This window comes from Callithrix jacchus, chromosome 10 (genome assembly GCF_049354715.1).
Source record: "Callithrix jacchus isolate 240 chromosome 10, calJac240_pri, whole genome shotgun sequence".
Taxonomy (NCBI): Eukaryota; Metazoa; Chordata; class Mammalia; order Primates; family Cebidae; genus Callithrix; species Callithrix jacchus.
Genome location: NC_133511.1, coordinates 72385029 through 72529207, shown reverse-complemented (window position 1 = coordinate 72529207; position 144179 = coordinate 72385029). Strand labels below are relative to the sequence as shown.

Sequence of the window (144179 nt, the reverse complement as noted above, 5' to 3'; positions counted from 1 at the left end):
GCCCCCCGCTGTGTTCTTTTTGCTTAGAATTGACTTGGCTATGCGGGCTCTCTTTTGGTTCCATATGAAGTTCATGGTGGTTTTTTCCAGTTCTGTGAAGAAAGTCAATGGTAGCTTGATGGGGATAGCGTTGATTCTGTAAATTACTTTGGGCAGTATAGCCATTTTCACGATATTAATTCTTCCTAACCATGAACATGGAATGTTTCTCCATCTGTTTGTGTCCTCTCTGATTTCGTTGAGCAGTGGTTTGTAGTTCTCCTTGAAGAGGTTTCTTACGTTCCTTGTGAGTTGTATTCCAAGGTATTTTATTCTTTTTGTAGCAATTGCGAATGGCAGTTCGCTCTTGATTTGGCTTTCTTTAAGTCTGTTATTGGTGTAGATGAATGCTTGTGATTTTTGCACATTGATTTTATATCCTGAGACTTTGCTGAAGTTGTTTATCAGTTTCAGGAGTTTTTGGGCTGAGGCGATGGGGTCTTCTAGGTATACTATCATGTCGTCTGCAAATAGAGACAATTCGGCTTCCACCTTTCCTATTTGAATACCCTTTATTTCTTTTTCTTGCCTGATTGCTCTGGCTAGAACTTCCAGTACTATATTGAATAGGAGTGGTGAGAGAGGGCATCCTTGTCTAGTACCAGATTTCAAAGGGAATGCTTCCAGTTTTTGCCCATTCAGTATGATATTGGCTGTTGGTTTGTCATAAATAGCTTTTATTACTTTGAGATACGTTCCATCGATACCGAGTTTATTGAGGGTTTTTAGCATAAAGGGCTGTTGAATTTTGTCAAATGCCTTCTCTGCGTCAATTGAGATAATCATGTGGTTTTTGTTTTTGGTTCTGTTTATGTGGTGAATTACGTTGATAGACTTGCGTATGTTGAACCAGCCTTGCATCCCTGGGATGAATCCTACTTGATCATGATGAATAAGTTTTTTGATTTGCTGTTGCAATCGGCTTGCCAATATTTTATTGAAGATTTTTGCATCTATGTTCATCATGGATATTGGCCTGAAGTTTTCTTTTCTCGTTGGGTCTCTGCCGGGTTTTGGTATCAGGATGATGTTGGTCTCATAAAATGATTTGGGAAGGCTTCCCTCTTTTTGGATTGTTTGAAATAGTTTTAGAAGGAATGGTACCAGCTCCTCCTTGTGTGTCTGGTAGAATTCGGCTGTGAACCCGTCTGGACCTGGGCTTTTTTTGTGAGGTAGGCTCTTAATTGATGCCTCAACTTCAGACCTTGTTATTGGTCTATTCATAGTTTCAGCTTCCTCCTGGTTTAGGCTTGGGAGGACACAGGAGTCCAGGAATTTATCCATTTCTTCCAGGTTTACTAGTTTATGTGCATAGAGTTGTTTGTAATATTCTCTGATGATGGTTTGAATTTCTGTGGAATCTGTGGTGATTTCCCCTTTATCATTTTTTATTGCATCTATTTGGTTGTTCTCTCTTTTCTTTTTAATCAATCTGGCTAGTGGTCTGTCTATTTTGTTGATCTTTTCAAAAAACCAGCTCTTGGATTTATTGATTTTTTGAAGGGTTTTTCGTGTCTCAATCTCCTTCAGCTCAGCTCTGATCTTAGTAATTTCTTGTCTTCTGCTGGGTTTTGAGTTTTTTTGATCTTGCTCCTCTAGCTCTTTCAATTTTGACGATAGGGTGTCAATTTTGGATCTCTCTATTCTCCTCATATGGGCACTTATTGCTATATACTTTCCTCTAGAGACTGCTTTAAATGTGTCCCAGAGGTTCTGGCATGTTGTGTCTTCGTTCTCATTGGTTTCGAAGAACTTCTTTATTTCTGCCTTCATTTCGTTGTTTACCCAGTCAACATTCAAGAGCCAGTTGTTCAGTTTCCATGAAGCTGTGCGGTTCTGGGTCGGTTTCTGAATTCTGAGTTCTAACTTGATTGCACTATGGTCTGAGAGGCTGTTTGTTATGATTTCAGTTGTTTTGCATTTGTTGAGCAGTGCTTTACTTCCAATGATGTGGTCAATTTTAGAGTAGGTGTGATGTGGTGCTGAGAAGAATGTGTATTCTGTGGATTTGGGGTGGAGAGTTCTGTAAATGTCCACCAGGTTTGCTTGCTCCAGGTCTGAGTTCAAGCCCTGGGTATCCTTGTTGATTTTCTGTCTGGTTGATCTGTCTAGTATTGACAGTGGAGTGTTAAAGTCTCCCACTATTATTGTGTGGGAGTCTAAGTCCTTCTGTAAGTCATTAAGAACTTGCCTTATGTATCTGGGTGCTCCTGTGTTGGGTCCATATATGTTTAGGATCGTTAGCTCTTCTTGTTGTATCGATCCTTTTACCATTATGTAATGGCCTTCTTTGTCTCTTTTGATCTTTGTTGCTTTAAAGTCTATTTTATCAGAGATGAGAATTGCAACTCCTGCTTTTTTTTGCTTTCCATTAGCTTGGTAAATCTTCCTCCATCCCTTTATTTTGAGCCTTTGTGTATCCTTGCATGTGAGATGGGTTTCCTGGATACAGCACACTGATGGGTTTTGGATTTTTATTTAATTTGCCAGTCTGTGTCTTTTGATTGGTGCATTTAGTCCATTTACATTTAGGGTTAATATTGTTATGTGTGAATTTGATACTGCCATTTTGATGCTAAGTGGCTGTTTTGCCTGTTAGTTGTTGTAGATTCTTCATTATGTTGAAGCTCTTTAGCATTCTGTGTGATTTTGGAATGGCTGGTACTGATTGATTCTTCCTATGTGTAGTGCCTCTTTTAGGAGCTCTTGTAAAGCAGGCCTGGTGGTGATAAAATCTCTGAGTACTTGCTTGTTCGCAATGGATTTTATTCTTCCTTCACTTCTGAAGCTCAGTTTGGCTGGATATGAAATTCTGGGTTGAAAGTTCTTTTCTTTAAGAATGTTGAATATTGGCCCCCACTCTCTTCTGGCTTGTAGTGTTTCTGCCGAGAGATCTGCTGTGAGTCTGATGGGCTTCCCTTTGTGGGTGACCCGACCTTTCTCTCTGGCTGCCCTTAGTATTCTCTCCTTTATTTCAACCCTGTTGAATCTGACGATTATGTGCCTTGGGGTTGCTCTTCTTGCGGAATATCTTTGTGGTGTTCTCTGTATTTCCTGCAGTTGAGTGTTGGCTTGTCTTGCTAGGTGGGGGAAATTTTCCTGGATGATGTCCTGATGAGTATTTTCCAGCTGGGATTCATTCTCTTCGTCCCCTTCTGGTACACCTATCAAACGTAGGTTAGGTCTTTTCACATAGTCCCACATTTCTTGGAGACTTTGTTCATTCCTTTTTGTGCTTTTTTCTCTGATCTTGGTTTCTCGTTTTATTTCATTGAGTTGGTCTTCGACTTCAGATATTCTTTCTTCTGCTTGGTCAATTCGGCTATTGAAACTTGCGTTTGCTTCGCGAAGTTCTCGTATTGTGTTTTTCAGCTCCTTTAATTCATTCATATTCCTCTCTAAGGTATCCATTCTTGTTATCATTTCCTCGAATCTTTTTTCAAGGTTCTTAGTTTCTTTGCATTGATTTAATACATGATCTTTTAGCTCACAAAAGTTTCTCATTATCCATCTTCTGAAGTCTAATTCCGTCATTTCGTCACAGTCATTCTCCGTCCAGCTTTGTTCCCTTGCTAGTGAGGAGTTTTGGTCCTTTCTAGGAGGGATGTGTTCTGGTTTCGGGTGTTTTCCTCCTTTTTGCGCTGGTTTCTTCCCATCTTTGTGGATTTGTCCGCTGGTCGTCTGCGTAGTTGCTGACTTTTCGTTTGGGTCTCTGAGTGGACACCCAGAATGTTGATGATGAATTATTTCTGTTGCTTGGTTTTCCTTCTACCAGTCTAGCCCCTTCGCTGTACGACTGTTGAGGTCCGCTCCAGACCCTGCTTGTCTGGGGTGCACCTCTAGTAGCCGTGGCACAGCGAGGGATGCTACCAGTTTCTTTTTCTGCTCTCTTTGTCCCAGGATGATGCCTGCCTAATGACAGTCTTTTGGATATAGAGGGGTCAGGGAGCTGCTTGAGGAGACAGTTTGTACTTTATAGGGGTTTAATTGCTGAGCTGTGCACTCTGTTGTTCATTCAGGGCTGTTAGGCTGCTATGTTTGATTCTGCTGCAACACAGCTCATTAAACAACCCTTTTTTTTTTTCTCAAATGCTCTGTGTTGAGGGGTTTGGGCTTTATTTTTGGATGTCCGATCAGGTGTCCTGCCCAGCTCAAAGGCAGACTAGCCACTGTTTGGCTGCCGAGGCTCCGCCCTGCTGTTGTGTGATTCGCGCTGTTCCTGCCGGCTCTGCTGTGGTCTCCGCCACGCCCTGCGGCTGAGTCTCTTCGTTGTAGCGTGTTGCCTCAGCAACGGCAGGCTGCGTCAGCAGTGGGCGTGTATCTCAGTAGGGACGGGTTGCCTCGGCAACGGCTGGCTGCGTCAGCAGTGGGCGTGTATCTCAGTTGGGGCGGGTTGCCTCGGCAACGGCTGGCTGCCTCAGCAGTGGGCATGTATATCAGTTGGGGCAGGTTGCCTCCGTAGTGGTGGACGCCCCTCCCCCACAGAGCGTCTCGGACCGTCTGCCCGGGATAGTTTGAAATCGCGGTTTTGTTCGTCCCACTGGGTATCCCAAACGATCTGTCCCTGCAATCCCCTGGGCTGGGCTACTGTGCAAGTCTCGTTCAGTCTCAAGTCCAGCCCTCTCAAGTCTCAGGTTGCCGGTTCAACAAGGCACCCGGACAAGCGCGCCCTGTGGGGATTGCTGGGTAGGGCCGGCCGCCGCCGCCCCGGCTGCCAGCTTCACCAGGCAGACCTACTGCCTGGCATCCCGTGTCTTTTTATACTTGGGAGTTTCCCCGTTCTGTGGGCAACAAAGATCAGTCTGGAAATGCAGCACTGACTCACCGTTTGCGAATTCAACGCGGGCTCCAATCCTGGGTTGTTCTCACAGCGCCATCTTGAGTCCCCTCCCTGTTGTCTGTTACTTAATAAAGTTTACAAAAGGATACTGCCAAGGGTATTGTGCATTATTTGCTAGCCCATACTTATTAAATGTTTTAATATAATATGCATATGTATTTGTGTCAAAACAGTATAAGTATCTTGTAATAATTTTTTAAATGACTGGATATGAAGTTCATCAAAAGTCTACTGTCCAAGTGTCCCCACAGAAGAAGTTTCTGAAAAGGGGTTGTAATCAGTGATGGGAGAGTCCTCCTCTAGGCATTGTTATTAGAGCTATTATATAAACTTCCCTTTTAGGTTAACTCCAGTTCATAGGAAATGAAAGCATAATGTTGAATTTCTTCATTGTGCTTTTCTTTTATTTTCCAAGCTTTTTAGTATAAAATGCTTTAAAACACCTCTAATTCTGATTTCAGGTATTGGAATAGGGTTTAGGGCAGTGTTCCTCACATATTCTTCTTTCAATAAACCATGAATGAGTTTGAGTCTTGTGTATTATGGTGAGATTGACACCTCTCTAGACATGAACTGAATTTTTAGTAAACTTATGACCCTCAGGGCTCATATTTAAATTGGGGTCACAAAACCTCCTAAGCTTTTTCACATGAAGTATTGATTATCAGATTAAGTATTCCCCATCCTCCATTTATGTAACTGATTTTTCCCATAAACCTAGATACAGAACTTTATTTTATCCTTGTTTCATTTGATCCTATTTGTTTTGACCATCTCTGTAATCTGCCAATCTTTCAAAGTATTGCTTATATAATACAAGTCTTTTATAATTCCCCTTTGCTAGTACAGTATCTGGAGAAGCTTCTAACCTCTTGCATCAGTACAAGAGGTGGGAGTACTGGATCTACATGGGTTATTCAGATGGAGTGCTATCAAAGTGTCTGCAAGGGCTGCTGGGGTCCTTTTAGCAGTGCCACTGAGTCTGGTAGCAAGGGCCTGGGCAAGTGGCAGGGGCCATGACCCATCATAGACATATGTATGGAGACCAGTAGTGAGCATACATCAAGCTACAGCACATATAAGAGCATATAAGGCTGCAGGAGTCATCCACAGGTGCCTGGACAGTGGTAAGGGCTTATAGTAGCAGTCAGTCAGCTGCGTGCACACACACAGCTATGGGATTAGCTGCAAGTGCCCATGGCATCACCACCTAGGAGAGCTTTTGGTGAGGAGTGAGAGAAGGGTGACAGCTCAGCTCTGCAAGGGTGGAAACCACAGCACGCTTAGTGACAAAAACTACGGGGGATCCTCTGTAAAGGAGGCGGCTGAGGTCCATGACTACAAACACTGTGGGATCCTCATTAGTGAAAGCCGCAAGGGGTGTATGACAGCTGCAAACACTGTTGATGTCCTGAACAACAAAAGTTGCTGGGGTCAGAACAGGTCACCTGGAACTGCAGAGGCTCCCCTTGCATCACAAATGCTGGTAGCCTCAACCCTTCTTCACTCCTAGTCATATCCAGATGTCTCAGCCATCCCAGTCTCACCAGCAAACTAGTAGGGTGGAACAGATATGGGTCCTTCGGCAGTGCTCCAAAATGGTGAGGGTGCTGGTTGGTTTCCCTGTTCTCCTCTTCAGTGAGTGCAACTCATGGGCAGGGAGTTTTGTGGGGGAGCATTCTTGCAACAAAATGATGTTTTTACTAACATTTCTGTGTAACTATTCTGAGAACTTTTTGCTGCACGGAGTTGCTACACCTTTTAAAATGGACTCCTGACTTCTCCCAGAGCTACTTTCATGGATAGCTGTCTAATTATTGTGGGAGTCAAAGACAGAGATCTCCTACTCTGCCATCTAGCTGATATCACTCCCCTTATACTATAACTTTTCATACTAATATAAATTATATATTGACAATATTATATTGACATGGAAAACATTGTCAATTGTTGACAATGGAAATATTGACAAGGAAAACATTGCTAACCCATTTAATGGATGAAGAAATTAAGGAATAAAGACAAGACTCTGAGGTCAATTGACAAAAAAGTTAGTGAAATCCAGATTAGAAACCAAGTCTTTTAATTGGTGAACAAAAGTTATTTTCCATAATACTGCTTCCAAATTATCTTTCTTCCATGAGTCTGAAATAACATCTATTAGATGAAATTTTTCCCAAGTTCTTCGGTTAAAAAGAATTTGTCCCTCCTTGGAGTTCTCAGAGCACTTTGTAACTCTCTTATGGCACATATCACATTCTATCTTAACTATACTATACATTTCTTATTTTACTGAAAACATCATAGGCTCCCAAAATATAAGAATCAGGGTATCAGGACATATGTTTTTATTCCAGGGAATGTATAGCACACTGCCCTATACATGGTATGAGATAAGTGAAAGCAGGGAGCATATTTTATATAAAGAATGAGAAAAAAAATTAAAAGGCTGGGCAAGGTAACTCACACCTGTAATCCTAGCACTTTGGGAGCCCAGGTCAGGTGGATCACAAGGTCAGGAGATGGAGACCAACCTGGCTAACAAGGTGAAATCCCTTCTCTACTAAAAAATACAAAAAAAATCAGCCGGGTGTGGTGGAAGCACCTGTAGTCCCAGCTACTCAGGAGGATGAGGCAGGAGAATTGCTCGAACCTGGGAGGCAGAGGTTGCAGTAAGCCAAGATCGCACCACTGTACTCCAGCCTGGGTGACAACAGCGGGACTCTGTCTCCAAAAAAGTCTCTATTACCTTTAACCCACTTATGTTTCTTATTGTGGTTTCTGAGTCACTTGCTATATCACCTTGCATTTAAGACTAAGTGAAAAGGACCACACCATACTCATGGGTACAAATAACATTCATTCAGGATTAAAAAAGAATTTAGACATGAATGGGCATTCAGTCTGGACATATCTTGGCAGTACACACCAAGTTTCCCTAGAGCCAGGAAAGATAATGTAAGTTGGTCCCTGGGGAGAAAACATGGGGAAAGAGTAGGCTAGAGCTGAATATATTATTCTGACCCTTCTCATGTGTTCATGCCTTACAGCTGCAATAACTACCATGTAGAGCAAGCAAGGGCCATACACGCTTCTATAGAAAGTATATGATCTGTTTGTTTTCTCATGATCAGTGTAAATGTCTGAAGAATTTTATATTTTCAGAGTAAGGACAGACAGAACATGATGAGTGGTAGGAGACACAAGACAGATTGGCTGATTCCTCAAGAACGCTCCAAGGAGGATGAGGAAGATCTTGGGAAAATGACTGGAGGTATCATTATTGAACAGATAAAGAGTACTTTGGTGAGGTAAATAGGAAATGAGATCCAGTACATGTTTACTCAAAGTTGGGGAAATTGGTGCAGCTCTGGATCTTCTGAATGTTGGACAAGTACATAAGGGATATGTTGCTTGTTCTTGAAGTCATCTTAAGAGTTGCTGTTGTCTCTTGAGTACAAGTATGATCATAACTGTAAAAAAGAAGTCTTATGAATAATAAAGCATTTTTCTTCCCCTAGGATATTGTAGGGAGCCCATAGTTCAAGGCTTTGGATCTAAAACAAAGACATTAGAATAAGATTGTTCTTTATCCTCACATGCTTCAAACTAGAGCATTCTGGAAGTACATTTGCTTTAAAAAGTGGAGGAAAATGTGAAGGAAACATGGATATGCTTAAGTAATAAAAACAATTTATTAAAGTGTGAACTAGGAATAAGGCATAAGTGGCCTATAATCCTGTTCTCCAGAAATTTGGGGTTATTTTATTCTCCAGAATATAACAGGAAAAGTGAGTAAAGAGAGAATGACTGTGTTTATGAATATATGTGAGTGAAAACATGTAAGCATATCTAAATAAGTAAACATGTATGGGTCTAATATGATATAACAACAATTCACGCTTGTAGGGAATAACTTTGGATCAAGTCCTATGTTAAAAGTCCTCCATGCATTCTCACATTTAATTATCACAACACAATCCAGTAAGGTAGGTGTTATTATAGCTTTTCTCATTTTACAGGAGAGGATATGGAATTATGTAATTGTTAAGCAATCTGTTTGGTATGACACAACTATTGGGAAATGAAAACAAGACTGAAATATTGTTCTGACTCTAAATCAATGTTCTTAAATTCTATGCAGAGGTGAATTTTTGGTACACTGTGTGGCTGATAATGGAATTGTGGATTGTTACAAAAGTCCTGAAGAGCAGAAGCCTCTACATTGGTGATGCTTCCAACTGGGGCTAGATCATGAGTAAAGCTAGCTACTCTCTGCTCCCAGAACAGTTTCTTTTCCCCAAGAAAAACATTCGATCAAAGGTATTGAATAACTAGGCCAGGAACTCTTTGCTAGTAAACTGAGTAAAGTGCAGCTTGGAGCCTGGGAGTAAGGAACAATCTTTTCCCACCCAGCAAAGAGTCCTGAACTCTGCCAGTGTGTGCTGCTGTGGAAAAGAGACAGTGGTGCCAATAATATGCATTTAACACCGCATCATTTAATTCCTTCCCATGAGCTATGCCCAGAATATCTCTAGTCCAGGGGAAGGTCAGAGTGAACCCTGATTGACCTACCACTCTTTCCGTGCCAAGAGAAGAACATAGTGGACAAGAAGTTGTCAGAAAAAAACGAACAATGGTCTGAATGCAGCACCTGAATTTATGCTTTAAGAATAGGGGACATTTAACAAAATCAATTAGTAAGCTAGTTGGTCTAGCTCACAAAAAAATTTCTGCTTTCCAGCATTACAAGATCCACCTATCCCTCAGCATTCATGTTCCTTCCTTCCTTGCCATGCCTTTCTGGACAATAGCATGAAAAAAATTGCTGATATTTAGAAACAAGGACCTACCAAGTGAGTTAACACCAAGGCTCAGATATAATGTGCTCAGACATTAGGGATTTCTTTGTTGTTAAAGTGTTCTGGGTGTGCGAGCAGTGGATGTTTCAAAGATAGGCAGTGTACAGATACATGCTTCCTGCCATTGTAGACCCAGATAATCACTTCTTTCTGTCTCTGACCTATTTCCTGTGATTCCCAAAGCACCACAGGATTTATTAATTCACTTATTAATTCATATTAAATTAAAACATATGTGTTTCCCAGTCACTGTACCAGGCATTTGGCTCACAGTCATGAAGTACAAGTTCTTGAGTTTTGAAAGTTTGCAGTGCATCGGGGAAAAAACTTGATGCATGTGAAGGCTGTGCACTGGGAAGAAAAAGCTGATGATGCACTCAAACCAGTCTGTGTAGATGTCTCCTAAATGGAATTATGAATCTTGAATCAGCAGATAAAGATCAGGGAGTGTGCAATAGGAATTGGGGAGAGAGTATGGAAAGCCAAGGATATCAGAGAGATGACAGTGTGCTTGGGGACCAAAAACTAATTCAGTATGTCTGGAGTATGGACTATCACTTAGACAGTCACAAGAGATGAAGTTGGAGAAATAGGTAAGGATCAAAATATGAAGTGCCTCCTGTGTGTGATAACTAAAACCTCTGCATTTTAATATGAAGTCAATGCAAGAGTCATTAAGAAATTTTCCAACAGTTACTATAATTTTAAAATTTCCTCAGACTCTAAATAAACTATCCTAGTTCAAGGCCCAGGGATCACCCAAATATTAAACTTCTTAACTTTCTGACTTGATATTATCATTTATGTTTCCTTTCAGGTAAGAACAAATGCTTGTGCAATGAGTTCCTAATGAAACAGACAACTGAAATCAACATGGGAGAGACAAGTGGGTCTATATTCATTGCCAAAGGAGCTAGGAATGATATCAATATTGAGATTCCAATCATTGTCATCAAGTAGGTGACAGTTGGGATGGACGTGCACTTAAAAAAGAATTAATGAAAATGTTTGCTTCACCTTTAAAGATGTGTTCCCATGAACATAAATTATTTTACACATCTCATTCACAGGGAAGACTGAATTATTAACATACTTTTGTCTTACATTTCATGCCATGGTCATCTTCATTATTTGTAATGTTACAAGAAAAGACTTCAATGTTTTCAGTGCTTTTAATCATGCTGCAGCTAAACATTACTCTGGTCAGTGAGTTCATCCTGGTGGGCTTTCCCACTGCCCCATGGCTTCAGGTTCTGCTCTTCTTTCTCTTCCTTGTGGTCTACCTATTCGTGGTAATGGAGAATCTTGTCATCATGCTCACTATTTGGGTCACTAGCTCCCTCCATAAGCCAATGTACTATTTTCTGAGTAGCATGTCCTTTCTGGAGGTGTGGTATGTCTCTGTCACAGTCCCCAAGATGCTGGACGGATTCCTCCTGCAGAGACAGCGTATCTCCTTCACAGGTTGCATGACCCAGCTCTACTTCTTTATCTCACTTGCCTGTACAGAGTGTGTGCTCCTGGCAGCCATGGCTTATGACCGCTACGTGGCCATTTGCCACCCTCTTCGATACTCAGTCATCATGACCACAGGTTACTGTGGACAGCTGGTGGTTTTCTCTTACATGAGTGGTTTCATGATCTCTGTCATCAAGGTCTATTTCATTTCACATGTTGCTTTCTGTGGCTCCAATGTTATGAACCACTTTTTCTGTGATATCTCACCAGTCCTCAAACTGGCATGCAAAGACATGTCCACAGCTGAGCTAGTGGACTTTGCTTTAGCTATTGTCATTCTTGTGTTCCCTCTCATTACCACTGTCCTCTCCTATATCTACATTGTCTCCACCATTCTGCATATACCCTCCACCCAAGGAAGGAAGAAGGCCTTCTCCACCTGTGCATCTCACCTCACTGTAGTCATAATTTTTTACACAGCCATGATTTTTACATATGTTCGGCCCAGAGCTATTGCATCATTTAATTCCAACAAACTAATCTCAGCTGTGTATGCAGTCCTCACACCCATGATAAATCCATTCATCTACTGCCTAAGGAACCAGGAAGTCAAGAATGCTATCAAAAATACCTTGAGGGGTGGCTAATGTGTCCTGCTCCGCTAAGCCCTACTGCCTTATGGAGAAGGCAGTATCCTACGCAGGATGCCAGTCCCATGACATTTATCATAGCCCTGTTATTATTATCACTGATCTATAGGCCTGGATTCTGAAATAAATCACGACATGGGCAAAGTAAAAAAAAATTAAAAGAGGAACAGAATAATTGATATATATTGCTTTAAGCATTAACTAGTATTAATATACATATTAGTGATTATCAATTACTATTGATAATAATGTTGATAATTTTACAATCTTCTTCCAATATTTGCCTCCCAAGTCTGTAATAGCTAATTTCTCATTACAAGAGTGAATCAATAGACTCATGAGAGATTATATAAAGATATTACTGCAAATTTTGCCATTGATTTGCATCTCTTGAGACCCTTTCTTTAGTGCTGTTGAATTTTTGTGTCCCTCCATGCTCTATCATGACTCCCATTAGCAAACTAATGGAATATCATTCCATCAATATATGTCTGAGCTTAAACTCTCAATACATTCCTACAATATAGGTCTACATAAAAATTAGGTGAAAAACAAATGAAAATTTTTAAGACAAATGAGAGTATTAAATATCATTGAGGCAAGTGCTGGCTAGATAATGAAATACAGTGTACCAGAGAAAATTCTACAAAATTTCATTAAATTGAGACTATATATACAAAAAAAAAAATCAGGAAGAGCCATTCCAACTGTATGCCCTATCTCTTTTAAGTGGGAGTCCAAAATTTGTTTACCATTTTCATCTAAGCCACCTTCAAAGTTATTCAAAATACCTGACTAGTAGTCCTCATATATTGCTCTTATAATATTACTCTACTGCTTCAGAATTCTTGATTTGAATTAAATCGGACCTATTCATTATTTTTATTATTACTTTAGAATTATTCTAACATTCATAAATCATTTTATTTTTTTGAGATGGAGTTTCGCTCTTGTTACCCAGACTGGAGTGCAATGGCGTGATCTCGGCTCACCGCAACCTCCACCCCCTGGGTTCAGGCAATTCTCCTGCCTCAGCCTCCTGAGTAGCTGGGATTACAGGCACACACCACCATGCCCAGCTAATTTTTTTTTTTTTTGTATTTTTAGTAGAGACAGGGTTTCACCTTGTTGACCAGGATGGTCTCAATCTCTTGACCTCGTGATCCACCCGCCTAGGCCTCCCAAAGTACTGGGATTATAGGCATGAGCCACCGCGCCTGGCCTCATAAACCTTAATAATATCTTCTCTCCATCTATACCAGCCCAGCCTTATATTTTACTTATTACCAACATGAAACATTTATTCTAATGTTAGTCATTATATATAATCAGTAATTATATCAGTCTTTCCCTACTTAATGTATTTATTTATTTATTGTTTCTTGTGCTCTATTCTATGCCTGGCACTGTGGTTATATACGAGGATATAATGATCAACAAAGTGATACAAATAGACATAATTCTTCCAATCAATAGTTTAGAGATAAGTATGGAAGATAAAAACAATTATATTACAAGTTATAGCTTGAAGATACAGGAAAGGAAAAGTGTACTATGAAAGCAAATGGTAGGCAAATGACTAGGATAGTCAGAGATATTCTAGCCTAGCAGGAGAGGCATTTAGGTTAACACATGATGCAATTAGACAGATGAAAAGTGGTGGGTAGTAGTGAGGGTCGGGGGTTGCCAGGAGAGGAAAGGACAAAAATAATGAGAGACGACAGCACTTCAAAGACTGAAAGATGATTAACACATCTGCAGCATAAAGGGGCATGAAGAAAAAAGGGGTCACATGAGGAAATAGTTTCATCTTTACCAATAAAAATCTTTCAATATCTGAATTTTATCTTATTAAGAAATTACAAATATACAATAAATTCTATAAAGGCATTTTCCAGTTTCTACAAATCCTAGATCATCAAACTCTAGTACTTTTACCAAATGAATGGTAGTCACTAATAAAATGAGGCAGGGACAAGGTGAGTTGACTAAATATCTGGACTCCTCTACAGTACCTTTTGATTTCAAATAATAGATATTCATCATATTTATATGTTTGACTTCCTCACTATGTTGTGAGTGCCTTTAGAGTAGAAACTAACCTTACTCATCATTGTACCTACAATACCTACCACAATGCCTGACAGGCACTTGTGCAGGTAACTATTTCTCATTCCTAGTCCCCAGTTTTCTATTCTTTGCACACTCATTTAATGAGGTGAGAAAAATTGATCCCATGAACTGTATCCCCGGCTCTGTTGGCCTCTGGCTTCCAATTTGGTTGGGCCAATAAGAAGCACTAGTAGGGGAATTGAAGGCTGCAATCAAAGGGAAGATAAGGGATTTCCTCCCTGGCTGGTTCGGTGACTCGAGCAACAGCTACAACTCCAGTAACAGAGGCACCCCTTCCAAGGATGCAGCTGCCACTGGGTTTCTGCACTGTTCATCCTTAAGTCACTCAACATCTCTTGCTGGTTGTTTTCACCTTGCCTGACCTCTGTTAATAGTTGTAACATTTAATTCTACTCAAAAACTTGTACAGGAATTGCTTTCTGTTTCTTGCTCACCAATATGCCATTTGATAAATATTAGTCAAATTGAAGCAAATCTCTGTGGTAATACATGGAATAAATGTATCATTGTAAAAACTCAAGTGTTTATATTTTGAAATCAATAACATAAATAAAGCTCATTTTCTACTTAAATATGATATATGGTGGAACTGAATAAAATACAAAATGTTTTGTTCCACATTTAAATTTTCAAGTATTACTCCATAAATATAACTTCTACTTTTCTTCCATCCACATTGATGCCTTGCAATTGAATTGATTCTGAAATGTCTGAGCTAACACAGTCAGAAAATTTAAACAGAAGTATTAAATATATTGTGCCTCAGTTTTCCTGCCATTTAAGACTCCCTGTGCCACTAGGAAGCAGTAAGTTCCTGTAGGACAAGTTTGATTAAGTTTATTACCCAGAGAACCACCCTCTGCCTTTTCCCTTTTATGTTTCTCATTCTCTCATCAAAGCAAATCAGACTGTATTTTAAGATTCACAGAAGAATTTCTCTGATATCTTTTTCCAGGTGCTTCTAATTCACTCCTTCAGGTTCACTATCTTCCAACAAATACCATATTTTAACCTTTAAAGCCGCCTCATTGGAAATTGAGTAAGTAGGAAAATATTAGGAAAGTGGATGAGATTTGGGGGCAAATATTTAGCTTAAGACTAGAATTCTCAGCTGTTAGCTTCATAATTTTTGTAGGTTATTAAAACTTCAGTTTCTTTGGACTTCAGTTTCCTCATTTGTAAAATGTGAGTTATAATATGTACATTCAAAAGTTGGTATGAAGATTAAATGAGAATGAATATATGTGAAGGCATCTGGCACAGTGCTTGACATGTACTATTTTAAATTATTTAACAATGTACTCAATAAGCATGATTGTTCATAGCATCTTTAAAATACAGCTGAAGCCTCAGGTCTCCCATGGTGCTTTCCCTGTTTTTTACCCCAGCTTCCAGCTTGTGCTGATTTAACTTCACATCTATGAAGAAGAATCAATCTCTAGCTGCACTTAACTCCTGTTCAGTGTGACAATACCATGATTATAACACACTTCAGACTCTGCTTCTACTGATAATGATCCCAAAACATATATTATTTATGCATTATATAAATTATATATTATAAACATGTTTATATATTTAATATATTATTTAAATTATATAATTATACATTATATATAATATAAAATATTTTATGTTATATATTAAGTATAATATATAAAATATATAATTTATACAATATAAAATATTGTATATGTTTTATATATAATACATATATTTTAGATTGTATGTTTCTTATAACGCATATGTTTGTGACTCACTCTTAAAACTCATCTCTATGTATGTATTTGATGATCAATAACTATTTGGTGAAGAATTCCCTGTCTTAATAAATCTAACACTTTCAATCTACAGCCAAAGTGCTCATATCATCCAAATTTTTGGCAGAGTTCCAACTGTAAATATTCTGTTCTCTCTGACTCTTCCAATTTTTAATTATATAACTGAAGCAAATAACACATCAGTTTTAATATTTTCTAACATGCTGAAGCCAGGAAGCTTAAAACTATAGTTCTAAGGCTTTTATTTGTGTTTAGGTTACCCTCTGATTAACGTATATGAGACGTTTAAAAATCTTGTTTTTAATTTGTAAAAATAATTGTATATATTTATATAAGTAAATGTGCTGTTTTGATATATGTTTACAAGGTGGAATGATTAGGCTAATAAATCCATCACCGCACATACTTAACATTTTTTGTAATGAAAACATTTAAAATTGCAATTTTGAAATACACAATGCATTATTATTTTACTTATTTATTTATTGACACGGAGTTTTACTCTTGTCACCCAGGCTGGAATGCTATGGCGCAATCTTGGCTCACTGCAATCTCTGCCTTCTGGGTTCAAGCGATTCTCCTACCTCAGCCTACAGAGTAGCTGGGATTACAGGTGTCCATCACCATGTCTGGCTAATTTTTGTATTTTTTTTTTCAGTAGAGATGGCCAGGCTGGTCTCGAACTATTGACCTCAGAGGATCTGCCCACCTTGGCCTCCCAAACTGCTGGGATTATAGTTGTGAACTACCACGGCTGACTGCATTATTTATTGTAGTCATCTTCCTGTGCAATAGATCACTAAAGCTTATTCTTCCACCAATTAAGCCTTATAAAACAGAGAAATTATTTCATTTATGACAACACGGATAAATCTAAAACACATCCTGTTAAGTAAAAAAAAGCCAGGCACATAAAGACAAATACCATATAACCTCACTTATATGTGGAATCTTAAAAACGTTATATGAGACTTTGATTCACACGCATCACAGGCAGAGGGAAGCAGGGAGTAGGGCACGCATTTCACTGAGGTGGATTACAGCCAAAGGTCTGAAGCCAGCAGCTTCTGACTCATCACTCCTATAGAGGAAGCAGCAGCAACAGTAACTTGCTCTATTGTGATGGCATTAAAAGTTCTGGAGCTGAAAGTTATTCCTGGGGCTCAGTCTAAAGCATTCTTCTCCAGTCCTTTCATAATTTTAAAAGAACCATTCCCTTTCTGCTTAAACTACCTAAAATGGATTCCATTATGTGTAACATAACATTAAATAATAGTCAACATAGGAAAATTATTACATGTTCTGAAACTTGATTTTCTTCTTTGAAAACTGGGAATAGTAATTACATTTTATAGAACTCCTGGAAGAGTTAAGTTAGATAACACATATGACATCTTTAGCACAGAGCAGGCACACAATGTATTAACATAAGTCTCCATTTTGTATAAAGAGTTCATCTTATGTATACAGAGATATCCTTATGGCCTTACCCATGGCAGTCTCCACCTTTTTAAAATAAAGATGATCTTGGTCATCTGATTGCCTATGGAGCATTAAGGCAAAGGAATTACACCTTATAATAATTTAAAGATTTCTGGTTTAAGAGCTTAAACTGGTAGTTTTACTAGTCCCCAAAGGATCTGGAATATCCTAGAGTTGGAATGTTTCAGCTATTAATAACCAAGTTAACCAAATAAGTAAACCTTATGAATATTGAGAAGCAGAGTTCTTTATAAACATGACATGCAATAATATGAGATGAACCCCTAAATTAATTCTAAAAATTACAAGGTAATTATAGTAACAACTATGTTTTTGTGAATTTTTTTTTTTTAATTTTTTATTGGATTTTAGGTTTTGGGGTACATGAGCAGAGCATGCAAGACAGTTGCATAGGTACACACATGGCAGTGTGCTTTGCTTTTCTTCTCCCCTTCACCCACCTTTGGCATTTCTCCCCAGGCTATCCCTCCCCACCTCCCCCTCCCACTGGCCCTCCCCTTTTCCCCCCAATAGACCCCAGTGTTTAGTACTCCCCTTTCTGTGTCCATGTGTTCTCATTACTGGATTGGAAAAATGTGGCACATATACACCATGGAATATTATGCAGCAATCAGAAATGATGAGTTTGTGTCCTTTGTAGGGACATGGATGAATCTGGAAAACATCATCCTCAGCAAACTGACACAAGAACAGAAAATGAAACGCCGCATATCCTCACTCATAGGTGGGGGGTTTTTGTGAATTTTAACATTATTTTACCTACTTTTATTTTAAATAAGGGGAACAAATTAACATGCTATTTACGACTATGTGTTTTATAAAAGTAAATTCAAAATGTTTTAAAATGTTCTTGCTCATAAATGTTAACGCAAAAATGTTTAAATGAATACTGTGAACATGGTACCAAATTTTTTCTTATCAATGTATTTATGTTTGTTACTCTTCTCTCCAATAACATTTAACAGATAACTAAGAAAATCTCTAAATATTGCATAATAATCTTCAGCTGCTGCCATCTCAGTTGTTGTTTTTAAAGAGTAACATATAAGAGGAAATGTAGGTGAAGACACATTTTGTTACACATTAGATTGATGTCTTCAGTCTTCTCATTGGTGACAAGGCCTTGACCAGATCTGACACACAAGATCATTTCTTGCTCCCCTGGCCTAATTCCCAGACCTTGAAAAGACTAAATGATATTATTATACTTTCCCTCAGACCTACAGTCTTATCAAGGACCTCTTCTTATCATTCTGAGGGTAACAGGCTACATGGAAAGATTAAGTTAGAGGAAACAGAATGTTGCAATGTAGTTAGAGGAAACAGAATGTTGCAATCTAGTTTATAGGGCAAATGCCATCAGCTCCCTGCTCCATGTGTACTTCCTCTTGTCTTCTACTCTCCTTTGCTTTGGATCCTGATTTGTTTTCCTCTTGGATCGCTGCTAAGGATCAATATTTCTCCTAAACCTCTTACTCAGGTTATTCTCAGTCACTACTCACGTAAGACAGGAAAAAGAGGAGCAATGTAAAACAATTCAAAAGGAAACGCCAAGAGAAAAAGATTTTCCTTAAAAAAATAATAGAGCCAAAATTGAGCTACACAAAAGATAGAGCTCTTAAATTTGCTTTACCCAACAAAGCTAGATTCCCTAGCCGTATGTGCAATTCTGTATCTTTGAGTCTTGGGTGGAGAGAGTGAAGAGAAGACTTTGCTTTTCTCTCATGTTTAACATGCTCTATCAACACTGTTAAATCATTATTTTCTGTACTTTGATCCTCTCACCAGCATTCTCCCCCAATAGTATTAATATCTTAATGAAACAGATCATGCGTAATAGTTATTGCCCCAGAGAGAGTAAAAAAAAATTGAGAATGAGGACTAGGATTAGAATTAGTCACCAGGCTGATTTGTCATGAACCTGGTGCCAGTCTTCTCTGTTTCTCCGGCTGATAATCATTTAGTATTTTCTCTGCTGATCTACCGAGATTACTAGGGAAATTCCTCTAACCTCTGTGTTACTATTGCGCTTCAAAATCCTGTAGCTTTTATGAATCGGATGCCTAAGGATGTGTCTTTTCAAGGGCAGTCGCCCCTGCTGAGCAGTGTGCTCACTGTACCCTGAACTCATCCAGCTCTGGGTACTGTCTGGGTGAGACTGTGCAACAAATCAACACACAAAGCCAGCCCAGGTTCTTGGCAGAGAAACAGATCAGGAATGAGAGTGAGAGAAGACTGGGAGGAGGCACACAGTGAAAAGACACAGAGTCAAGAAGCACACTCAAACAGAAGGATCACTCCCATCTTACTTCCCAGAAGTAACCTATTAATTTTGGATTTAAAAGCTTTACCTCATCTACAAATTGAAGTAATGTTTCTTTTTCTTTGAACTAATAGCAGGAAAAGTTTGGTTTAGGCTATTCCAAGGCCCTTTAAAAGCTTTCTTTTTCCTTTTCCCTTTCTGTGATTTTTTTTATTGCATTTTAGGTTTTGGGGTACATGTGAAGAACATGCAAGATAGTTGCATAGGTACACATGTGGCTGTGTGATTTGCTGCCTTCCTCCCCTTCACCCATATCTGGCATTTCTCCCCATGCTATCTCTCCCCAACCCCCCCCACTGTCCCTCCCCTATTCCCCTCAATAGACCCCAGTGTGTAGTGCTCCCTTCCCTGTGTCTGTGATGTTTTTACCACTCCTTTCAGGTGGAGAGACAAAGACTCATGATGTGCTGGGGGCCATGTTCCCTGAGCCACCTTCCCACATATCTGACCACTGGACAAGTGAACCAAGATCTTCAAGTCAGAGTCAACCAAGATGACCTACTCCACCAAATTCCTGAAGAGAAATAAACAGAATTCAATATGGTGAAACTTCGGGTTTTAATTAAACATCACAAATCATTTACTTACTGAGTGACAAACACAGCTCAAAAAGTCTAAATATTAGAGATAAAAGGATAGGGCAGAAATAGGATAAAATTTGTATTTTCAAGGAGTTCACAAATCTAATAGTAATAATATGTAAGAAAAATGATACCTGTTATTATGATATGATGTCATAAGGTCCAGAATGTTATAAAACCAGAGGTGGCACTGAATAACTAGCTATGGGTAATGGACAAGAGGTGACTGATGGAAGAAACTTGTTAGGCATGGTTTGAAAGAAAGAATGAAGTCTGAATAGGCACTTGCTGGGTGACAAGATTTATAAGGAATTTCAGCCCAGAGTCTTGAAGGTGAATGTCGCACTGAAGAACTGCAAATTTTTTAGTGTGGCTTAAGCTTCATTTGAGTATCTGTCAAAGGCAGAAGATTAGGATATAGAGGAATGTGGGATGAGATCATGAGGGACCCACTATGCAATACAAGGAGGTCAGGCTTACAGGAAGCCACTGAAGGATTTAAACTGAAGAATCACATGTTCACATTTATATTTTAGCGAGGTCACTGAGTCTGGAGATGGGAATACTATTTAGTATCTATAAGTGTTGTCTTAAATAGACAGTTGACTTTCTTTTCACCCTCTGTATAAGTCCCAGCTCCTTGCAGTGCATATCTACTATTTCTCTGCTAACACTTGGACTTTGGATTTTCCTTTCAAGCCTACCTTCCACCCTAATTAAATAACCTTCCTTCCTTTATTTTCATGATTCTCCTAGTTCTCATAAAACTTCCTCTTTTTTCTTGAGAAAATCTCCTTCCCATCTGTAACATCTTCTGAGTAATCCATATCAATTCTATTCCTTTGACTCAGCAAGTGAGCTTCCTTCTCAGGATGAGCTAAGTCTCTATTCCTAAAAAAGACTTTCAAAGTTAGGAGATGGGTGGAATACACCTAGTCAGTGTGGAAGCCTCCCCCTGACACTAAATTGACTTCTGATCCTAGACTGCTACACCAGAATTCAGTGTACAGTGTCGGAGGGTGGGGGAAGCTATGTAGATTCAGACTCTAGACACATACAGTGTTTCCAGTAAGGGTTGGCCAAGAGCATCACAAATATCAGTGGGCCTTGAATGTTCTATAGACTTGGGAGGCAAGTTGCCCATGGAAAATGACTAGACCAATAAAGTTTGGGAACTTTAATCATGAAAGCTCAGTTGGGGTGTAGAGGCTAAATTCAGGGGTGAGGAGCTGGGACATAATAGCTTTGAAAAAAAGAAAAATTGCTTCCATTATAAGGGTCAAAACAAGGGATCAGGAGAGTGGGTGAGGTGGGAAAGAGCAGACTATGGATACACAAATTTGATGTGGGTACTGGAAGTGTGGCAATGGGCAAAGCAGAGGTAGGATTATTGCATAGTAGAAAGTGTATGGATTTTGGAGATAGGCAGTCTTAGGTTATCATTCAATTTCTGACACTTTTTTTTTGAGACAGAGTCTCACTCTTATTGCCCAGGCTGGAGTGCAATGGCATGATCTCAGCTCACTGCAACCTCTGCCTCCTGGGTTCAAGCAATTCTCCTGCCTCAGCTTCCCAAGTAGCTGGGATTACAGACCCCCAGCACCATGCCCAGCTAATTTTGTATTTTTAGTAGAGATGGGTTTTCACCATGATGGCCAGGCTGGTCTAGAACTCTTGACCTCAGGTGATCTGCCCACCTTGGCCTCCAACAGTGATTACAGGTGTGAGCCTGTGCGCCTGGCCCTGACACTTTTTATTTGTGTAAATTTAGTTGAACTATTTTTGCTATTATCTATAATATGTGATGATTAATATTTAACTTCTCAGGTTATTGTTAGAGTTCAGTGATATAATGTTTGGAAAGAACCTACAACAAAATCTGTCCTGTGATAAATGCCAGTAAATAATAAATATTATTATTATTGAACAGACTATATGGATTTGAGTATAGCAAAGGCAGAGATGGGCAATGAAGGTGAAGGCAAAGTAGGAAAACTGGATGAGTTTTCAGTGGGGAGAGAGTGTAGGACAGCAGTCCCATGTGTCTCTCATTCATCTATCCAGAATAGTTGAAAGTAGACACACATCTAGGTAATGTCCTAAGCAATATAGTCCTATGAGTCTACTCAAAGTTTCAAGAACAAAATATAAACTTTAAAAATTAAGGGAGCTCAGACTAATATTAGAGACCATGTAAATGGGATTCATCTCATTTTCCACAGGAAACCAACATGACAAGAGCTATTCTGCCAGATATTGCAGGACTCAGTGTGTGGGAAATGGGGAGAACTAGTAGAAGGTTATAGAAAAACATGTGAAGTAAAATGGTCAATCATACATAACCTCAACCTCCAGCCTTGTCTCTGTCCATTTCTCTCATCCACACACCAAGTCTTTTGAATGAAAATGGAAATCATGCCATCATTAACTTTTCATCTCTCTACCTTGTAACTTTGCATTTTTTATTTTCTCTCCCTGAAGTTATCTCCCCTCCAAAACTCTGCAATGCTTCATTCAGTCCACATGACACCTCCTTGGTGAAGGCTTTCTGGGCTTCCCAATGGAAAGAATTAATCTCTACCCTCAGTTTTTTATTGAAATATTTAGTACAGTATAATTCTCTTTTTTTGCTTGTGCCTCCTTGGCTAAACAGCTCCAGTATATATTTGTCTTGGTGTTTTCTAAGCTTGGAACTACCTGGCCCATGGTAGGATTAAAGGTGTAGGGGATGGGATGAGGGGAGAGGTCAAGGAGTAGGAAACAAACATTTTTAACCTGGGAAATACCTCAATATTTCCAGAGAAGTGATACCAATAGAAAGTAAGCAGTGGAAAGAAATGAAAGAGAGGGGTTAATTGATAGTACAATGTTGTTAAACAGATACAAATATATGACCAGTAAAGAGTAAGATAAATTATTTTTAGAGAGATAATTTATTGACCATTTTAAAAAATTGTAGGAAACAAAAAAAAAGATAATTAAAAAAAGAAAAAAAATTGTAGGAAACAATTTTATACAGAAGAATGTACCAAATTCCAATTGTGTTGTTTCCAAGTCCCAGACAATTTAGCCAAATCATTTACCACAGCCTAAAAATATATAGACTCTATAAACTCTTACTTTTGGCCATTTCTAGGCAAAATGAACAACCAAATGGCACTGTGAGAACAACCCAGGATTGAAGCTCGCGGTCAGTGCACAGAGGGGGTGAGTCAGGGCCGTATTTCCAGATGGATCTTTGTTGCCCACAGAATGGGAAAATTCCTAGGTATAGAGGAGACACGGGACAACAGGCAGAGGTTTTGGCTGGTGCAGCCGGCGGCCGGTGCAGCGGCAGCCCGCGCTGTGGCGACGATACACAGCGCTCCACACAAAGCGCGCTGGTCCGGGTGCCCTGTTGAGCCGGCAATGTGAGACGTGAGAGGGCTGAACTTGAGACTGAACAGGACTTGGACAGTGAGCCAGCCCAGGAGATTCCAGGGTCACAGCGTTTGGGGTAGCACAGTGGGACAAACAAAATGGCAATTCCAAACGCTCCCTGTGGAGGGGTAAACTGAGGCTGCAGCTCCGTGGGGGAGGGGCGCCCGCCATTACCGAGGCAAACCGCCCCTACTGAGGTACACACCCATTGCTGACGCAGCCTGCCGTTGCCGAGGCAACCAGCTACAACAGAGAGACTCTGTGGCAGGGCATAACCTGTGGCAGCAGGGCAGAGACTGCAGCAGAAGGGCAGAGCCTGCAGCAACAGGGCGAACCTCACACCAGCAGGGCGGAGCCTCGGCAGGCAAATAGTGACTAGACTGCCTCCTAGCTGGGCAGGACAGCACAACGAGAACTCAAAAATACAGCCCCAACCCCCCAGACAGAGCATCTGAGAAAAAAAGGGTTTTTTTATGAGTTATGTAGCAGCAGAATTAAACATAGCAGCCTAACAGCCCTGAATGAACAACAGAGCTCACAGCTCAGCAATTGAGCTCCTATAAAGTACAGACTATCTCCTCAAGCAGCTCCCTGACCCCTCTATATCCAAAAGACTGACATTTGGCAGGCATCATTCTGAAACAAAGATAGCAGAAAAAGAAACTGGTAGCATCCCTTACTGTTCCGCAGCTGCTATAGGTGCACCCGAGACAAGCAGGGCCTGGAGTGGACATCAGCAGCCGTACAGTGAAGGGGCTAGACTGGTAGACAGAAAACCAAGTAACAGAAGTACTTCATCATCAACAATCTGGGTGTCCACTCAGAGACCCAATCGAAAAGTCAGCAACTACACAGACGACAGGTGGATAAATCCACAAAGATGGGAAGAAACCAGCGCAAAAAGAAGGAAAACACCCGAAACCAGAACACCTCACCTCCTAGAAAGGACCAAAACTCCTCACCAGCAAGAGAACAAAGCTGGATGGAGAATGACTGTGACGAAATGTGAAACTAGACTTCAGAAGGTGGATCATGAGAAACCTTTGTGAGCTAAAAGAACATGTTTTAAATCAATGCAAAGAAACTAAGAACCTTGAAAAAAGATATGAAAAAAGATTCGAGGAAATGATAACAAGAATGGATAACTTAGGAATATGAAAGAATTAAAGAAGCTGAAAAACACAATACGAGAACTTCACAAAGCATGCACAAGTTTCAATAGCTGAATTCACCAAGCAGAAGAAAGAATATCAGAAATCGAAGATCAACTGAATGAAATAAAACGAGAAACCAAGATCAGAGAAAAAAGTGCAAAAAGGAATGAACAAAGTCTCCAAGGAATGTGGGACTATGTGAAGAGACATAACCTATGTTTGATAGGCGTACCAGAATGTGACGAAGAGAATGAATCCAAGCTGGAAAATACTCTTCAGGACATTATACAGGAAAATTTTTCCCAACTAGCAAGACAGGCCAACACTCTATTGCAGGAAATACAGAGAACACCACAAAGATATTCCGAAAGAAGAGCAACCACAAAGCACATAATTATCAGATTCAACAAGGTTGAAATAAAGGAGAAAATATTAAGGGCAGCCAGAGAGAAAGGTTGGGTCACCCACAAAGGGAAGCCCATCAAACTCACAGCAGATCTCTCGGCAGAAACTCTACAAGCCAGAAGAGAGTGGGGACCAATATTCAACATCCTTAAAGACAAGAACTTTCAACCCAGAATTTCATATCCAGCCAAACTGAGCTTCAGAAGTGAAGGAAAAATAAAATCCTTTTCAAACAAACAAGTACTCAGAGATTTTGTCACCACCAGGCCTGCTTTACAAGAGCTCCTGAAAGAGGCACTACACATGGAAAGGAACAACCAGTACCAGCCATTCCAAAATCACACTAAATGCTAAAGAGCATCAACGCAATGAAGAACCTACAACAACTAACGGGCAAAACAGCCAGCTAGCATCAAAATGGCAGTATCAAATTCACACATAACAATATTAACCCTAAATGTAAATGGACTAAATGCACCAGTCAAAAGACACTGAGTGGCAAATTGGATAAAAATCCAAAACCCATCAGTGTGCTGTATCCAGGAAACCCATCTCACATACAAGGATACACAAAGGCTCAAAATAAAGGGATGGAGGAAGATTTACCAAGCAAATAAAGAACAAAAAAAAGCAGGAGTTGCAATTCTCATCTCTGATAAAATAGACTTTGAAGTAACAAAGATCAAAAGAGACAAACAAGGCCATAACATAATGGTAAATGATCGATACAACAAGAAGAGCTAACGATCCTAAACATATATGGACCCAATACAGAAGCACCCAGATACATAAGGCAAGTTCTTAATGACCTAAAAAGAGACTTAGACTCCCACACAACAATAGTGGGAGACTTTAACACTCCACTGTCAATATTAGACATATCAACCAGACAGAAAATCAACAAGAATATCCAGGGCTTGAACTCAGACCTGGAGCAAGCAAACCTGATAGACATTTACAGAACTCTCCACCCCAAATCCACAGAATATACATTCTTCTCAGCACCACATCACACCTACTCTAAAATTGACCACATAATTGGAAGTAAAGCACTGCTCAGCAAATGCAAAACAACTGAAATTATAACAAACAGCCTCTCAGACCATAGTGCAATCAAGTTAGAACTCATAATTCAGAAACCTACCCAGAACCGCACAGCTTCATGTAAAGTGAACAACTGGCTCTTGAATGTTGACTGGATAAACAACGAAATGAAGGCAGAAATAAAGAAGTTTTTCGAAACCAATGAGAACAAAGACACAACATGCCAGAATCTCTGGGACACATTTAAAGCAGTCTCTAGAGGAAATTATATAGCAATAAGTGCCCATATGAGGAGAATGGAGAGATCCAAAACTGATACCCTGTTGTCAAAATTGAAACAGCTAGAGGAGCAAGATCAAAAAAACCTCAAAACCCAGCAGAAGACAAGAAATAACTAAGATCAGAGCTGAACTGAAGGAGATTGAGACACGAAAAACCCTCAAAAAAATCAATAAATCCAAGAGCTGGTTTTTTGAAAAGATCAACAAAATAGACAGACTACTAGCCAGATTGATTAAAAAGAAAAGAGAGAACAACCAAATAGATGCAATAAAAAATGATAACGGGGAAATCACCACAGATTCCACAGAAATTCAAACCATCTTCAGAGAATATTACAAACAATTCTATGCACATAAACTAGTAAACCTGGAAGAAATGGATAAATTCCTGGACTCCTGTGTCCTCCCAAGCCTAAACCAGGAGGAAGCTGAAACTATGAATAGACCAATAACAAGGTCAGAAGTCGAGGCAGCAATTAAGAGCCTACCACACAAAAAAAGCCCAGGTCCAGATGGGTTCACAGTTGAATTCTACCAGACACACAAAGAGGAGCTGGTACCATTCCTTCTGAAACTATTCCAAATAATCCAAAAAGAAGGAATCCTTCCCAAATCATTCTATGAGACCAATATCATCCTGATACCAAAACCCGTAGAGACCCAACAAGAAAAGAAAACTTCAGGCCAATATCCATGATGAACATAGATGCAAAAATCTTCAATAAAATATTGGCAAACCGATTGCAACAGCAAATCAAAAAACTTATTCATCATGATCAAGTAGGATTCATCCCGGGGATGCAAGGCTGGTTCAACATGCGCAAGTCTATCAACGTAATTCACCACATAAACAGAACCAAAAACAAAAACCACATGATTATCTCAATTGATGCAGAGAAGGCATTTGACAAAATTCAACAGCCCTTTATGCTAAAAACCCTCAATAAACTCGGTATCGATGGAATGTATTTCAAAGTAATAAAAGCTATTTATGACAAACCAACAGCCAATATCATACTGAATGGGCAAAAACTAGAAGCATTCCCTTTGAAATCCGGCACTAGACAAGAATGCCCTCTTTCACCACTCCTATACAATATAGTACTGGAAGTTCTAGCCAGAGCAATCAGGCAAGAAAAAGAAATAAAGGGTATTCAAATAGGAAAGGTGCAAGCCAAATTGTCTCTATTTGCAGACGACATGATAGTATATCTAGAAGACCCCATCGCCTCAGCCCAAAAACTCCTGAAATTGATAAGCAACTTCAGCAAAGTCTCAGGATATAAAATCAATGTGCAAAATTCACAAGCCTTCCTCTACACCAATAACAGACTTAAAGAAAGCCAAATCAAGAACGAACTGCCATTCACAATTGCTACAAAAAGAATAAAATACCTTGGAATACAACTCACAAGGAACGTAAGGGACCTCTTCAAGGAAAACTACAAACCACTGCTCAACGAAATCAGAGAGGACACAAACAGATGGAGAAACATTCCATGTTCATGGTTAGGAAGAATTAATATCGTAAAAATGGCTATACTACCCAAAGTAATTTACAGAATCAATGCTATACCCATCAAGCTACCATTGACTTTCTTCACAGAACTGGAAAAAACCACCATGAACTTCATATGGAACCAAAAGAGAGCCCGCATAGCCAAGTCAATTCTAAGCAAAAAGAAAACAGTGGGAGGCATTACACCACCAGATTTCAAACTATACTACAAGGCTACAGTAATCAAAACAGCATGGTACTGGTACCAAAACAGAGATATAGACTAATGGAACAGAACAGAGACAACGGAGGCAACACAACATATCTACAACCATACAATCTTTGATAAACCTGACAAAAACAAGCAATTGGGAAAGGATTCCCTGTTCAACAAATGGTGTTGGGAAAACTGGCTAGCCATGTGCAGAAAGCAGAAACTGGACCCCTTTCTGACACCTTACACCAAAATTAACTCCAGATGGATTAAAGACTTAAACATAAGACCTGGCACCATAAAAACCCTAGAGGAAAATCTAGGCAAAACCATCCAGGACATAGGTGTAGGCAAAGACTTCATGAACAAAACACCAAAAGCATTGGCAACAAAGGTCCAAATAGACAAATGGGACCTAATGAAACTCCACAGCTTCTGCACGGCAAAAGAAACAGTCACTAGAGTGAATCGGCAACCAACAGAATGGGAAAAAATTTTTGCAGTTCACCCATCTGACAAAAGGCTGATATCCAGAATTTACAAAGAACTCAAACAGATTTACAGAAAAAAACCAAACAAGCCCATTCAAAATTGGGCAAAGGATATGAACAGAAACTTTACGAAAGAAGACATATATGAGGCCAACAATCATGAAAAAATGCTCATCGTCACTGGTCATCAGAGAGATGCAAATCAAAACCACATTGAGATACCATCTCACGCCAGTTAGAATGGCGGTCATTAAAAATCTGGAGACAACAGATGCTGGAGAGGATGTGGAGAAAAAGGAACACTTTTACACTGTTGGTGGGAGTGTAAATTAGTCCAACCATTGTGGAAGACAGTGTGGCGATTCCTCAAGGCCTTAGAAATAGAAATTCCATTTTACTCAGTAATTCCATTACTGGGTATATATCCAAAGGACTATAAATTGTTCTACTATAAGGACACATGCACACGAATGTTCATTGCAGCACTGTTTACAATAGCAAAGACCTGGAATCAACCCAAATGCCCATCGATGATAGACTGGATTGGGAAAATGTGGCACATATACACCATGGAATATTATGCAGCAATCAGAAATGATGAGTTCGTGTCGTTTGTAGGGACATGGATGAATCTGGAGAACATCATTCTCAGCAAACTGACACAAGAACAGAAAATGAAACACCGCATATTCTCACTCATAGGGTGATGAAAAATGAGAACACATGGACACAGGGAGGGGAGTACTAAACACTGGGGTCTATTGGGGGGAAAAGGGGAGGGTCAGTGGGAGGGGGAGGTGGGGAGGGATAGCCTGGGGAGAAATGCCAAATGTGGGTGAAGGGGAGAAAGGAAGCAAAACACATTTCCATGTGTGTACCTATGCAACTGTCTTGCATGTTCTCCACATGTACCCCCAAACCTAAAATGCAATAAAAAATTTTTTTAAAAAATGAACAACCAAATGAAATGCTTGAAGTTCTGCCCACTGGGATGATTTCTTTTTACCATTGTCTTTCAGGAATATACCAGAAAGAGGTTGTATTTCTGTGCTTGGTAGATTTTTTGTATGGTTACTGCCTATTACAGAGAGCCAACTATAAACCAAGCTCAAGTTATCTCTTCCTCAGCCAGCTTGTCCTAGCAAACTGGAGGCCATATGTATGAGTTGAGAGAGAGAAGGTAATGTAGCAAAACTAAGGGCCAGGGCATTTGGCCCACTTCTTCATGTAGAGTTTGCATTCAAGGTCTGTTCAAGTCTAAACTTATAAACACCACTTCCATTTAATATTGAAATGCTGTTTTCCATGTCCAACCTCATGCTTGGTGGGGCAAATAACACTCCATTAACAAATGGACAACCAGGTTACATAGTAACTTACAGGCCTATGGTTATGCATTCGTGCCTACTAGGTCCAGTAGCAAGCCAAAAGCTCTTTCTCAAAAGAAGAGTAGTTACCCACAAAGTATGGCAAGAATTGGCTCCAAAATCCTAAGGCTCTTTGCTGTGATTTACCTATAAGGGTCTGCCAAAGCTTAAATAAACAACTTGATCTTCCACTGACACTTCAAGCATTGTTAATCTGCTGTTATCATATAGCCCGCCAAAGTACAGAGCAGTTTGCACACATGGCCGACTGGGCCTTTTTTAGAGCCTTCCCTTGTTCTGGGTCCCACTCAGAACTAGAAGCTTTTTGGAATCATTTGGTAAATGAGCTGGAACTACACTCTGAAAGAATATTTCTAAGAGGCCCAGTAATCATTGTAGGAGAGGGCAGATATAACAGCTTTATCTTATTGTTCACCTTAGAAGGGATAGCTCAACATTTCCCCACCTCCAGACTCTTGGATATTTTACTGTAATAGATGGTACTCGAATTTTTGTTGAGTTATCTTCAACCTCTGCAGGTGGATCATGAGGTCAAGAGATCGAGACCATCTTGGTCAACATGGTGAAACCCTGTCTCTACTAAAAATACAAAAAATTAGCTGGGCATGGTGGCGCATGCCTGTAATCCCAGCTCTTCAGGAGGCTGAGGCAAGAGAATTGCCTGAACCCAGTAGGCAGAGGTGGCGGTGAGCTGAGATCGCGCCATTGCACTCCAGCCTGGGTAACAAGAGCGAAACTCCGTCTCAAAAAAAAAAAAAATATATATATATATATATATATATATATATATATATATGCATATATATGTATGTATGTATGTCTTGAGTAGTTGCTACATCCTGATAACCAGGCCCAATATGCATAATATTATCAATGTATGGATCATCATGATTTCTTAGGGAAGGTAATGATGATCAAGGCTGTCATGAACTACATTATAACATTGGACTGAAGTCCCTGAGGTAGAACAGTGAAGGTATATTTCTGGCCTTGCCAGATGAAAGCAAACTGCTTTTGTTGGTCTTTATTAACAGACATAGAAGAAGGAAGCATTTTTTAAACCAATAGCTGTATATCAGGTACTAGGGGATATGTTCATTTTCACAAACAATAAGACCACATCTGAACAGTACCTGCAATTGGAGTCACCATCTAGACAAGATTATAATAATATGGTTATACACTCCAATATCCATCAGTTTTCTGCACAAATGAAAGAGCCAAGATCAACAGAGAGGTGGTAGGAACTACCACCCCTGCATATTTCAAGTCCTTGATGGCATCACTAATCCCTACAATCCCTCCAGAATAAGGTGTGGCTTTTGCTTTGCTATTTTTGTAGACAGAGGTAGATATAGCAGCTTCTACTTAGACTTTCCCACCATAATATCCCTCACTTGAAAGGTCAGGAGATCATTGTGAGAATTCTATCAGTTGCTGAGTATGTGTATTTTAATTATGCATTCATTCCAGAACTGGGAAAGTAACCACAGGATGGACTGGAGGGCCCACTGGACCCACTGTGAGAAAGATGTGAGCTAAAACTCCATTGATTGCCTGATATCCATAAGCACCTACTCTTATTAGTAGATGTTTGAGTCTCCAGGATTTAATGTCACTTCAGAGTCATTGTCCAGTAATCCCCCCAAAGGCTGATTATTACTTTTTCACCAATGTACCTCAGTCTGGTATATGGCTGTAGGTCTCTTTGCAGAACACTGAAAGATTAACACTATAAATTTTTAGCAGTGTGGTAAAGGTCCTTCCTCAAGAGGACTCAATCTGTCCTTCAGCCAAGGAGTTGTGCATCTATAAACTGGTTTAAGTCTGGGGATTGATTGAGGGGCTATGGCTGTCTTTGTTAGTGATTAAAGTAAAATTATTAAAGTAAAATTCTGTTCAGTTGATCTATAAGTCCAGGTAAAAATTTAGTAAACTTCCCATCTATTTCTTTTCTGGGGACATCATCATCAACCAGCCATGCTTTAAGTAATGGTGTTAGGCTACTATGATTACTGCTTTATCTCTGTGGTCTGTCCATTACAGCAACCACACTCACTTTATATGTGAGGATTAAGTGCAATCACTTGATCAATGCCACCCTGGGATCCTGTAATTCCCACTGTATTTAGGATTCCCAGTTAGATGATAACAGCTTCCACTGCAATTTCTGACCTAAGGAGAAAAGACATCACAGAATTCTTCAAGGATGCTGGATTTCCCCTCATAAATTTATTTCTCACAGTGGTGGTGAAAGATATGTTCTCCTTGAGTAGGTAAGCAGGTGCTACATGGTAAATACACTCTAACAGCTTAACCTCCCTAAGCTTTTGGTCACTTTACTCTACAATACACCAAAACAGTCCTGCCATTTCAGTTTTATTTAGTGTAGGCCACTTTTGGGTCCATGGTTCAGCCAACAAAGTAAATAAACTTACAGCCCTTTCTAACCTCTTGAGCTGAACATCAAATTCAGCATGTTAGCTTAGCGCATCCATATTAATAAATTCTGCCTAATCAACTTTTTGTTCCTTCCACTATGATTCCACACCCTCAACTTCCACACCCACATATATTTCCCAGATTTCTGTCTGTATAAATTGAAAAAATTGTGCCATTCTTTTGGCATATAGCACATCTCATGGAACATACTTTGTGTTCCACCCTTTAAGGGCTGCTGTGACGTGAATCTACTTAATAGGTTTAGAAGCAAAGAGAGGTGGTGAGGGTTGACCCTGAGGAAAATCAGCAGTGCTTTGGTGCCTCAGGGGAGTACAAATTCTTAACACAGAGGAGGACTAAACTCCTCAGACAGGGATATAAGAGCTATTTCTCTGGTAAAGAAACTTAGCAGAACTCAGGAGTTCCATGTCACCAGAGGCATTGGTGTCTGTATATGTCCCCACTCCCGTTTTTTTTTTTTTAATTCAAGTTTTATTCTAAGTTCAGGGGTACATGTGCAGGATGTGCAAGTCTGTTACATAGGTGTATATGTGCCACGGTGGTTTGTTGCATAGATCAACCCAACACTTAGGTATTAAGCCCAGCATCCATTAGCTATTCTTCCTGATGTTCTCCCTCCCTCACCCCGCAACAGGACCCATTGTGTGTTGTTTCCCCTGCCCATGTGTCCATGTGTTCTCATCATTCAACTCCCATTCACAAGTGAAGACAATTTCGTGTTTGGTTTTCTGTTCCTGTATAAGTTTGCTGAAGATAACAGCTTCCAGTCCATCTATGTCCCTGCAAAGGACATGACCTGCTTTTTATGACTGCATAATATTCGATATCATATTTTCTTTATCAGTTATATCATTGATGAACATTTGGATTGATTCCATGTCTTTGCTATTGCAGATAGTGTTGCAATAAACATATACATGCATATATACTTATAATAGAATGATTTATATTCCTTTGGGTATAAACCCAGTAATGGAATTGCTGGGTCAAATGGTATTTCTGCTTCTAGATCTCTGAGGAATCACCACACTATCTTCTACAATGGTTGAACTAATTTACACTCCCACCAACAGGGTAAAAGTGTTCCTTTTTCTCTGCAACCTCACCAGCATCTGATGTTTCTTGACTTTTTAATAATTGCCATACTGACTAGCATGAGATTGTATCTCATTGTGATTTTGATTTGCATTTCTTAATGATCAATGATGTTGAGGTTTTCTTGGCCAAATAAATGTCTTCTTTTAAGAAGGGTCTGTTCATGTCCCTTGCCCACTTTTTGGTAGGCTTTTTATTACTGCCTCAACTTCAGAACTCGTTATTCAGGGATTCAATTTTGTACTCATTCAGTCTTGGAGGGAGGTGTATGTGTCCAGAAATTTGTCCATTTCTTCTAGATTTTCTAGTTTATATACATAGAGATGTTTATAGTATTCTTTTACTGTTGTTTGTGTTTCTGTGGGATCAGTGGTGACATCCCCATATCATTTCTGATTCTGTCAATTTGGTTCTCCTCTTTTTCTTCTTTATTAGTCTAGCTAGCAGTCTATCTGTTTTATTACTTTTTTCAAAAAAAACAGTTCCCAGATTTATTGATTTTTTTTGAAGGGGTTTTTGTGTCTCTATCTTATTCAGTCCACTCTGATGTTGGTTATTTCTTGTCTTCTACTAGGTTTTGGGTTTCTTTGATCTCGGTTCTCTAGTTCTTTTAATTGTGATGCTAAGGTATCAATTTGAGATTTTTCTAACTTTTTTTTTTTTTAAGGAAAAACTAAAACCAGTCTCACCAAATTCTCCAGAGAAGTGAAAAAGAGTATATTTGCCAAGTCATTTTATGAGCCTATCACAACTTCGTAGCAAAACCTGTCAAGGATATTACTTAAAAAAAACTAATTGGCCAGGCGAGGTGGCTCACGCCTGTAATCCCAGCACTCTGGGAGGCCGAGGTGGGTGGCTAACCTGAGGTCAGGAGTTTTTTTTTTGTTTGTTTGTTTCTTTTTTTTTTCCCTAAATAGATTAATGCTGATTATAAAGGGACTTGCAAGATACTGAGGCTGAGAACTGCTTGAACCCGGGAGGCAGAGGTTGTAGTGAGCCAAGATTGCATCACTACACTCCAGCCTGGGTGACAGAGTGAGACCCCATCTCTTTTTTTTTTTGCTGGGGGGTAGGGAGTGCTGGGGTGGGGTGGTATTTTTTTTTTTTTTGAGGGAAAAAGAGAAAAAGAAGGGGAAAAAAAGAAAAAGAGGGAAAAAGGAATATTACTTCATTCCTAAACTGGGTTTCAATAATGGCCGATCAATATTTTGAGTGTTTAAAGTGGTTAATGCATATTTTATGTGTTTAAAATGGAGACCTCTATTGTGTTTATTTGTTCTGGCTCTGAGTTCAAGTCCTGGATATCGTTATCAATTTGTTGTCTCATTGAATCTAAATCTCATTATGTGTCTTATGTATCTGAGTGTTAAGATATCTTATTGTTGCATTAATCTTTTTACCCTTGCATCCTTGTAGCTCTGAAATCTATTTTATTAAGTGTGAGAATTGCAACTCCTGCTTTTTATTTATTTGTTTTTGCTCTCCATTTGGTTGGTGAGTTTTTTTCCATCCCCTTGTTTTGAGTCTTTGTATATCTTTAGATATATCATTAGATTTTGTGGATAATGTATATTTTGTGTGTTTAAAATGGAGAGCTCTATTGAGTTTATTTGTTCTGGATCTTAGTTCCAGTCCCGGATATCATTATCAATTTTCTGTCTCATTGAATCTAAATCTCATTATGGGCCTTATGTACCTGGGTGTTAAGATCTCTTATTATTGCATTAATCCTTTTACCCTTGTATCCTTGTAGCTTTGAAATCTATTTTGTCAAATGTGAAAATTGCAACTCCTGCTTTTTATTTATTTATTTTTGCTCTCCATTTGGTTGGTACGTTTTTTTTTTTCCAACCCTTTATTTTGAGTCTATATATATCTTTGGATATACCATTAGATTTTGTCTGTATCTTTTGATTGGGAGATTTGGTCGATTTAAATTTAGGGTTGCTGCCATTTGATATTAACTGGCTATTTTGTCCTTTCGTTGATAAAAATTCTTCTTTATGTTAATGCTCTTTACTTTTTGGTGTATTTTTAGAAAGGGTCATACTTGTTGTTCCTTTCTGTGTATAATGCTTCTTTTAGAAGTTCTTGTAAAGCAGGCCTGGTGGTAATAAAATCTCTGAGTGCTTGCTTGTTCCTAAAAGATTTTATTTTTCCTTCAAATGTAAAGCTTAAATTGGCAGGATATGAAATTCTGGGCTGAAAGTTCTGTTGATTAAGTATATTGAATATTGGCCCTCACTCTCTTCTAGCTTGTAGGGTTTCCGTTGAGAGATCTGCTTTTTCTAACTTTTTGATATGGGCATTTAGTGCTATAAATTTTTCTTTTAACGCTGATTTTTCTGTGTCCCAGAGATTCTGGTACATTGTTTCTTTGTTCTTATTGGTTTCAAAGAGCTTTTTGATTTCTGCTGTAATATCATTATTTACCCAGGAGTCATTCAGGAGCAGATCATTCAATTTTTATGTAGTTGTATGGTTTTGAGTGAGTTCCTTAATCTTGAGTTCTAATTTGATTGCCATGTGGTCTGAGACATTATCTGTTATAATTTCAGTCATTTCGCATTTGATGAGGAGTGTTTTACTTCCAGTTATGTGATCAATTTTAGAGTAAGTGCCATGTGGTGCCAAGAAGAATGTATATTCTGTTGTTTTGGGGTGGAAAGCTCTATAGACATCTATCAGGTCCATTGATCCAGAGTTGAGTTCAAGTCCTAAATATCTTTGTTAATTATTTTGTCTCTATGATCTGTCTAATACAGACAGTGGGGTGTTAAAGTCTCCCACTGCTATTGAATGGGAGTCTAAGTCTCTTCATAGGTTTCTAAGAACTTACTTTATGAATCTGGGTGCTCCTGTTTTGGGTGCATATATATTTAAGATAGTTAGCTCTTCTTGTTAAATTTAACTCTTTACCATTATGTAATGCCCTTCTTTGTCTTTTTTGATCTTTGTTGGTTTAAAGTCTGTTTTGTCAGAAACTAGGATTGCAGTCCCTGCTTTTTTCTGTTTTCCATCTGCTTGGTAAATTTCCTTCATCATTTTATTTTGAGTCTACGTGCGACTTTGCATGTGACATGGGTCTCTTGAATACAGCACACTGATGAATTTTGACTCTATGCAGCTTGCCATTCCATGTTTTTGAATTGGGGCATTTAGCCCATTCACACTTAAGGTTAATATGGTTATGTGCAAATTTGGTCCTGACATTATGATGCTAGTTGGTTATTTTGCAGACTGGTTTATATATTTGCTTCATGGTGTCACTGGTCTGTGTACTTCAGTGTGCATTGTTTTGTTTTGTTTTGTCTTGTTTTGTTTTTGTAGTAGCTGTTAATGGCTTTTCCTTTTCATATTTGGTACTTCCTTCAGTAGCTCTTGCAAGACAGTCCTGGTGGTGATGAATTCCCTCAGCATTTGCTTGTCTGAAGGATTATTTCTTCTTCATTTATAACACTTAGTTTAGCTAGCTATGAAATTCTAGGTTGGAAAATATTTTCTTTAAGAATATTGAATATTGGCTCCCAATCTCTACTGGCTTGTAGGGTTTCCACTGAGAGGTCCACTGTTAATCTGATGTGCTTCCCTTTGTAGGTGACCTAGCCTTTCTCTCTGGCTGCCCTTGACTTTTTTTTTTTCTTTTATTTTGATCTTGGAGAATCTGATGATTATGTGCCTTAGGGTTGATTTTCTTGTGAAGTATCTTATTGTGGTTCTCTGGATTTTCTGAATTTGAAAGTTGGCCTGTCTTACTAGATTGCAGAAATTCTCCTGGATGATATGCTGAAGTATGTTTTCCAACTTGATTTCACTCTCCCCACCTGTTTCAATTACCCCTATCAGTCATAGGTTTAGTCTTTTTACATAATCCCATATTCCTTAGAGGTTTTACTAATTTCTTTTTATTCTTTTTTCTTTATTCTTGTCTGCTTGTCTGCATACCTGGTTTGGATCAATAACATCATCTGTCCTGTCATTGAGAGGTAGCATTATATTTTTTTCTTCAGCTGTTATTCTGTGGATTATATCTTGTTTGAGAGAAATAAGATACTGCTACTCCAGATCTATAACAAAGGTTCTAAACAGGATAACTTAAGTGATTATTAATCATAGAACTAAAATCCACTTTTATTTTACTAAAACAAAACAGCAACAAATGACTCTATTCCACTAAACCTATTTATACTCATCTTTTTAATTCTCAGGACATATTTTTCTGCAACATCACAAAACAAACTTAACTTATGGTACAGGATAAGATAAGATACCTTAGGTTTCTGCTGACAAGTCTAATGCTAGACATATCAGAGCCCCTTCACAGGTTATTTGTGCTTTTCACTTGCTAATTTTAGAATCCTTTCTTTGTCCTTGATCATTGAGAGTTTGATTATTATATGCCTTGGACTTTCATTTGGATTGAATAGGCTTGGTAATCTTCAGCCTTCCTGTACCTGGATATTTATATCCATTTCTAGATTTGGAAAGCTTTTTGTTATTCTTTCAATAAGCTTTCTACCCCTTTCTGTTTCTCTGCTTTCTCTTTGAGACCAATGACTCTTTCATTTGCTTTTTAAATTCTATCTTAGATGTCTCTTAAACATCCTTTGTTCCTTTTTTTCTTTTTGCTTTTTTTTTTTCTGATTTAACTGTATTTTCAAATAGCCTGTCTTCAGTCTCACTGATTCTTTCTTCTGCTTGATCAATTCCACTGTTAAAATCCTCGAATGCCTTTTTCAAATTCGTCTGTCATATTTTTACATTCCAGAATGTAAGTTTGATTTTTTTGAACTATTTTAATCTCTGTTAAATTTTTCTGATATATTTCTGAATTGATTTTCTGTGTTTTCTTAAATTTTACTGAGCTTCTTCAATACCACTGTTTTAAATTTCCTGTCTGAGAAGTCACACATCTTTATCTCTTAGGAGCAATCAATGACACCTTATTTAGTCTGTCTAGTGAAGTCATATTTCCCTTTATGTTCTTGATGCTTGGTGACATTCATCAATGTCTGGGCACTGGAGAATTAAGTATCTGTTCCACTCTTCACATTTTGGTCTTATTTGCATCTGTTCTTCAGAAAGCCTTCCAGGAATTCAAAAGGGACTGCCTGCTGAGATCTCTAAAACTGTGCTCATTGTGGCCATTTCAGCACTAGAAGGTGCCCTAAGCCCAGGTACAATGCAATTCTTGCAAATTCCTAGGTCCTTCACGTCTGATAAACTTGTAATCAAGGAGAGTTCCCTGGGTAATGTCCCCTGAATTATTCCATCTCTTTTCACACTGTGCTACCTCAAGTTTATAGAGAAATTACACAGGCACTCCTATGGCCACCTCAGCTGATGTAATGCTGGGTTGCATCCCAAACATGATCTCCTATCTCAGTGCAGCACTAAGGCTTAACCAATGACTGTGGTGACTATGGCCTGATTGCCCCTAAAATTTATATAGGACTCTAGGGTTCTTCACCACTATAGTCAGCTGGTGGTGAAACAGGTCAGTACTCAGGTTTCTTTCACTCTTGGAACTAGTAAATAAACTCAGTGAACTTGTAGAATTTAAAACTAACATACAAAAGTCAGTAATGTTTCTATACACTAGAAATGATCAATCTGAAAAAGAAATAAGGCAATCCCATTCCCAATAGCTAAAAAAAAAAAAAAAAAAAAAAAAAAAAAACCCTAGGATTTAATTTAACAAAAAAAGTGGGGGGGGGGGGGGGGAAGAGCTCTACAAGGTAAACTATAAAACACCAGTGAAAGAAATTGAAGAAGACACAACAGATGAAAGTATTCTCCATGCTGATGAGTTGGAAGAATTAACATTGTTAAAATGTCTGTACTATCCAAAGTAATTATAGACTCAATGCAATTATAATAAAAATATCAATAAATAGGAAAATATTTAGAAATAGGGAAAAATAGGAAAAAAAAACCCTAAGCTTCTTGTGGAACTACAAAAGATTCCCAAATAGCTAAAGCCATCCTGACAACTAGAAGGACCAAAGGACCAAAACTAGAAGCATCACACTATCTGATTTTAAATTATATAACAGAAATGATGAGTTTGTGTTGTTTGTAGGGACATGGATGAATCTGGAGAACATCATTCTCAGCAAACTGACACAAGAACAGAAAATGAAACACCGCATATTCTCACTCATAGGCGGGTGATGAAAAATGAGAACACATGGACACAGAGAGGGGAGTACTAAACACTGGGGTCTATTGGGGGGAAAGGGGGAGGGCCAGTGGGAGGAGGAGGTGGGGAGGGATAGCCTGAAGAGAAATGCCAAATGTGGGTGAAGGGGAGAAAGCAAGCAAAACACACTGACATGTGTGTACCTATGCAACTGTCTTGCATGTTCTGCACATGTACCCCAAAACCTAAAATGCAATTAAAAAAATAATAAATTTTTCAAAAAAGGAATAAAAAGTGAGAAAATAAAAAAAATTATATAACAAAGTTATAGTAACCAAAAGAGCATGCACTTTCATAAAAACAGACATATTGACCAATGGAACATGATAAAGAATTCAATAAATCCACTTACAGCCAACTCATTTTTGACAATACACCAAGAACATATATTATGAAAGAACAGTCTGTAACAAATTGTGCTGAGAAAACTGAATATCCATATACAGAAGAAACTAAATTCTCACCTTTTACCATATAAAATAAAACAACTGAAAATGTATTAAAGACTTAAATGTAATACCTGAAACTGTAATATTACTGGAAGAAAACATTGAGAAAAAGTTATCAGATCTGGGTTGGGCAAAGATTTTTGGGGTAAGACCTCACAATCACAAACAACAAAAGCAAAAGTAGACAAGTGGAATGTTTCTGACAAAAATAAATTATAAATTTTTAAATGACAAATGCCTGAGGTGGGGGTAACCCCAATTATCCTGATTTGATTATTACACATTGCATGCATATATCAAAACATCACATGCATATCATAATTGTATACAACTATTATGTATCCATATTACAAACAAAAAAATTTTTAAATAAACATATAGTATTACATTATTAATCTAGAAAGCTTCTGCACAGCAATGGAAACAATCAATGGAGTGAAGATAGGAGCCAACAAAGAACTGGAAAAAATATTTACAAATTATTCATCCAACAAGAGATTAATAGCCAGAATATATTTTTAGAAAACTAAAACAATAGTAGAAAAAAAACACAAATAATCCGATTTAAAAATTGGCAAAATATCTCAATAGACATTTCTTAAAATAAGACATGCAAATGGCAAATAGGCATATAAAAAAATTCTTAGCATTACCAATCCTTGGGGAAATGCAAATCAATACTACAATGATGTATCATATCACCTCAACAACGACAAAAAAAATACAACAAATGCTGGCAAAGATGAGCTGAGAAAGAAATGTTATTACACTGTTGGTGAACTGTAAATTAGTACAACCATTATAGAACATTATGGAGGTTTCTGAATAAAGCAAAAATAGAACTACCATAACAATCCTACTGCTTGATACATCCACAAGAAAGGAAATCGATATATCAAAGAGATACGTGCACGCTGATTACTGAAGCACTTCTCACAATAGCCAAGACTTGTAATCAATGTAAGTATCCATCAGTGGTTGAATGGATAGAGAAAATGTGATACACATGCACAATGGAATCTTATTCAATCACGAAAAGGAATTAAATCCTGTTATTTGCAACAATATGGGTGGAACTAGAGGTCATTATTTAAGTGAAACAAGCCAAGCATAGGAAGACAAATGTCACACGTTCTCACTCATATGTGGGAGCTACAAAAGTGGATCTCATGGAAGTAGACAATAGAAATGTGGTTACGAGAGGCTGGGAAAGGAAGAGGGGAGGTGGGAATCAAGAGAAGTTTGTTAATGGGTACAAAAATACAGTTAGATAAAAAATGAGTTTTAGTATTCAATAGTAAGGTAGGGAAATTACAGTTAAGAATAATTTAACTGCATATTTAAAAATAGCTAAAGGGAAGCTCTCAACACACAAAAAAAGATTAATGAGGTGATGGAGATCTCAATTACATTGACTTGATCATCACACATTTTATACATGTATCAAAATATCCCATGTATCCCTGAAATATGTACAATAATGACATATCAGTAAAAATACGAAAATAAATGAGTAAAAAATGCAAGGGGGCCTGTCTGCATGTACTTCATAGTCTTGACTCTGCCGCCAAGCAGAGAGATGAAACAGGTAGAGGTGGTTCCTTGAGTCTTTCTGAGACTCAGAGAATATATAGTTTTTTCTTTGTTTAATTAAGGAATGTAAATTAGATAAGATTCACAGAATTCAATCTACAAATACAAAAAAAAGTCCCAAGGTATCTCATTATGTGAAGAGTATCTCATTGTATAAAGTGAGCTTTTTCCAAGGAGTTCCCTAGGGAAAATCTTGTTCACATCACCTCTCAGGACCTCAATCTTTTAGGAATTCCTCATAGAAAATTATTCATATCAGTGTTGGTGCTTGAAAAATAATTGTTTACCCCATCCAAGAATACAGCAAGAGTTTGAAATGAAACTTGCTACAAAAGCCCTGTTTTGCTCAGCTGTCAGGAGAGATGATTGAGAATAACCAGGATTCAACACCTACTTCCAGATATGCAGCTTAGCTCTCTGGATGTCTATTGTACTTGGTGTGAGAAAAAAACTCATCCTAAGACTCCAGGTAAAAAGGAAAGTGCTAAAGTGACCAAGAAAGAAAGGTTCTGAAGGGAACAAGAACCTCCCAAACTAGAAATCTTGTGTGTCCTAGGAGAAACCAAAGCTTTACTTTTATAACCCACAGTCTATTTGAGAGAAGAGATTTTTCTTATTCCCTTCTCTAGAATTCTCAGCCTTAGAAATGTTACTACTGGGCTGTTTTTGAGTGGGGACAGTTTAGGTGCTGAGAGTCCCAAAAAATGAAGTATTATTGTAGCTCAAACTGTCTACCCCTTTTCAACTACTAGGATTTCCTTGTCCTGTAATCATTCAGTCATTTCACCACAGGTGTTCTCTTCCTCTTTTGCTTTTCTCATGATCTCTTCTTGGTGAAACCTCTGGACTCACAAGACACTGCCTAATATGCAAGACAGAGCTTCCTGAAATTGGCTGCTCATTGTCTCAAAAACAGGGGGAAACCAAAGCTTGGTGAGTACTATGTTTGGTGTATGTGTGCTATAAGCACCAGTACAGTAGTCTTCAGAGGTATTGATAAACATGAGGGGTAAGAATGAGAACAAGAACAGGGTTGCAGATTGAGGGTCTATTCCTATTTCCACTGGAATAAGAGCAACTACCAGTCATACTCTCTCATGTACATACCTCATGTTCTTCCTTATTACATACAAGATGTCCCCATTCCAAAGAGATCACCTAGGTGGACCAGCATCAACTGTGTCTTCCAAATTTCATACTGTGCTCTAGATAGGATGAATAGTGCCTAGGAACATTTGAGTGCATGTATGTGACAGTGCCTTGTGCAAGGAGGAGTCCATTCATTCCTGGATGCGTTCAGTTATTCATTCACTAATTCAGTCATTCATGGAACATTTCTTGAAAATGTACTACATACCTGGGGATTCAGACATATAGAGTGAGGCAGAGTTACTACACATTGAAACTTAGAGTTATGTCAGGGAGACAGTTTCATAAATAATCATGGATAATTTAATAAGTATCTTTTAGAAGTATATTGTTTTATACATATATCAAAACATATCCATTTCTACACTTTAAATATGCACCTTTTATAGCATAAAAATTCACCATAATGAAGCAGTAAAAAATATGTACTTTTCAAAAAATGTTGGAAATGGGGTCAGTAATGAATTATTTTATATGTCCTTAAGAACACTTGACTTACAGCAATATTCTTTTTAAAGTTGTTGACAATAACCCTTCATCAGGAACACAGTTTACATTGTAACTCAGTGCACACACACACACACACACACAAAATTGAAGTGAATACTTTCTCATAACTATGCACATATTGTAAGAAACAGTATTTTTTTCTTCTTCATATATACTGCTGTTAACTCACTAAATCTATCTCATTAACCATGAATGTGTTATAAATCAGTTTCAAAAACACTGACTTAAGCAAGAGGTTATATTGGCTTTTGATGTCAGAATTTATCAGTGATTCTCTTGTGTCATGTCCTTAGAGGGAAGCTAAAGGGAAAATCTTTCTCATTTAATTTTACCAATCCTTCAAAGTGTTCCCAGCCTCTGCCTTCCTAGTCCCTCAAAGCCAATAGACCCTCCTGCAGGTTGGACCCTCTCCTTTAGGTTCAGGATGGATCCAATTCAGATCCAATCTTCATGGGAATGCATGATTAGAAACTTCACTGTCACCCAGTAGTCTTGAAGCTAAGTCATATTTGACAGCTCATGTGCCAGTGCTCCAGCCACATTTCACATTTCTCCCATACTGCCAGCTAGACATAGAAACTTCTGTGTGAAAACAAACTCTGATATGTTTGTCATCTTTGATTCCTCCATTTCAAGAAGGTCCTACCAGGAGGGCTGAATTTCTACTTTGATACCTTGTTCATTCTAAAAGGTAGCTCAATCCTTTCCAGGGATATCAGATTCCAGCTGTGAGTCCCAGCAATTTCCCCATGATCCTGCTACCTTTCCTAACTCTTTCTGATTTATTTACCCATTATTCTGGATTCACCCTTCATTAGCTTAGATTCAATATTTCTATCCAACATAGGGATGGAAAAATTATAAAATCAAATGTGTTCGACATTTACAAGAAATTTTTTAATAAAACATCTGTTCTTCCAACCAAATCTTCACTTTCTGTATTTGGTGCTCCATCATAGTCAACATTTGACTCATTGCTCTAATTGTGCTCTATTATGCTATAGTAGAAAAATCTACTCTATTCCTTGTTTATTGCTGATATACAGCAAAGTATGGACTTGGAATAGTGTTTCCTGCCTGGCTTCAGAGCACTGGACCAGTGCCTGGTTTCCTATCAATGCACCCATTCAACTGGTTGAATATTCTGCATCAAACCTCAGCATGAATGAGATCAAACACTGTTATGCCAGATAAGATATTGCAACTATGCAGTAGTTGCAGCTGCATTTGGTCTTCACAAAGGGCCCTTCCTACCACAGTGTGTGGTGCTGCCTAGATGTGGCCACTTGTCCACTGTCTTAGATCTATGACAATAAGGTCTCTTCATACCTTGCTCTTATAAACTAGCATCATCATGAAGGATAGTTTTTTTCCAATAAAGAATTTAGGAAAGCATCAGGACTAAGGGTCAATAACATGATCAAAAATAACTTCTTAAAATTGTTTTTCTTGCTTTGAAGGATAATAGAGAATTCACTGGAACAATAGAAAAGTTGATTATTGGTCTCACCTATTTGATGGAATTAAAGAAAAAATCTATTGTATTATAAGTAAACTAGAAAATAAAAGACAACCTGAGATTTCTGATAAAGGAAGAAATCATTATTTTTTTCAAGTCATTATAATATATTTGCATCCTTTTTCTTTAGTTCAACTAACATATAATTTTCTAAGAAGACATTTTTTGACATTAGCCACACAATTGTTGAACAATGACTCTATGGATGATAGTGTTCTGCCAGCAAGGAGCAACAAGAAGGCATGTTCCCGAATTTTCCATACCTACCAACCACATGACTTTAGTAGAAATATAAGGATAGAAAAATTATAAAATCAAGCGTGCCCAATGATGACAAAAATTTTCTAAATCAGAACGTTTGTTCTTCCAGTAAGACTTTCACTTTCTGTATTTGGCACTCCATCATAGTCAATGTTTGACTGTACTAATTATGCTAACTTACAGACAGGAATAAATAATGGGCAAAGAAAACCAAACCTATCTGACTGAATTCATCTTGCTGGGCTTTTCTTCTGATCATCGAACCCAGATCCTGCTGTTTGTGGTATTTCTCATCATCTACTTGTTGACTGTGTTTGGGAATCTGCTCATCATACTCCTAATTCACATTGACTCTCGATTTCACACACCAATGTACTTCTTCCTTAAAAATCTGTCATTTACTGATCTCTGTTTCTCTACAACTATTGTTCCCCAGATGCTATCCCATTTACTCATCATGAGAAAGACCATTTCTTTTACTAGGTGCTCAATTCAAATGCTTTTCTTCCTAATAGCAGGGTGTACAGAGAGTTCACTTCTAGCAGTAATGTCCTATGACCGTTATGTGGCTGTCTGCAAGCCCCTGCACTATTCCACTCTCATGACCCAGAGAATTTGTGCTCAGCTGGTCATGGGGTGCTGGGCCAGTGGAGCATTTGTGTCTTTAGTAGATACCACATTCACTTTATGTCTCCCATATCAGGGACAGAATATAATTAATCATTATTTTTGTGAGCCTCCTGCCCTCCTAAAGCTGGCTTCAGCAGATACCTACAGCACAGAAATGACCATATTTGCAATGGGTGTTGTAATTCTCCTAGGTCCTGTCTCTCTCATCCTTTTCTCCTACTGGAATATTATCTCTACTGTGATTCAAATACAGTCAGAAGAGGGGAGGCTAAAGGTTTTCTCTACCTGTGGATCTCATTTCATTGTTGTTTTCTTCTTCTACGGGTCAACAATATTTACCTACATGCAACCTAATTTGAAGCAAATGAATAAAGGGGATAAGGTGGTCTCAGTGTTCTACTCAGTCATAACATCAATGATGAACCCTTTCATTTATAGCCTAAGGAACAAGGATGTGAAGGAAGCATTTAGGAAAGTATTTGGAAAATAGTGTCTCTGAGGCAGTAGTCTATTTTGGTATGTAATCAGAGGGCAGAGACATTCTAAAGTGGTTTAACATCTTTAACAGCTTTTTTCCCTGAACTATCTCTAGTCTGAGACATCAGCAAAAGTCATACAGGTGCCCTTGCATCCCTAGAAGTGTTTTCAGATTTGTCTAATGCAGTCTTGCTCAAGCTTATTTACTGTGGCTGCAACTCACTTACCTCATAACAGCTTTCTTGGCTGGTATATGAAGAATATTTTTAACAATTAATACAATCTTTTATACGTGGTGCCTTACAGTGCACCAATCCACATTCACCTAGGGATGTCCCCTTCTGTCTCTAAACTCCACAGTGGCTTGCTAGACTCATAGCATGCCAACATCATCTATAGCTATCCATTGCTTTTTGGGAAGTGGGAAAAATATAGAGGTACTTTATTGTTTTCCTGGAAGTGGTTTAAATGTGGAGTTCACCTCTCACTTCATGATCTCTTCTTAATGTATCTACAATAAAGCAATTATGGGTGAAGGATAACATGAGCCATAGAAAATGGGTTGGCCTAGATATGAGTCAAATTTGCTACTTTGACTTCTAGCTGCTATAGCTTCAACGTCCATGGCCTGTTGTTACTTTCCAGTATTGTTTATTCTATGTGATGGTGTCCTTGATGAATTGGATGTATTGTATATAGAACAACTCTGCATGGGAAAATAAATGTGTGCAATAATCACTTCACTATGTACATATGAGGTATACACTGTTTTCAGATTATGTGGACTAACATGTTAATAGAAAAAGAAGCACTTTGGGAGGCCGAGGTGGGTGGATCACGAGGTCAAGAGATCGAGACCATCCTGGTCAACATGGTGAAACCCCGTGTCTACTAAAAATACAAAAAATTAGCTGGGCATGGTGGCACGTGCCTGTAATCCCAGCTACTCAGGAGGCTGAGACAGGAAAATTGCCTGAACCCAGGAGGCGGAGGTTGCAGTGAGCCGAGATCGCGCCATTGCACTCCAGCCTGGGTAACAACAGCGAAACTCCGTCTCAAAAAAAAAGAAGAAGCAGATCTTTGATGAAATTGGCATTCCGTTTTCATCAGACACTGAACTATCTCTAAACGTTGGATAATGAAAGTTGGACTTAAGAACTGCAAAAATGCAAGGTGATGTAATTTGGATTTGTGTCCCCACCCAAATCTCACATCAAATTGTAATTCCCAGTGTTGGAGGAGGGGCCTGGTGGGAGATGATTGGATCATGGGGATGCTTTCGTATGGTTTAGCACCATCCCCCTAGTGCTGTCTTATGACAGAGTTCTCAAAAGATCTGCTTGTTTTAAAGTGTGTAGCATTCCCCCCCCGCCCCCCTTCTCCTGCTCCCACCATGTAAGATGTGCTCACTTCCCCTTCTCCTTCTACCGTGATTGTAAGTTTTGGTGATGCCTCCCCAGAAGCAGAAGCCTGCACAGCCTGCAGAACCGTACGCCAATTAAACCTCTTTTTCTAAAACCAAATACCCAGTTTTCGGTATTTCTTTAAAGCAGCACATGAATGGACTAACACACAAAGCTAATAATGCAAAGGCTAATAATGTACCTAAAATGTGTGGATTAATACACATTATAAATTGATGTTTCTAAAGTATTAAGCAGAATTTTAGGATCAATAGGTGGTTTTCTGTAGATATACACAGAAATATATGTATATATATATAGCCTGTAATATCAAATATGGCATATGAAAAATCAAAGCTGAGTATTGTTTTATTGCAGTATAAGCAAGCAGGTAATAAAGCCTATTGAAATAATTTTATGTCAGTGCTTATCTATCAAAGACCTTTCTTGATTAGTCATTTAAGTATCTAAACTGACCACACTGGTAACTTGCCTACTGCTAGAAGCAATTTTGTACCCTACAGTGTTCAATATGTTGCCCTCTGTGCTATCAAAGGGAATATGGACTATCCAAAGATTAGGTAATAATGAATATTAGGACAGAAACAGTCAGTCTATATGTTTTTGCAAATATAATGATCAGTCCAAAATTCTGTAGTCATCTGTATATTGTCTCATGAAAGGTGGGTTGGTGGGTAGATAGTGTCAAATAGTGGCATGCTGGCTTTTAAAACAATGGCTACTAACTATTAGAAAAGACTGAGACTGTGAAACAGTTTTGAGATGAAGATGACTCTACAAAAGGGTCTTAATATGGGGCATGCCAAAGAGAATTATCATGCACACACAAACTTACAAAACTGCTTACAGAAGAAATGCTATAATATTGATTCAGTCAGATTATAACATTTCTAACCTAAAGCTCTGGTCAATTGTCAGTATAACCAATACCAGCACTTTTGGTTTTATCAACCTTCAGATTAGTTGAGTGGTAAAGTTGAAACTTCAAAAAGTAGGCAATGTTTGTTCCACAGATGGCAGGTTATGTGAAAGGTATCCTGTGCATCGCAGATGATGGAAGGACTGTAGTGGTCTGCAAAGTCCATCTCAAGGGTCAATCACACCCCTTCGAGATATAAGAAAAATTGTGTCCAACTGTTCAAATACTGTGACTAGCATGCCATTCTAGTTTTACAAATAGAAAGATCACTAGGTTTTCAGCCTAAGGAAGCATTAAAACAAAATCTTCAAAAATCATAACAAAGGTATAGTATTCCCTTGAAATTCATATCGCACATTTCTGCTTGTGTTATAAAAACCAATACTATAAGTAAGTGCTACTCAAAGTGTGATTCATGAGCTGGTATCTTTCTATGAACTGCAAGTAATGTATATGCTTTACAAAAGCATTGGTCCAGCTTGGCGCAGTGGCCCATGCCTGTAATCCCAGCACTTTGGGAGGCCAAGGCGGGTAGATCACGAGGTCAGGAATTCGAGACCAGCCTGGCCAACATGGTGAAACCCCATCTCTATTAAAAATACAAAAATTAGCCAAGCATGGTGGTGCATGCCTGTAATCCCAGCTACTCAGGAGGCTGAAGCAGGAGAATTGCTTGAACCCAGGAGGCAGAGGTTGCAGTGAGCCAAGATCACACCAGTGCAATCCAGCCTGGGTGACAGAGTGAGACTTGGTCTCAAAAAAAAAAAAAAAAAAGAAAAGAAAAGAAAAATTATCAGTCTTTAGTGTATGGAAAAATTCAAAAATACAAAGAAAAAAACTAGCTCTGCACTACAGATCTTTTGAGAAGCAGTGTTATAAATAACAGCAGCTACTCTTAGACATTCTGCTGTCTCATGACCACTCTCTCTTTTCTTGCCATGAAGTAATAGGGACGTCATATAACATAATTTGAATGATCAATGAAAAAGTGCTCATGGGTCACTTTGAGTTTATAAAAAATTGTAGACCTTATCACCAACAAAAAACTAGTGGAGTCAACATGGTAAGAAAATACAAATAGTGGCAATAATTTTTAAATGAAAGTGCCAACTTCTGACTAGATGCCAGACCATCAGTGACTGTGCAGCAGTGTCTAGATAAATGTATAGCACTTGAGACACTAACAAGTTACCATAGTTACATTGTTCTGGGAAATACCCACGTTTTCTAGAACAAACACTTTTTCACACTTTAAAGGTAATAAATTTTCTTTCACTTATGCCGCAGGTTGTATGACCATTACTTTTGTATTTAATCAACTCATATAATATCAATTTTAGTAACAGATTGAGTCCATCTAATTTATTTATTAATCTTCTAGATGCTAAATACATAGCAATGAACTATGGTCACAATTCCTTCTTTTCTAGAACTTACATTTTGAATGGGGGTGATACAAAATAAACAAATAAGCACAACACATAATATGTCTGATGTTAATAAGTACTATGAGAAAATAAAAACAAGGGAAGGTGGATTGCAATTTTAAGTAGGTGGAAAGGCTACCTAATGGTTAAAGGACATCTTACATTCAAAGAAATTAACATTTGTGCTGTGACCAAAAGGTGGAGAACCAACCAAGGAAAGAGTTGAAGGAAAAGGGTGCAGACAGAATAGGGAGTCTAACGGCTTGGATAAAAATACGATGTTTAAGATCAGTGCAGAGGAAGGTGTGTCTGGAGGCTGAGTGACAAGAGAGTGGTAATGAATGTCACTGAAACAGGCAGAGGCCAGACCAGTAGGTCATATGTATTAGTTTCCTACAACTCCCATAACAAGTTACCACAAACTCTGTGGCTTAAAACAACAGAAATGTATCCTCTCAGTTCTGAAGGACAGACGTCTGCAGTCAATCTATAGTCTCTGCTCCCTCCAAAGGTGGTCCTTCCTCTTCCAGTTTCTGGTGGCTTCCTTAGCTTGTGGCAGCATAACTTCAATCTTCACCTCTTCATGTCACCTTCTTCCCTTTGTCTCTATCTTCCTCTCTTCTCATAAGGATGCCTGACATTGGACGTAGGGCCCACCCTAATCCAAGACTATCTCATCTTGAGATTTGCCTTAATCACATCTGCAAAGATATTTATTACAAAGATGGTCACATTCAGAGCTTCCAGGTGAACTTATCTTTTTAGGTAACACAAATTAAACCATGGAAGCCTTGGGAGTTCTAAAAGAGTGATTGATTTTATGTTCAGTGGAAACCCATGATGATACTATGTCTTGGAGGGTCACTTTGAGTGTTGTAATGAAGTGTGGGGACAAGAATGGAAGCAGGAAAACCAATCAGTGAGGTTGGCTCTCTTGCAGTATCCCAGGTTAGAGATGATGGACTGAACTAGGATTGTAGCAATAGAGAAGCAGAGAAGATGCCAAGACCTGAGTATACAGGATGTGCGAAGTTAAAAAAGAGAGGATAGAAATATGCTTGCTAAGTCTTTGGCCTGAGCAATGCTGTGGATTCTGGGGAAGACTCAAAAGGAAGACTCTGGAAAAATCAAGAATTTTCCTTTGGACATGTTTATATGGTCCTGTGTTATGTGCTGACTTAGTTTTCACATTGTTCTTCTGTATTTTGATAGATACAATAAAGCTTCATTTAAACAGTCATGACATCCTGGACTGCACCATGTAGCTCGAGTGTGTTTCCCCCATTAGCAGAAGATAATTAGAGCATTTTGAGTACAAATGCATACAAGAGTTTTGAATCCTCTGGCAGTTCTTAGTTTAGCAGGCATCATCCAGATGCAGAATATACTTATATCAGTTACCTTTTACATTATCATCATTACTGAAACCCCTATTTTAAAAATTGTGACAAAGTACTTGGGAGACCCCTGATGTCCATAGGTTGGTTTGAGAAACATTAATCTAGTACCTGACATTTGATGAGATTCAGGTATTTCAGTTTGAGATTACAATTAAAAATACCCATGGATATCTCTTACTGTAGAAGGGTTTAAAAAGTTAGCAGCACTGACTGCTCCAGGGAATATCCTGATTATAACAGCTCTTGGGGCCTCGGGTTTAAAGATTACCTTTAAGGAAATCCCCTAGACTTGTTCCCAGGTGAATTTTTGGACTGTGTCCTTTAATAAGATGGTGTTCTTGAGTTGAGCTAGAATAAGACCTGGCCCAGATGAAGTCCCCACCTCAGCATATTTGGTAAATTACAGTGGAGGGTGCCTAGTAGGATATGGATTAGCAGCCTGCAGAAAGCACAACTTTCTTCATTCATTGCTTATCTCTTCATCACTGCACTGTGTCCTGTGCTTGCCTCATGCCAGTGCTCCAGGTGGGAGTTGTTAGAATGGGGAGGAGTAATTAATTCTCTTAAGGAGTGTGAAATCTTGATTCTGTTCCTGAGGACTTTGCCTTTCCTTCTTTTGCTTCTTTCTCTTTATCATCTGGCTTCTGGAGAGAATTTGTGCTCTTCTTTGTTGCTTCTCCTAGGTAATGGCCTCATAAATCCTGTATTGCAACTTCTCCTTGACCAAGGATACCAGAGTGTGACTGCAAGGGCTATGGATACCCACTGCCTCTCCTTCTGCTATAAAAGCTAATTTTATTGCAGATTCTCCTCTGCCCCTTGTTGTCTCAGTGCACCCCATTCAAGGCTCCCTTTCTCATTCTTCTTAACCATGTGAGTTTAGGCATTGAGAGTCAGCAAGATTAGGATAGAACCTAAGCCTCCTGCCCCAGATACACAGACAGAAACTGCTTGTAGTCAGATGTCCCTGGATGGCCCCACCAGGCTGTGTGAGCATGGTAGTCTGCATGAGAAGGCATGCTGCTCTCTTCCCTATACTTAGTCTCTGTCACACTGACCTCACCCTTCTTCATGGAGATGTTGCTGACAGTGTGTCCATAATCTCCCTTTCACTGGGTGATCAACCCTGGAACTTTCTAAGTCAAGATCTTCCCACACCCCCAGGTCACACTTTCCTTGAGGGAATTAATATGTTGGTGTGGGTCTAGGCATGAGTCTGCTTATTCATTGATTAAATTAACTTTTATTAAAACCCCACAGTGTGTCAGGTGATATTAAAATACAGATGATAGAAATAAGTGATTTATGTTACACTACCTTCAAACAGCAACTCTGTCCAGGGAGACGAACAGGTAAATGAATATAAAAGACTGTAACAACTGCATGAAAGGAAGTATGTACGAATAGTTTTTAAACATTGTGAAGATAAAGGTCAATAATGCCTTCTAGACTAAGTAAAAAAATTTTAGAAAGTAGTCACATTAAAGCTGTCTCTAGGCAATTAATGAATGGTTAAAGCCAAAGAAGCCAGAATGTTTCTGTGGGAAATGTGAAATTTAGGACACTGCAGAGTATTTTTGGCTGAAGCCTGGAATAAAAGGTGACGAAAGAGGCAAAAATGATTTTTGTGCATATTGGTAGTAGAGAAACCACTCAAAGAATTGGAAGAGAAGTAAAAGAATGGAAGAAATGGAGTGATCAAATAGTTTAAAATTTCATTTATGCAAAATGAGTAAAACCTTGAGATCTAATGTACATGCACGTCATGGTGAATATAGTTGATAATAATGTGTTATGGACCGAAGTCTACTAGGAGGGTAAATCTTAAATTAAGTCTTTTCACCACAGGATGTAAAAGGAAATAGTAACTGTGTGAAAAGGATATGTCAATTAGCTTGATTGTGGTGATCATTTTGCAACGTATACCTATCAAAATATCAAGTTGTACACCTTAAATATATACAATGTTTACATGTCAATCATATGTCAATAAAGCTGTTTAAAATAAGAAGCTGAGATAAGCATTAACAATTTTCTAGTAGTATCATTTTGCATTTTTGTCATTTCTTTTTCCATATGAGATATAGGCAGTCTAGAAAAAACAGAAGTATTAACTTGGAAATGGGGTTTAGAGAACATGATTAGTAGAATGCAATAAGAAAAGCAGTAAGATATAATGTCCTACAATCACAGAAAAAACAGGTTTCAGAACTATTTATAGTTAAATTATACCAAGTCTCATAAAGACTGAAGAGGATACAGGATACAAGAACATAATGGCTTTGATAGGATCATAGATAAAATTATGGAAACAAAAATGAGATTGAAAGGATCTGAGAGATCACTGATGTGATACAAAGTAGAAGCAGTAAGTGCTGAACATGTATTTAATAAATTTAATAATAAAAGAATAAACAAAATCTATATAATGGATACAAGGAATAATAGAACCAAGGGAGGTTTGGTGGCTTTCTCTTTTTTCAAATAATATAATTTTTTTTAAATTTGCTTTAGAAACCCCACAAAATTTATCATCTATACCGTTTTTAGGTACACACAGCTTAGTAGTGCTAACTATATTCATATTGCTGTATAAAGAACTCTAGAGGCTTTTCATCTTGCAAAACTGAAACTCTATACCCATTCGATAATGCCCCATTTCTCCCTCTCCTTAGCCACTGCAAACCATCACTTTACCTTCCGTTTCTATGACGTTTGACTACTTTAAATACTTTATGTAAGTGGAATCGTTCAGCATTTGTAATTTTATGATTTGTTTACTTCACTTAGTGTAATTGCCCTCAAGATTCTTCCTTATTGTAGTATGTGACAAGATTTTCTTCTTTTTAAAGGCTAAATAATATTCCATTTTTTGTACATATCAAATTTGGTTTATCCATTCATTGCTTGATAGACATTTCCAACTCTTGGCTATTGTGACTTGTGCTGGTTTTTTCTCTTTAAAGTGAGAGATACTGAGAATATTTGATAATGGAACTAATGGAATAAAAACAAAATCAAGAAAAAAAGAAAAAATTAATAAGTTTTAAGAAAAGCTTAAAACTGTGTTGTATTAGTGTACAGCAAAATAAGAGTTGGCTTGATTTCACTCTCAGTCTGCTTTATCTCCCTAATTATTATTTCAAAATTATTAGATTTTCAAAAAAGAGGCAATATGTGTAGTGATGAAGAGAGTGAGAATTGAATCTGGGGACCTGGGGCCCAATCCCAGGTATTCACTCCTAGAATATTACCTTATCACCTTACTCCTCAGTTCCATTATCTACATAAAATTGGCAGTTAGAACATTCTGAAGATCAAATGAGATAATGCATGCAAAGAGCTTAATACAAGGCATCTCAATAAACAGCAACTTTAGGAAAGGATGTGTGCAATGTTGCAGAATGTAAAGTTGGAGGACAGAAAGAGGGAAAGAGATGAGGATAAAGAAATAAGAAGGGTCCAAATGATCACTTTTCTATTGAAAATGTTCACTTTAGCATATATTTAATTCTTAGGCAGCCTTTGTTGATTTTGATTTCACTCTGATCCAACGATTTGTCTTTCTGTTTTTGCAACACTCTCACATTATCATTATTGTTAGTTACAGTTTATATTGTCTATATTGTATCATTATAATTTATTCACATTTTATTTTTAAATGTACTTATTTTTAATTATTTTAATTTTATTTCTTTGCTTAAAAAAATCAATCTAGGTTATAAAATAAAACAATATAGATATGCATTAAAAAATGAAAGTCTCCCTCCAGCCATTTGCCCTGTTCCCAACAGAATTCCACTTCCCTGGAGGTAATCCCTATTAACAGTTTATTTTCTATGAATCTCCAAGCCATGTATACAAACATTTCTGCTATAATTTAATACTGAATTTCTATGAATCCTTATGTATGGTTTTTTTTTTTAACTTTTAATTTTGGGGAAAGTTTAGGTTCTACTGTTAGACCTATATAACAATCTTAATTTTTAGACCTTTAATAATAAAGGAGTTTTTAAGTTGTTTTAAAATATATTTTGTTATTATAATCAAACTCTAATAAATTAAGTAAAATTGGTCAGCACATTTGAATCTTATTGTTAGGTACCTGAGGTTTTTTTTTTTTTTTTTGCATTTTAGGTTTTGGGGTACATGTGCAGAACATGCAAGAGAGTACCATCTTGCATGTTTTGCACATGTACCCCAAAACCTAAAATGCAATAACCCAGCAATCCCATTACTAGGTACCTGAGATTTTAGTTTACTGTTTTTTTCCACTTTATATGTTTGAAAATTTAACAAAATAAAAAAGTTTTTTCAAAAAAGATAGACTAATCTGATTAAATTAACCAGTGCTTGCCCTTATCCTTTATTCTATATGCTTAGATGCCTCTCATTCTCTCTTACCATATTTGGCCTTGACTTTGAATTTTGCTAGCAACACAGTTCCAACCTCAAAGGATAAATAAAAAATAAAAGAACACTGAAGGTCAAAATAATTAATGACAATAATCATCTTCCTCACTCAAACACATCAGTCATGTGTTACTATGCTTTGTCCTTAATGGCTATTTTTATACTTTTTTAAGTTACTTCTAGATCATGAGCCCATTTTTATAATGGGATATTTTATAATATAATGAGCTAGGCTTGTTTACTGACCTTAATTATTTAAATGGTTTATATTTTATTTAATCTTTACATGAATACTATTAGATATGTATTACTTACAACAGCATTTTACAGATGAAGAAAGCTAGGCCCAGAAAAGCTGAGTAATTTGCTGTTGGCCAAACATCAACTAGAGAAGCCAGAATTCAAACCTTCATTCAGTACAGCTTTGGAACCTCCAGAGCTAATCAGTGAGCTGTGCCGCCCCCTTACAGCCAATAGCAGTTCATGATGAGTGGACTTTCATTGTAGGAGAAACATCTGTAGAAATATAAACATTCCACAAATACCCGTATGTACCAAACATACTCACCCATTTACACTTCATTTAAAAGTTTAAAATGATATATCACATATAAAGTATGATGGCTTTTCATTTGATAACCTATCATAGTAATCTTGCTATACTATCAAACTTAAAAGTAATATCCTTTGGAATTTTATCTAAAAGGTAAAATATTATAAATATTATATCTCATTTGTTGTATTAATGTACATGTTCTTGTTTCATGTTCATTGTTCAGTTTTATCTATTTTGTGGACAGGAATTAAAGTCCATGCATAATGATTTATAGGTCTTTTATTACTAATTTTTTTTTTTTGAGACAGAAGCTTGCTCTGTCAACTCACTGCAACCTCTGCCTCCTCGATTCAAGCGATTCTTCAGCCTCAGCCTCCTGCATAGCTGGGATTACAGACCCATGCCACCACATCTGGCTAATTTTTTATGTTTTTAGTAGAGATGGGGTTTCACCATGTCGGTCAGGCTGGTCTCGAACTCCTGACTTTGTGGTCTGCCCACCTTGGCCGCCCAAATTGCTGGGATTACAGGTGTGAGCCACCATTCTCTGCCCATTACTAATTTTTAAGAGGTCTTTATATATTAAAAATAATTTAAAATTCTTTTAAAATTGTTTGCAAATATGTTCCCAGATTATTTTACTTATATTGTAGTGGCATCTACTACATAGAAATCTGACTTATAAATGGTCAAGTTGTTAGCATTTTCCTTTATGATTTCTTTGGATACCTGTTTAGAAAAGCTTTCATCATCCAGAAATTAGAGAGAGAGAGAGAGAGAGAGATAATTAGCTAGACAGAAAAACAGACTATATGTTTTATATGAAGCTGACTTTTATTAAAATATATTTTACTTTATTTATATTTAATATATATATAATATATTTATATTTTATTTATAAAATATATTTTAATATATAAATAAGTAAAAAACGTAACCTAGCGAAGCAAATGAACATACATATTATCTCATGTAGTTACCCATTTTTCATGTTTATGGCAAGAGCAGACACAATCTACTCATTTAGCATGAATCTCAAATACAATAAAATTTTACTACTGACAGTCCTTATACTATACATTAGGTCTCTACATATCTGTTCCTTTTATCCTCCAACCTACATCTTCCCATTTCTGCCTCCAACCCCAGCCCTGTCCCTGTTAGCCACTGTTTTGTTTTCTATCTCTGTATACTTAATTTTTGCTTTTTAGATTCCACATACAAGTGAGATTGTACACTATAGATTTTTTCTGTTTCTGGCTTATTTCATTTAGCATAATGTTCTCCAGGTTGATCATGTTGTGACAAATGGCAAGATCTGATTCTTTTTTAAAGCTGAATAGTATTCCACTGTGTAAGAGTGTGTGTGTGTGTGTGTGTGTGTGTATTTTCCATTGACAAACACATTGTTTTCAAATATTTGCTATTGTGAATAATACTGCATTGAACATGGGAGTGCAGATATCTTTACTAGGTGGTGACTTCATTTCCTTTTGATATATACCCAGAAGACAGATTGCTGGGTCATATGGTGGTTCCACTTTTAATTTCTTTAGAAACTTCCATACCATTTTCCATAATGGCTATACCAATCTCCATTCCCACCAAAAATCTGAATTAAAAAAAATTCAATACATTTGGGTTGAATTATTGCTTATATTTACATTATGTGTGTATACACATGAATATACATACATATGTAAATAATTTAAAAGTGAAGAAGTAATTGTCCTTTTTTTAAAGAACTACATTTATTTAGGATGCCACATTTATCATGTATTAAATTTCCATATATAAAGAGATATGTTCCTACACTCTATTTATTGCTTAAATTTTTTCTGTCTATTCAGTATTCATTATATTAATAAGAGGAAATTTACAATATATTTTATAATTGAATTACTCATTTAGATAAAATTTGGAATAAATATGTTAAATTCCTTTATAAAAATTCTCTGTAAATATGGTTGGAATTACAGTGAATTTTTTAAATAAGACCTTGTGGTTCTATTTATAAAATCACTGTATCTATTTATCTATTCAGATATCATGTTTCACACTTTTCTTTAAATAGGTCTTGGATCTTTCTTGTGCATACCTTGTTAAATTTAGGTATTGTTCCTTTTCTGAAGGAATTCTTTTTGCTTTAATTTTTATTTGTTATCTTTGGTCCATAGTAACACAAGAAGTTTTAGTTGCTCATCTTGCATCAAACCACATTTCCAGTCAGTTATCAGGGTTGAATTGGCTCTTTGGTTCTTTCAAGATATATCATCAAATTATCTACAAATAATGTTTGTCACTTCTCTCAATATTTATTCCTTTAATACTTCCTATTGCCCAGCAGATAAGACCCTCTACAAGTGTTGAAAAATAACTGTTAAAATATGCCTGACTGTTATTTTGTGCCTATTGACCACTCTGTTATTGTGGCTTAGTCCTAAAATCATGGAAATGGAGACACTGTGTGGGCTTGTCTCTCAGAAGTGGATGTGAGAGATAGAACCGTGTAAAAAAGTTTAATCTCTGCAAGCAGTTTTTGAGGAAGAAAGAAAAATAATTGCAGAATACAGAAATAACAAGCAGGGTTCACAGGAACAAGTTTGAGAATTCCTGTGAGCCTTTGTCTCATCAACTGTGTAATGGAGATAATTATAACTACCTCATATTGACTTAAAGAGGATTTTTTTTCAGTGAACACAAACAAACATCAATAATGACTAATACCAGGAGAATGCCCAATACAAAATAATTAGTATTATTATTGCCAAAGACCCTGTGCAAAAAAACAAAAGAAAGAATACAGAGGACAGATTAGAGGATATTTTGACGATGTTATTGAGCATAACTCCTAGTGAAGCAGCTATTTTTATTGATGTGCCTCAGCACCCTTTACGTGTTGAAAATAAATGACAGGAGAATTTGGACAAGGGACAGGATCACAGACTATGACATTTTCCTTTACACTAATCATAATTTTCCATTGCTGCTCAGAGTGCTTCATTGGGATCACTTTGCTAACATAATTTTTAAAATTAGCCTTCATAAATGTTGTCAAACAGTTTACGGTATAAAAAACAGTTTACAGTATATTGCTAATTGGTTTAAAGCAAATCATTTTGTTTGCATCCCAAACCTACATAAAAGGAAGGATGCACTGTAATGAGTGCTGAAGACATCACTAAGAACTCTAAACCATTAGGTGGTCCAGTCAAGGCTTACTCATGTAGCACACGCAGGATGATTTCTCCCCTAAGAGTGTTCCTAAAAGATTCAAAGGGAAAATATCAGAAATGGTTTTTAATGGTCAAAGCTATTGAGCAAAAGGAGAATGCAGGTTTTTTTTTTTTTCATGTGGAAGCTATTAAGAGACAAAAATCAATAGTTCAGCTTTGGACTCTGATTAATAAAATATGTACGTTACTTGGAGTTTTTAAATAATTGATCAATGTGTGTTCCTTTTCTTGTTGCTGACCTATAAACAGGAATAAACATTGATGGGAGAAGAGAACAAAAGCTATGTGAATGAATTTGTCTTCTTGGGCCTTTCACAGGATCCAGAGACACAAGTTCTGCTTTTCTTCATTTTCCTGATTATTTACTTGCTCACTGTGCTGGGAAACCTGCTGATCATTGTACTCATTCACATTGACTCCAGACTCCACACACCTATGTATTTTTTCCTTAGAAACTTGTCCTTTGCTGATCTCTGTTTTTCTACTACCACTGTCCCCCAGGAGTTAATCCACTTCCTGGTGAAGAAGAAAAGCATTTCCTTTGCTGGATGTTCAACACAGATTGTTGTCTTACTTCTGGTTGGATGTACAGAGTGTGCACTGCTGGCAGTGATGTCCTATGACCGGTACGTGGCTGTCTGCAAGCCCCTGCACTACTCCACCATTATGACACATTGGGTATGTGTTCAGCTGGCTATAGGGTCCTGGGCCAGTGGAGCACTTGTGTCTCTGGTGGACACCACATTCACATTGCGTCTACCTTACCGAGGAAGTCATATCATTAACCATTTTTTCTGTGAACCTCCTGCCCTCCTGAAGCTGGCTTCAGCAGACACTTACAGCACAGAAATGGCCATCTTTGCAATGGGTGTGGTAATCCTCCTGGCTCCTGTCTTCCTCATCCTTGTCTCATACTGGAATATTATCTCCACTGTGACCCAGATGCAGTCCAGGGAGGGAAGGCTGAAGGTCTTCTCTACCTGTGGTTCCCATCTCATTGTTGTTGTTCTCTTCTATGGCTCAGCAATATTTGCTTACATGAGGCCAAACTCCAAGATAATGAATGAAAGGGATAAAACGATCTCGGTGTTCTACTCAGCAGTGACACCCATGCTGAACCCCATAATTTACAGTTTAAGGAACAAGGATGTCAAAGGGGCTTTCAGGAGAGTAACTGCAAAATAATTATGATGACCATTTTAGGGATTTGGAGAGAAGTTATTTTCTTGTTAATTTTTTCCATTTCACTTTAGTTTTCTCTTTTCCTATATCTTTCTCAAAAAGGCAATTCAACAAATTACCTATTCAGAGCAAGGCACCTTAGTAGACACAGGAAATAAATTAAAAGAAAGAAAAGAAAATGCAAGGGAAGGAAAAAATAAAGGCAGGGAAAAAATGAGGAAGGAAGGAAGGAGGGAGGGAGGCAGGGAGGGAGGAAGGGAGGGAGGGAGGGAGGACGGACGGACAGTCACTTCTCTCCTGGCCCATACAAGCTAATAAGGAAGTTAAAACAAGTAGGAATATAACTATACATCAATACCAAAGTACTAATAAATATAACTATCACAAATATAAGAACATACTCCTGCCAATATCTTTTGAACACATACTATATATCCTAGGTACATTTATGAAGCTAGGGCTACACATATAAAAAACAAAGTTTTATGGTGTCATATTTCTAACATGGCCTTGGATTCTAAATTTAACAATTTCTGAAATTGAAAAGAGAGCGCATTTGAGGAGTAACAAATGGTGGAATTTTTCCAAAAGTACATGTAAAAGTTAGAAAAATAGTGAGCTATAAGGCTGAAAAGACAAAAGGTGCAAATTTAGAGGTGCCTTGAGTTCAATACTAAAGAATTCCTAGCATGTAATTCTGAGAAAACTGAAGATTAGAGGATTTGTGAGGTGGTGATGAAAACTGAAGATAAATGTAAGAAAAGGAAGTCTGGGGCACTTTTTATGCCTTAGAAACTACAGGAAAGGCATTTGAGCTTCATAATGTAGGCTGTAGTTTTGCATAACGTGACCCACAGTGATGCCTAGATAGTTTGTTAAAAATGTTTCTCAGAACAGGGTAGGGTGGGGAAGTTTATCCCAAGAATTTCCATTTATAACAGGTTCTAGGTGATTCTTAACACACGAAAACATTTATGCTGCTTTTTAGGTAATAAGATAACTTTTAATATAAATGATGGATGCAATTATTTGCTTAAGTTCGACTCTTCCATAGATTGTAAGCTCCATGGCAAAGAATGTGACCATTTTGCTGATCTCTATATTACCACTGTAATAAAATGTGCAGCCACTGTTGCTGCTCAAGAAATAGACTTGAATTAATGAATAGAGCTGGAGTTCAGGAGAGAGATATGGACCAGAGAAATAAATTTGCATGTTAAATAAATGAAATGCAACTTAATATTCTTAAAGATGTATAACAAATTTTAACCAGAAAACCAAATGTACAGGTGGTTTCATTAAAATGCCAGTATCTGGTCCTACAGCAGACCATAAGGGTGATGAAGATGGATGCGCGCTCTCTCTCTCTCTCTCTCACATATATATGAACCTTATAGCTCACTATTTTTCTAACTTTACACCTACTTATATGTATGTATGTGTGTATACACACATATATAATTATGCATATATATGTATATGTATACACATGTGTATGTGTGTATAGACATATATATGAGAGATGTGTGTATATATATAGCTTCATATATATGTGTATATACACATACATACACACAAATATATAATTATTGAAAGATCCCGATTTAAATCTGTAATGAAATCCTGGATGAGACTTGACATTGCAGAAAGATAATGGGAAAGATGTACTTGAGAGACTGAGTTGGGAGGACTGCTTGAGTCCAGAAGTCCAAGAGTCCAGGAGTTTGAGGCTCTAGTTAAGTAATATTTGTACTACTGCATTGCAGCCTGGGTGAGACAGAGCAAAACCCCACCTCAAAAAAATAAATAAAAAGAATACAGGACAGAACCCTGGACTTACCAACATTTCTGGGGAAGTGAAGAGTAGCTAATCAAGCCTGGAGCAGCAAGAATCAGAAATTCAGGAGGAAAAGCCAAATAAAATCATGTCAGGAGTGACAAGAGACGTTGAAATACTATGCAGCCATTAAAAATGCGTTCATGTCCTTTGTAGGGACATGGATGAATCTGGAAACCATCATTCTCAGCAAACTGACACAAGAGCAGAAAATCAAACACCACATGTTCTCACTCATAGGTGGGTGTTGAACAATGAGAACACATGTATACAGGGAGAGGAGCAACACACTGGGATCTGTTGGGAGGGTGGGGGAGGGACAGCGGGTGGTGGGGAGGTTGGGGAGGGATAACATGGGGAGAAATGCCAGATGTGGGTGATGGGGGATGGAGGCAGCAAACCACCTTGCCATGTAAGTACCAATGCAACAACCCTGCATGATCTGTGCAGATACCCCAGAACCTAAAGTACAATTAAAAAAATAAAAATAAAAACTCAGATAATTAGCAAAAAAAAAAAAAAGTAAAGAGACCTTTTGGAAAAGATTTCTAAATGTCTGAGGAGTTTTATGTATTGATAAAAGCCTACTAAATGTGTCAATTATGTCATTACTGATCTTGGCAAACATTATTGCCACAGAATGATGGAGTCACATAGTTACAGACTTTTAGCAAAGATACAGAATGCATTCCAGAGAAGGCAACCTTTAAGTTGAGAACTGAATGGTTCTGTCCTGGATTCTTTCTCACTATCTCACTATACTTTTTTTTTCTTTTTTTTGAGATGGAGTCTTACCCTGTCACCCAGGCTGGAATGGAGAGGCAGATATATTGCTCACTACAGCTTCAAACTTCTAGGCTCAAGCAACTGTGCTCAAAAACTGACTAGCAAAGAGTTAACCAAGTAGAGGTATATTGTAGGGGTAAGAGGCAATGAATCAATTATTTTCCACGGTATTTCATTATTCAACCTTTCTATTTTTCACCTTGTGAAAATCCACTTTTTAATATGCCATGATGTTTTTGATTTGATACATTGAATTTATAGGTTATTTATTAAAAGATTAACATCCTCAAATAAAAAATAATAAGTATTTTTATTTAGGATCATGGCATAGTCCTCTATTTCTTCAGCAAAGAGATACACACACACACACACTCGTGCTCCTATAATTTTCACATTGTTATTATAGATATTATGCTACAGGTATTCCTAGATTTTATGGAGAAAAAACAATGACAAACACAAAGCATAGTTCATGCTCTCAAGGAGCTTTCATTTTGGAGGGTCAAGTCAGAGAGTCATCAAGTAAACTAAAATATAAAATAAGGAAGTTTAATATAATTTTAAGTGCAATGAAGACAATAAAACGAAGTGTGCCGTGATGCCTTTTGGTTTGGGTGCATGCTATCTGCATTGGTAACTTCTTTGAGAAGTTAACATTTAAGATGAGAACTAAATACTCTGAAGTACTAAAACAAGCTTTAACAGAGATCATAGGCTAGGAGAATAGCTACTAATTGGCCCTAAAGCAGGAACAATTTTGGACTATATGATGGACAGCACAGAGGTCAATGGGTTGAGATTAGAGTGAGTGTCAGGGAGCACAGTTTCGGACTTGGGCTGAAAAGTTGGCAGAAACTAGATGATGGGCATCTGTATGGAAAAAATGGCTTGACCTGATTTATGTTTACGAAGATCAGTCTATGTACTAGGGGGTGAAAAAAGATTATCTTGGGGCAAGAGTGGAAAAAGAAAGACCGATTAGGAATGTATCGTGGAGCAACAGTAAACAAGTCATGGTGACTTGGACTGAGACGTTTGTAGGGAAACCGAGAAGTACACATATGTGGAGTCTACTGTATGCATGAAGCCCATAGGATTTACTTTTAATGTGGTAAGGCAAAGAGAGAAAACAGTGTTTATATTTAAGCTTTCAGTTTGATCACATGTGTGGATGGTAATGCTATTAATTTAGGTGGAACTAACTGAGGGAAGAACAGATCAGTAGGGTGATGAATCAAAATTATACTTTAAGTTTAAAATTTGTATTAGTAGGAAGTGGTCATTTAGATATATGAGTCTGTGCATTATGCAAGTAGTGTGGTCTTTGGGACTCAAAAGTATATGGACAGAATTTAAATCTATTATTAAGTGGATGAAATTACTCAGGAAGTGATTCTTGATTGAGAAGACAGGGAATTCTATATTAGTATCATCGAAATGTGGAAACATTCAGAAAGAAAAAGATAAGGCAAAAAAAAGGGTAGGGATTAAAGAGGCAAGCCAGGGATGTGTGGTGTCTGGAAGCCAAAAGAAGAAAAATTCCCCAACAGAGGGATGTGATCAATTATATCAATGTTGCTGAAAGGTTGATGGAGGAGAATATTGAGGTGAACAGTTTATTTAGCACGTTAATGATAATTTTGACAACAAAAAAAACAGATTCATAGAAAGAGACCAGAGCTTGATTCAAAGTGTGTTGAGATGTAAATAGAAGATCAGCAAAAGATAAAATGGGCATAGATACTCCCCTTTTATTTTTTTTTCCTGCCAAGAGAAGCTAAAAATAATGCCACAGTAACTGAGGGGGATTGGAGTCATGGAAAGGCTTCTCATTTTTTAAATTTATTTTTATTTTTATTTTTGAGGCAGAATCTCACTATGTTGCCCAGGCTGGAGTGCATGGTGTGATCTCAGCTCACTGCAGCCTCCACCTCCTGGTTCAAGCAGTTATAATGAGGGAAAACAGTAAGTGTACATGCAGGCACAGGTGTGCAGAATATTTGGAGAGGGGCTTTGTAGCCAACTGCTTCTGTTCTAGTGAAGTGTGAGGCAAGGCATCAGCCGAGAATGATGGTGTGAAATGGTCATTTTAAAACTGCTTTAGACTAGGTTCAGGAAGTATAGTGGTACACCATGTTCAGGAAGGCAAGGCTGAGTATTGTAAAAATGCTCAAATTATCAAATTAATTTATCAGTTAAATATATTCACAATCAAATTGCAAATGAGCTATGAAGATGTGAATGGCAGAATAAAATGTCTTCTCAAAGAGTAAAGAGGAGAAAGGAGCTATAACTGAATAGTTAGCCAAAATATACCTTATTGGAACCTGTCTGATGAAAGTAATAGAATCAATTAATAGAGAACCGAAGGATTGGCTAATGCCCTTTTCGGCCTTAGCCCACCTGTACCCAGGTGAATAAACAGCCATGTTGCTCACACAAAGCCTGTTTGGAAGGTCTCTGCATTCAAAGCGTGAGTTTTTCAACATTAGGTGCCAGAAACCCGGGGCACAGGAACTCCTGCAGGAGACCAAATCCCCGTCCCTGTTCTTGTGCTCCCTCCATGAAGAGATCTACCTACCAACCTGGGGTCATCAGACCAGCCCACAGATGCACACCACCGGCTATTTTGGTAAGCAGTCTCTCTTTTTTGCTTTCCTATCCTTTTGTCTTTTCCTTTCTACTTCCTCCCCCTTTCAGTTTCGTCCTTTTTCCACCACAAAAACAAGGAAAGTCAGGTAAACGAGGTTCTTCTGTGAGGTTCATGACTGGAAAATCCTACGTAGGTCACGGATCCAGGGACCCAGTTTCCTCAGGGGCTTGACTATCGTGGAGACGTTCACCCTAGTCACTTGCCCACCCGGCTCATGCAGGTCAACGTAGAGGACACTCTCTTTGACCACCCACCAATGACAAGGTTCAACCCAGGCTCAACTAGGGATGCCTTTTGAGCAGCTGGGTTGCATGCCCATTTTCCTTGTCTCTGCTGCCTTTCCAGAACCATGGGCTATATCGTCTATCTTCTATCCCTCCCATCTCTCCACTGGCCTGTGTTCTAAAAAAAACCTCAAGCCTCTTCACTGTCTCCTAACCTAAAACCCAAACGTCTCATCTTCTGTAACACTGCATGGCCACAATACAAATTAAACAGCAGCTCCAATGGCCAAAAATGGCACTTTCAACCTCTCTGTTTTACAAAATTTAAACAATTTTTGTCGCAACACAGGCAAATGGTCTGAAATTCCCTATGTCCAGGAATGTTTTTACACACCAATCCCTCCCTAATCTCGACTCCCAGCTTACAGTTTAGTCCTGCTGCTACCTCCTCTGCCCTCCCCAACAATTCCCCCTTCCAGAGGTGGCTAGAGCCAAAGGCATAGTTAAGGTGCACATTCCTTTTCCTTTATCGAGCCTTTCCAAATTGGCCACCAGTTAGGCTCCTTTTCATCAAATTCTCCAGTACTTAACCCAGTCCTATAACCTCAACTGGAGTGACTTAAATGTCATCCTTACTTCTCTCACCCCTAAAAAAACACTTACCAAGCATTTTATCACCCAGTCAACCCCAACATTACAAAAAGGTACAAAAAGTAAAATCTGGCCCTCAAACCCCACAACAGGAATTAAGCAACCCCACCTTCAAGGTGTTCAATAATAGGAAAAAGTCTGCCCGGCGGCAGCTTGTCTCAGAACTACAGATGCTTGCCTCTTGCATAAGACAAACCTCAGCCTCTCCACCGGCTCACAAAGATTTCAAAGCGCCCAGACTGCAGCGCATCCAGCCACCCCTCCTGGACCTTGCTTCAAGTGTCGGAAACCTGGCCACTGGGCCAAGAAATGCCCGCAGCCCAGGATTTCTCCTAGGCCCTGCCCCGTCTGTGCGGGGGCCCCCACAGAAAGTCGACTGTCTGACTTACGTTGCTGCTCCCAGAGCTCCTGAAGCTCCAATTGTAGGCTTGGCGGCTAAACACTGACGCTGCCCGAGCATTTTGGAAGCCTCCTGGACCATCATGGATGCCAAGCTTCGGGTAATTTACGGTGAAGGGTAAGTCCATCCCCTTCTTAATCAACACGGGGGCCTCCCACTCCACGCTCCCTTCTTTTCAAGGACCTGTTTCATTGGCCTCCATAACTGTTGTGGGAATTAATGGCAAGGCCTCCAGGCCTCTCAAAACTCCCCAGGACTGGTGTCAATCAGGCCAGCACTCCTTTCCACATTCTTTCCTAATCATCCCCACTTGTTCAGTTCCCCTGTTAGGCCGAGATATCCGAACAAAATTGTTTGCCTCTTTAACTGTTCCTGGGCTACATTCACACCTCATTGCCGCCCTCCTTCCCAAACCCATACCTCCCTCAATATGTCCCCTTATGTTCCCCAACCTTAACCCTAGGATGTAAAACACTGCCTTCCCATGCGTTGCTACAAGTCACTCACCCCTCATCATCCCCTTAAAACCTAACCACCCTTACCCTGCCCAGCCCCAGTACCAAATGCCACAACAGGCTTTAAATGTAAAGCCTGTTATCACCCTGTATTGCAATACGGACTTTTAATTCACCCTCCTGCTTCTTCAGCTTCTATACTCAAAGGGGTATTGTGTATCCCCTTCCAAAGCCCACATTTCTTCCCCATCTGTTATTATCTTTCACCAGCATACACATGCCCTTCCTGCCAACTGTATCCAGTTAATTTCCCAAACCCCAACCTCATACACCAAACAACAGCTTCTCTCCATCCCGGGTGTGGTTGCTACTTTCACCTGTGCATACCAGGTTTTGCTATTCTAACTAAGCCATTGTATAAACTCACTAAAGAAAACTTATCTAATCTTATTAATCCTAAATCCTTTCCTCGGTTTGCTCCTTAAAAAACAGCTCTAAAAACTGCTCCCTCACTAGCTCTCCCCAACCTGTCTCAACACTTTTTCATTATATACGGCTAAAATCCAGGGCTATGCAGTCGGAATTCTCACACAGGAGCCAGACCCATGGCCTGTAGCCTTTTTATCTGAACAATTTAACCTAACAGTCCTGGGCTGTCCCTCATGACAACGCACAGCAGCAGCTGCTGCCCTAATACTCTTAAAATCCCTCAGAATCACAGGCTATGCCCCATTTACCCTCCAGCTCTCACAACCTCCAAAGTTTTCTCTTTACACCTCACAAACTCAGCCCCTCGCTTCTCCACCTTTATGCAGTTGCCCCTACTACTTAAACCACACCTCAGAAAGTCTGTTTCTGTTATTTTCTGTCTGACTGTGCTCAGATTCACTGTCCTGATTGACTTTTGTTTAAGTTGCTGGTTTACATGTTTCCTCCAGGCAATTACAGCTAATATTTGACTCAATCTGGCTCCCGTTCTCTGCTCAAACCCAATCTTGTTAAATAAAATGAGCGGTTACTTATAAATACCACGAGCTTCCTCACACACCATAAAAACAAAAGCTCTCCCTCCACACAGTTAACCTTCTCTAATACTCCTTCTCCTTCTCTTATTTAAATGCTGTTTTTCCAATTAATCTCTCAATTCCTATAAAATCGTATACAAGCAATAACCAATCAGTCAATATGACAAATGCTCCTTCTAACAACCCCACAATTTTACCCCTTTCCCCAAAATCTCCCAGCGGTTTAAATTCTTTCCCATTTTTAGGTTTCCACCTTGCCCCCAATCCTGCTGGAAGAAGCCTTGAGAAACTTCGCCCTCACCCCCTAAAACCGGTTATCACCCCCTCTTCTCTAATTCTTTCTCTCCATATATAAAAAGATAGATATGTCATGTCTCCATATGCAAGTCTGGAGCCTGAAAGTCTGAAGCCCTGCTTGCCTCAGCTGAAGTCTCCCAGTCCCTGCCTGCGTTCACCATTGTCCCTAATCGCCCAGCAGAGCTTCCCACAAGCCCCTCACCCAACCCTGCCATCTTAAATGTTCTTATGATCATGTAAATACCTCTCACCCAACCCTGCCATTGTAACTGAACTTGTGTACTCCTTGCCCCTACCCCCACCACTGTAACTGAACTTATTCTGTAACACCCCCACCCCCCAAAAAACTACCCAAACCTATAAAACCAACTCCTATCCCACTGCCCTTTGCTAATGCCCTTTTTGGCCTTAGCCCACCAGCACCCAGGTGAATAAACAGCCATGTTGCTCACAAAAAAAAAAAAAAGAAGAAGAAGAAGAAAACCAAAGGATTGCTTTAAAATATTACTGGAAAAATGGTAGCTTTGATGAAAGTTAAAATATCATTTTCACATGAAAAGAAAAATTAGACATTTATTTTTAAAGTTAAACAAATGATAGGGTGACAAAATATGTAAAATATATAAATTGTTACCTAAATTGGACTGTGTAACAGACAGAAAAGATGTCAATGAGAATAGAAAATTATATCCTAACAGTAAAAATCACTGGAAAACATAAAATATATCTTTCACTATGCAAATATTTTAAATATTTCTCTGTCTAAAAAATATCTACTGTGAAGATATTAGAAGCCAAATAACAAATTGAAAAAAAGTTATTACCACAAATATAACAAAGTCTCTGTGTTCCTAACCTGTAAAGAACTTCAACAAACTGATAAGAAAAATGTGAACAAGTTACTTAAGCAAACTAAACAAATATTATACGTTATCAATTAGTGAAGACTATTTATATGTAAAATTTAACAAGAAAAAAGATGTAGTGGGTTAAACTCTTATATGTTGCTGTTAAGAATGCAAAATATTTAACATTTTTTAAAAAACTTATTTGTCTTTTCATATCAAGGGTACTAAATAGATTTTTAACCTCTGTTTCAGTAATTTCACTCATAGGAATTTTCTACAGAAAAAAAAAGTCCTACATCCGAGAGACGGACATTACTGATTTCACACACACACACACACACACACACACACACACACAACAATGTTAAACGTAAAACCATGATAGCTAATAATATTACAAAACACCCATGTTTTACTATCACTCAACTGTATTTTCAGGGCCATTTATTCTGTAGGTGTTAAACTTATTAAATACTTACTATATGACACATGCTGATTACAAATATAAAGATGCCTTATATTTATGTTTACTAACTTGTTTAATTCTCACAACGCTACAAAGTAAGTCTTATTGTTAATGTCAATTTACACTTTGCACAAGACTTGCAAACTCGCAGACTTGGGCACAAACAAGTAATATGCTCAAAGTTATAGAACTAAGTGGGGGGTATTGAATTCTAACTCTGGACGCTGATAATAGACCCTAGACTCTTTGCAGTGCTGTATACTGCTGTTATATACCATAGGGAAAAATAACCATATGCTAGTAGGTTTTAAAAATCTGTTTTACACACACACATCAAATCAGTAAAATGCATGCCTGTATTAAAATGGAAGGAAATTTATATAAATATGTGTAGGAACTATCTCTACTCAGCCTTGCCTTCCAAACATGATATACACTATACTTTCTGAACCTAGTATCAGTCACTGTTTTAAATTACTACAGAATTGACTTAAAAAGTGTTAGCAATCTTCTGACAGCCATATCCTCCAAAACAGTGTCATTTAATTAGCCATATTATTTTAAATTGTTTTTAAGTTTCAAAATGCAACTCACAGCTTTTGTAGACACCTTTTGTTTTCAGTATTCTTAGACTTACAAACTCATAGTAGTGCAGCATAATTAAGCTGGTGAGAAAATGCATTATGTTGTCCTCTCCTTCTTGAGCACAAACACACAGACACTCATATACCCACACCCACCACACATGTGAACACTGCAATTGTTGGAATGTTACAAGTTAGCCTTGGATAATGGAAAAATCACTATTTTGCTTGTGTTTTTAATTAGCAAGAAATAAGCAGAGTTATTTATCATAAACTTTGCTTATAGACTGCCTTCACCTTGTTTTCTTCATTTCATTAATAATTGAATTTTAGGAACTATAAAATATCTCCATGTCAAAAACCAACAAACAAAAACAAACAAGCAAAGACACTTGTTGACATATTTCATGTGGCCGATGTTTAGAAAGAGAAAAAAAAGAGTGAGTACAATGCAAATACAAGCAATCTACTACCAGTTGGGGCATTTGACAAGAAGTCTGTATAATTCTTTTAATAAGATCACTTGGTCTGAATGTGTGCAGATCTCCGGACATCTCCCCTTTGATGTTTGGCCGCCCACTTGAAACTTTCCTTTCTCTGATCCAATACAAACTTCCAAGGTTAGATAGAGGTCATGTCCCAAGGTGGGACCCATTTAACTAAGTACCTTCCTGGAAAAACAAAGAGTAAATTTTAAATAGAGTGAAGAGTAATTTTAGATAATATAAATCATGCCCTATACTTCATGGAGAGAAGACTGAAAGAGCATTTGACAAATCCAGTTACATTCCTTCACTTTTCTATTGAATGCTATAGTCTGCACTGTATTAATTTTACCATTAGTATTTGATTCATAACATCCATTTTCTGACTTTGAGGAGAAAGACTTTTGGAAGATAGCCAGGAGATCTCCCTAGAGCGTGGAGTGTGCCAGCAGCATATATTTTCCCAGGACCCTCCTCAAGGCCCCCATGACTTCCTTATTTCTCAGGCTGTAGATGAGGGGATTCAAGGCTGGAGTGACAATTGTGTAGAAAACAGATATGATGTTGTCTTGTTTGGGACTATGGAAGGAACTGGGCAAGACATACATGAATGTGGCAGCTCCATAGAACATCCCAACTACAGTCAGGTGGGAAGAGCAGGTGACAAGGGCTTTCTTCCTCCCCTCATTTGATGGCATATGGAGCACAGTGAATAAGATTAGCGTGTAGGAGGCCAGTACAGCAGCAAGAGAGGGAATCAGGAAAGTCACACCCATTACATATACCATGAGCTCATATCTGGAGGTATCAGCACAGGCCAACTTCAACAAGGGTAGGATCTCACAGAGCAGATGCCTGATCTTCTGGGCCCTGCAGAAGGGATAGTGCATGGTATACACCGTATATACTAGGGCACTTAGGGATGCCAGGGTCCAGGATGTAGCCACCATGAGCCAGCAGACTCTTGGGCTCATGAGGGTCATGTATTTCAGTGGATGACAAATGGCCACATACCTGTCATAGGCCATGAAGGCCAGTAGGAGGTCTTCAGCGCCACCCATTGTCAGTGCCAGGAACATCTGAAGGGCACAGCCTCCAAAGGAGATGGTGTTTTCTCTGCGCAGAAAGTCTGCAAGGGCCTTGGGAGTGACAACAGATGTGAACAGGAGGTCCATGAGAGAGAGCTGCCCAAGCAGGAGGTACATGGGCACGTGGAGCTGCACTTCTACTGTGATGACCAGGAGCAGCAGGGCATTGCTGGTCAAGGCCAACATGTACAGGACAGTAATTGTAGCACAGACCACTTCAGGAGACCCACTGCCATTCAGAATTCCCACCAAGATGAAGGCATTTTCCAAGGTGGAGTTCCAGAGCTCCATGCTGTGGCTTCTTTCATTACCTAGAACAAGATGGATACTCCATGAATTTTTTCTAAGATGAAATCTAGTTTTGTAACATCAGGGCACCTTAGGACATGAATCCACTGAGATAATACCCTTTCCACTGATAATTGGCTTTTCCTCTTGATTTCTGAATGTCTGACTTTTTTCATAGTATTTTAATAAAAGATCCATCTAAATGGAGAACAGATATCACAATAATAACTAAACATTAAGTGATGCATAAAATCTTATTTAAGACATTAAACCTGAACATGTATCTTTCCAGAAAAATTAAATTATCTTTCTCTTAAGATTAAAGAAATATTCTGCCACACACACCCTAGATTATCCTTGGACCTATTCAGTTAGTTTTCTTCACAGACCTGTTTTGATATGAAATTCCAAACACATACAGAGATTGGATTTCAGTAAAGCACTTCCCCTCCTTCTCCATAGAGCTAACAGCCACATTTGTTTGCAGTACTCAAGGCGGTAGATGAAAGCCTTATTAGTGGACTAAAACTTGTCCACCTCAATTACTTCTCTTAGCCAGCCCTACAGAAGCTTGAAAGAGAAGGGATGATGGACTGTCTGAAACAAGTGAATGTTGTGTTTGAGGAGGTGTTGCATTTAGAGCTAAATACTTTAGGATCAATGCAAATGTGTTTATTTAAAACAGGTTATATCAGGATGTGAGCTTGGAAGGGCTTAGAAATATAATATATGAGGTCCTTCCTAGGAAGAATGGGATGTTTGTGTTTGGGAGAAATGGTGAAAGGGAACAAAAGAGCATCTATTTTATGCTGTAATCATGCTCAATAATTTTATCCTCTCTTCTGCCTTTGACCAGATGTTCACTCTCCCTTTTGCAGGGCTAGAACATTTAAACTTGATAGAAGGATCACAGTGATAGAGAGGAACTCCTTTTCTGGAAAGCAGCTGTTGGAATTGTGGTACCCAATGCCACGGAGAAGCCAAGGAAGACCAGGGCCTAAGACTGATAGGAGTCTCTGTGCATCGTGAAACTGGACAGATAAAGCCAACTCTGAACATGCAGCTAAAGATTTTGAAGTGAAACATCCTTCTATAAATCATTTCTCCACATTATGGCGTCTATGTTTTAATATTTCACTGGTTTCCACTGACCTTTTATGGGGCCATTAGTACCTTAATGGTTAAAAGGTATGGGAACATGTAATAAGCGTATCATCATTTTTTAGATGGCCCTTTGAGGGATATTCATCATCTGACAGATGCAAAAATGCATTACCAAAAGCCAGCATGGCACACGGGGTCTAAAGACAAGTATCACGATTTCTACCAGGAAGCAGATACCCATGCCTCGGCTGTAGCACAGTCCTTATTGCTTCTCTTTTTAGGTTCAGAAAATTAAGAATACACAAATTGGAACAGGCTATGAAACCCAAATATTATACTTGGGAATCTGGCAGACAGAGTAGTTTAAGTTCTCAGGATATGCTTTGGACTCCATTTTTCCTACACAACTTGCCTAGAAACACACCTTTCCCTGAAAGAGATACAAAATCCTTACCTCAGGTGGTGAGAAGCTGAGCTGTCTGACCACTCAGACTTTCCTAGGGATTGTTTGAAGGTCAAGGATGCTCCAGTCAAAATGGGAAGAAAGAATGTGGCTTTGTTCAGCAGTATTCAGTTGGTTTAATTTTGTCAAGTTGGGTTAAGTGTCTGAAAAGTCCTAGTGAGATCAGACATTAGGGCCCTTCTATTCCTTCCACTTATCTGCAGGTCTACCCTAGAGATGGAAGTGGATGCAGACAGACAGCTAATACAGAATTTGGGTAGTTTCCTATACAGGAAGAAGATTACTTTCCTGTTCTCCCACCTGTGAAGAATTAGTAGAAACTACTACTTTCATGCAGGTTCCCAGGGAGAGACCCCTCTAGCCCTAGAGCAGTTACCAGACTGACTTCTTGCATTCAGATACAGAGACTTTGCTTCATTCTTGCTGGAGTCGGGGAGCAAAGATAAAAGCTGCAGGGTCCTGGAGGAAGTAGATATTGAGTTGATATTAAAAGAGCTGCCCAAAGGAGATTCTGTTGTCCCCTGCCTCACTCTCCCTGGAGCCAAAGGTGAGCCAGAACCTTGTCTTGAGAGAGGCTGCCCTGCCTTCTGACCCATAATCTCTTCCCTCTATTTCACCCTTATGTTCCGAGGGACTTATCATCTCAGCTCAAATGGCCTCCCTGGAAATGCTGGCCCAGGACCAGAATGATAATTAATCCTCATGGGTATGTTTCCTGGCTTGGAATTCCTGTATTTTTCTTTCGCTAAATAAGCTCAAAGGCTCTATGTTTCTATTCCACAAGCAAGGCACTGATGGCTCATTTCTAAATTAACTAAATAGAGCAGGACGCAAAGGCTCCTTGTATGGCCAGCCCTCTGTCCCAGAATATAAGGTTGGTTTCCTTACTTATGTGGCATGCTGCTTCCTTCTTTATGGTCCTTTTACCCTGGACTATTTCCTATTCAATATGACTGCTCCCTGAGGAGTCTAAATGTGAGGTCTTCCCTTCATTGACCTTTGGCAATTCAGTATGGCTTATGTGTCTTGGTGTTACTGTGTTCTGCCACCAGTGATGCTTAAAGAGTAAATGGACAATTTTCCAAGTACTAGAAAGGAAAACAAAAAGGAATTCATAGATTACTGAACTTGTAGGGTATCAATATCAATAAAAACATTTTATATTCTCCCATAAATAAAAGACAGATTATCCACTAAGTAAAGACAACTAGATAATAGTGGACTATCAATAGCAGCAATAGGACGAGGAAGAAAATATTCAAAAGTGCTGAAGAAGTATAACTGCACACCTAGAATTCCAGGCACAGCTGAGCCATCATTAATGAATTAGGACTAATTAAAAATGACATTGAAAAGTATTTATCCCCAAACACTCTCAATAAAATAATTTTGGCAAGGAGAAAAGTGGTGCCCAGGAAATGTATACAAGGAGAAACAGTGAACTAAGAAGTTGATTCAGCAAGTGAATTGGCAAGTTGAATTCTTGAAAAATAAAATATATTTATATTTTTAAAAGAGTCAAACCAAAATTCTTCACAAAAATAATAACGTGAGTGGAACTTTCCTATGGTTACTTGAAGTCTGTAGAAGCAGAATAGTAAAAGCTTCATACACATTTATTTAACAGTCTAATTTTCTTTTTTCATTATTCATTAAAGTACAATCTACATACAGTAAAATTCATGTATTTTTTAGTATACAGTTTTGCAGGTTTTGATAAATGTATATGGTCATGAGACCACCACCAAAATCAAGACATAGAACTGTCATCAGCCACAGAAATTCTCAGGTGCCTGTTTGTATTCCTCCCCCGGACCAGCCCTTGCTAACTGTCTGATCTGTTTACTGTCACCATTATTTTGTCATATAAATTACCTCATATGTTTTGAGTCTAACTGCATTCACTTAGAATACTATGTTTCGAGAGGGGACTCAAGATGGCGCTGTGAGAACCCAGGATTGGAGCCCGCGTTGAATCCGCAAACGGTGAGTCAGTGCTGCATTTCCAGAATGATCTTTGTTGCCCACAGAACTGGGAAACTCCCAAGTATAAAAAGACACGGGATGCCAGGCAGTAGGTCTGCCTGGCGAAGCCGGCAGCCGGGGCGGCGGCGGCCGGCCCTACCCAGCAATCCCCACAGGGCGCGCTTGTCCGGGTGCCTTGTTGAACCGGCAGCCTGAGACTTGAGAGGGCTGGACTTGAGACTGAACGAGACTTGCACAGTAGCCCAGCCCAGGGGATTGCAGGGACAGATCGTTTGGGATACCCAGTGGGACGAACAAAACCGCGATTTCAAACTATCCCGGGCAGACGGTCCGAGACGCTCTGTGGGGGAGGGGCGTCCACCACTACGGAGGCAACCTGCCCCAACTGATATACACGCCCACTGCTGATGCAGCCAGCCGGTGCCGAGGCAACCCGCCCCAACTGAGATACACGCCCACTGCTGACGCAGCCAGCCGTTGCCGAGGCAACCCGTCCCTACTGAGATACACGCCCACTGCTGACGCAGCCTGCCGTTGCTGAGGCAACACGCTACAACGAAGAGACTCAGCCGCAGGGCGTGGCGGAGACCACAGCAGAGCCGGCAGGAACAGCGCGAATCACACAACAGCAGGGCGGAGCCTCGGCAGCCAAACAGTGGCTAGTCTGCCTTCTAGCTGGGCAGGACACCTGATCGGACATCCAAAAATAAAGCCCAAACCCCTCAACACAGAGCATTTGAGGAAAAAAAAGGGTTGCTTAATGAGCTGTGTTGCAGCAGAATCAAACATAGCAGCCTAACAGCCCTGAATGAACAACAGAGTGCACAGCTCAGCAATTAAACCCCTATAAAGTACAAACTGTCTCCTCAAGCAGCTCCCTGACCCCTCTATATCAAAAAGACTGTCATTAGGCAGGCATCATCCTGGGACAAAGAGAGCAGAAAAAGAAACTGGTAGCATCCCTCGCTGTGCCACGGCTACTAGAGGTGCACCCCAGACAAGCAGGGTCTGGAGCGGACCTCAACAGTCGTACAGCGAAGGGGCTAGACTGGTAGAAGGAAAACCAAGCAACAGAAATACTTCATCATCAACATTCTGGGTGTCCACTCAGAGACCCAAACGAAAAGTCAGCAACTACGCAGACGACCAGCGGACAAATCCACAAAGATGGGAAGAAACCAGCGCAAAAAGGAGGAAAACACCCGAAACCAGAACACATCGCCTCCTAGAAAGGACCAAAACTCCTCACCAGCAAGGGAACAAAGCTGGACGGAGAATGACTGTGACGAAATGACGGAATTAGACTTCAGAAGATGGATAATGAGAAACTTTTGTGAGCTAAAAGATCATGTATTAAATCAATGCAAAGAAACTAAGAACCTTGAAAAAAGATTCGAGGAAATGATAACAAGAATGGATACCTTAGAGAGGAATATGAATGAATTAAAGGAGCTGAAAAACACAATACGAGAACTTCGCGAAGCAAACGCAAGTTTCAATAGCCGAATTGACCAAGCAGAAGAAAGAATATATGAAGTCGAAGACCAACTCAATGAAATAAAACGAGAAACCAAGATCAGAGAAAAAAGCGCAAAAAGGAATGAACAAAGTCTCCAAGAAATGTGGGACTATGTGAAGAGACCTAACCTACGTTTGATAGGTGTACCAGAAGGGGACGAAGAGAATGAATCCCAGCTGGAAAATACTCTTCAGGACATCATCCAGGAAAATTTCCCCCACCTAGCAAGACAAGCCAACACTCAACTGCAGGAAATACAGAGAACACCACAAAGATATTCCGCAAGAAGAGCAACCCCAAGGCACATAATCGTCAGATTCAACAGGGTTGAAATAAAGGAGAGAATACTAAGGGCAGCCAGAGAGAAAGGTCGGGTCACCCACAAAGGGAAGCCCATCAGACTCACAGCAGATCTCTCGGCAGAAACACTACAAGCCAGAAGAGAGTGGGGGCCAATATTCAACATTCTTAAAGAAAAGAACTTTCAACCCAGAATTTCATATCCAGCCAAACTGAGCTTCAGAAGTGAAGGAAGAATAAAATCCTTTGCGAACAAGCAACTACTCAGAGATTTTGTCACCACCAGGCCTGCTTTACAAGAGCTCCTAAAAGAGGCACTACACATAGAAAGGATCAATCAGTACCAGCCATTCCAAAATCACACTGAATGCTAAAGAGCTTCAACATAATGAAGAATCTACAACAACTAACGGGCAAAACATCCAGCTAGCATCAAAATGGCAGTGTCAAAGTCACACATAACAATATTAACCCTAAATGTAAATGGACTAAATGCACCAATCAAAAGACACAGACTGGCAAATTGGATAAAAATCCAAAACCCATCAATGTGCTGTATCCAGGAAACCCATCTCACATGCAAGGATACACAAAGGCTCAAAATAAAGGGATGGAGGAAGATTTACCAAGCTAATGGAAAGCAAAAAAAAGCAGGAGTTGCAATTCTCATCTCTGATAAAATAGACTTTAAAGCAACAAAGATCAAAAGAGACAAAGAAGGCCATTACATAATGGTAAAAGGATCAATACAACAAGAAGAGCTAACGATCCTAAACATATATGGACCCAACACAGGAGCACCCAGATACATAAGGCAAGTTCTTAATGACTTACAAAAGGACTTAGACTCCCACACAATAATAGTGGGAGACTTTAACACTCCACTGTCAATACTAGACAGATCAACCAGACAGAAAATCAACAAGGATACCCAGGGCTTGAACTCAGACCTGGAGCAAGCAAACCTGGTGGACATTTACAGAACTCTCCACCCCAAATCCACAGAATACACATTCTTCTCAGCACCACATCACACCTACTCTAAAATTGACCACATCATTGGAAGTAAAGCACTGCTCAACAAATGCAAAACAACTGAAATCATAACAAACAGCCTCTCAGACCATAGTGCAATCAAGTTAGAACTCAGAATTCAGAAACCGACCCAGAACCGCACAGCTTCATGGAAACTGAACAACTGGCTCTTGAATGTTGACTGGGTAAACAACGAAATGAAGGCAGAAATAAAGAAGTTCTTCGAAACCAATGAGAACGAAGACACAACATGCCAGAACCTCTGGGACACATTTAAAGCAGTCTCTAGAGGAAAGTATATAGCAATAAGTGCCCATATGAGGAGAATAGAGAGATCCAAAATTGACACCCTATCGTCAAAATTGAAAGAGCTAGAGGAGCAAGATCAAAAAAACTCAAAACCCAGCAGAAGACAAGAAATTACTAAGATCAGAGCTGAGCTGAAGGAGATTGAGACACGAAAAACCCTTCAAAAAATCAATAAATCCAAGAGCTGGTTTTTTGAAAAGATCAACAAAATAGACAGACCACTAGCCAGATTGATTAAAAAGAAAAGAGAGAACAACCAAATAGATGCAATAAAAAATGATAAAGGGGAAATCACCACAGATTCCACAGAAATTCAAACCATCATCAGAGAATATTACAAACAACTCTATGCACATAAACTAGTAAACCTGGAAGAAATGGATAAATTCCTGGACTCCTGTGTCCTCCCAAGCCTAAACCAGGAGGAAGCTGAAACTATGAATAGACCAATAACAAGGTCTGAAGTTGAGGCAGCAATTAAGAGCCTACCTCACAAAAAAAGCCCAGGTCCAGACGGGTTCACAGCCGAATTCTACCAGACACACAAGGAGGAGCTGGTACCATTCCTTCTAAAACTATTTCAAACAATCCAAAAAGAGGGAATCCTTCCCAAATCATTTTATGAGACCAACATCATCCTGATACCAAAACCCGGCAGAGACCCAACGAGAAAAGAAAACTTCAGGCCAATATCCATGATGAACATAGATGCAAAAATCTTCAATAAAATATTGGCAAGCCGATTGCAACAGCAAATCAAAAAACTTATTCATCATGATCAAGTAGGATTCATCCCAGGGATGCAAGGCTGGTTCAACATACGCAAGTCTATCAACGTAATTCACCACATAAACAGAACCAAAAACAAAAACCACATGATTATCTCAATTGACGCAGAGAAGGCATTTGACAAAATTCAACAGCCCTTTATGCTAAAAACCCTCAATAAACTCGGTATCGATGGAACGTATCTCAAAGTAATAAAAGCTATTTATGACAAACCAACAGCCAATATCATACTGAATGGGCAAAAACTGGAAGCATTCCCTTTGAAATCTGGTACTAGACAAGGATGCCCTCTCTCACCACTCCTATTCAATATAGTACTGGAAGTTCTAGCCAGAGCAATCAGGCAAGAAAAAGAAATAAAGGGTATTCAAATAGGAAAGGTGGAAGCCAAATTGTCTCTATTTGCAGACGACATGATAGTATACCTAGAAGACCCCATCGCCTCAGCCCAAAAACTCCTGAAACTGATAAACAACTTCAGCAAAGTCTCAGGATATAAAATCAATGTGCAAAAATCACAAGCATTCGTCTACACCAATAACAGACTTAAAGAAAGCCAAATCAAGAGCGAACTGCCATTCGCAATTGCTACAAAAAGAATAAAATACCTTGGAATACAACTCACAAGGAACGTAAGGGACCTCTTCAAGGAGAACTACAAACCACTGCTCAACGAAATCAGAGAGGACACAAACAGATGGAGAAACATTCCATGTTCATGGTTAGGAAGAATTAATATCGTGAAAATGGCTATACTGCCCAAAGTAATTTACAGAATCAACGCTATCCCCATCAAGCTACCATTGACTTTCTTCACAGAACTGGAAAAAACCACCATGAACTTCATATGGAACCAAAAGAGAGCCCGCATAGCCAAGTCAATTCTAAGCAAAAAGAACACAGCGGGGGGCATCACACTACCGGATTTCAAACTATACTACAAGGCTACAGTAATCAAAACAGCATGGTACTGGTACCAAAACAGAGATATAGACCAATGGAACAAAACAGAGGCACCGGAGGCAACACAACATACATACAACTATACAATCTTTGATAAACCTGACAAAAACAAGCAATGGGGCAAGGATTCCATGTTTAACAAATGGTGTTGGGAAAACTGGCTAGCCATGTGCAGAAAGCAGAAACTGGACCCCTTCCTGACACCTTACACTAAAATTAACTCCAGATGGATTAAAGACTTAAACATAAGACCTGGCACCATAAAAACCCTAGAAGGAAATCTAGGCAAAACTATCCAGGACATAGGAGTAGGCAAGGACTTCATGAACAAAACACCAAGAGCATTGGCAACAAAAGCCAAAATAGACAAATGGGACCTAATCAAACTCCACAGCTTCTGCACGGCAAAAGAAACAGTCACTAGAGTGGATCGGCAACCAACAGAATGGGAAAAAATTTTCGCAGTCTACCCATCTGACAAAGGGCTGATATCCAGAATTTACAAACAACTCAAGCAGATTTACAGGAAAAAAACAAACAGGCCCATTCAAAAGTGGGCAAAGGATATGAACAGATACTTTACGAAAGAAGACATATATGAGGCCAACAATCATATGAAAAAATGCTCATCGTCACTGGTCATCAGAGAGATGCAAATCAAAACCACATTGAGATACCATCTCACGCCAGTTAGAATGGCGATCATTAAAAAATCTGGAGACAACAGATGCTGGAGAGGATGTGGAGAAAAAGGAACACTTTTACACTGTTGGTGGGAGTGTAAATTAGTCAAACCATTGTGGAAGACATTGTGGCGATTCCTCAAGGCCTTAGAAATAGAAATTCCATTTGACCCAGCAATCCCATTACTGGGTATATATCCAAAAGACTATAAATCGTTCTACTATAAGGACACATGCACACGAATGTTCATTGCAGCACTGTTTACAATAGCAAAGACCTGGAATCAACCCAAATGCCCATTGATAATAGACTGGATTGGAAAAATGTGGCACATATACACCATGGAATATTATGCAGCAATCAGAAATGATGAGTTCGTGTCGTTTGTAGGGACATGGATGAATCTGGAAAACATCATCCTCAGCAAACTGACACAAGAGCAGAAAATGAAACACCGCATATTCTCACTCATAGGTGGGTGATGAAAAATGAGAACACATGGACACAGAAAGGGGAGTACTAAACACTGGGGTCTATTGGGGGGAAAAGGGGAGGGCCAGTGGGAGGGGGAGGTTGGGAGGGATAGCCTGGGGAGAAATGCCAAATGTGGGTGAAGGGGAGAAGAAAAGCAAAGCACACTGCCATGTGTGTACCTACGCAACTGTCTTGCATGCTCTGCTCATGTACCCCAAAACCTATAATCCAATAAAAAATTAAAAAAAAAAAAAAAAAGAATACTATGTTTCAGATTCATCCATATTCTTTTATCTACTAGCAGTCCTTTCCCATTTAGTTCTGAATAGTATCCAACTGTGTGGATGTATCATCATTTTTTCATCCATTCACCAGTTGAAAAACATTTCTGTTCTTTCTTATTTTGCTGACTATAAAAAAGCCATTATAAACATTTATGTACAGGTTTTGACATGAACATAAATTGTCTATTCACTTGGGAAAAGATCTCAGAGTAAAACTGATTGGTTATGTGGTATATGTTTAGATTTATAAAATATTGGCAAACTTTTTTGTATGGACTGAACCATTTTGCATTCCCAATTTTATTTCCATTTTGCATTCTTTTAAGCTATGAAGTACAGGCTTTTTTTATTCTAACTCAAAATGAATGAAATATTGCCTGAGGCCTTAGATTTCAACTCTTCCCAGTTAACATGCAACAAAAAAAGAGGAGTTTTGTAAAGGAAACAGGATTATTTATGCAGATAAAGAAGGAGGTACAATTCAAAACAGAAAATCGTCTAAGAAAACACACACATGCATACATGCTTTGAGTTAGAGACTGAAAACATTATCATAATTAAGTACTGTCTAGTTACCAACATTGAAAATGTTCTTACAAAATTGCTTAAACATTTTTTGAGATATGTAAATTATACAGATTTACTAAATGAGTTTGTGCTTCAGAGGAAGTCATGCCCTTGGGAGTTGAAATGCACTTAAACCTACGGGATAATGAAATTGCCAGAGTATTGAATGAGAAGAAAATGAGGCTTGCAATGGAGCCACAGGCTGCTTCAATATTTAGATGTCATGTTGAAGAGGAAAAGTTAGCCAAATAAACACTGAACCCAGGGGAGTACTTAGAAAACCTATTGGTTGTAGTAGTCTGAGAGTAAAAGATGATGTTACCAAAAGGGGAAAATGATCCAATTGTGTCAAATGTGGCTGAATGTGTGACTAGGATGAAGATAAAGAAGAGATACTGAGTTTGGTATAGGAACATCATTGCTGACTTTGACAATTACAACTGCAGAAATGTGGGACTGAGGGGAGAGAAGCCCGAACACAGTGATATGAACCATGAATGGTAGGAAAGGATATGGAAACCTTGGGTATATGCACATCTTTCAAGATGATTTGCTCTGAGAATTGGGGGACTTGTAAGGGAAATGTAATTTCAAGAGAAGACCTCCCTAAAATCAAAGATACTAGAGCATGTATGTAACCTATAGTAATATTCCAATAGATGATGTAGAGGAGAATCAGGTAATTGCAAGACCAATTTCTTTGGCTATTAAGAGAATTAGATATGAAGAGCATTAGTGGAGGGTTTCACCTCTTATAGGCACTTTCAAAAACCAAAAGCTATGTGAAGATGTATAGTATATTGGTAGCGGAAAGTGAGGAAGTCCTATATGATTGCTTCTAGTTTCCCAATGATGTATGATGCAGTTTCAGAAGCCGAGAGTGAAGGTATAAAATGGCATTTTCAGAGAACAAGAAAGAGGTTGTGTTAGGGCTGTCCAAGTTACTATGTTCTTGGTGCAGAAGACAGAATATTGCAAAGAGCCAACATTCCCAAAGTAATTTATGAGTTCAACGTAACCACAATGAATATAATAATGGAATTTTTTGACATTTGGCAGATGAATCAAAAGCTTATGAGAAATAACAGATAATAAAACATAATAGCTGGACGCCGTGGCTCATGCCTGTAATCCCAGCACTTTGGGAGGCTGAGGCAGGTGGATCACAAGGTCAAGAGATCGAGACCATCCTGGTCAACATGGTGAAACCCCGTCTCTACTAAAAATACAAAAAATTAGCTGGGCACGGTGGTGCACGCCTGTAATCACAGCTACTCAGAGGCTGAGGTGGGAGAATTGCCTGAACCCAGGAGGCGGAGGTTGCAGTGAGCCGAGATCGTGCCATTGCACTCCAGCCTGGGTAATAAGAGCAAAACTCCGTCTCAAATAATAATAATAATAATAAAAGGTCAGTGAGGAGAAATGGAAAAAGAGAGCCTTGAGAGACTACTGGAACTAGCGAGCTAGCTCAGAAAAACTCTTTATTACTATATATATAAGAAGTCCGTATATGGTCAAGTGATTGCAAAAAATAATAATATATTTTTAAAGGTCATTGCAAATGCTAACAGGAAAATCAGCTCTTTGAAAACAATAACTTAAAGGCTCAGCATACATAATACACCTAAATAGCTTGGAGATGAAATAAAAAGTTAAATATCATTAACAAAATTATTAAGCAAATGTATGAAAAAGTATTTTCTGAAATATGAATGGAAATTTTAAGAATAAAATTGCCTGAAAATTATAAGGAAGAATATGGATTTTTATAACTACCTAAATATTGTGATACTTCCCTATCTAACAAATCCTCCCATGTAGCCAAATTTAAAAACTGAAAAAAATGGCCACATACATAAGTGTTAAATTGTTTGTGGCTTTCATCTATAAAGATCTGTAAAACACCATTATAAAAACAAAATATTAATGTAAATTAAAACATCTATTTTATTTCCTTGACGTGTTTAATAAATTAGCAATGATAAGACAGAATTAGAAATAACATAGTAAGGCAGGCATTCTCACATAATGCTAGCCAGAAAACAAAGTGTCTCTAACCAGTTTGGCTCTTTGTAATAAGAACTTTAAATAGAGTCTTGATGTTTATCCCAGTAATTCCACTTTAAGAATATTTGGAGGAGTAAAACTAAATGTCAGCAAATGCCCACATAGATGCTAGAGAACTCATGTGATAAGATAATATATAGTCATTAAAATTACATTTTTCCTAGACACATACAATCTACCAAGACTGAAACATTTGACAAATAACTAATGCCAATCTTTCTCAAAGTCTTTCAAAAAAATTAAAAGGAAAGTATACTTCCCAGCTCATTTCACAAGGCCAGTATTATTACTCTGATACCAACACTAGAGAAGAACAATACAAGAAAAGAAAATTAAAGGCCAATATCTCTGACGGACATAGATGCAAATTTCTTCAACCAAATACCAGCAAACAAAATCCAACAGCCTATTAAAAGGATCATTCACCATGATCAACTGGGATGCAAAGATGGTTTAACACACGTAAATCAATAATGTTTTATACCACATTTATAGAATAGAGGACATAAACTGTATGATCATCTTAATAAATGCAGAAAAGGCATTTTATAAAGTTTAACATCTTTTCATGAGAAAAACTCAATAAATTGCATATTGAAAGAATGTACCTCAACACAAGAAAGGCCATATATTACAAGCCCACATCTAACGTCACACTTAGTGGAGAAAAGTTGAAAGCTTTTCTCCAGTATCAGGAGCAAGATAAGCATGTCTACTCTTGCTATTTGTATTAAACATAATACTGAAAGTCCTAGCCAGAGCAATCAGGCAAAAGAAAGAACAGCCATCCAAATTGGAAAGAAAAAAGTAAATTTTCTCTATGTGTAAATGATGTTTTATGTAAAAAAACCCAAAATACTCAAAAATGTGTTAGAACTAATAAACAAATTCAGTAAGGCTGCAAGATACAAAATCAATATATAAACAGCAGTTGCATTTCTATAGACTAAAAATGAACTATCTGAAAAAGAAATCAAGAAAATAATCTCATCCACAATAGCCATAAGATAAAATAATAAATTAATTAAGGATAAGATAAATTATAAAAAGATTAACGATAGCCACAAGATAAAATAAATCAAAATACTTAAAAATAAGTTTAACCAAGGATGTGAAATATTTGTACACTGAAACTATAAAACATTGATGAAATAAATTGAAGAAGATGCAGAAAATGGAAATATATCCCATGTTCATAAATTGAAAAAAAATATTGTTAAAATATCCGTATTACCAAAAGCGATCTATAGATTCAATTTAATCCACATAAAAATGTCAATGACCTTTGGGAGGCTGAGGCGGGTGGATCACGAGGTCAAGAGATTGAGACCATCCTGGTCAACATGGTGAAACCCCATCTCTACTGAAAATACAAAAAAAATTAGCTGGGCATGGTGGTGCATGCCTGTAATCCCAGCTACTCAGGAGGCTGAGGCAGGAGAATTGCCTGAACCCAGGAGGCGGAGGTTGCCGTGAGCCGAGATCGCGCCACTGCACTCCAGCCTGGGTAACAAGAGCGAAACTGTCTCAAAAAAAAAAAAAAAAAAAAAAAAAAAAAGTCAATGACATTCTACACAGAAATAGAAAAAACAATTCCAGATTCATATGGAGCCACAAAAAACCCCAATAGAAGCAATCTTGAGCAAAAAGAGCAATGCCAGAGGCATCACACTACCTGATTTCAAAATATGGTTGCAAAACTATAGTAACCAAAATAGCATGCTAGCATAAAAACATACACATAAATGAATGGAATGGAATGGAATGAGGTGGGATGAAATGGAGTGGAATAGAGACCTATAAATCAAGAGATACAGCTTTGGTCAATTGATTTTGACAAAGCTGTCAGGAAAACATAATAGGGAAAGGGCAGTTTTTTTCATAAGAAGTGTTAGAAAACCTAAATATCTAGAAGCAGAAGAATGAAATTTGACCTTATCTTATGCTATATACAAAAAATCAACTCAAAATGGTTAAAGACTTAAATGTAAGATCTGAAACTGTAAAACTATTAGAATAAAACATGGTAGAAAAGATCCATGACATCCTATAATTTGTGACAACATAGATTAACTTGGTGGATATTATGTTAAGTGAAGTAATACACGACATTGGTATAGACAAAGATTTTTTATATAACCCCAAAAACACAGGCAAAAATTAGCAAATGAAACTATGTCAAACTGAAATGCACAGCAAAAAAGACAATTACAAAAGTGATGAGACAACCCATGGTATGAAAGAATATATTTGCAAATCATACACTTGAGAAGAGATTTAAAATCAAAATATATAAGGAATTCAACTCAATAGTAAGAAAACAGTCTGATTAAAGAATGAGCAAATAAACTGAAACATATTTTTCAAAAGAAGACTATAAAAATGGCCAACAGGTATATGGAAAATGTTCAACATTACTAATCATCAGGGAAATGGAAATCAAAACCACAATGAGATATATCACTTCCCATTTGTTAGAATGGCTATTATCAAAAGGACAAAAGATAACAAGTGTTAGAAAAAAAAAGAAGTCGAGAAAAGGGCACACTTGAACACTGTTGGTGAGAATGTAAATTGATATAGACATTAGGAAAAGCAGTATGGAGGGTCTTCAAAAAAATAAAAATAGAACTACCATATGATCCAGCAATCCCACTACTGTGTATATACCCAAAGAATATGAAATCAGTTTGTGGGAGAGATATCTGCACACCTAAGTTTATTGCATCCTTCTTCTCAATAGCCAAGCTATGAAACCAACCTAAGTATCAACTGATGAATGAATAAAGAAAATGTGATATATATATAGCTAGATATAGATATACATACACACACATTGGAATACCTTTCAGCTTTACAACAAAAAGGAAATTCTATAATTTGTGACAACATGGATTAACTTGGTGGATATTATGTTAAGTGAAGTAATCCACTCAGAAAGGAAGATACTGCATGTTCTCTTCACATGTGGAATCCAAAAGAGTTGAACCCACAAAAGCAGAGAGTCGAATGGTGATTACCAGGGGGCAGTAGGGGTGCAGAGCATTGGGAAGATGCTGGTCACAGAATACAAAATTTCAGTTATACAGGAAAAGTAAGTTTCAGAGATCTGCTGTACAACATAGTAACTAAAGTTAATAGCAATATATTATATTCTTGAAAATTACTGACAGTATATTTTAATGATCTTACCACACAAAAAAGATAAATATATGAGACAATGCCAAGTTAATTAGCTCAATTTAGCCATTCTACAATGCATATCTATTTCAAAACATCATGTGGTACACAGTTTTTACTTTTCAGCTAAAAACTTTTAAAGAAACCTATTACAAAAATGAGAGGAATTTAGATAAATAGTATGAAAAAAATGAAAACCAAGAGATTATTTTTTGAATGGAGACGTTTTGATTGTCTTTGGAAGCTAAACAAAGGGATTGGAAGAGGGCTTATGCTACAAGAATATGTAAATGGAGTAAAGGGAGAGAGGGTAGGGAATGAAGATGAGAAAGGAAGGATCTCAGTAATAACTGGAGAAGTCAACCCTAAATTGGAGAAGGAGCACTTACTCCTCTGAAATAAAAGGCCAAGGAGTAAAAACGGTTCCTATATAAGTAGTGAAAATGTGTAAGGAAGTTTCCATCTGAGAAACGTAATCATCTGTGATCTTTATTTTTACCTATGAAATAGAAAGAAAGGTTGAATGTCACATATGTAGAGTCTAATTTATTATTACCATAAAGTCAGCTCCCAGAATGCAAGCTAGGACCTTGATAATACCGTCATCTTCCCATAAGGTCATGTAACTGTGAGAGAAGTCTAATGTGGCTGACTACATCTTACTTTTGAGCTCACAAGCTAACTGCCTTTGCTCATTCCTACATGTGGACCAAGCTAATCACAAACAGAATTTATATTATAGTTTAACTTTAGAACTAATGACTCCCTCTCTTTTGAGACAGACCCCCAAGGAAATATGGAAGTATGCATATAAGTAAGAATGATTAAAGATTTATAGAAACAAGGTGGACTTGACAAGTAGTTGACCATGAATGAAGAAGTTTTGCAACCTTCTCAGACCCTTACAGATGCCCAGACATCTGTGGTCATCAGTTACCACCTGGCCTTAGCCCCATCCCTGTTCTCCCTCCCTCTAACATAAAAAAAAAAGCCTAAAATTAGTCAACTTTAGTTCTTTAGGATATTAGTCCACCATCTTCTCAGTTTGCTGGCTGTCTGAAATAAAGTTGTCTTCCTTGCCCCAACAATTTGTCTCTCAACTTATTGGCTGTTGTGTGGCAAGTAGTAGATCTGGACTTGACAATAGTCATTAGCAGTCCAGCCATCTGCTTCCTTTCACTGTAACTATTAACCCAAATTTTATGTCCATCATTCTCTTCATTTTTATGTAGTTTTATTGAATGTACATGTATTCATATAAAGTTTATGTTCACTTAAGTTCTTAACTCCGTAAAAGAAGTACCGAAGTACCATGATATAAAATCCTAAGGTCTCTCTTTTTTCCCTTAATATTAGTTTCCTGAGTTACTTCTTGTGTTATATGCCCTGGTTCCTTTGCTTTGATTGCTACTGAGTAACCCTTTGGTGAATATTTATCTGTTTCACTGTTGGTGGGTGTAAAGGTTGTTTCCAGTTTTTATTGTATTGTAAATAATGCTGTTCTTATCCTTTACATGTTTAAAACCTTCTTTTCAGTACATTCTTTTTATAATGAAAAAATAGAAAGATTTTTATATTATTTCTTCTTTTGCACTTCTGAAATAATTTTCTTGAGTATATTTTTATATAAACAGAAAGTAGAAACTTATTTTCAATTTTTAAGTTCAAAGAGAAAAGATGTGATAATTCCAGCAGCAATTTTCAGCATTTCCTGGTGTAATGAGTGATTAAAGAGATAATCACTTCATGAGGAAGATCAAGCAAAGAATCAGGTGAGGGATGGGAAGGCCTGAACTAAAAGCAGTGGTGAGTGCAGGCAGGTTCTGTGTCATCATCCCAGAGCTCTGAGCAGCTGAGCTGACTGATCACAGAATATGTATTCCCATGCACCTGTGTGCACCACACAAGAGGGAGTAGAAAGGAGAAACAAAGGACTAAAAAATAAATTAGTGTTGGATGCTCATTAAAGCTCAATGAAGGAAGACCTGATATTAACAGAAGCGTAGTTAACTCCCTCTAGTTGGTAGAGGGATATGGCACAAAGAGGGATATGGGAGTGGCAGCATTTATAGAACCCATGAGACATCCTTTATGATATGAATAGAGGGCTGGACAGGGAGGTGAGAAACAGCCATTTGATCAGAAACAGCCTCTGACTGGTTTTCCAGTCAGTGATTTCTAGGTTAAAAATAGTTTTGGTTTTGTGAGGCAGAAGAAAGATCTTAGACTCCAGTGAGTGATGAACCATAGCAAGTTCATGAGGGGCAGAACAAGGCCTCAAGGTGCAGAGCTCATTTGGTGGTAAAGTTTGAAGAAATGGCAGGCCAGGAGACATGCCCAAGGGGACTCATTAAAATCCCATTTCCTGGAGCAACATTTTCAGGAAGGTCATGTCAGCTGAGAGGGTGAGACTGTGAAGCCTCCCCCAGGACAAGGCTCACTGTTGGCCCAGGGAGAGTGAGGCTGGGCATTGGTGGGTCTCTTTTAAGCAGCTCCTCTTATACCTCCCTTTCCCACATTCCTGCTGGCTCCTCTTTTATCATTGATCACAGCATAAGGGGAATATGTGAAATCTGAGGACCTGGACTCAAGAACTCAGCTAGAACCATTCCAAAGCAGTAAGGACTTTTCATAAGGACAGTGGATGAGAAAACTTTGGAGGAGATTCAGCTCCCTGCTGCAGGATCCTGCCCTGGGTTCTCAGCTGCCTGTCTGCATCTATCTCTACTCCTAGAGAGGATTTGAATTGCCGGTGACTGGAGGAGCCTTTGACCTCTCATCCCAGAGACAGCCATATACTCACCTACATTCATCCCTGCCAGATGAACCAACTCTTCTTTCTTTGTCTTCTTGAACCTCTTTATCCCTCAAATGATTCTCAAGAGAGTTGGTGTGGTCTGGAAGCTGTGCTTCTTCCTATATGAGGTAAGGGCTGTGTCTCTGTTTCAAGGCAATATGTGAAGTCCGGAAGTCCTGAGATACAGGGTCAAGACCCTACACTGCTCTCCTTTTCAGATTCTCTCGTTTCTCAGGTCATTGTTCACTCACTCCCATCTATGCCTTGTACATGTACCATCTTGCACATGTGGGACACCCAAAATAATTCTGTGCCACTAGCCAGCCGTGAGTTCCTAGAATTCCTGATGCTGATCTCCTGGTAAAAGTCTCAGCACTTACCTTTGTTACATCTGGACTTTCCTGGCCTACAATAGTTTGATGTGAGTCCCCAAATGAATAGTACCTCAAAGGACGACTATCTAAAATATGCTGAAGTGATTTTCCCCTGCAGGTCTGCTTGGCACTAAGTCCAGTGCCACAGGAAAAAAAAAAAGCCAATTGATATAAATTCGAAAAATAGATCTACTGAGCAGAGAAAAAAAAAATTTATACAAATATGCTTTCAAAAATTTAGCTCTGTCTTATTATTGACTGACCATTTTCTATGAACTATAACAATGCCTCTCTTAATCTCAGCTTCTGCTGACTTCTCTTGGTTTGAAATACCCACAACCACCAGCAGTTTTTTAGAAAGAAGCTCCTCCTCTGTAGGTTCTGTGTGTTCTCTGGCCTTTCCCTTTAGATGACCCCAGAGGGGAGGACCCAGTGAATGGAAAAGGAGGGAAAAACGATAGTCCAGGATCAGAGGGAGGAGAGACCTATGTAGGATCCTAAGTCCTGGTTACGCCACCTTACTCAAGCCCTGATTTTTGTTCTCTTTGAAATTCTGTCCAAACATCTGGTGCAAGAATCTAGAGGAACGTGCCCAGCTAATAGTGTTACTCATTTTCTCTCCCTGTCCATCCATCTTTTTATTCGAGAAAAACAAAAGCATTTCAAATCTAATATTTAGCAGAAATAGTGCTTAGAATTGTTTTTGGACTTGTCTTTTTGTTGTCAACAGACAAATAAGTTTTTCCAGTCAGTGATTCCTAGGTTAAAATTATAGTTTTCGTTTTGTAAGACAGGAGAAAGATCTTAGACTCTGAGTGGTAGAGGGCATTTTCTGTCTGGTTTCTGCCCAGACTTTACTGCAAAAGTGCAGGGAGGACATTCCTGTACTATATTTTTAATATGTTAATGTTCTGATGCTCTGATACCCCTCATTTTTTAAAAATTATATCCTGACCCTTTTTTATTTAGCCAACGCCTGCTGATCCTCAGCCTGTAGTTTGTATGACACTTCCTTGATGAATCCTTTCCTGAGACCTCATTTATATGTTCTCTTAGTATATTTTCTCTCATTTATCAATCATCACCACTGGCTGTATGTAGGTGTTTGTGTGATCAATTTTTCACATCTACGCAGTTGCCCAAGTGTAGTGCCTGATATATCATAGGCCCTTAGTAAATATTTATTGAATGGATAAAAGAAGCTGGAACGGATGGGCCTTCCAATGTCAGGTTTTTATGACCTTACCACTTCAAGGTTCTAACTCTGAGTTGACCAGGAGAGTGACATAAATGGACATTTGAAGAAGTAGGTGCAGATTATTCAAGGGAAAGATAACTAATTTGATGAAGAATTATTTTTTCTCTTCCAAAATGTCTCCTAAGTCTTCCATCCAACTGTGAAAAAAACTGCATTCATAAAGATCAAGCCAAGTGAATGCTGTCCCACGCATACCTCACACTCCGCCTCTCCTTCTCAATCCCTACCAGCAGTGCTGTCATATGGATTCAGGGCTCGGCAGGACCACCATTCTTCCTTATATTCCTAAGATTAGTGGGGAGAAATCTTCTCACCTTGAGTGTGTTGCTGTGGCTCACAGGTAATGCTATTGCTCTGGGCCTTTTCTGCAATGTCTCCTCCTTTGTAGCTGACCCCGTTTATCAAGTGCCCTAAACACAAACACCTACCATGCCACCACAAATCTCATTGCCTTTATTCCTGCCTGTTTCTGAGTAAACCTCTTATTGTTATTTTCAAATAGGCAAACTTCTTTTGTACTGTTCCTCTAGATTTACCTCTAAAATCTATACCACATGACTGTTAAATTCAGCCAAGAATTCTCTTTCCATCCAGCAGAGTAGCAGTTGAAGAGTCCAGGTGATCAAGCAGCCCAAGAGCCCAGAGAGTCTCCTATTGAGGCAGGTAATCAACAACAATGAGACTGGTTTAAGGGAGAAGACAGTAAAGATTTTTTTTATAAATACAACTTGAAAAACTGAATTGGAATTCCAAGTACATGTTAAGCAGAAAAATAGCTATATCTTAAACCAATGCCCAGTGTATTTGTTCATTGTAAAAAGAGAGACGTTTTCATCTATCTACAAAGATGTTTGCTTGGGCTTGTTCTTCTGGAACCTTATTTGAAGGGATTTCTAAATGATTATTAACAACATACCAAAATACCTGATACTAATTTTGTTTATGGTTTATCATAATTTAATAAAGGCATTCAGAAATCAGAGTTACAGGGCCGGGTGCGGTGGCTCACGCCTGTAATCCCAGCACTTTGGGAAGCCGAGGTGGGTGGATCACGGGGTCAAGAGATCGAGACCATCCTGGTCAACATGGTGAAACCCCGTCTCTACTAAAAGTACAAAAAATTAGCTGGGCATGGTGGCGCATGCCTGTAATCCCTGCCTCAGGAGGCTGAGAAAGGAGAACTGCTTGAACCCAGGAGGCGGAGGTTGCAGTGAGCTGAGATCCCACCATTGCACTCCAGCCTGCATAACAAGAGCAAAACTCAGTCTCAAAAAAAAAGAAAAGCAATCAGAGTTACATTAAGAGATGAAAAAGATACCATATTATGTGATTCCTATTGGCCAATGCAAAATGACTTAGAACAATCCAAAGCTAGAGTGAACACTTTTAGAAAAGCTTCCACTGATAATATATTTTGTTCTAGGCCACTAAAAAAAAACACATCATGGAGCTCTGGAACTCCACCTTGGGAAGTGCCTTCATCTTGGTGGGAATTCTAAATGACAGTGGGTCTCCTGAAGTGGTCTGTGCTACAATTACTGTCCTTTACTTGTTGGCCCTGACCAGCAATGGCCTGCTGCTCCTGGCCATCACCATGGAAGCCCGGCTCCACGTGCCCATGTACCTCCTGCTTGGGCAGCTCTCTCTCATGGACCTCCTGTTCACATCTGTTGTCACTCCCAAGGCCCTTGCAGACTTTCTGCGCAGAGAAAACACCATCTCCTTTGGAGGCTGTGCCCTTCAGATGTTCCTGGCACTGACAATGGGTGGCGCTGAAGACCTCCTACTGGCCTTCATGGCCTATGACAGGTATGTGGCCATTTGTCATCCACTGAAATACATGACCCTCATGAGCCCAAGAGTCTGCTGGCTCATGGTGGCCACATTCTGGATCCTGGCATCTCTGACTGCTCTAGGACATACCATGTACACCATGCACTTTCCTTTCTGCATGTCCTGGGAAATCAGGCATCTGCTCTGCGAGATCCCACCCTTGTTGAAGTTGGCCTGTGCTGATACCTCCAGGTATGAACTTATAATATACATGACAGGAGTGACTTTTCTCTTGCTCCCCATTTCTGCCATTGTTGCCTCCTACACACTAATCTTATTCACTGTGCTCCATATGCCATCAAATGAGGGGAGGAAGAAAGCCCTTGTCACCTGCTCTTCCCACCTGACTGTAGTTGGGATGTTCTATGGAGCTGCCACATTCATGTATGTCTTGCCCAGTTCCTTCCATAGTCCCAAACAAGACAACATCATATCTGTGTTCTACACAATTGTCACTCCAGCCTTGAATCCCCTCATCTACAGCCTGAGAAATAAGGAAGTCATGGGGGCCCTGAGGAGGGTCCTGGGAAAATATGTGCTGCTGGCACACTCCACGCTCTAGGGATGGCTAATGGCTTGCTTCTCACATTCCTCCTCCAAATAAAATTCTCTACTTACTCATTCTTTATTACTATACTCCGAGATGATACAAATATTTTTAAAATTTTACTTTTATTTTCTACTCTGTAGCTGGTGTGTACAATGATCTTGAGTTAAACTCATTTGGCACACATCATCCTGACTTTGGAAATCCATGTTATAAGAAGAACTAGATGTGGGGAGAAAGCCTTGAATGGGTGTGGTAGACTCACTCTCTGGTAGGGCGTCATCCTGACACATTACCAAGTAGAAATGGTAGGGGCTTAGCTTTCCATTTTAACATCATACAGCAGTAAGAAGCAGCAGTAGTTTTGGACTGACCAAATTCCAGTAGCCTCTCAGCACCAGAGGACTGCTCCCTTTGAAGCAGATTCTTTATTAATAGAGGGAAGAATTTTCAGAAAATATATTAGGCTTCCTGTTTATTAAGTAGATAAGTGTTTGAGTACTTAGTGGAAATGAGTAAGAGATATGTGACTGCATTTGTACTCTACACCTGAAGAGACGTTCACATTGGTACCTGTGTAATGATAAATAATTACATTGAAAGAGTGAGGCTGGGCAAAGTAGTTCACACCTGTAATTCCAGCACTTTGGGAGGCCAAGTCGGACAGATCACCTGAGATCAGGAGTTTGAGACCAGCCTGGCCAACATGGTGAAACCCGGTCTCCACTAAAAATGCAAATATTAGTTGTGCATAGTGGCAGACACCTGTAATCCCAGATACTCTGGAGGCTGAAGCAGGAGAATTGCTTGACCCCGGGAGGTGGAGGTCGCAGTGAGCCAAGATCACACCACTGCACTCTAGCCTGAGCGACGGAGGCTCTGTCTAAATAAATAAATAGATAAAGTGGAAAGGGATAAAGAAAGATATTTCTACTTGGAAATTTTGACAGAGTCTTTTTGAAAATGGCATTGCCTAAAAGTAAAACTAAAATAAAGAATAAATAAGATAGAATTGAAAGTACCTCTTTTAAAGTGAGCACAATAACAATGAGAGAAATTTGTTGGGCATATTGTCTAAATTTTTTTAAATGTAGATATAATGTTTTAAACATTAAAACAATTGAAAAAGCTTATACTCTTGAGGTGAGTATGTATATCTGTGTGTCCATAGGAAAAAAAAAGTATAAAATATATAATTTACTTTTTAGCTAGCCAAATATGCTTTTTTTTCATTTTATTCATTGGTATGGGAAGATTTATAGCAAAATCAGGGAACTTAAATTTGTTGAGTGCAGAATTTCCAGAATAACTTGGCTTATATAGGTGTTATTATTATTGAGAATAGTGTTTTGTCAACATATAATAATTTTTTCTACAGAAATAATATTACATTATTTAATCTATAAAGCTAAACCATAAAAGATAAATATAATCTATAAAATTAATCCAAGTTATTATAAAAACTGAGAAAATTAAGAAATTTAGAATGAATAAAAAATCACTTACAAATTTTTCTTTTTTGTTGTACATACATGTATTTTACTGAATTTAAATATCCATGATAATGAAAGTCCTGGGTTTTTTCATTTGAAATTTGGTGAATCTTCTTCTTTGCTGTGAGATGATATTTTTTAAGTAGTGATGAGGAAAGGGACCAGAGTGCCTGCATTTGAATCCCTCTCTTCCCTTGGTCATCTATGCATCTTTGGACACTAAATTAAACTCTTTGTACCTCAGTCTGCTGTTGTTAAAAGTGGTGATATTTACAGGCCTGCTCTCATGATATTGTTGGGTAAATTAAATAAGATAATAAATATCAGATACTTAGACCACAGCTTAGTAAATTGTGCTTAAAACATTTTGGCTGTTATATGGATAAATTGTAAAAAGCCTTTTAAAAATATATTATTTTATTGTTTCCTTTTAGAAATGAAACATTTGTTTATTATTTTTATTGACAAAAATTGTATGTATTAATGTGGTACAATGTTATGTTTTGAAATACTTATCTTTTTTGTGTTAAGAACAGTTAAAATCTGCTTTCTCAGCAATTTTCAAGTATACAATATATTCTAATTATTGCTGTGATGTACAATAAATCTCTGGAACGTTTTCCTCCTGTCTAACTGAATTTTTGTGCCCTTTGACCAGCATCTCCCAAATCCCCTTACCTCAGCATTTGGTAACCAACGTTTTACTCTCTGTTTCTATGAATTCAACTTACAGGTTCTGCATATAAGTGAGATGATGTGATATTTTTCTTTCTATACCTGGCTTATTTCTCTTAAAATAATGTTCCCCAGGTTCATTCACATTGTTACAAATTACAAGATTTCCTTCTTTTTTAAAGGAGTTTCTATCGTGTATACATTTCATATTTTTTAATCCCTTCATTCATTGATGGACACTTAGGTTGATTCCATAGCTTGGATATTGACAATAATGCTGCAATGAACACAGTGCAGCTATCTCTTAAACATACTAATTTTACATTCTTTGGGTATACACCCAGAGTGGGATTGCTGGATCACATAGTTTTTAATAGTTTTGTTTTTATACTTTTCTTTGTGTAGGAAAGTCTTTGTCTCTCTGTTTATGAAGGACAGCTTCACTGAGTATTGTATTCTTGGTTGGCTGGTTTTTTACCCTCAGCACTTTGAATATATCATCCAGCCTTCTCATGGCTTGCAAAATTTCTCCTGAGAAACCCACTGCTATCCATATTAGGACTCCCTTATATGTGCTCTTCTTCTTTTGTCTTGATGCTTTCAGGGTCCATCTTTGTCTTTGATTTTTGATATGTTGATGATAACATATCTTGATGTACTCTTATTTGTATTGAATCTTATTGAAGACCATTGACTTTCCTGTTCATGGATATTTATATTTTTCCTCAGCTTTGGAAAGTTTTCTGTTATTATTTCTTTAAGCTTTTTGTTTCATATCTTTCTTTTCTACTTCTTGACCTTCTGCACTGTGAATATTTGCCCTTTTAATGCTCTTTCATAAATTCTCTAAGATTTCTTCATTCCTTTCATTTATTTTCTCTCCTGAATATATTTTTTAAATAAAATGTCTTTGAGTTCACAGATTTTTTCTTCTATTTGATCAGTTCTGCTGTTGACACTCTCTATTACAATTTTCAATTCATTTATTTTATATTTCAGCTCTGGAATTTCTGTTTGAGTTTTTTGTATAAGCATAATCTCTGTTAATTTTTCTCTTTTGTTAGTTTATTGTTTTCCTTATTTCATTGAATTGTCTCTCTGACTTTCTTGAACACCATTAAGCTTCCCTAAAACAATTATTTTAAAATCTTTGTCAGACAATTCATAAATCTCCATTTTTTAGGATCAGTTTCTAGTGCTTTATTTTGTTCCTTTGGTGGTAATACATTTCCCTGATTTTCTTGATCCCTGTTACTACACTGGTTTCTGTGATTTTGTTGAAAACAAAAAAGACTTATTTCAATTCTTGCAGACTGTCTCTGTCTGAGAGAGACCTTCACCATTCAGCCTACCCAGAGATTCTGAAAAAGTCATTGGTGTGAAGTGCAGGCAGGCTTGCTGCTGAAATCCTTTGCCAGGCTGGCTGGTGCCTGGGTCAGGAGGTAGGCAAGCCTGGCCCCTGGGTTCTAGAGATTGGGCCTGGAGCCTGGATTCACTGGGCTGGACCTGTTGTTTGGGTCCACAAAAGTGGTCCTCAAGCCTGTGTCCATGAGGGCTACCCTAGAGCCTGTATCTGCAGGGACTAGACTAAACCTTGTTTCCATCAGGCTAATCTGGTGCTGGGGTGGACCTGGAGCTTGAGTCCACAGGCGCTGGCTCAGAACCTAAGTTGGTAGGAATGGTCCCTAAAGCCTCTTTCCATGCTGTCTTCTGAGCCCTCCAAACTGTTTCAACCTTTGCCTGTTACACAGTTCTAAAATCGCTTCCATATTTTCAGGTATCTTTCCAACAACGACCCACTCTACTGGTACCAATTTACTGTATTAGTCTGTTTTCATACTGCTGATAAAGACGCACCCAAGACTGGGCAATTTACAAAGAAAGAGGTTTATTGAACTTACTGTTCCACATAGCTGGGGAGGCCTCACCATCACAGTGGAAGGCAAAGAGGAGCAAGTCACATCTTAAGTGGATGGTCACAGGCAAAGAGAGCTTGTGCAGAGAAACTCACATTTTTAAAACCATCAGATCTCATGAGACCCAGTCACTATCACTAGAACAGCACAGGAAAGAGCAGCCCCATGATTCAATCATCTCTCACCAGGTTTCTCCCACAACATGTGGGAATTATGGGAGCTACAAGATGAGATTTGGGTGGGGACACAGAGCCAAACCATACCAGTTCTAATTATAAGAAGGAGTTGTTTTGGGATTGTTCAGGTACACTGACTCTTCTATTCAGACACTAGCGCTCTTTTGTGATCACTGAGTATTATCGTTTTTTCAAATCTTTAAGCATGTCCTGCTTTTGGATTTTGGCCCATGAGTTAGGGAGTTTACCTTTACCTATAATTTTTTTCTGATATTTATATTCTAGCTCTGATCCAAAGTAAGAAAGAAACCATTTCCAAGATGACTGGGTGGAGGAATCTAGAGTGATGATCCATGTGGTATAATCCCCTCCTGCCTTTTGAATACTTCTTATATGGGATTCTTCTGTCATTGTGCAAAACCAATGAACAATCACTTGCTACCTAACTAGTACAGCAATCAATGACAGAATGGTCTGTTTCATACCATTCTTCTCCATAGACAGCCTGAGGACAGGCAAAGGGAACACTGTGGTGTCCTTCATGTGTAGGAACTGTGTTTGCATAAATTGCTCAACAGCAGGGACACTGTTTCCAGCAGCCACAGAGATGTTCAGAGAGCATTTTCTCAATGTTAGAAAACATTACTTCCATAGGCATACTTGAATAATTTTGTTCTATTCTCTTCATTGTGAGATCCAAAGCTGCACTCGTGTCTTCTCTGAGAAACTGAATATCTTTTATCTCCTGGTGTTTAATGCTTGTCAAGTCCTCTGTGGAAAGATCAGGTTGCTCTGTGTTCTGATCACAGAATAAATCCAACCACCCTGAAGCAGTGCTGCTTTTATCTTTAGCTACTGATGGATGTGGCTTCATGAAGGGCAGAGAGGATGCCATTATTAATGTCAACTAAACTTTTCTCAAAATATTTTCACTTTTTTTACCTACATTGTCTAAACAGTATCTCTTAATAAGGATTTTGATGTAATTCCTTTAAAAACTGTTCTTATTATGAAGGTATTGCCAGTAAGTACCAAAGTTTCCTTATTTTGCCAGAGACGTGAGAATTTGTTTCTCCAGGTTAGCCCTGTTTCCATTGAATGCAGGGCAGGTAGCCTACATGTCCCCTGCAATTTTAATGGTTGTTTTGCTCCCTATGATGGTAGAGACACCAGGAATGAGCTTGTGCCACAGAAAATCAACAAGTGCTTTGCTGGAGGTGGCTTCCTGACAGGAAATCTTAAACCTCATGAAGAAATCATCTTTCTTGCTTTCTAGATAGTTTACAGGATCATTTGCTGTCTTGAATGCCCTGTGCATTTCGTTACAATTCTGTTGATCTTTGGAATAAGCACACACATAAATCAATAATATATTTATTTTTAAATGTGTATCTTTCCTGAGTAGATGCAGATTTCACTTCATCTGTTGTCTTTAGAATTCTCTGGAAATATTTTGGATTGCAATCACATTGTTTATTCCAAATATTGTTAATAGTTTTATTAAATCTTGAAACAATGTGGTCAGTTAGCCATACTCATGAACTCTTTCTTAATGACATTAATCATCCTTGAGAAAGAGTTCATGAATATGACTACTGATCATATTATTTCAAGATTAAGTTATATTTCTTAGTCATTTTGACATGGTTGTCATAATTAATCTGAAACTTATCTGCAGAATTTCTTGTCACTCTTCTTTCAGGTCCCAATCCAATGAAGTTAAAAAAGAAAGGGAAAAAAAGAATTTCTTGTCAGTACATCCATGACACCCATCTCATTTTTCAAATAATCTCAAAGGATGTTTTCAGAATCCAAATCATTGTCAGGCTCTGTGACTTTAGGAAGAGTTGTGGACACATCACAGACCTGTTTTTCCCAACATTGGTTGAATTTCTCTTGTAAGTCTTCCTCACTCAATTTTTTATTATTTACAATTAAAGCCAATTTTTGGCTCCTTTCCAATAATGTATTTTTATAAGCTCTCTTTTTCTCATCCAGCCTTTCTTAATTTTTTTTATTGTACTTTAGGTTCTGGGGTACATGTGCAGATCATGCAGGATTGTTGCATAGGTACACACATGGCAATATGTTTTTGCTGCCTCCATCCCCCTGTCACCTACATCTAGCATTTCTCCCAGTGTTATCCCTCCCAGACCTCCCCATCCCACTGCTGTCACTCCCTTGGCATCCCCCAACAGACCCCAGTGTGTGATGCTCCCCTCACTGTGTCCATGTGTTCTCATTGTTCAACACCCACCTGTGAGTGAGAACATGTGGTGTTTGATTTTCTGTTCTTGTATCAGTTTGCTGAGAATTATGGTTTACAGATTCATCCATGTCCCTATGTCCCTACAAAGGACACGAACTCATCTTTTTTTATGGCTGCACAGTATTCCATCGTGTATATGTGCCACATTTTCCCTGTCCAGTCTATCATCGATGGGCATTTGGCTTGGTTCCAAGTCTTTGCTACTTTAAACAGTGCTTCAATGAACATTCGTGTGCATGTGTCCTTATAATAGAATGATTTATAGTCCTTTGGGTACATATCCAGTAATGGGATTGCTGAGTCAAATGGAATTTCTATTTCTAGGTCCTTGAGGAATCACCATATTGTCTTTCACAATGGTTGAACTAATTTACACTCCCACCAACAGTGTAAAAGTGTTCATATTTCTCCACATTCTCTCCAGCATCTGTTGTCTCCAGATTTTTTGATGATCGCCATTCTAACTGGCATGAGATGGTATCTCAATGTAGTTTTGATTTGCATTTCTCTAATAATCAGTGATGAAGAGCATTTTTTCATGTTTGTTGGCCTCATGTATGTCTTCTTTTGTAAAGTGTCTGTTCATATATCCTTCACCCACTTTTGAATGGGGTTGTTTGTTTTTTTCTTGTAAATCTGTTTTAGTTCTTTGTAGATCCTGGATATTAGCCCTTTGTCAAATGGGCAGATTGCAAAAATTTTTCCCATTCTGTTGGTTGCCAATTCACTCTAACAACTGTTTCCTTTGATGTGCAGAAGCTGTGGAGTTTGATTAGGTCCCATTTGTCTATTTTGGCTTTTGTTGCCAATGCTTTTGGTGTTTTGGTCATGAAGTCCTTGCCTATGCCTATGTCCTGGATGGTTTTGCCTAGGTTTTCTTCTAGGGTTTTTATGGTACCAGGTCTTATGTTTAAGCCTTTAATCCATCTGAAGTTAATTTTAGTGTAAGGTGTCAGAAAGGGGTCCAGTTTCTGCTTTTTGCACATGGCTAGCCAGTTTTCCCAACACCATTTATTTTTGTTTTTTTATAAATAAGCCTTCTACCACTTACTCTCTTACTCTTGCTCAGCTCCCTCTTGAACAGCAACAATTTTTACGTTTGGTCTCTTGAGGTAATTTTCTGTATCTTGTAGACAGTCTTTGCTCCTTTTCATTATTTTTTCTCATCAGACTAACTACTTTCAAATAGCCAGTCTTTGAGCTCACTGATTCCTTCATCTGCTTAGTTCATTCTTGTGTTGAAAGCCTCTAAAGGATTCTTTGATTCAGCAAACGTATGTCTCGGTTCCAATATTTTTGTTTGGCTTTTGAAATTATCATTTCAATCTCTTTGTTATATTTTCTGACATGCTTCTGAACTGCTTTACTGTAGAGACAACTGAGTTTTTCTTGGGCAGAGAACTCACAGATCATTATCTCATTAGAGTCAGTCATTGGATTTTCGCTTAGTCTTTCTGAGGAGGTAATGGTTCCCTGTTTGTTGTTGTTTCTTGTGGGAGTGTACCAATGTCTTTGCATTGAAGGAGAAGTTATTTATTCCAGTTTTCTCTCTTCAGCTTATTCTGGTTTTTATTTAATATATTTAGTGAATATTTACCACTAAATTGCTGCCTCCTTTTTGGGTCTAGGTGGTGCCTTAAGTCTAAGTTCACCTTGGCTCTAGTAAATGATTATAGTACTGACTGCTGAATGGGAGAGGTCTCAAAGGGATTATCCCAGCAATGTGGAAAGTCTGGCTAATGGTTCATGCCCAGGGTACCTATGGAACCTACCTCCTACAACGTGCTGCTGCTAAACAGCATCTCTGATTTGGCATCTCCTTTGACCAAGTAACAGAGCAGAATTCTCTAGGGTGTGGATGATATTCTCACTTCTTCCTTTTGCCTTTGCTTATCATCAGGGGTATTTATCCTTTTAGGTAGTCATGATGCTTCCTATGGGTTAAGGCAAAGACAGGTCAACTTGCAGGGAACTCAAAAAAGTGAGAAAGCTAACTGACCACCTCAATTTCACGTTTTCCAATGTAGAAACTTTGAGTTGGGGGTGGGGAGAGATTTTCAATGCTCTTAATACCAGTGTGGTCCTGGGAACTGTCTCATCCTGATACTTGAGCTCTGGGTTATTGATGGTAAAAATTTCAGTGCTATATATTTGTTTTCAGTTTTCTGAGCAGGGAGAGTAAAGCCAGCTTGCCCCTATGCCATACTTTTGTAACTGTAAGTCTTTAATTTTTCTTTTAAATGTCCCTTCTATGATCATTCTTTAAGGATATTTCACTATGCATAAAATTTTTGATATTTTCTTTCAATGAAACAAATATTTGATTCTATTGTCTTTTGGCTTTCACTATAGCCACTGAAAAATAAGCTCTCTATTAAGTTTTTAAAGGTAAACTCTTTTTCTATGGATGCCATGTATTTGTTGTTTTGTTGTTGTTCTTGTTGTTTTCCACAGTTTTATTCTGATACATCTGAACATAAAGTTATTTTATTTCACTTTAGTTTTTTTGCCTAATGTTTGCTAAGGTCTTAAATTTTGTCTTTAATTTATAATGGAAAATTTTCATTCATTGTTGCTTAAAATTATTTACCTTTTCTGTCAGTTATGTTTTACCAGGTGAATTACTTAAGGCTTTCAAAAATTGTCTTATACATTTATCTACCTATTTTGGATGTCTTTCATTGGAAAGACTGGTTTGAGCTGCTGAGTTTACCATTAATTAAAGTACAGACTTAAACTGTAGGGACATTGAGGAAGAAGAAATGCACAAGACAAAAATGACTGCAAGATGGTGTGTTACTCTGTTTTCTGTTGCTATAGCAGAATACTTGAGACATGGTAACTAACAATAAACAGAAAGTTATGGCTCAAAGTTCTGGAGGCTGAGAGTCTAAGATCAAGGTATCAACATCTTGCAAGAATATTCTTGCTCCATCATCACATGGCAGAAGGCAGAAGCACAAGAGACAAAAGGGGACAACATTCAACCTTTCATAACAGCATTAACCCCACCCATGATGGCATAACCCTCATGGCCTACTCACCTCTCAAAGGTCCTGCCTCTTAATACTATTATGATGGCAACTGCATTTCAACATGAGCTTTAGAGAGGACATACATTCAAACCATAGAAGATGAAATGACTATTACAGCAATCCAATACAATGATGAAGGCAAAATCTAAGGGAGACCTGTTAGGGTGTCAAAAAGAACTGCATTTAAATAGAGGTTTAAGAGGACAAATTGAAAAGATATTATCTACTAAATTCATGTTAAGAAGAAGAAGGATGAATAAGACACCCATTGGCCTGAAAGTATGGTGGTGCCATTCAGTAGGACAAGAATTACAGGAGGAAAAGAAATTGAATAAAGTTAAACATGTAAAATCTCATCCCATCTGCTGGTCAAGGATCTTTACTGGAGGTAGTGAGGGGAAAACACAACATTAATGAAACATTAAATACAGAGGAGCATCTTGGTCTACAGACACAGATGAAGGTGGCATCAACAAAAAGACAGGTATTAATGTAACTGAAAGATGATATTAACTAGGAAAAATTAAAAGTAAGAAGGGATGACAAGCATAAACCAAGTTAGTAGCACATTTCAAAGGGTAAGAAAGCAAATAAATATTATAAAATTCCCTGGGAAGAAGTGACACAGAGACAGGAAGAAAGGCAGGCAACACAGATTTCACAGAAACTAGTAAAGAAAAGATAATCTATTGATGCCATCACTCCTTAAAAGAAAAAAAAGGTACCAAACTCAAGCATATTTTCAAACTCCATCTCTCATCTTAATATTTCATATGCAATTGATTCTATGTAAAATGAAGTGTCAAAATCAGTCTACTAAGTTGCAACCTACCCTACAAACTACAAAGGCAATCCATGTTGAGAATACCCATATAATGGCTTGCACACAAAAAAAGAGTGTTAAAAATTTTTGTTAAAACAATTTAATGAGGAATGAGAAAGACTTGTAGACTTGCATACTAGTACACTTACACTTTTGGCCATGTGGCTGACATTTCCTAAGATCAGAACAGTCAGGCTGAGTGTCTGTTTTTTATGCAGCCATGGCCACAGGACAGCACATCCCTGATGAGCCTCTGCTCAGAGGCAAAAGGCAAGAAGTGGGCCTGGCTGTTGAGCACTGGTTACCCAAATTGCAGGAACACCTGGGTGTGACTGTGCCCAGGTGTTACAACACCTAGAAGAAAACAACCTCCAGAAGCTGAAATCCCAGACACAACATCCATGGGAGAAAAGAACCCTGGAGAAGCTGCTTAACTTGTCACACTCTTTCAGAGTTACAGGAGTCTCAGATGGAGATGGCAAAGAGAAAGCAGAAGGAGCCAGAACAAGCACTGCAGGAGCTGAGGGTCTTGCTGTCAGAAGGGAAGCAGAGACAGGAAGAGGCAGTGAGGACATGACAAGCAGAGCTGAGGCAAGTGATCGACATCCCTGAAGAATACTAGCCATCTCCTGAAGAGCCTCTAAGGGAAGTCATGGAAACCTTTCAGAGACAACTCCACCTCATGGAGTGGACACTGTGCCACAGGCAGAACCTCCCAGATAGAGACATGGTGAGATGGACATCTGGAGGGCTGGCCCTCCAGGGAATTTACAAAGCCAACCACCAAAGGGGACTAACAGAGAAGAGAGAGGAGTTGCTCAATGTCCCCGAAGAGCTCTTACTCTTGGGTCCTCAGCAAGGCACACAAATGGAAACAAAGGAATTCACATCTTCTCAAGCTGAATTTGTGTTTACCCAGATGGTGGGAAAGCTGGGCTTTAGTTTAGCTACTTCAGCCAAGGATGGAAGTTGGGGGTTTAGTGTAGAAGCTGGTTTGGATCACAGCAAACATTCAGAATCCAAGGAAACCCAACAATCAAGTTCTGAGCATTTTCATTTCTGCTCAAATAAGTTCAGCTACATCCCCCTGCCACCTGCCACCTGCCACTTTCCCACTGATCAGCTCCAGTTATTCAAGCCTGCTCTGCAGGAACGGAAATACATTGAAGACCTTCTGGGTCAGACAGCAAACCCAGACAGATTCTCCTTGCTGAGGCACAGGATTGAAAACTTCTTCCAGAGGTTTGGCTCTCATATTAATCAAGGCCCTCTGCACCTGAGAGAAATCTACTGGTGAAAGGCCATTTCAGAGGGTTATTTCAGGGAGCAGTTGGCAGAAGTGAGGCAGCAGTCAGCAGAGGCCCTGGACATTTTCAAAAGGGACAGCTACAGTGGCTTCAGAGTGAAAGTTGCTGCAGGTGTGAATGTTTAAGACTCTCATTCAAAAACAGTCACTCAGACCAAAACTTTCCAAAACCTCCAAACCAAGTTCCAATTATCTGTGGCCCAAACAGGTGGCCCACCAGAAGCAGATGGCCTTGTCCAGTGGAAAGCTGGCCTTATTACTAGCAATCAAACCTGGTGTGTCATTGACCACGGGCTTCAATTGGTACCAATTTGGGACATTATTCTCTCCAGCCACAGAAGCAATTTTAAGGATCCTCTTCAGGTGGCTAACTTCCTGAAAGACAGCTACTCTGGGCCGGGCGCGGTGGCTCAAGCCTGTAATCCCAGCACTTTGGGAGGCCGAGGCGGGTGGATCACGAGGTCAACAGATCGAGACCATCCAGGTCAACATGGTGAAACCCCGTCTCTACTAAAAATTACAAAAAGTTAGCTGGGCACAGTGGCGCGTGCCTGTAATCCCAGCTACTCAGGAGGCTGAGGCAGGAGAATTGCCTGAACCCAGGGGGCGGAGGTTGCGGTGAGCCGAGATTGCGCCATTGCACTACAGCCTGGGTAACAAGAGCGAAACTCCGTCTCAAAAAAAAAAAAAAAAAAAAAAAAAAAAGACAGCTACCCTGCTGTGACTAGCATCATTGCCCATATCCAAGATGAGGAGGGGCTACTGAGAGCTGGGAAGGAGGCCAGGGTTTTTCTAGAGGATGTAAAATATTGGGAGGTATCTAATCCTGAAGAGCAACTTAAAAAACTGATAAATTTCATGAAAATGTTGAGTCAAAAACTAAAAAGTTATGATACTTAGATTAATATATGTCTCAGATTGGAATCTGCATAATTTTCTAGTAAACACCATCAACTTTGGCAAAAAGTCTTCCATTCATAAGACTAAATGTATTAAATCTCATTTATGCAGCCTTCTGGATCTGCCTACATAGTGACAAACTTTCCTCATGCTCACTCCATCATGCAGCGGACCTTGCAATCAGATTCAGAGCAAGAACAGGTCGATATTTCCCAATTTACTCAATTAATTGAGCTCTTGAAAGAAACCCAGAATAACCTCATGGAAGTGAAGATCAAATCTGAGTCCCCAGAGACAGTGGAAGAAACTCTGAGAAAGTCCACTGATGAGGTGAGCTTGGCCCTCAGCTGCTTCTTGAATTATCTCCAAAAAACAAAGCAGACAGACACACAACTCTTGCTAATTTCCATTGCAGCTGCTGCAGGATATCGTGTGGTAAACAATACTCTTCAGAGTCTCTTGGGGTGTAATGAATTAAACTTCCTACTGGATGTAATGCAAACTGCCCAAAATAAATAACAGGAGCTTAAGAATATTTGCAGCTATAGGGCTCAGGCATTCCCGGTTCTCACAGGTCTGACAGCCACAGTTGGAGACACAGCTATTTCTTCAGAAAAGAAAACACAACGCATATCATTAATGAGACATCACATGAGACAATCATTGTCTAAAGAAGTTGCACATATCCTCACCAAACCTGGAGCAGATCATGATTGGGAAAACATAGAGAAAGATGAGATTACTTATTAATGGGGATTATGAAGAAGTCACCATCTCGCCTTTGCAAATGGAAGAGGTGAGTAAACAGTCTCTTCTATGGAAAGAAACAGCCCCATGAACCACATGGCAATGAAAATAACAAATGGGAGATGATCAAAAATGGAGCCTTCCTAGACTTACTCCATTGTCTAGGCCTAGAACATTACTACCCCCAAAAATTGAACAAAGCTAATTTCCATCTGATCTATAAGACTTCTTTGTGTACAACACCCAGCCCATCTCTGAATGGGAGCTTCCCTTCTATTTCCTGCAGAAACTACTGATGATGGATTATGGGCTGAGTTACCTTGTCTTCAAAGATGATAGAAATGCAGAACACCAAGTATATCCAAATGCCTCAGATCAGAAAGATGAGGCTTTTGGTGCATATGAAAACTTTTTTGAAGATGGTGATAGTTCCACTAAATCTTTATCCACTAAGCCTAGGCCCCACATTCACCCGATGGATATTCAGATGGCAATTTTTCAGTGTGCAGATGCTTTTGCCAGACAATATATTTTGGCCAAACTTTCCACTTGTCAGTTTTCCCTCCCCCTTTTGGTGCCTAATCCACTTATCAAATTGAATGATCTCTCAGGTCTTTCTATCAAATTACAAGAAGTTGGCAGGAAGCAAGGAAATCACCAAAAGGGAAGAACTATTATAAGAATCAGCAGATGTGTTGTGTCTCTACCTCCATTGTGTCCTTCATAAGAGTTGGAAATGGCCTCTCTACTTCCAAATCTCAGATTATAAACTGTCTTCTCAGTAAACATAAACATGATGTGTTTTTTCACCAATACTGCAGAGGAAGCGGGAAAGACTGCCTCTTGATGGAAGGTGTGGTGGAAATCTATCGGTTCTTTCCAGGAGGGGAAGATGAGGACAGATTTGACAACTGCGTGACCTTCATCAGTCTTCATGGAGATGCAAAGGACAATGAGCAGCAGCTCACCTTCCTGAAGGTCTCTACTGTCATTGTGGTCCTTATGTCAGCCTCTGATGACAATGAAGGAAACTGAAAAATTGTCCATAACTTGTGGCAGTCATCAAGGCCTTTGATCTGCTTGCTTGATGACAAAGAAGCAACCATGACCAATAATTCTGGCCAAAGAATGAGAATAGGTATCAAGAATAGAAATGAGGCAGAATTAACAGAGGAACTCACAACTACAATCAGACATTTGCTAGAGCTCTCAGACACTGCTCTCAGCTTAAAAGACTGTTCCCATAGTGCTTGCCAGCAAGGATTTCTTATTGATGAAGACCAGAGAGACTGCAAGGAAGCCAAAGAAAAAGCATAGGCTCTAATGGCCTTACTGGGGAAAATGAAGTTACCTCAGATTAAAGAAAAATTACTCCCCCTTCAGGGATAACTGTGGCACCATTGGTGTAAGAAGGACAAAGAACTTTATCATCTTAGAGAAAGGGAAATCAGAGCATTGAGCAACACAAGAATGAGACTGAGACAGATAAACAAATAATACGGCATGAACAGCTTGCCAGAGCCTTTCCTCTGAATGATTTAATGCAATCTGTCCTTGAGTTTCTTCAAGAGCATTCAGAAACTCACAACCAACTATACTTCTTGCAGTGGCTGAGTGTATTTTTGGACAAACTGCCTGCAGAACACTTGGAAGAAGTACATGACAAACAAAGATGTTGGTGGTCATAAAGCAAAAGGCACCTAATAGTAATTCCCTGATATGCCTGCAAAATGAGATAGAAGCTATTTCCACAGAGATTAGTGACTGTACTATGGGAATTGAGTAACTTCTCAGAGAAGCTGGTCAGATCTATGAAGCTCTGGAGGAAGCTTCCTCCATAAAAGATATCCTTTTTTTCTCTCTTCCCCAAATTGCTGCAGACCTGATGATATCTGGTGTTCCCATTGAGCTGATGGATGAGGATGCAGCATATGTGTCTCTAACATGGGTGGTAGCTATTTTTGACAAGGTCTCTGAGAAACTTGGAGACAAATAGCTATTTGTTCTCTCTGTCCTTGGCCTGCAGAGCTCAGGGAAATCCACCTTGCTGAATGCCCTTTGAGCTTCAGTTCACTGTTAGTGCAGGCAGATATATCCAAGTGGCCTACATGCAGCTCCTGAAGGTAGAGGAGACATTCACAGAGGAACTTGGCTTTGACTTTGTGCTGATTGTGGACACAGGACTTCAGGCACCGGAACTCAGCAACAAATCCTAGAATAGGGATAATGAGTTGGCAACCTTTGTCACTGGACTTGCAAACTTGATTCTGATCAATATTTTGGGGGAGAATCCATCAGAGATGCAAGATATACCTTCAAACAATTGTCCAAGTCTTTCTGAGAACGAAACAAGTAAAAATCTTTCCAAGTTGCCTCTTTGTCCATCAGAATGTGGGGGAAGTTATAACTACAGACCAAACTATGGATGGATAAAGACGGCTAGAGCAAAAACTAGATGAAATGGCAGCAATAGCTGCTAAACAAGAACAGTGCTCAGACATAACCTGCTTCAGTGATGTCATTAGGTTTGATGTCAATTCTCATGTCTACTACTTTGCTTACCTCTGGGATGGCAACCCCCCAATGGCCCCTCTGAATCCTTGCTACAGCCACAATGTCCAGCAACTGAAAAGTAGAATTCTTATGACTGCCACACAGGAATCCAGGGGAAACATCACAAAGATATCAGATGTAAAATCCCGAGTTCAAGATTTATGGAGAGGTCTGATGAATGAGAACTTTAATTCCAGTTTCAGAAACACCCAAGAAGTCATGGCCATGAGCAAACTGGAAACCAGGTATAACCAATGGACCTGGGAACTGAGGAGTCATGTGCTGGGCTTGCAGAACCAACTGATCAACCAGATTCAGAATGGAAAAATCCAGACACTTGAAGAAACCATACTTGAGGTTCTGGTTATGGAAAAATATGAAGCTGTCAAGCAAGAACTTGAAAAATATTTTAATGAAGACCCATGTAGCGAAATACTGATTCAATGGAAAGCTAATTTTGAAAATATACTAATAGAACTTAAAGAAAAACTTATTTTAGATAGCAAAAGACAAGCAAATGAACTCATTAGTTTAACAAAAAAGGTCAAAATAGGCTGGAAAGATTATGAAAACGAATTATTGGAAAGGAGCCGACAGTTGGCTTTAACTGTAAAGGGTAAAAAACTGAGTGAGGAAAAAAGTTACATGAGAAATTCAATCAGCTTTGGGAAAAAATGGGTCTGTGATGTATCCGCAACTCTCCCACAAGTCACAGACCCTGACATTGATTTAGATTCTGAAAACATCCTTTGGAAGTATTTCAAAAACAAGATGAATGTTGTGGACATACTGACGAGAAATGCTGCAGAGGAGTTTCAAATCAATTATGAAAAACATATTAATGTGAATAAGAAATACAGCCATATCCCAGTGATATTAACAGTCTTTGAGAAAGAGTTCATTGATATGACTACTGACCACATTGTTTTAAGATCTAAGAAAATTATTAACAGGGTGGTTATAATCCAGGTTATTTCCATGAGATTCTAAAGACAATACATGAGGAAGTGAAATCTGCATCTACTCAGAAATGATACACATTTACAAATGTGTGTATGTTTATTTCAAAGAGCAAAAGAGAATTTTAAGGAAATGCTCGTGTCTACTACTTTGCTTACCTTACATAAGACATGTGTATTTCAACCAAGATACATGTCTTAAGGAAATGCAGAGGGCATTCAAGAGAGAAAATGATCCTGTAAGTTATCTAGAAAGTAAGAAAGATGATTTCTTCATAAGTTTTAAGATCTCCTGTCAAGGAGCAACCTCCATCAAAACATTTGTTGATGTTCTGTGGCATAAGCTCACTCCTGCAGTCTCCACGACCATATGGGGGAAAATGACCATTAAAATTGCAGGGGACATGCAAGCTACCTACCCTGCATTCAGTGGAAACAGGACTAACCTGGAGAAGCACATTATCATCTCTCTGGCAGAAGAAGAAAACTTTGATAATTACTGGGAATACCTTCATAATTCAGAATCATTTTTTAGAAGTTACATAAAAAAATAATATTACAAGATATTGTTCAGACAATGGAGATGAAAAAATGAAGACTTTTTTTGAAAAAAAGCTTAATTTATACCAAGAATATCATCCTCTCTGCCATTCATGAATCCACATCAGTAGCTAAAGATAAAAGCAGCACTGCTTCTGGGTTGTTGGATTTATTCTGTGATCACCTGGGGTGCAACTTGATCTTCCCACGAAGAGACTTGATAAGCATCGAACATCAGGAGATGAAACATACTGAATTTCGTAAAGAAGCCATGAGTGCAGCTCTTGATCTTACAATGAAGAAAATAGAACAGAATTATTCAAGTATGCCCATGAAAGCAATGGTTTCTAGAATTAAGAAAATGCTCTCTGAACATTTCCGTGGCTGCTGGAAACAATGTCCCAGCTGTGCAGCAATTTGTACAAACACAGTTCCTACACATGAAGGAGATCATAGTGCTCCCTTCCACCATCCTCAGGCTGTCAATGGGGAGGAATGGTATGAAACAGACCATTTGTCATTGATTACTGTACTAGTTTGGTAGCAAGTGTTTGTTGGTTTTTTGGGATGGCAGGAATTTCCCATTTTAGAATTATTGACAAGCGGGAGGGGATTATGCCACATGGAGCATCACCCCAGATACCTCCATCCAGCTGTACTGGAAATGGTTTATCTCTCACTTCAGATCAAAGCCAGAAGGCAAATATCAGAAAAAAATTGCAAGTAAAGGTAAAATCCCTAATTCATGGGCCAAAATCACAAAGCAGGATGTACTTGAAGACTTGAAAAAACAATAATACTCAGTGACCACAAAAGACCCCCAGTATCTAAAGAAAAGAGGCAGTATACCTGAAATATCCAAAACAACTACTTACAATTAGAACCTTCATATTTTCCATTTTAAAAATGAAATGTGTATAAATCAATCAACACATTAAGAGATGTATATTTCCAGTAAAAGGATTTCATTTCTCTCTGCTTCGATTCCTCTAGTTTAAAAACAACTGACTAAAATCTGTTAATATATAATGAAATCAAATGACATTATTTTAGAAACCTGTTTCAGAGTTTAAACCATTATTCTAGATATTGCTTTTTTATTTTAAAATATTTAAGTCTCAGAAGAAGTCATTTTAACAGAGGAAAATCAAAATCATTTGAGGCTGCAAAAAATTTCTATAGAATAACTGTATCAGTACTTCAGCCAATATATATGTCTTGACTATAAGCTATAAACTGGCTCACTGCAACCTCCACCTCCTGGGTTCAAGTGATTCTCCTGCCTCAGCTTCCCGAGTAGCTGGGACTACAGCCAAGTGCCACTACTCCTGTCTAATTTTTTTTTTTTTTTTTTTTTTTTTTTTTAGCAGAGATGGGGTTTCACTAAGTTGGCCACGCTGGTCTAGAACTCCTGACCTCCAGTGATCCACGCACCTCAGCCTTCAAAAGTGCTGGGATTACAGGCATGATACACTGCTAACCTTTTCAATTTTTTAGCAGATTGTTTTCTTCCTCTAAAGTTTTAAGAAAAACTTATTAATCTTTAAATACAAAAACATTCATGGAACGTTCATGATTCCCAAGCATAGCAATATTTATGCATATTCTGTTCTTGGAGAGAATAAATCAGAGACTCGACCAAGATAGAGACATCATCAAATCAGGAAACATTATCAAGCAAATATGGGAAGTAGAAATCAAATAATTGTTTTTCTCACTTAACCTTCACCCTGTCCTTCCTTGGTATATTGGCAATTGTCTGTGCAAGCTAAGACAAAAAAATAGTCACAAAGCTTTGTTATTCAAAGCTTGGTGTTGTTGTACAACTTGATGTACAAGTCTGAGAATTGGTTTTTGGAACAAAATTTATGATAACCAGATAAAATGTACCACTTTAATGAAGTCTGTGGACAAGGTTCAATTATATTAGCTATTTTAAAATGATTCCTTGATTATTTTAAACTGATTACTTAAAGGAAAATATCAAAAAGTATACAGGTTTAAGGCCAGACACAGTAGCTCACGCCTGTAATCCCAGCAGTTGGGATGCCGGGGCAGACAGATCACCTGATGTCAGGAATTTGGGACCAGCCTGGCCAATATGGTGGAACTCTGTCTCTACTAAAAATACAAAAATATGCCAGGTATGGTGGCATGCACCTATAATCGCAGCTACTTGGGAGGCTGAAGCAGGAGAAGAGCTTGAACCCGGAAGGCATAGTTTGCAGTGAGCAGAGAATGTGCCACTGTACTCCAGCCTGGGCAACAGAGCGAGACTACATATTAAAAAAAAAAAAAAGCATACAGTTTTTACAAATATCCTACCACCCTTAATTGGGTTCTAATATTTCAATAAGAAATTTATTTTTATACATAAAAGTGTAATGAAATGCTTTCCTCCACATCGGGCATATTTGTGACTCTTCACACCATTTGAGCCATAAGTTTATAATAAGAATAAAAATGAAGAACACTCTGAATCCAACCAGGGCCTCATACGGGAAGGAAATCACCTTTCTGCAAACCTACACCTTATGCTAGTTTCTCAAAACTGATGATCTAAAGGAGTCCTGGTGCAAAGAAGAAAATTTCTTCATGTTGAACATAAATGCACCCACTGGCTTCCATTTACAGGTGTACTCTATCTTCCATAAACAATAAAAATAGACAGTCCAGGAAGCAGTAGCCAAATGACTTGGATCTTCAGAGCTTGGAGATAGGAATGCTGACTATAACTCCTTTGTCCTCTCAAAGGGCTTCAAGCATGTTCTTAAAGATCAAATGACTAATCCCTCCAAAAAAATCGAGGATAGAAAAATTACAAAGGAAACATGTTCTTTTTTTTGAAACACTTTCTTTCTAATTATATTTTCTTTTGCTGTGCAGTTCTTTAGTTAAATTAGATCTCATTTGTCTATTTTTGCTTTTGTTGCCATTATTTTTGGTGTTTTAATCATTAAGTCCTTGCCCATGCCTATGTCCTGAATGGTATTGCCTAGGTTTCCTTCTAGGGTTTTTATGGTGTTAGGTGTTATGTTTAAATATTTAATCCATCTGGAGTTAGTTTTTGTATAAGGTAAAAGGAAGGGATCCAGTTTCTGCTTTCTGCATATGGCTAGCCAGTTTTCCCAACACCATTTATTAAATAGGGAATCCTTTCCCCATTGTTTTTGTCAGGTTTGTCAAAGATCAAATGGTTGTAGATGTGTAGCATTACTTCAGAGGCCTCTGTTGTGTTCCATTGCTCTATAACTCTGTTTTGGTACCAGTATTATGCTGTTTTGATTACTGTAGCCTTGTAGTATAGTTCAAAGTCAGGTAGTATGATGCCTCTAGCTTTTGAAGAGTATAGTTTTTCTTTTGTTCTCTAGTAAATAATGTTAGTGAGAGTTGGAAGGATCTCCTAAAACAATAAAACTGAAACATGATGGAAGCAGAACCCCTGCCCTGCATGGTGCCTGTCTTTCACATCACTGTATCCTTAAAAACTGCTCAGTGTTCAATTAACATTTTCAGAACGTTTTTTCTGTTTGTTTGATGAATTCGTAAAAGTCTTTAATTAAAGTGAAATAAGCCAAGCATAGAAAGAAAGACATAACATGTTTTGGCCAGGCACAGCAGCTCACACCTTTAATCCTGGCACTTTGGGAAGCCAAGGCAAGAGGATCGCCTGAGTTCAGGAGTTTGAGGCCAGTCTGGCCAACATGATGAAATCCCATCTCTATTAAAAATAGAAAAAAAAATTAGCCAGGCGTGGTGGCGGGCGTCTGTAATTCCAGCTACTCGGGAGGCTGAGGCAGGGGAATTGCTTGAACCCAGGAGGAAGAGGTTGCAGTGAGCCAAGATCACACCATACACTCCAGTCTGGGTGATGGAGCCAGACTCGGTCTCAAAAAAAAAAAGAAGATAAATAACCCATGTTCTCACTCATAGGTCAAGACTAAGAGTTGCTCTCATAGAATTAAATGGAGTGATTACTAGAGGCTGGGAAGGGAAAGGCTAGAAAAGAAATACAGAGAAGTTGGTTAAAGAATACAAAATTGCTGGCCACAGTGGCTCACTCCTGTAATCCCAGCATGAGGCAGGTGGATCACGTGGTCAGTAGTTTGAGGCCAACCTGGCCCACATGGTGAAACCCTCTACTAAAAATATTTTAAAATTAGCGAGGCATAGTGGCGCATGCTTATAATCCCAGCTACTTGGGAGACTGAGGCAGGAGAATTGCTTGAACCCAGGAGGCAGAAGTTGTAGTGCACCAAGATTACACCACTTCCATCTCAAAAAAAAAGAATACAAAATTACAGCTAGATAGGAGGAGTAAGTTATATGGTCCTATAGTTCTGGAGGGTGACTATAGTTAACAGTAATTCATTGCATATTTTCAAACAGCAAGAAGAAAAGATTTTAATGTTCTTAACATAAAGAAATGATAATTGTGGAAGGCAGTGTGGTGATTCCTCAAGGACCTAGAAATAGAAATTCCATTTGACCCAGCAATCCCATTACTGGGTATATATCCAAAGGATTATAAATAGTTCTATTATAAGGACACATGCACACGAATGTTCACTGCAGCACTGTTTACAATAGCAAAGACCTGGAACCAACCCAAATGCCCATCGATGATAGACTGGACAGGGAAAATGTGGCACATATACCCCATGGAATATTATGCAGCCATCAAGAACGCTGAGTTTGTGTCCTTTGTAGGTACATGGATGAATCTGGAAACCATCGTTCTCAGCAAACTGACACAAGAACAGAAAATCAAACACCACATGTTCTCACTCATAGGCAGGTGTTGAACAATGAGAACACATGGACACAGGGAGGGGATCATCAGTGGGGTCCGTTGGGGGGAAATAGGGGAAGGACAGCAAGGGGTGGGGAGTTGGGGAGAGATAGCGTGGGGAGAAATGCCAGATATAGGTGAAGGGGAGGAAGGCAGCAAATCATGCTGCCATGTGTGTACCTACACAACAATCTTACATGTTTTTCACATGTACCCCAAAACCTAAAATGCAATTAAAAAAAATCCTTTCTGTGGAGAATCTAATTACAGATATTTCCAGCAAAATCCTGACTTATAAGAATCAAAAGTAAAATACCTAGGAATACAACTCACAAGGAACGTAAGGGACCTCTTCAAGGAAAACTACAAACCACTGCTCAACAAAATAAGAGAGGACACAAACAGATGGAGAAACATTCCATGTTCATGGTTAGGAAGAATTAATATCGTGAAAATGGCTATATTACCCAAAGTAATTTACAGAATCAACACTATCCCCATCAAGCTACCAGTGACTTTCTTCACAGAACTGGAAAAAACCACCATGAACTTCATATGGAACCAAAAGAGAGCCCGCATAGCCAAGTCAATTCTAAGCAAAAAGAACACGGCGGGGGGCATCACACTACTGGATTTCAAACTATACTACAAGGCTACAGTAATCAAAACAGCATGGTACTGGTACCAAAACAGAGATATAGACCAATGGAACAAAACAGAGGCATCGGAGGCAACACAACATATCTACAACCATACAATCTTTGATAAACCTGACAAAAACAAGCAATGGGGAAAGGATTCCCTGTTTAATAAATGGTGTTGGGAAAACTGGCTAGCCATGTGCAGAAAGCAGAAACTGGAACCCTTCCTGACACCTTACACTAAAATTAACTCCAGATGGATTAAAGACTTAAACATAAGACCTGGTACCATAAAAACCCTAGAAGAAAATCTAGGCAAAACTATCCAGGACATAGGAGTAGGCAAGGACTTCATGAACAAAACACCAAAAGCATTGGCAACAAAAGCCAAAATAGACAAATGGGACCTAATGAAACTCCACAGCTTCTGCACGGCAAAAGAAACAGTCACTAGAGTGAATCAGCAACCAACAGAATGGGAAAAAACTTTGCAGTTTACCCATCTGACAAAGGGCTGATATCCAGAATTTACAAAGAACTCAAACAGATTTACAGGAAAAAAACAAACAAGCCCATTCAAAAATGGGCAAAGGATATGAACAGACACTTTACAAAAGAAGACATACATGAGGCCAACAAACATATGAAAAAATGCTCATCACTGGTCATCAGAGAGATGCAAATCAAAACCACATTGAGATACCATCTCACGCCAGTTAGAATGGCGATCATTAAAAAATCTGGAGACAACAGATGCTGGAGAGGATGTGGAGAAAAAGGAACACTTTTACACTGTTGGTGGGAGTGTAAATTAGTTCAACCATTGTGGAAGACAGTGTGGCGATTCCTCAAGGCCTTAGAAATAGAAATTCCATTTGACCCAGCAATCCCATTACTGGGTATATATCCAAAGGACTATAAATCATTCTACTATAAGGACACATGCACATGAATGTTCATTGCAGCACTGTTTACAATAGCAAAGACCTGGAACCAACCCAAATGCCCATTGATGATAGACTGGATTAGGAAAATGTGGCACATATACACGATGGAATATTATGCAGCAATCAGAAATGATGAGTTCATGTCATTTGTAAGGACATGGATGAATCTGGAGAACATCATTCTCAGCAAACTGACACAAGAACAGAAAATGAAATACCGCATATTCTCACTCATAGGCAGGTGATGAAAAATGAGAAGACATGGACACAGGGAGGGGAGTACTAAACACTGGGGTCTATTGGGGGGAAAAGGGGAGGGCCAGCAGGGGTGGGGAGCTGGGGAGGGATAACCTGGGAAGAAATGCCAAATGTGGGTGAAGGGGAGAAAGGAAGTAAAACACACTGCCATGTGTGTACCTATGCAACTGTCTTGCATGTTCTGCACATGTACCCCAAAATCTAAAATGCAATAAAAAAAATAAGAAGTAAGACTACCAGTCTTACTTACGCAGAAGAAACATATTTAAAACTGTTCTGCTGTCTGTTCGTTCAACTAAGAGTGTTGTATCTATGTTTTGATTCAGCAGGTTAGAAACACATTTCTTATAGGAATGAGATTTCGATATTCCAGAGTGAAAGTGAGAATATGCTGTAATGAGAAATATCTCACCTTAAAAACTAAAACGAAACTATTAGGGAGAACGAATGCACAATGTGTGCATTCACCTTACAGAGTTAAAGTGATATGTGTATGCAGCAGTTTAAAAATGCTTTCTGTGGAGAATCTCAAAACAGATATTCCAGCAAAATCCCAGTATATATGAAATAGCAATAAGACTGCCAATAAAACACAGAAGAAACATTAAAAAAAAAAGACATGATAAATGTTTAAGGTGAAAGACATGCTAATTACCCTGATCTAATCATTACACATTATATACATGTACCAAAATCTCACTCCACATACACACCAGGGAATACTATGCAGCCATAAAAAAGAACAAGATTATGTGTTTTGCAGGAGCATGGATGGAGCTAGAGACCATTGTCCTTAGCAAACTAATGCAGGAACAGAAAAATAAACACTGCACATTTTCACTTGGAGCTAAATGATGAGAACTCATGGACACAAAGAGGGCAATAACAGACACCAGGGCCTACTTGAGGGTGGAGGGTAGGAGGAGGAAGAGGATCGGAAAGATGAAGAAGCAGGTATAAGCCAAATGTTGAGAGCTGGAGAATGCCAGCCTGCAGTTGTCATCACCCAGGCTTAGTACCTGGGTGATGAAATAATCTGTGCAAGAAACTCTCATGACATGAGTTTATCTATATAACAAATCTGCATGTGTAACCCTGAACCTGAATAAAAGTTTTAAAAAATCTCACCCTGTACTGCATAAATATATACAAATATTATGTGTGAATTAAACATTTTTAACAAGATATCATATGTATGTTAACTTTGACTTTCAAACCAAAATTAGTGTGTATAAAATTTCAAAAGTCTTTGATAAATTCCTCAGGATTTTAAGCTGCATGGTTAATTAAATGAGATTCAGAGGCTGTTCTCAAGAGATCACAAAAAAAATGGGGAAGAGGTAAATTGAGATAAAGCAAAGATGACTACGTAGAGATGGAGATTTCTGTGATAGAATGGAGACAGTAGCGCTGCCACCAAGGTGGGGTTACGATTGGAGAGGATTACAGTGTCAGTGGGTTGGGCAGCACTGGGGCAGGAGACCTCAGGAGTCAGGAAGCATGAGATCATCAAGGGAGACACCTGCATTCAAAATCCTCACTCTGTAAAAAACTTAGACCAGTCTTTCTAGTTCTACGATTATATGATTATCAAATTTATTTACTGACCTACTAATCACCATGATACAAGGAATTCAAAATGAAAACATCATCTATTAACAAATTGTTTTGTGAAACCAATAAGTAAAAGGGTCGGAGAGAGACACTGGGTCCAGGTGCAGCTCACAGGATTAGAGGTGGCCAGAGTTATGAGGTTGGCGGAAACAGGGTTCCCACAGTCAGTGGAATGGGTCAGAGTCATTGCAAGTGGGTCCATGTCTCCATAGACATGGGAATTGGGGATCACTTCAGTAGATATAGGGATGTTCCAGTCAGTTAAGGCAGAGAGCCAAGTACAGTGAGAAGGAAGGAGTCGGGGCCTAAAGAAAAGGGGCTAGCACGGTGATGGATTCTAGAACAACATCAAATCACATGAATAAGTTGTGAGTTACTCACTTACATGTGGCATCTAAATTTGACATCAGAGGTAGAAAGGAGAATGTTTGTGCCCAGGCACAGTGACTCACTCCTATAATCCCAGAACTTTGGGAGGCTGAGTATGATGGAGCACAAGAGGTCAGGAGCTGTAGACCAGACTGGGCACCATGGTGAAACCTCGTCTCTACTAAAAATACAAAAATTAGCAGTGTTATGGCAGGTGCCTGTAATCCTAGATACTAGGAGGAGAGGCAGGGAAATCACCTGAAACTGGGAGGCAGAGGTTGCAGTGAGCAGAGATAGCACCACTGCACTCCAGCCTAGGTGGCACATGGAGACTTTGTCTCAAAAACTTAAAAAAAGAAAGTAGAATGTTTGTTACCTGAGGCTGGGATAGTAGGTGGGGGGAAGCAGAAATGCTGGTCAAAGGTTACAAAGAGAGAGAGGAAGCAAGAAGAAAAAGGTAATTCAAGATGAAGAAGCAGGTATAAGCCAAGTGTTGAGAGTTAGAGAATGCCAGCCTGCAGTGGTCATTAAAAGCACAAACTCAGAAGCTAGGCTATTAGTCGTGCAAAGAGCCTCCACTATTTACCACATGTGTGAACTTGGATGACTTAGTTAATCTGTCTCTGCTTCATTTCCTTCATATATAAAATAGTGCAACCTCAGCAAAGTGTTAATAACTTGAAATAATATATGCCTGAAACATATTACATGTGCCAATAATGTTAGGTAGTAGCATTGCCAACAGCAGCAGAAGCAGCAATAACTGCAGCAAAAGTCATGTTAATAAAAGTAATGATAGCATTTATTAACATTATTATTGCCATTATACTGAAATGTAGTTATGGCTACACTCCATCTTAATTGTAAGGTCCTGAAGAGGAGGGTCCAAGTTCTGCTCTGTCACCTAGGTTGGAGTGCAGTGGCACGATCTTGGCTCACTGCAACCTCTCTGGCTCAAGCAATTCTCCTTTCAGTCTCCTGAGTAGCTGGGATTACAGGCACCTTCCACCACTCCAAGCTACTTTTTATATTTTTTAGTAGAGATGGGGTTTTGCCATATTGGCCAGGCTGGTCTCAAACTCCTGACCTTAAGTGATCCGCCTGCCTCAGCCTCACCAAAGTGCTAGGATTACAGGTGTGAGTCACCACGCCAGGCCTGTCCAAGTTATTTATTTTAACTGAAGCAGTAGTTATAAATGTGCTTGCCTTATTGTTTCCTGTAACTATATTTTTTCTTTTAGTAGGATTTTTAAAATAAAATATAATTAAAACATAAACCTCAAAAAAGGGGTGAAGAATGGAGGGAAGATATGTGAGTAGGCCAGGACAGAATTAGAGTGTTACTGTGGGTTCCAGAGGCAACAGTTATCCAATGTCATTGTTATTTCTAATGAAATTCAAGGAATTTGCATTTAATTCAAATTGGAAAAGATGTAAACCAGGAACAAACTGCCTGATAGTTTATGTATCTTTGGTGATTTTCTTTTGAGCCATGGGAACGATCATATTTATCTTGCAGTACATTGTAAATCCCATCCACTCCTCTGTGAAGACATGGAACTGTGCCACCCAGATGCTCCTTCAAGAGAAGACTTGCTGCCCAACTGAGGGGAGTGAAGTAAGCAGCCAGGCTTCAGCTGTCAGATCTTCCCAATCTACCTCAATTGCAGAGAGGCCCTTCACCTGAGGCCATGTCCTTCCTGGTGTAGCCTGTATCCAGAGGCTGAGACAGAACAGTAAGAAAGACCCAGCCATTTTAACCTGACACAGGATGCTCTGCGAGTCTTCACTCAACAGAGCTCTCCACCAGGTTCAGGGAAGGTTTGTAAGACCTGCATCATGGCTCAATTTCTTTCTCTGCCAAATCCTACTTTTGCCCCTTTTCTTCACAGGTGTTGATCCCTAATAAACATCTTCCCATCCTAATAAACATCCACACTGTTTTGCCATCTTTTCTTTGGGAAATCAAGCTGCAACACGCTTCAAGGCATTAGTAGATACTGCTATGTTCAGATGGATTTGAACCATGGGGTGATGAATAGTAAAGAAGTAGTGCAAAAAGAAAACAAGGGCAGTATAACAATCTCCTCTTCCCAACATGTGTAGGAAGAAAGCAGCATCCTTTCAAGGAGTAAGAGAATGCAGACCTTTCAGAAGTGACCAGCACACAGGAAAGTGGCTCACAGCCCTGTTGAGAGGAGCAGAGAGGAGCATGAGACATAGCTGCCAGATGAGCAATTCATTAGTAAGTGATCATTAGAAAACAGAAAACTGGTGGATGAAAATAAAAGAAGTAAAACTGATAAGCAAGAACAGATATTTCTTCTATATGGCTTTCAAATTGGGGATAGAAGAGGTGGAGCCAAGGAATGAAGCCTAGGCCTTGCAAATGCATCCCTTAGGAGAAGAGAAATGGAAATAACAGTTACATCAAGCCAAAACAAGGAGCCTTGCCTTGGTCCCACATGCTGTGATCTAGATTTGTTCCTGGCAGACCTAAAGCTTTATCATCCTATGTACTGAGGAGGCACCTATGGATGCAAGTAGAGATTACACCCTTACATGAGCCACATTAAATCCATAAAGTTTTCTCTTCTGCCTCAGCATCTAGCAGTTCTTCTGAGTATCTGGAGTCCCAGTGCGGCTGGAAAACAGAAATCATAATGTAGGGTTCATAGATACAGAATGGCAGCATCAAGAGCAACTACTGGTCTTAGTAAGAGCATCACAGACCCTCTCAGCCATGAATTAACTTGCTCTGTTTCTGACTTCCTTTCTAACTATAGCTATGCTTCTTATGGCCTCCTAATTTTTTTCTGAGGCCCTAGTTCTGCTTCCGGCTAAAACTACATTGAAGTTGCAGGCACTTCTCTCACCACCAGAGGGTGATAAAGAGCCTACCAGGGTAATGAATTCTGAGATTTTCCCAATTAGAGCACAGTTAGCATTTAGAGTCATAATTTATTGTGGAAAACTCACCTGTGCATTATAGAATATCTAGCAGCACCTCTGGCCTCTATCCATTAAATGCTAGCGCCATTACTCACAGTTATGGCAACATAAATGTCCCTAGACATTGTCAAAAGTCCCTGAAACATTGGCATTGCCCCAGTGGAGAACCACTGTGAAATGAAGTGTTTTAAGAATTAAATAGGAGAAAGAAAATGAATGCCAGATGGGTAAACTGCAAAAATTTTTTCCCATTCTGTTGGTTGCCGATTCACTCTAGTGACTGTTTCTTTTGCCGTGCAGAAGCTGTGGAGTTTCATTAGGTCCCATTTGTCTATTTTGGCTTTTGTTGCCAATGCTTTTGGTGTTTTGTTCATGAAGTCCTTGCCTACTCCTATGTCCTGGATAGTTTTGCCTAGATTTCCTTCTAGGGTTTTTATCGCACCAGGTCTTATGTTTAAGTCTTTAATCCATCTGGAGTTAATTTTAGTGTAAGGTGTCAGGAAGGGTTCCAGTTTCTGCTTTCTGCACATGGCTAGCCAGTTTTCCCAACACCATTTGTTAAACAGGGAATCCTTTCCCCATTGCTTGTTTTTGTGAGGTTTATCAAAGATTGTATAGTTGTAGATATGTTGTGTTGCCTCCAGTGCCTCTGTTTTGTTCCATTGGTCTATATCTCTGTTTTGGTACCAGTACCATGCTGTTTTGATTACTGTAGACTTGTAGTATAGTTTGAAATCCGGTAGTGTGATGCCCCCCGCTGTGTTCTTTTTGCTTAGAATTGATTTGGCTATGCGGGCTCTCTTTTGGTTCCATATGAAGTTCATGGTGGTTTTTTCCAGTTCTGTGAAGAAAGTTTACCCATCTGACAAAGGGCTGATATCCAGAATTTACAAAGAACTCAAACAGATTTACAAGAAAAAAACAAACAAGCCCATTCAAAAGTGGGCAAAGGATATGAACGGACACTTTACGAAAGAAGACATTTATGAGGCCAACAATCATATGAAAAAATGCTCATCATCACTGGTCATCAGAGAGATGCAAATCAAAACCACATTGAGATACCATCTCATGCCAGTTACAATGGCGATCATTAAAAATCTGGAGACAACAGATGCTGGAGAGGATGTGGAGAAAAAGGAACACTTTTACACTGTTGGTGGGAGTGTAAATTAGTTCAACCATTGTGGAAGACAGTGTGGTGATTCCTCAAGGCCTTAGAAATAGAAATTCCATTTGACCCAGCAATCCCATTACTGGGTATATACCCAAAGGACTATAAATCATTCTACTATAAAGACACATGCACACGAATGTTTATTGCAGCACTGTTTACAATAGCAAAGACCTGGAATCAACCCAAATGCCCATTGATGATAGACTGGATTGGGAAAATGCGGCACATATACACCATGGAATATTATGCAACAATCAGAAATGATGAGTTCGTGTCGTTTGTAGGGACATGGATGAATCTGGAGAACATCATTCTCAGCAAACTGACACAAGAACAGAAAATGAAACACCGCATATTCTCACTCATAGGCGGGTGATGAAAAATGAGAACACATGGACACAGAGAGGGGAGTACTAAACACTGGGGTCTATTGGGGGGAAAAGGGGAGGGCTAGTGGGAGGGGGAGGTGGGGAGGGATAGCCTGGGGAGAAACGCCAAATGTGGGTGAAGGGGTGAAAGCAAACAGAACACACTGCCATGTGTGTACCTACGCAACTGTATTGCATGCTCTGCACATGTACCCCAAAACCTAAAATGCAATAAAAAAATAAGAAAAAAAAAAAGACTTCTATCCCCCCCAAAAAAAAGGAAAATGAATGCAATTTTGATGAAATTTTTGAAACACTTTGTTATTTTGTATAAAATTACATTTATTGAAAAATTCAAAAATGTGGAAAAACATAAAAAAAATCAAAAATGTCCAAAATCCTGTCATTCAGATCAACTTCTGTGAACATTTTTATAATAATCCTTCTAGGCATATGGACACATAGGAAGAGAACATAGAATTTTGCATCCATGGCTATGTACAATATTCATACTCCTCAATTTCACTCACAAATGGCACTGCAGTTAACATAGAGCTTTAAGCATGCTTTTTTTTTTTTTTTTTTTTTTTTTTTTGAGACAGAGTCTCATTCTGTCACCCAGGCTGGAGTATAGTGGCACAATCTTGGCTTACTGCAACCTCTGCCTCCTGGGTTCAAGTGATTCTCCTGCCTCAGCCTCTCAAGTAGCTGAGGTTACATGTGCATGCCACTATGCCTGGCTAATTTTTGTATTTTCAGTAGAGACAGGGTTTGCCATGTTGACCAGGCTGGTCTCGAACTCCTAACCTCAGGTGATTCGCCCGCATTGTACTCCCAAAATGCTGGAATTACAGGCATGAGCCACCACGCCCGGCCTGAACATACATCTTTGCACAGCTTGAGTGTGACAGTTTTCCACTCCACATTTCCTGCGTATCTACAATTTTGCCAGGACAGGACCCACAGCTTTACTAAGTAATTTGGAATAGAAATCCTTCCAAGGATGTACAAAAACTGGTGGAAAGAAATGTGAGCAGGCCTATGTGGAAAGAAATGTGAGCAGGCCAATGTGGAAAGAAATGTGAGTAGGCCATAGTGCATTGGCTTATGATGTCTCTACTAAAAATACAAAAATTAGCCAGGTGTGGTGGCAGGTGCCTGTAATCCCAGCTACTCAGGAGGCTGAGACAGGAGAATCACTTGAACTGGGAGGTGGAGGCTGCAGTGAGCCAAGATCATGCCACGCAAGACTGGACAACAAGAGGGAGACTCCATTTCAAAAACAAAAAGTGTGAATAGAAGATAGAATAAATATAATTAATGACATGGAAATGCAAGGTGAAATATTTGGCAAAATTGAGAAATAACTGATTAGATGTCAGGGACACGTTCACAGACATGGGCCTAGATACAGGCAACATAAAAGTTAGTCTCAGCCAGGCATGGTGGCTCATGCCTGCAATCTCAGAGCTTTGGGAGGCTAGGGCAGGTGGCTCACTTGAGATCAGGAGTTTGAGACCACTCTGGTCAACATGGTGAAACCCCATTTCAAAAAAAAAAAAAGAAAAAGAAAAAGTTAATCTCAGCGCCTTTTTCTTCAACCTAGTACTTAGAAAAATTATTTGTTTAAATGCGTATTTCCTCTGGGCATGGTGGCTCTCACCTGTAATTCCAGCTCTTTGGAAGGCTGGGACAGGAGGATCACTTGAGGTCAGGAGTTTAAGACCAGCCTGGGCAACATAGCAAAACTCCATGTGTACAAATAATTTTCAAATAAGGAAAAAATGCATATTTCCCCTGCTCCACTGTGTGCAGGCTAGGGCTGGCTTTCTCTTCTTTATATATCCTGTATTTATTACAGGCCTCCCACTTATCAAACCTTTAGTAAACATTTACTGAATGGAGCTATTTATTGGAAACTTTCCTGCTTGAAGACCATTCTCCAAAACACAGAATGGTGGAGACAGAGGGTTATGGATTCAAGTTCCAATTCCCTCCAACTTCCCAGACTCAAAGGCAGATCAGGAAACATGGATAAGAAAGAGGAGAAAGGAAGCAGAAAAGGTAAATTGATATGCACTTCTGTGATCTCTTGCTCTTTTTGTGATCTCTTTCCTTTTCTGGCAACCTTATCCAAGGAAAACTCTCAATGACCTTGCAGTAGGGCAATTGGGGATGATCCTAAGGCTTACACTACACCCCAGATGATGTACAGAAACATTTTACTCTCTTTATTTTAGTCTATAATCTGATGTCCCTCTCAAATCCCTATCTACAGGTTAGCAGGAGAAATAAAAAACAATTAGTTCAATCTAATTTTAATTTAATCTAATCTGACAATATAAATATACCTTGAAATATTATTATTTCTATTGGATAAAATAATGCTTGATCACTCAGAAAGCCTCTACTTCCCTTGCTTCTCTCCCCAGTGTATGATGGAGAGACTATGGCTATGCAATTCCCTGCCACAGAGAAGGAAATGTAGCCTCAGGCTGGTTTTTATGTTGTGGCAGCTCATCTGCTGGTCTCTGGGGCACCTAATTATTCAACATTCTGTAGGACACCACGGCTGAATTGGCTAGTTCACATGGGGTCTATACTTTCTATAGGGACAATGTTCCTGAGTTGCTAAGGCTGTTAAGAAAAATTTTGCTGTCTGCAGAACCCTGAGTTGATTGCCACATCCTCCAGCATGCAAGTTGGTCCAGCAGCCCACACTACCTTATTGTTGAATCAACTCATTTTGCTATTGTAGGCCTAGGACAGTCCACTGGGTTTCAGTCCAGTATCGAAACCACTCAAAAACTCAAGGTATCTTTGTAAAATTAAGTCTCCTTCTACCTAACCATGATGTGCTACATTTCTGTGAATGAATCCTAAAGTTGATGCATGGCATAATCCATTTGGATGTCAAACGACTAATATTACCTCAGTCTTATATTTTTGGACAAAATTCTAACTCCCTCCAGACAAATGAATGCCTCCAATAGACTAAGAAGAAGCCCTGATAATGACATTTTTATCTACATCCTCATCTTCAGTTTTGTTGCCTGATGAGTTCAAAGCCCATGCTCTGTTCCCTTCACCTCCAGGACCTTGGTCTGGAAATGCTGAGGTTTGGAAGATTAGCAGGAGAGAGACAAGAAAAATGCCTGGTCACACCACACCACACCGATCTTGAATTCTCACAGACAAAAACATCTTTATCTATTTGTAAAACTTCTTCAACAAAATTAAGAATCAGACATGTTGGAAGCTTGGCCATACATTCAATACACGCTCATGGAGTACCTATTATGTGTGATGTATTCTGACAGGCACAATGTGTAACCCACTGTGTTTGTTTTCTCTTCCTACTATAATTACAAAGTATCACAACCTTGGAGGCTAAAAACAATGAAACAACAGATTTACCTTACAGTTCTGGAGGTCAAAGTCTAGGACTTACGGAACTAAAAAACAAGGTATTGGCAGAGCTTCATACCTTTTAAAGACACTCAGGGAAAATTCTTTTTTTTTTTTTTCCTTTTCTACCTCTGCCTTCCTTGATTCATGACCTTCTTCCATCTTCAAAGCCAGCAATGAGAAGTCAAGTTTTTCAGTGCCTCATATCAATGCTTGACCCTACTGCCTCCTTCTTATAAGGATGCTTGTGATTACAGTGGGCCCACCTGGATAATCCAGGATAATCTCCCATCTCAAGATTCTTAATTAAATCACATCTGCAAAGTTCTTTTTGCCATATGAAGTAACATTCACAGGTTCAGGGGAGTAGGAGGTGGATATCTTCAGGGGACCTTTATTTGTCAGTATTAAACTTCCATCTTGGGAACATTTCAACTAGTTTTGCTATAAGCATTGCTGCATGTCTTCTTGTGCACATATATACACATTTCCATTAGGTATGTGTGTATACTAGGACTAGGATTTCTGGGTCATAGCATATACATTTTCAATTTCTGTAAAGAGTACCAACCAGCTTTCAAAGACTATGTCGCAATTTATGCCTCTTTCAGAAATGTTTGAGAATTCCAATTGCTTCTCATACTCAACAAGACTTAATTTTATCAGATAGTCTTTTTAACTTTAGCCATTCTGGAGTACATAGTACTATTTCAACATAGTCTTAATATGCATTTCCTTAATAATGAAATTTTACATTTTGTCCTTTATTGACTATTGAATATTCACTTTTATAAAATCCCTGCTCAAGTTTTTCACCCATTTTTATCTTGTGTTGATTTTACAGGACTTCTTTACATATTCTGTCAACAAGCCCTTTGTCAGTTATAAGAGTTACATACATGACTTGGGCCACAAAATATGTGCATAAATTTGAAATGTAAATTTCAACTGATTTCATACAGGTTACCATTTCAGTTTTATAGTATAGAACTAAGCTAAACAAAGTATTTTACAAATCTGTGATAAACAATTCTTAAACAGAAAGAGTACATTTTTTATTGAAATACACATTCTAAAGACATGAACAGGGCAAGTCTGTTGTTTTGTTTTGTTTTGTTTTTTTGAGATGGAGTTTCTCTCTTGTTGCTCAGGCTGCAGTGTAATGGCACAAGCTTGGTTCACACAACTTCTGCCTCCCAGGTTCAAGTGATTCTCCTGCCTCAGCCTCCTGAGTAGTTGGGGTTACAGGCATGCGCCACCATGCCCAGCTAATTTTGTATTTTTAGTAGAGACGGAGTTTATCCATGTTGATCAGGCTGGTCTTGAACTCCCAACCTCAGGTGATCCACCCACCTCGGCATCCCAAAGTGCTGGGATTACAGGCATGACCCACTCCACACCTGGCCTTTTTTAAAAATTTGTTTGCTTATCCTTAAATGAACAAAATACCCAATGCTAAAATATGACTGGGTTTAGTAGAGATCAAGAGCAAACAGTAAAGGTACTGGGCCGCTTAGAAGTGCAGGGATTTAAAACGTGTATTTATTATTGTTACAGAAGGGTTTTTACAATAGGATTAACAAAATATTCAAATAAAGCTAATCCAAATATCTTAAATGGATGGTAGGAATGAATAAATTACAAGAGAATTGGTTGAAGAGTAACAAATAAAAGTCATAAGCCAGGGTAAAAACAAATATGTATTTATAGGACTCAAATTTTATCAAAAACTGATGAAAGAACCTTAAGGTATATGAATTTAGCTCAATATAGCTGTGTGAGACTTGAGACTATATTTAAAATGAAAATCTGATCATGTCATTTCTTTACCTTAAATGCTACAGGGGCTTCCCACTACCTTTTAAAACAGGGTTCAAAATTATTAAAATTATAAAGACAGAGTTCAAAATTATTAAACTGTTTTACAGTATAATTTATACACAATGGGATTCATGCCTCAATCCAGCCTCAGTACTCACCCCTTTCCAGTCACTCCTCCAGCCACAATGAACTTTTCTTCAGTCCAGAAAGGCTCCCACGAACTTTTTCTTTTTTCTTTTTTAACTATATTTTAAGTTCTGGGGTACATGTGCCTAAGGTGCAGGTTTGTTGCATAGGTATACACGTGCCTTGGTGGTTTGCTGCATCCATCACCCTGTCATCTACATTAGGTATTTCTCCTAATGTTATCCCTCCCCAAGACCCCCACCACCACCCCCGCTATCCCTCCCCTATGCTTCCACCGCCCCCCAACAGGCCCCAGTGTGTGATGTTCCCCTCCCTGTGTCCATGTGTTCTCATTGTTCAACACCCATTTATAAGTGAGAACATGTGGTGTTTGATTTTCTGTTCTTGTGCCAGTTTGCTGAGAATCATGGTTTCCAGTTTTATCCATGTCCCCGCAAAGAACATGAACTCGTCCTTTTTTATGGCTGCATAGAATTCCATGGTGTATATGTGCCACATTTTCCTTATCCAGTCTATCTTTGATAGACATTTGGGTTGGTTCCAAGTTTTTGCTATTGTAAACAGTGCCACAATAAGCATACATGTGCATGTGTCTTTATAATAGAATGTTGTATATCCTTTGGGTATATACCCAATAATGGGACTGCTGGTTCAAATGGTATTTCTGGTTCGAGATCCTTGAGGAATCGCCACACTGTCTTCCACAATGGTTGAACTAATTTACATTCCCACCAACACTGTAAAAGTGTTCCTATTTCTCCACATCCTCTCCATCATCTGTTGTCTCCTAATTTTTTAATGATCACCATTCTAACTAAAGTGAGATAGTATCTCAATGTGGTTTTGATTTGCATTTCTCTAATGACCAGTGATGGTGAGTTTTTTTTCATGTTTGTTGGCTGCATAAGTGTCTTCTTTTGAAAAGTATCTGTTCATATCCTTCACCCACTTTTTGATGGGATTTTTTTTTTCTTGTAAATTTGTTTAAGTTTTTTGTAGATTCTGGTTATTAGCCCTTTGTCAGATGGGTAAATTGCAAATACTTTTTCCCATTCTGTTGGTCGCCAATTCACTCTAATGATAGTTTCTTTTGCTGTTCCATGTACTTTTTCTTCTGGGCCTTCAAACATGCCATTTCTTTCATTCAGAACACTCTTCCCCTACTTTTTCATGTAGCCTACTCCTGTTTATCTTTAGGTCCCAGCTTAGCCATCACTTCCTCAGAAAAGCCTTCTATGACCTACTAAACTACATAGACCTTAAATTTCCTCCATTATATACTCCAGAAAAACCTATATTGTTCCTTTCTAAGCATGTAAATCCACTTCTACACATCTGTTTAATGTTTAACTCCTTATAGATTACACACCTTATAAGAACAGTTATCCAATGAATTCCAAACAACTAATTCAATTGTTGGTGCATAGTATTTTCAACACATATTGAATGAAAGAAAGAAACCTAGGCCAGGTGCAGTGGCTCATGCCTGTAATACCAGCACTTTGGGAGGCTGAGGCAGTGAATCATTTGAGGTTAGGAGTTCAAGGCCAGCCTGACCAACATGGTGAAACCCCATCTCTACTAAAAATACAAAAACCTTAGCCAGGCATGCTGGCAGGTGCCTGTAGTCCCAGCTGCTCGGGAGGCTGAGGCAGGAGAATTGCTTGAACCTGGAAGGCAGAGGTTGAAGTAAGCTGAGATGACACCACTGAACTCCAGCCTGAGCAACAGAGCAAAACACCATTTCAAAAAAAACAAAAAAGAAAGAAACCTGGAATGGGGTTGAAGGTAGTGACTTGATATTTACTGAGCATTACTGGAATTCAAATGTAGCTCTTTTCTTTCCAAGAATAAAACTTCTCTTAACTTTTATCATAAGGGCTTTTCTCAGTTTCCTCACCTGCAAAATAACTGTAGTATTCTTAGTCTGGAGGTCTGATACCCAAGGGGTCAATGAATAAAACTCAGGATGTTCATAAACTTGAATGGGAAAAAAATATGTCTTTATTTTCATTGACCTCTACTGCAATGTAGCATTTTCTTCCATTTGTATGTATGTAGGTGGCAAACCACAATAGTATTAGTTGATATGATTCTAATTCTAAATAGCACATATTACAATGTCACCAATTTGCAGATTTTTAAAAAGTATTTTGAAAACAACATAATTGGTTTCCTTTGCAATCCTTTGTATTTTCTTTGATGCATTTAAAAGCATTATTTTCAGAAGACTAAGATTGCTCAGTCTTGGCCAAAAGGCACAAAAAAGGCTAAGAACGCTTAGACTGGATGATCAGTAAGCCTCCTTCCAAATGAATCCAGTTTATAGCTATTGTCTCCTCTGATGTGACTATGGCCCAACTTTTATCTGATTCAAAGGTTTCCAAAATAGATAAGTAGGGAATAAATAAAAGAACCAATTTCCAGTGAGGATGAGAGAAAGGACCCAAAGCAGAAACAAATCAGATGCTTCGCAAATAATACAGTCAGTAACATGTTTGAGTTCAGACTCATAGGAAGAACTAAATTGAAGAGACTTTTAAAAAGATTTGGACCCAGTAGTGAAAGGTCACAGAGAATGGGAAAGGTCAGAGAGGCACAATCAGAGAGATATTTGGTGTTGAGGTGTAATGAAAGCTAGATGACAAGAAATGGGCCTAACCACACAATACATTATCAATAACAGGCCAGGTGTAGTGGCTTATACCTATAATTTTAGCACTTTGAGAGGCTGAGGTGGGAGGATTGCTTGAGCCCAGGAGTTTGAGACCATCTTAATACAGTAAGACCCCATCTCTACAAAAAATACAAAAATCAGCCAGGTGTGGTGGCACATACCTGTAGTCCCAACTACTTGGGAGACTGAGATGAAAGGATCCCTTTAGCCCAGGAGGCAGAGGTTGCAGTAAGCAGAGATCTCACCTCTGTACTCCAGCCTGGGCAACAGAGTAAGACCCTGTCTCAAAAAATTAAAATAAATTTAAAATTCTCAACTAGCAAATGAAAGAGGAAGGAGAGAATGAATAATTGTTCTAAGTAAAGGTGAATCAAGAAACACAAAGAAAGCAAAGTTTTCTCTTTTAAGTTTTTTTTTTCTTTTTTATGAACTTATAAACTTTTTTACAAACTTAGAAAAGCACAGTGCTAGCTTGGGTATAAAAGGGAGGGGAGAGGAAATGGGATACATGAGTCAGAGTCCTTCTCTGACCTTAAAGGACCTGATAATTTCAGCAGCAGGCAGTTCATCTCACTAATAATACAAGGAAATAAAGCAGGGAGGGGAAAGAACACCACATGAAGAGAATAAGCCAAATCGGAAACAGCTAGTCACCATTTCCAGAATGAAGTCACTGTAGAGGATTGTGCTGATTCTATCCAATTCTGCCCCTCTATCACCCCGGACCACCTCAACTTTAGTTACATGTAAATCCAGAGTTAATTTTTCTAAATTCAATTGCTTACAAGGCTTCTTGTTTCCACTTGGGATGTGTTTTGATTTGTTGTTATCCTCAATATTCTGGTGACTTTGAAAAACTCATTTTACTGATCACCTAATATGATCATCATTATATCAGATACTAGAGATAGGCTGTGTCTTTGTCCAGTGCCTTCCAAAACACTGAATTCAGAGAAGGGTTAAGACCCTGCTCTGAGGGTAGAAATTAATTAATATATGTCAAGAAAGAGCCAGTTCCCAGGATATTTCTAGACATTCAGGATTCTAGAGATAGAATCAGAAGTTGGTTTGGGGTTTACTCAATAATAGCTTCCCACATCATCGCTAAATCCCTGACCAAACACTTCCTGCACCAAACACTCCCCTAAACTGTCTCCCCAAAGACTGCTTCACAGAGGCTCCTGCAGAATAGGATGCAGGCATTTAGAGGTTCTCTGCAGTGACGTCAGCAGATCCAACTCCTTCCAGTAGAGGTTATGGACAAAAATTCTCTTAGAAGCTGGGATCTTTTTTCATCAGCTGTTTCCCAAAACACTGATTGGGACACTTTCCTCAATCCTGCCAGACTGACTGTGGTCACTACCAACCCTCTTCAGGGGCTCCACCTGTACTCTCATCAGAGTCACTCCAAGTCCTGTCTCGGGCAAAATATTTAGATATATTCCAAATACCTTCCCTGGGATCTTGGGTGCATACTGAGAACCAGTGGGTACCAGGGTTGAGAGGTCAGAGCAGCCTGGCCAGGGTGCAGAAATAAGGGGTGAATTGTCTGTAAAAAGTGTTTAAATAGTAATAAAACTAACTAAAAGTCTATCTGATTTTTATCATCACCTTGTACAACAATTCTAGGCAATGTTAGTGATATAATAACCCTCACCAAAAAAAAAAAAAAAATTTGTTAATCTAAGTTCTAGGCAACTGCTGCAGTTACTGTTGCATTATAAAAATATGTATGTAATCTTCAAATTATCACTTTTTACATTTATTCACTAAAAATAGTGTATTCTACATGGAAATTAATTTGGAGAACACTAGTTACACAAACTCTGCCACACATATTACTTTTTTTTTTTTTGGCAGGAAAGTAGTTTTATTATTACTCAAATCAGTCTCCCTGAGCATTTGGGTATCAGAGTTTGGACAACTTGGTGAGTGGGGGGAAAAGTTAGTGAGCTGAGAGTGCTAATTGGTCAGGTCATATATGAAATCACAGGGAGTCAAAGCTGTCTTCTTGAACTGAGTCGGTTCCTGGGTAGGGGCTACAAGATCAGATGAGTGCCTAGGATACTCACCAAGCCAGACACCCTGTAATAAGGCTATAGCTACAGACACTCCATGATTGGGTTACAGTTATAGGACATCTCCCCAGGACTATATCTCTATTGTAATTAAATCCATGTACATTCGGTCAGCAGTGGCCCGTTGATAGAGACAGTACCAGAGTCAACCCCCAGTCCAAAAGAACTAGGCAGCTGCTTGGGCTAACATCAGCATCCATGACCAGAGGGGGACTACCAAACCATGGGCAGGTAGCCACATGGGCAATTCTGGACAAGCCCCCAAATTTGTAACCACCCAATGGGTTCACCTTGCCCACTACCTAGAGAGAGCTGATTTATCAAGACAGGGGAATTGCAACAGCGAAAGAGTAATTCACACAGAACTGGCTGTGCAGAAAACTGGAGTTTTATTATTACTCAAATCAGCCTCCCATATATTACTTTTGACATAAATTCATAAGAGTTTAATTAGCTTTTAGGCTCACTTCAGGCACATTTCATAACTCCAACTCCTGTTGTACAAGATATCCTTGCTTTTAAACAGTAGATTTAAGACAAACAACTTTAGTTTTGTGGGATTTTTCTTTTATGAGTATTTTTTTTATTAATGCGAAGCTTCAAAGAAGGCCAAACACAAAAGTATCTGCAAAGAGCCAGACTAAGCCTTGAACAACACAGAGTCAGTAAAACATCAAGGTTTAAATTGTTGCTTTAACTTCCTTTTGACTGGAACCTCAATATTCTGGTAATTCACCAAAATTACCAAAACAAGAAAAACAGGAGAGGCACCCGTTGTATATTCTCCAGACCTTTTAGACAACATGGAGTTGGCCAGATGTATGGAAATCTATAAAAAAAGGTGATACTGTAGACATCAAGGGAATGGGTATGGTTCAAAACGAAATGCTTCACAAGTGCTACCAGGGCAAAAACTGGAAGAGTCTATAATGTTACTCAGCACGCTGTTGGCATTGCTGTAAAAAGGAAAATAAAAAAGTTAAGGGCAAGATTCTTGCCAAGAGAATTAATGTGCATGTGGAGCACATTAAACACTCTAAGGGACAAAGTAGCCTCCTAGAATGCATGAAAGAAAATGATCAGAAAAAGAAGGGAGCCAAAGAGAAAGGTACCTGGATTCAACTGATGGGCCAGCCTGCTACACCAAGAGAAGCATACTTTGTGAGAACCAATGCAGAGGAGCCTGAGCGACTGGAACCCATTCCCTATGAAGTCATGACATAATAGGTACAAGTAATAATAATAATAAAAGACCCCTGGACTGTTAAAAAAAAATTGTTCCACTAACAGCAGCCCACAGAAATTGCAGAGAAAGCCGGTAGTAATGCTACAAAAACAAAATGTAAGGAAACTGATATAGAAAAAAAGAATCAAATTTTGAAGACTACCAAAAAAGACAAGAGATGATTGTCTTGTATTGCCAGAAAAAGTCAAAAGGATGATGTTGGATGCTACAATTGTTTTTAACCAAGTGTAAGCATTTTCTAAAATAATGGATCAATGTTTCATTTTACCTAACTTTTGCTGAGGAAGAGACTCTTAACAAGTTTTTGCCAATAGAAATTCATGATACATTTTCTGGTGGGCCAGACGCACTGGCTCATGCCTGTAATCCCAGCACTTTGGGAGGCCGAGGCAGGCAGATCACTTATGGTCAGGAGTTTGAGATCAGTCTGGCCAATCCGGTGAAACCTCATCTCTACTAAAAATACAAAAAAAATTAGCCAGGTGTGGTGGCTGGCACCAGTAATCCCAGCTACTCGGGAGGCTGAGGCACAAGAATCGCTTGAACCTGGGAGGCATGGTTGCAGTGAGCCGGCAGCACACCATTGCACTCTAGGCTGGGCAACAAGAACAAAACTGTGTCTCAAAAAAACTTCTGGTGAAAATATCTTAGTGAAATTTTTTAATTGCAAAGACAATTGAAAACTACAAAAATTGTTCCCATAGAAATAAGACATGAATGGTATTGTAATTTCTGTAACTGTGAAGTGTGATTTGTATAAATCTGTCAATGTATTGATATGTTTATGACTTTTCCTGTTTGCATATTTGTTGATTCATATTAAAGAAGCTTTTCAAAATTAAAACTACGAAAGAAATGTTCTTTGGTCACCTATAAGCTGACAGAGTGACAAATCTAACTATACTGTCTACTGAATATGTACACGTAAATAGGAGTGATTTCATTTCCTATAACTGCTATAACAAACTATCACAAACTGTAAAATTTAAAATAACACAAATTTATTGTTTGTGGCTCTAGAGGCTAGAAGAAAGAAACTGATGTGTCAGCAGCAGGATCATGCTACTGATGGATCTGAAAATGAATACGTTTTATGCCTTTCCCTTAGCCTCAGGTGTGCTCCAGCAATCCTTGGTTTTCATTTATTGATTTGCCACTGCTTAACTCCATAATCTCTGCTTTCAAGGTCACATGGCTTTCTCCCTATATGTCTCTGTCTTTACCTGGTCAGCATCATCCTGAGTGTCCATCTCTCTCTCTTAATATGCATTTTTTCTTTTTTTTGAGATGGAGTCTCACTCTGTCATCCAGGCTGGAGTCCCGTGGCCTGATCTCAGCTCACTGCAAACTCCACCTCCCGGGTTCAAGCTATTCTCCTGCCTCAGACTCCTGAGTAACTAGAAGTACCGGCATGAGCCACTACACCCGGCTAATTTTTGTATTTTTAGTAGAGACAGTTTCAACATGTTGGCCAGGCTGGTCTGGAACTCCTGACCTCAGGTGATCTGCCCGCCTCAGCCTCCCAAAGTGCTGGGATTACAGGCGTGAACCACCACGCCCAGCCTGCATATATGTATGCATGCATGGATGGATGGATGGATAGATAGATAGATAGATGATAGAGTCTTCAGCCCTCAGGACTCCGAACCCTCCAGGTGCCTTTCTCCTCAGATGCTCTTTTTCCATGGCAAAGACTCCCATCGCCCTAAATGCCATACTTCTGCTGACGCAGCACAAGAAAAACCCAATGGCCCGCTTAATCCAAAATGACTAGTGTCGACAGATAGATAGATAGATAGATAGACATTAGGCATTTTGGATTAGGCGCCCACCTATGCCTATATAGCTTCATCTTAACAAGTTACAGCCGGGCGCGGTGGCTCAAGCCTGTAATCCCAGCACTTTGGGAGGCCAAGGCAGGTGGATCACGAGGTCAAGAGATAGAAACCATCCTGGTCAATATGGTGAAACCCCGTCTCTACTAAAAATACAAAAAATTAACTGGGCACGGTGGCGCGTGCCTGTAATCCCAGCTACTCAGGAAGCTGAGGCGGGAGAATTGCCTGAACCCAGGAGGCGGAGGTTGCGGTGAGCCGAGATCGTGCCATTGCACTCCAGCCTGGGTAACAAGAGCGAAACTCAGTCTCAAAAAAAAACAAGTTACATATGCAAATGACCCTATTTCCAAATAAGGTCACATTCTGAGTTATTGCAGGTTAAGACTTATAGCTTTTTGGGGACAGGAAGAATCATGGGGAATACACAACTCAAGCCATAAGAAGTAACAATTTGGACAGTCATTGCCAATTTGCAGATGTGAAGGCTCAAAAACAAACTATAATATTATCGTTCATTAACACATAAATGTGTAGGTATGTTTTTCCTCTTTAAAAAACCACACTGGTGTAATTAAAAACAATCCACTACTTTTCCTTTTAGTGCTGCAATTTTTTTTTAAACTGGAATGATTACTTCAACAAAAGAAAATTTCACTATCAGCGTTTTTCGGGGCATCGTTATTATCCATTTCACCATTACTACTGAAAATCACTGTGTTAAAAACGATTCGCACAGGTGTCAGCCAGGCCAGCTGGCCACTGCTGGGCTGGGTAGGGCGGGCAGCCCGCAGGACCCCGAACAAGTACCTTTCTCCTCAGACGCTCTCTTTCCCAGGGGGCTCCGCGGCGGAGAGTCCCATCCCCCTAAATGCCACACTTCGGCTGACGCAGCTCAAGAAAAGCGTGATGCCCGCTTATCCCACACTAGGGGGCGCCTGGTTCTTCAGCTGCCACCGAGCGGTCACTGCCTGAAGCCCGCCCAGCTCGCCGCCTCTGGAAAAGCTCAACACCCTTTCTCCGCCCTTTTCGAGACTGCCAACGAGGCAGGCTCTGATGCGCATGCGCAAACACGTTTGCCACGCTCCGCGCTAAGACGCATGCGTTCCTTCAAATTGCCTCCACCCGGTCTACCTTCCAGTTTCCAGTTCCGGCCTCCAAGGGGAGGGCAGAAGGTGGGAACATGCGGCTCTCGGTCGCTGCAGCCATCTCCCATGGCCGAGTATATCGCCGTCTGGGCCTTGGTCCGGAGTCTCGCATCCATCTGTTGCGGAACTTACTCACAGGGCTGGTGCGGCACGAACGCATCGAGGCACCATGGGCGCGTGTGGACGAGATGAGGGGCTATGCGGAGAAGGTGAGGAGCGGGGCCCTGTTGTCCACTCTGCGAGTCTGGTCTGAAGGGGCGGGGCCGGCTGCAAGTGGGAAAGGACTGGGACCAACCTGCTAAACCATTCCACAAGTCTGAGTCCCCTAGGACCCTAAGCTGAACCCTCCTCTCCATCGCCTCTAAATGGAAGACTGACTGGTTAGGGCTGCGGAATTAGGGGTGGCGTAGATTGGAGGTACTTTGCTAGTGGATTGCGGTCCGGCATTAGAGAAATTAAATTGACGCCTTGTTTTCTTCCTCGGTCGGATCCCTGATGTCTTGTCCTCACAGCTCATCGACTATGGGAAGCTGGGAGACACCAACGAACGAGCCATGCGCATGGCTGACTTCTGGCTCACAGTGAGTGCGTCCTAACCGCCTTCAAAATCCTACCTACCCTTTGCTCCCTGGGGGTAAGGGTTGGAGGAAGAACTGGGCAGAATTAAGCTAGGGTACTCACTTACCGGTCAGTGTTGTTGACTAAATTAGAAACTGTGTCTTTAGTTAAAGTCGATGTTAATACGTCTCTGCACAACTCCCTGTAAATGACCCTTTGTGTAACATTGACTCTCCCAGATTGGTGGAGGAGGGGGAGGTCTTTCTGTTTGTGGGTGGACCTTACCTTTGGGAGTGACGTAAAATTAAATGTCTCTGCAGTTGTGCCTGACTCTGCTGTCTCTTGGATACTTCTCCCTCTAGGAGAAGGACTTGATCCCAAAGCTCTTTCAAGTACTGGCCCCTCGGTACAAAGATCAAAATGGGGGCTACACAAGAATGCTGCAGATCCCAAATCGGAGTACGGATCGGGCCAAGATGGCAGTGATCGAATATAAAGGGAATTGCCTTCCACCCCTGCCTCTGCCTCGCAGAGACAGCCACCTTACACTCTTAAACCAGCTACTGCAGGGTTTGCGGCAGGACCTCAGCCAGAGCCTCGAAGGAAGCAACCACAGCTCCCACACAGCTCAAACACCAGGGATTTAACTGGATCTGAAGAGTCTGCAGTCCTTAACCAGTACCCATGATCACAGGCCTTTGGAGTACTTTTACCTCTGAGAAGAACTGAAGCTAGAGCTGTAAAATGGACAGTCTTGATGGGGTTGAGAACCTTTTGGGGAGCCAGATGACCCTGTCTTTGCACAATAGATAAAAGTCTTTATATGAATATATATAAATTCATTTCTTTTTTCCTTCCAGTGGGGTATCTGGAGAATGAGAATTATCCAAATGCTTAGTCTACCTGGGATAGTAAATCCATGGCTTATGCTTCTGGTCCTTAATGGGTTATTTTTGGTTAGTGCAGTTTTGTTTTTCTTAATGCCAGTTTAGATGGGAATGCATCCTATAATTCCAAATGTTGCCAGAAGTGGTGGTTTTGACATCCTAGAGACTGCATGCTTGGGATTTCTTAGAGAAAGATTACTTCCTGACAGGGGTAGGGGAGTGACAATGTGCAAGTAAAACTTCCTTAAACAATCTAGTACCCTATGAACCTTCTAGGGATACTGCAGTCATTCCTCTGTTTTGAGGCAGGATCACACATTACTTTCATGTGTTCCCCTCAATCCCCTGAATGGACCTGGGAGGAGAGGACCCAAGACTCAGATGTTCCACCACTTTGGCCAAAGGGGTGGAGACATTCAGCAGAGGATGTTGGGCTCCAGGATAAGCTCCTTCCTCTTGGTGGGGGGAAGGGGTAAGAAAGTCTAAGCCAGAGAAGAATTAGGAAATTAAACCTCCTGGGAATTTCCTGGAAGTTTTTATTGTTGTCAAATCTGGCCTCTCTGGGAACCCAGAAAAGGGAAATCCGGCTACAGAATGTGAGAAGCTGGGAGTCCCTTTCTTGGCACAGCCAGACTACTGTTCCCTTGGCTTCAGAGGCTTTCGTAATGTGGTAGTTTTGGAAAGGAGCCATTGCTCTTGGTCTGAACACTTGATAGCAGTGCCTGATAACTACCATATCCCCAGTAGAGTAGGTAGAAGAGATTTTATCTTAGGCTCTATCTTCTGAATATATTTGGCCCACTGAACCCATCCATTATCTGAGACAGTAAGCAAGAGTAAGGGTAGAGGGTTCACTGGTGACAGAACTGTTCTGGGTTATTTAGCTGCAGCTGCCTTAGTCTTATACTCGTCCACTCCCAACAGAGCTCTTTATCTCTTTTTCTCTACTCTAGTTTGTTCTTCACACCATTACCAGAAAGCTCTTATATTTTGAATGATATATAGTAGACACTCAAAACATTTATGAAATAAAGCTACAACTCTGAACAGTTTATAGCTATGTTCAGGCGCAAGGCCTTCCTGCACTGGTACACGGGCAAGGGCATGGATGAGATGGAGTACACCGAGGCCGAGGGCAACCTTAATCACCTGGTGTCAGAATACCAGCAATTCCAAGATGCCACAGCTGAGGAGGAGGAGTTTGAGGAGTGTGCTGAAGAGGAGAAGGTAGCATAGAAGCTTCCTTTTCTAGGTAAAGGGGGAAGCAGTGTGGATTCTTCAGTGTGTTCTGATCGCCATTGTCACTACACACTTCTTTGAGTCTTTACATCTCCTCCTGCTGCATTTTAAAGCATTTTCATAGTAAGTAGTTTGGCCTAATAAAACATTTTTATAGCAAAAAAAAAAAAAAAAGCTACAACTCTCCTTCTGCTAAAAAATATACCCCTCCTCCTGTCTTAGCATGAACATACACCCAAGCTTGATATCTAGGAGTCATACCTGACTTCTAGAGAAATCACTTTCCTTAAAACCACATCTTTATTTTGGATAGATGGATTGTGGCTGGGCTCCTGTAGCTTTTCCTCTTAGACCCCAGAAATGTATCTCCCTTTGGGACTTTCAACAGTTCCCTACATGCTTTTTGAGCATCTGCTAGTTCCCAGCATCAATTTAGGCAGCAGGGATACAATATCTACTGTTTGTCATACAGAGACTAGAGACAAGAAACAATCTGTATCATCAATGAGCTCACAATAACAGGCCACTGCTACTACCACAGTGGCCTCAAGGGATACTGCTTTCCCTTTAATGTTTTGGGTTTTGGTCCAAATAAAAGTACATGAATCGTAAGACATTTGCTAAAGGCTCAGGGATAACACAAGGAAAATAACAGCATCAAGAATTTTATTAATCTGGCCTATAAATAAATAACTTTTCTTCACCTAGTGGAATGCTCCCCAAGTCCATCTAGGAACCTCTTTGTGTTCAAACTCTAGAGCAGCACTCTCAAAGGTTCTCCCCATCTTGGGCTCCAGTTCTTTATGGTAAGGTTGACAAAGTAATGATCACTCCTTTCTCAAAAGGTAACAAATTCAGGCTTTACAATTAATACACTATAAACCTGATGTCCCGGAGAGATGACTAGAAAAGTCGGTGATTATTTCCTTACACTCATCTACACTGAAGTTAACACATTTATTTCCATGGTGTTTCTCAAATCTGCAGTCAACTTGCTCCCTAATATGAAATCCATGATCCCTCTATCCTGGATTA

The 144179-nt window shown here is 39.0% G+C and overlaps 6 protein-coding genes and 1 pseudogene across 12 annotated transcripts; 6 read left to right on the top strand and 1 right to left on the bottom strand.

The window, feature by feature from the left end:
* The first annotated feature begins 10919 nt into the window (after window positions 1–10919).
* Window positions 10920–12442, top strand: LOC100413111 (olfactory receptor 6B9-like). Its single transcript, XM_002754963.4, has one exon. It carries the CDS (start codon window positions 10920–10922, stop codon window positions 11844–11846), a length of 927 nt encoding a protein of 308 aa, XP_002755009.1. The 3' UTR covers window positions 11847–12442.
* Window positions 12443–45415: 32973 nt separating this feature from the next.
* Window positions 45416–46763, top strand: LOC100407504 (olfactory receptor 2D3-like). The gene has a single exon (XM_054242005.2). The coding sequence runs from the start codon at window positions 45503–45505 to the stop codon at window positions 46424–46426; it is 924 nt and encodes a 307-aa protein (XP_054097980.1). The 5' UTR covers window positions 45416–45502; the 3' UTR covers window positions 46427–46763.
* Window positions 46764–50743: 3980 nt separating this feature from the next.
* LOC100408224 (olfactory receptor 2AG1) lies at window positions 50744–140352 on the bottom strand. 7 transcript variants are annotated; one of them, XM_035265674.3, is made up of 4 exons: window positions 74616–75083; window positions 72696–73080; window positions 72467–72551; window positions 69844–71867 (listed from the first exon to the last, which is right to left on the bottom strand). In XM_035265674.3, exons 2-4 carry the CDS (start codon window positions 73058–73060, stop codon window positions 71856–71858), a joined length of 462 nt encoding a protein of 153 aa, XP_035121565.2. In that variant the 5' UTR covers window positions 73061–73080; window positions 74616–75083; the 3' UTR covers window positions 69844–71855. The 7 variants fall into 7 exon arrangements, 6 of the variants coding, with proteins under 6 accessions (XP_078196535.1, XP_035121565.2, XP_078196534.1 ...); XR_013523277.1 differs by lacking the exons at window positions 69844–71867; window positions 72467–72551; window positions 72696–73080 and adding exons at window positions 75622–75712; window positions 140123–140352 and having other exon boundaries at window positions 74724–74834; window positions 75001–75083; XM_078340409.1 differs by lacking the exons at window positions 69844–71867; window positions 72467–72551 and adding an exon at window positions 50744–50884.
* On the top strand, window positions 59891–61182 carry LOC100407863 (olfactory receptor 2D3-like). Its single transcript, XM_002759283.6, has one exon. It carries the CDS (start codon window positions 60050–60052, stop codon window positions 60971–60973), a length of 924 nt encoding a protein of 307 aa, XP_002759329.1. The 5' UTR covers window positions 59891–60049; the 3' UTR covers window positions 60974–61182.
* On the top strand, window positions 94638–95680 carry OR2AG2 (olfactory receptor family 2 subfamily AG member 2). The gene has a single exon (XM_078340410.1). It carries the CDS (start codon window positions 94655–94657, stop codon window positions 95603–95605), a length of 951 nt encoding a protein of 316 aa, XP_078196536.1. The 5' UTR covers window positions 94638–94654; the 3' UTR covers window positions 95606–95680.
* Window positions 106153–113818, top strand: LOC100408806 (interferon-induced very large GTPase 1-like; annotated as a pseudogene).
* Window positions 140353–140451: 99 nt separating the features above from the next.
* On the top strand, window positions 140452–141850 carry MRPL17 (mitochondrial ribosomal protein L17). The gene is made up of 3 exons (XM_002754958.8): window positions 140452–140669; window positions 140973–141041; window positions 141381–141850. Exons 1-3 carry the CDS (start codon window positions 140496–140498, stop codon window positions 141663–141665), a joined length of 528 nt encoding a protein of 175 aa, XP_002755004.2. The 5' UTR covers window positions 140452–140495; the 3' UTR covers window positions 141666–141850.
* The last annotated feature ends 2329 nt before the right edge of the window (window positions 141851–144179 follow it).

Coding starts and splice junctions, on each gene's coding strand:
- LOC100413111 (XM_002754963.4), top strand. CDS start 10,920: ATGCTGCAGCTAAACATTACTCTGGTCAGTGAGTTCATCCTGGTGGGC.
- LOC100407504 (XM_054242005.2), top strand. CDS start 45,503: ATGGGCAAAGAAAACCAAACCTATCTGACTGAATTCATCTTGCTGGGC.
- LOC100407863 (XM_002759283.6), top strand. CDS start 60,050: ATGGGAGAAGAGAACAAAAGCTATGTGAATGAATTTGTCTTCTTGGGC.
- LOC100408224 (XM_035265673.3), bottom strand. CDS start 73,060: ATGGAGCTCTGGAACTCCACCTTGGAAAATGCCTTCATCTTGGTGGGA.
- OR2AG2 (XM_078340410.1), top strand. CDS start 94,655: ATGGAGCTCTGGAACTCCACCTTGGGAAGTGCCTTCATCTTGGTGGGA.
- MRPL17 (XM_002754958.8), top strand. CDS start 140,496: ATGCGGCTCTCGGTCGCTGCAGCCATCTCCCATGGCCGAGTATATCGC. Junction 140,670..140,972: donor TGAGGGGCTATGCGGAGAAG/GTGAGGAGCGGG, acceptor TTGTCCTCACAG/CTCATCGACTATGGGAAGCT. Junction 141,042..141,380: donor TGGCTGACTTCTGGCTCACA/GTGAGTGCGTCC, acceptor TTCTCCCTCTAG/GAGAAGGACTTGATCCCAAA.